Source organism: Halichoerus grypus, chromosome 11 (assembly GCF_964656455.1).
Source record: "Halichoerus grypus chromosome 11, mHalGry1.hap1.1, whole genome shotgun sequence".
Classification (NCBI taxonomy): domain Eukaryota; kingdom Metazoa; phylum Chordata; class Mammalia; order Carnivora; family Phocidae; genus Halichoerus; species Halichoerus grypus.
This window is the reverse complement of record NC_135722.1, coordinates 24,191,579-24,335,757: the sequence shown is the minus strand read 5'-3', so window position 1 is coordinate 24,335,757 and position 144,179 is coordinate 24,191,579. Positions and strand designations below refer to the sequence as shown.

General features: G+C 46.5%; 2 protein-coding genes across 4 annotated transcripts in view; both read right to left on the bottom strand.

The window, feature by feature from the left end:
* Positions 1–14,106, bottom strand: part of SLC1A2 (solute carrier family 1 member 2) — a 134,280-nt gene extending 120,174 nt beyond the window's left edge. Inside the window, exon 1 of the mRNA XM_036106771.2 lies at positions 13,949–14,106. Coding sequence (XP_035962664.1) covers positions 13,949–13,965 — 17 coding nt within the window. The 5' untranslated portion in view covers positions 13,966–14,106. The remainder of the gene's footprint in view (positions 1–13,948) is intronic.
* A 16,171-nt stretch (positions 14,107–30,277) lies between these two features.
* PAMR1 (peptidase domain containing associated with muscle regeneration 1) lies at positions 30,278–141,205 on the bottom strand. Of its 3 annotated transcripts, XM_078058201.1 has the most exons (13): positions 141,128–141,205; positions 140,129–140,171; positions 139,093–139,155; positions 83,542–83,718; positions 78,112–78,240; positions 65,226–65,340; positions 60,854–61,071; positions 58,321–58,428; positions 39,817–40,029; positions 37,993–38,059; positions 34,121–34,353; positions 32,633–32,925; positions 30,278–31,375 (listed from the first exon to the last, which is right to left on the bottom strand). In XM_078058201.1, exons 4-13 carry the CDS (start codon positions 83,669–83,671, stop codon positions 30,839–30,841), a joined length of 2,043 nt encoding a protein of 680 aa, XP_077914327.1. In that variant the 5' UTR covers positions 83,672–83,718; positions 139,093–139,155; positions 140,129–140,171; positions 141,128–141,205; the 3' UTR covers positions 30,278–30,838. The 3 variants fall into 3 exon arrangements, with proteins under 3 accessions (XP_077914327.1, XP_035962642.1, XP_035962623.1); XM_036106749.2 differs by lacking the exons at positions 139,093–139,155; positions 140,129–140,171; positions 141,128–141,205 and adding exons at positions 99,532–99,633; positions 102,244–102,527; XM_036106730.2 differs by lacking the exons at positions 139,093–139,155; positions 140,129–140,171; positions 141,128–141,205 and adding an exon at positions 102,244–102,526.
* Between the last annotated feature and the right edge of the window lie 2,974 nt (positions 141,206–144,179).

The window sequence follows — 144,179 nt, the reverse complement described above, 5'->3', positions numbered from 1 at the left end:
CCCTGTGGTTCCATGACAGAAGAAACAAAGGGTGATGTAAAATGCCCTCTGATTTGTCACTGAAGTCATAGCTGGATGGAACCGTGATTTCCCTGCTGCCCGAAAACATGGGAACTTCTTGGCCAGCCTCAGTGGCTAGCTCAAAGGTAGAGAGGGAAGCCCTCTGGAGACAAACAGATGGACCTACGCCCCTGACTCCTCTCCGGCCTCCTCCCAAGGGAGCGCGCCCTGTAACAAACACACCGCATTTTCACGCTTGTCTTAATTTTGTTCCTGCTTCCAATGGGCTTGGAATACAAGCTGGCCTCCCGGGGTGGCTGGTTAAACCTTTTGAAAAGAGGGATCACTCTTGTCATACTCCCATTCTCGTGCTGCTTATTTGGGGGCCGTTCCAGCCCTTTCAAAATGTACTTTTCAATCCCTTGAGTGTCTTTTGCTCCCTCGTTAAAGGCCTCTCCTCTTCCCGATAGTTGCCCCTTCACCTTAAAAGTCTGTCAACAACCCAGACAAAACCAGTTTGGACATACCGGAACTCTGGAACCAGCGACTCTTTTTCCATCGGCACCGATGACTCTCAAGGAGAAGCCAGGTGGCTGATGACGTGGACGAGGACCCAAGACCAGGATGGTAAATGAGACGGCTGTCAACTCTCTCTCTCAACCTCTCGTCCCAGGGGTAGCCCAGGGGGCCAGGGAGCTCCGGTCCCTTCAGTGACTTAGCAACTCCAGGTCACTTGAAATGTAAATAATCAAAGCAGTAGGGCTTCCTTTCTTAAAAACCCAAGACAACAGCTGGTGTTGGCCTGGGAAAGAGGCAATTTGCCCTCTGGCTCTGGCTTCAGGCTGCAGGAAAATTACCATTGCCCCGCAGCGAGCCTACGTGGGGCTCCACAGTGCCCCCTTCTGGACAAACTGGTTTGGTCCTGATTGCAGAAGAACAGTTTATGGGCAGATTGCGTGGGATCTGGGCTTTACTTTCCTGGAAACCCACTGAGAGTCTTCAGAGGGAAAGAGAAAGCAAATAAAGTAAAAACATGATCCGTGTCCACTTGGTCCTCCCCACTAATAATGACTTCCATGCCTGAGGAAACTAGAAAACACAGTGTCCTGTTTTGATTCTTACTTTTACCTCCAACACCGCAGTGTGAATGCCCTGGCCCTGAATCCAGGAGGAATCCAGCTTTTGCCATTAGGATGATGAGGGTGGTTTCAGCTGAAGACTTTCCCATAAGGCTCAGGAAGGGGCTTTCACAAACTGGCCCTTCCCCCAATCTCAGAATTCTCACTGAGAGTCAAGAAGATGCCAGGGGCACCTGGGTGGTTCAGTCGTTAAGCATCTGCCTTCCGCTCAGGTCATGATCCCAGGGTCCTGGGATTGAGCCCCGCATCGGGCTCCCTGCTCAGCTGGAAGCCTGCTTCTCCCTCTCCCACTCCCCCTGCTTGTGTTCCCTCTCTCGCTGTGTCTCTCTCTGTCAAATAAATAAATACATATTCTTAAAAAAAAAAAAAAAGAAAGAAAGAAGATGCCAGAGTTTTCATTCCCTTATCCCACCAGGGCACAACAAATACCCCTCAACGTGTCCCGCCACCAGAAAACTCCAGAGAAGAACTTAACTTCAGGAAATAGAGAAAACACCAAACATTTTTATTCAGGCTCCCAGAAAACACATATACCAACTACAAAATGTATTATTTCTAGACTCATGGCTTTTCTTTCCAACCACAATAGGAAGCCAGAGAGGAGAACGCTATTGGGAATGATTAAATACATACAGAATCTCTTTAAAAATTAAAAAGCATTAATTTAACAATAACGTCAGCTTTCAGTAACTTTTCTTTTTCTAAATCAGTTCTATAAGCAATTGAACTATTGAGCCTTGGATTTTATTCACTGATGCAATTTAAACATCATCTTTGACTTAAGAAATCTTTCTTTGTATCTGAATATCATATTCATGCTAGCTTCTCCTTGTTTTCCTTCACAAGGCACAAGGAAAAGGACCAGAAAGACACCATTCTGAGAGGAGGCAGGTGGTCCTTGGGAAAGATGGGGGTCTGGGGCTCAAAAGTCTCATCTGATTCAACTTCACTGCATTTTTAAGATAGCTGCAGTGACAGGAGTTTGTAATTTTTCCCAGACAAGAGCACAGGAACATGACTGGTTATGACAAATACATTTGTGGCTTCACAAGATGAGCTGTTGTCCAACTAGCTGTTCTTGTAAACTACCTGAACCCTAGCAACACCTAGCAGTCAGAAGTCTGAAGTCAAAAGTCTGGTTACTGATTGCTGGGCAGAACCTTAAAAAGAGGACCTGTCCCAAGAAGAAAAAGGACGTGTTCTCTCCACTTTGGCCCGGATGCCCCCTTAAAACCATCCCCTTCTGGGGACACCTGAGTGGCTCAATGGGTTAAGCGCCTGCCTTGGGCTCAGGTCATGGTCCCAGGGTCCTGGGATCGAGCCCCGCATCGGACTCCCTGCTCCACGGGAAGCCTGCTTCTCCCTCTCCCGCTCCCCCTGCTTGTGTTCCCTCTCTCACTGTGTCTCTCTCTGTCAAATAGATAAATGGAATCTTTAAAAAAATTAAAAATAAATAACTAAATAAATAAAATAAACCATCCCCTTCTGGCCTCTGTATGCCCTAGCAAGTCTCCTTCCCAAGCTAGACAACTCGATTACACCCACATGCATCGTGATAATGATAATAAACCGAGGCACAAAGAAAGGAATGCAGTCCTGATCCTCAGAGAGACACCAGGACAGTGAGCAGATAGACGAGGCAACACACACTATTAGCATGAAGCGCTGTAAGAGACGGCTGAACAAAGTGTAACGGGAACAAACTCCCTGGAAGAGACCCAGCTCAAATGTCTCCTCTTCTGAGAAGCCCTCCCTGCATCCCCCGGCTGGGTGAGGCCAACGCACATTCAATCAATCAATGTTTATTGAGGGCATGGTGTCAGGATCTAGGGGGAGGCGATGACGGACCAGCTGCCAGAGTGCTTCCATGCTGGTGAGGGAAGTAGAAGCAAACCAGAAGGTAAATAAATAAAATATTTAAACACTACACCTGATGCCGTGAAGGAAGCAAACAAAGGGGATGACGTGGGGCTAAGAAAGGGGGACGTGGTTTTTGGAGGGATGGGAGAAGACCTCTCTGGGAAATGGTGTCCGCACGGAGAACTGAAGGATGCTCTAGGATTAAAGGGTGCCAGCCAACTGAAGAATGGCGGCGGGCGGAGGGTAGGAAGTGGTCCAGACAAAGGGAATGGGCCCTGAGGAGGTGGGCAAGACCAGGGGGATAGTTGAGGAACTGACAGTTAGGAGGCTGTGGAGTTTCCAATAGAGCCATGCAGTTGTCCGAGCAGACGTGAGGGTGGTGGCTAAGGTACATTTAGGAGATGGGACAGAGAAAGCTTGTAGGTTGGGGCTGACGGAAGAGAAAAAAAAAACAGGGGTAACACCTACACCGCTCACTCTGAATGGCCAGAGGGATGCTAGTGCCATCTACTGAGAACGGAGAAACTTGGGAGGGCGTAGGGTTACGGCTGCAGGAAGAAATATCAAGAGTTCCATTGTACGCGCAGTAATTTGGAGATGTCTATGCATCGCACAAAGGGAGATGTCAATTAGATGACAGGAGATATGAATCTGGAGCTTGGAGAAGCGGTCTGAGCTAGAAATATACGTTTTAGAGTTTTCAATATGCATGTGGTGTGATAAGGCCCAAGAAGTGATCCAAAGAGAACGCAGAGCAGAGAAAATGGGGATCGAGAATGAGTCCAAAGAAATTTCACCAGCCACCCAAGATTACAAATGAACCTTGGGGAGAAAGAGAAGAATCCATCCCAGCTAGGGAGACTTAGAAAGGCTTCCAGAAGTTAAATCTTAAACTATAAAGACAATCACTACTAAAATCTATCCGACTCTAGCTGGCTGCCCCATCTATCACTCCATGGATCACGAGGGTGGAAGGCCCAGATCTGGCAGGCCAGGCAGGTGACCTTTTTCTCCCCCTCTGTCCTGAGTTGTCCTACCCCACGCCATGGGCTGTGGGATTGGTCAAACAAGAAGACTATAGGAACCGTGGCCAAGGACTCACAGAGCCACCCTGCCCTCCTCTGCAGGAACCTTCAGAGCAAGCAGTGAATTACCCTCTAGTTCCAATTCTTTCCTTCATCAGCTTCCACAAAGGGTACTCAAGAAGACATCACTAATCAAACCTTTCCCTTAGCACATGAACATGCTTACCTTGTACCCAGCCTAAAACTGAAACAAATAAGCCAAAATGTAATCTCTCCTGCATCTACTTTCCTATTCCCATCCTCCCCTTGATTGCCACTCCTGGAAAAAAAAAAAACAAATTGCATTCTGCTTCTCTACACCCATTCTCAACCCACATACCCCTGGAGGTATGAAGTGAAAAGCAAGCTGTAAAACAGTCTGTGTAGGATGATATGATCTGCATATCAACAACAGGATGTTTGTATGGCCATAGAAAAATGTCTCAAAGGATAGACCAAAAAATGAGTAATTCTCGAGAGCAGGGTTGAGGCATTCTTTTACTTCTTTACTTTATGCCATTCTGTAATATTTGAGGCTTGGGGGAGGTTTTTGGTTTTGGTTTTGTTTTTTAATAATGCTACTTTTGTTGTTGTTCTTGTCACTGTTATAAGGATAGAGCCACTGATCCAGAGGACAAAAAGTTAAAAATTTTTGTTAAAAATAATTTGACAGTGAAGACTGAATCCTTCATACCCCTTTATTTGGCTGATAGTTAAATTCTATGTACAAAATGGATTTTCTAAATGCTGATTCAGTATTGTCTTTATCCAAATACTGGAAACATGCACGGTATCTTTTTGCTACAGTAAATAATAGATTTGAAACTCTTTAAAAGAGGTAAAGAAAAGAAAGGCAATTTTCAATGTTGGCTTGTTTTACCTTCTACTGTTCTAGAAGTAAGCCATTTGAATTAAGTTGCTGTGCTAATAAAAACACAAACACATTGATAATCAATGCCCTGGTCTCAGAGAGCAGAGCCAGCTACGATGAGAGAGTAAGGGGAAATGTCCGTAAAAGTATAATCTACAAGGTCTTAGATTATGTATAAAAGTACCCTTTAATCTCTGAACATAATATTTGCCAAGGGAATAGAGGTGAGACACATCAACGTAAAAGCACCTTTAGCTGCAGGTGGACAGAATGCATGAGCTCTTGAATCAACAGAACAACGCAGTAGATATTCCAGAAAAGGGTTATCCAGTTCACTGCCCACCTTCTCCCAAGGTAAGGACTCCATGGGAAATACACTAGTAGGAATATAGAAACAGTTGCTGTCAACACTGGAAGTATCAGTAATAGCTCTACACTGGTTCCCAATATATTTATCTATTGCTCTTTCTGGCCCCTTCCAATAACAAGAGTTGAGAACACTTTCCTAGGCAGCAATTTCAGATAACCATCCTCCTGTTGCACCAGAAACTTCTGGCAGTTCTGGAGTGACGAGAAGAGCTTCTGTCATCCGTCTCTGGGGGCTGCGTGGGTCACAGCTAAACCTGGGTAAGGTGATGTCTACTCATTCTCCCCACCCTTTCCCCCCAACCACATACTCTTTTAAGGTATAGCATTTTGTTCCAGATAATAGCTTTGTGGAGGCCTGGATATTCAGATCAAAGGCAACTGTACCCATTATTTTATTATCGCTCAAATGTTTTAATTTGGAGTCGCCAATGGATGCTGTGGTGTGCCAGCAAGACTCCCATGCTCCCACCTTCAGGACTGTAAGATTTATTCCCCCAGCGGCTGACAGTGCTGGTAAGTGACGCTTATGGACTATAGCGCCCTCTAAAGCCTAGCCCTGGGCTCACCCCGGGCCATGCCCGCTGCCCAAGCACAGCCCAGATCCAGCAGCGGGTTAATGCAGGGGGAGAAAGGCCAGACCTCTTTTCTCAATGCAGGATCATTCTAAAGAAACATCCCTGCACCAGAGCTTCCTGTGGGATGGGCTGAGCCCTTTGATGGGATTGTTTCAACAGAAAAACGCAGTTTTTTTTTTCTTGTTAAAGGGTTAACAAGAAAAAGGGCAAGTCCCCCTGCCCACCCTTTCTTCCTTCCCTCTTCCGCAGGGATTTATGCCTGCCAGCTCCCCTCAATAAACTTCAGGTACACAAGTCTCCACCTCAGAGTGCTTCCCAGACCGACCAGCAATAATGCCTCAAACCCAGTGTGGCAGTGTCTTGAAAAGAATCCAAATTTGAATATTCTCAGACTAATAGGTAAACTTTGACAAATGATTAGCTCTTCATCTGAAATGTTAGCAATTAGTCATGATCAAAAAATCGATGATCCCTTCAGAGCTTCTAGCCTAGGATGATTTTACTAATGTCTGCTGATTGATGACTTTGAATCCCAGAGAAACACCAGGGAAATAGACTCAGTCTATAATCCCACACTCTCTATTCGATTCTTAGAAATTGGTCCCAAACTTATTTTTTACTTTTTCCAGACCATAGGTTCCATCTAAATGTAAAAAAATAAGAGCTGAGCCCATTCCCCAGGGACCATGAGTCCCCTCCGAGTGTCTGAGATGAGTGTCGTCAGCTGATACCCATCCATTTCACCTCTAGAGAAGTTTATCTAATTGTACTTTGTTCATGTTGACTTCCATCCACTTTCCTAACAAAGCTGGTTATCAGATCACAGCTGCCCTTTTAGGTACAGACTGAGAGAAAAACAAAAATACCTTTGGTTTGCAGCAGTTGGCTTTGCCTGATGCCTAACAGAAAAGAATGCTGTCCTTGTTTCACCTGTCTTCTTTGACCTTATCTCCCTCCATGCACTGCAACTGCTTCTTCTACTTGAAATTCTCTGGTTTGATGTCTACAAGCTGGGGTCTGACCGTTGTTCTCAGTTGCCTAAACTTATTCCCTCTTTTTTTTTAAATGGCGGCATCTTCTTTAATGTCACATCTCCATTCAAAGATAAGTTAACTTCTCTGTAATCATTGACATCTTTCTTGTGCATTGTCTCTTAAATTCTTTATCATCTCCTTCTGCAAGGACACTCGGCTATCTTATTTCCTTTGACCAAAATGATTGAATCTACCCACTGGCGCTAAAACAAACAAACATAGGGAACACTGAAATTTTAAGGAAATGTGAAATAACTGCAAAATGTGCATACTTTGAAACACAGTAGAATTAGATGAAAAAAAAAAAGCCCCCAATAACTGCCTAAAATAAAAATTCCTCAAAGCTTCAGATTCTCCATCTGTAAAATGAGCATAATATTCCATAGGAATTTTCCAAGGATTTAATGAAATCATATATGTATAGTCACACAGACTTGGAATAAATTCAAATGAATGGTCTTATTTATATTTTGTTTATGTTGTTATCTATAAACACTGCTGACATATGACAATTGTCTCACAAATACTAAATGATATATTTGGTGGAGACACTTTTTTTCCAATGAAAAAAGAATGGAATGCTGTGGGACTTGGGGTCCCCAAGAACCCAGGGGCTTCCAAAGGGAGTCAAACCACCAGTCTGGACAAAGTGCTGATATTTACTGCCACCTATTGAGTAATCAGCAAACTGTGCTTAAATACACAACAATAAGACCTCTGAAAAATTTTTTCCTCAATATGCATCACTGTTTGCATATGTTGCAAATATATATATATCAGCCCTACTCCTAAAAGGACAGGGTAATAGTTGTTTTAGGAAAGTGGGTAAGTGATGTCACAACCCTAAACCACTATGCTTAAAATCATACAGGAAAGGATAAATTCCAGAGCCATAAAATACTCAGCTACATTTGCCCAAGTGCATGCCCAAGGCTCAGTATTCCGAAGGAGGGGACCCATGTGGTCATGCCCTGCCTGGGCTGTTTCAGAGCACTGTATCTGGATAAGACTGTGTTACTGGCATCCTGACAACCAATAATTACAAAAGAACTGATCATCAGGAACAACCCAGACCAAAGTTAAAGGAAATAACAAGAAGGTAGTGGTTAAAGGGTTAACAAGAAAAAGTGGCTGGAATTACCTTTCATGTCCTAGAGATGGGTTTTGAAGAATTCCCCCAATTCACAACCACTGGGCAGTGGCAGTCCGGAAGAGGACAGAACCCAAGCTTTCATTCTCTCAAAGGCTGCCTTAGAGAGGTAAGAGGTCGAGCGGGCAACGTGCGCCAGGAGTCTCAGAAAAGACTGTGCCCAACCTGGAAGCCACATGCCCTATCTCAGGAAAAAGCCACTTGGCCCCAGCGGGACTAAGCAGTGTCCTCTAACGGCTAGGGCCCAGGCTGCCAGAGCCTGGCTGCCTGGATTTACAGCTTGTCTTTGCCACTAACTGTGAAACCTTGGGCAAGTTCCTTAATCTCTCTATGCCTCAATTTCCATACCTCTAAAATGGGGATGATACTAGGTCTTGTGCATCACATTGCAGTGGAGACTGAATAAATTAATACATATAAAGTGCTTAAAACAACACAGGGGTGTAATCACTCAATAAATTGTACCAACACAAAAGGACAGATCATTTGCCATCAGATTTCCCAATGTTTGCCAGAAGCCAGAATCAGGATTCCTTTTTTAGGCGAAAGAGGTTTTATAAGCAAATAATTCTAACATTTTCAAAATCCTGCATAAGCCAAGAACATACTTGTCTGGGGGCCACATACCATCTGCAGTGATCCAGTACCTCATGGCTAGTGCTGTGGGAAGAGCAATGCTTGGGATGCAGACGAGCCTCAGACCCACTTCCAACCTTCCCACCAGCCCTGTGATCCTGAGAGCACAGCGCCTGGGAACCCGCCATGGCAGGAGCACACGAGAGACGGTCCCGTGCCAGATGACGAAGGGCGAGTAACAGATGGCCCCTCTGACCAAATGTAACAGAAGAAAGTACTCTTGGTGATTTAAACGAAGCCTCTAACACTACAGGGGTGTGTGGGAGGGGAAACATCTCCCTCCTTGTCTCCAGGGACTTCACTCAAGGTCTTTAACATGAACCATCATGCATCCTAGGAGCCAGGATTGACACAGACCAAGTCCAGCCACTAAAACAGAGTTCATCCCATCTTTAAAGGACAATCCTTGCTCAATGAGTCTATCATCCAAAGTAGCTACCAAGATTGCCAAAAATACCAGACAGTTCAGCCGACAGCCGTTGTACCTGCTCATCTACATGGAAAATTAAATAGATACATCGGTGAAAGATAAGTAAATAAATAGCAACACTGTTGAAAAACAACCATTTTGGGAAAAAAAAAAAGCAAAGCACTAAGAAAATGAGTTATCCTTTTTAAAAGTTTGAGGATCTTCCCTTTTTCCATTTGCCTTTGATTCGGCTGGCCCATTGTCTCTTCTGCCATCACTTCAAGCCAACCAGACAGATTTATAACGAGATGCTAGTCCTTTTCTACTCTGCTGACAAATATGCGGCCCATCTGCCTCCAATCAATGATGGAGCACGTGGAAATGGGAGCAATGAGGTATTTTTAAGCACTCCTTTAATGAATTCATCCCAAGGACTTGGCACTTGGTGCGTTAAGGGGTGAGGGGCGGGCAGAGGGAGGAGACAGCAAGTACAGGATCTGGTAAATAAAGAGATTTGCCGTAATCTGGATTCTAAAACCCTTGCTATGAAACATTCTGCTTGCCCCCAACAAGCTGTTAAGAGCAAATAGACAAGTCTGCAAGCAAAGCGGTATATGTCATTTGTTCGATTTCTTTTTTTCAGACTTCAAGGACAAGTTCTTAAAACACAAGCAAAACTAGAATTTTATCTAGAGAGGGATACTCCTGTCTACTATTGCTAGAAGGTTTTAAATTATTGGTGTCTTATTTGATTAAAATAATCATCGCAGGTCATTGACATGAAGAGTAGATTCAGTTAGGTCCAGAGACTAGCCAGTCCCTTGGGGGAAAAATCAGCATGGAAAACAATTTCGTTTGCCTTTAAATGGGGGAAAACCAGACATCTGGGCATTGGTAATACAGTCTTAAAGGAGGGTGGGGACCGGGGAATTTACATTGAAATCAACCTGTGTTGAGCTTCAAACTGTGAAAAGCTTTGCAATCCTAGATCTCTAGGATTTATGGCACAATGACCCGGAAATTTCACTCGTAGCTGTTAAATATTGCTGGTTTCTGCAGCCAAAGCGCTACCTCTTAGGCACTTTTCCTTGTCTAACAATTTCCTTAAATTTGAAGCGAAAGGAGACATCACCTAATCGTGTTGTATAAAAGTGCAAAAGAAGCGGCCATTGATACTGATGGGCAGACCTGTCTTTTGGTTTTTTAACACCCTGGCTCTTCTACTTCGTTTGGTGGAAATGCAGTTTCATTTGGATTTAGAAATTGTTTCTTGTTAGAATTGAGCTTTCAGTCCCTCACAAGAGGCTGTCTTAGTAAACATGAAATGGCTTTTTCATAATTCCATTATTATCTCTTTTACCCAAGGAGGCTGATTTTTATATTCTTCTAAAGGAGAAATGAAAACAGCAGCAAAGCCTGAGGCATGCAATATGCAAACCCCTCTGGGCCCCAAACCCCATGCCCTCCACTTGCTTTCCAATAAGTCCACTCCATGAGCTCTTCCTCCCACTGACCTCAGCCTCATTCCCGAGGGGAGGAGGGAGATGGCAATCGTTATGTTTTGCTTTTGTTTGCTTGAAATAATAAATCCAGAGGTCTCCCTTGCCAGGGTTTTTCTGCTGTCAGCAGTTTTCTGTTTCATTTGCTTCCTTAGTCAAACTGAAACCCAAGCCCTTGTGGTTGGCTTTCGCCCTGACCCCTTGGCTCCTGGGAACTGATCAGAAGACAGATCGCTGCGGGTTCCTGACAAACAGGGAGACTTAGCAGTCTTTCACCCCCCAGAACGTATTTCTAAAATGTCCACCTCCACAACATCTAGGCACTCCAATATAACTCAGTTCATAATTGACCCTAGCCTGTCTGCCACCAACTACTTATAATCTCTTTCCAATTTGGGTCAGGGACCTAAAACCATAAGTCTAGCCATGTCTGGGGAGCCAGAAAAAAAAAGAGTGCTCAACTATCTAATTAGACATTGCTTTGCAAGAAAATACCTCTTGGGGCCTGGGAACTACCAAAGAGTCCACTGTTGGCTTTTATGGATACTAATAATCCCGGCTGCAAATAATCAGAAACCTCAAATAACCAAACCGCCTTTGAGTATACTTTGTGAAGGCAAAGACCGACGAGTGCAGAGGCTGATCACAAGAAGATTCCAAAAGGCAGTTTGCAGGGTGTATATGCCAAAGGTTTGAGAGAAAGCCAGTAATCTTCTGCACTAGACACGCCTAGTACACTCTTCGATAACTGACATTTCCAGGTGGTAACCCCAAAGTTCTGCCAAGTCCTGGAATCTTCCTGGAAAGATGACAGTACATTTTATACCATTTTATTCTTAAAGCCCATTTTCATTGGGCCACCTACTTCACAGACATTGAAAGAATCAAATGTGATGATATACACCAATAAGCTTTGCAAGTAGGATGCTAAACAAACATAAGATGTCACTGTTGCTTCTAACTGGTAATCGGCATATGTATTTGACAGTAACTATATCACCAAAGGAATGGTAACCAGAACGGCCAGTTTACCATACTCTCCCATGTCTCAAACATTCTCGATCAAACAGAGTTGAACTGAAAATACAGGTATTGAAAACATAACTGTATTGCTATTTTTGCTTCCTTCTCAGCAATGTGTTTGTGTTTCAAAGAAACAGCTTCAACATCGGTAGAAAGCAAAAGCCAACAAAGGCAACTGGCCTGAGGATTCTCCGTGAACTTCTGTTTATAAGGCACATCAATCAAAGATGTCAGAAGAGGCAAGAGAATCTCACCAAACCACAGGAACAATTTACTAATCAAAGTCTTCGATTGGAGCCAACCCTCTAAAAGCCAGCTCTCAGACTATGTATGTGTTTGTATCCCTGTAGAGCTCCTTCTATGTGAGGGCGACCCAAGTACTCGGGTAAATGGTCCTGGAAGAAAAGATGGAAGAACAGAACAGACGGAGCAAGACCAAGGCTTCTGAAAAAGTCACCTGCTTATCAGTTACTACTCTTACATGATAATGGGTCATAGATTTTGCTATATGTTTCCCAGCCTTTCAATTTTTTTCAGGTCTTTCATCTCCTAAATACAAGGGGGTTTTTTGACCCATCTTTTCTTAACTATGCACAGATACTGCATTAATTGACTGTGAATCTTAAAAATACTGAAAATCACTTCTCTGTATTTAATGTCAAATCATTTCACAGCTCTCATTTAGAGCAGAGGTGAGATACACACCTTTGGGGGTCTTTGTTATTGCCTTAACCTTTCCCTTCCCTCTCTGGCTCTCAAAATAAGGAGTGAGTTGGGTGCAGGATTTGAAAAACAACCATTATCCACCTCTTTCACAGATGTTTTTGAACCTAGCCTTTACACGCAGGGGTAAGCCTAGAAGGGCCATGAAGGCAGCCAGAAATGCCTTTATATCTTTTCCCGTACGAAAGACTGATTCAGCAGGGAAAGGCTCTGAGATTGAGCCATATGGGCTCTTAATATTTAACTCTAGATCTCTGTTTCAGCACAATGTGCCACCTTCTTTGTACACACGTGTCTTTCTGGAGTATCTTTTTTTGGAGAAATAATCATCAAAAAAAGTCCACACTGCTGAAATGTTAGAATGAAAAGAGAGAAGAAATCTCATGCTACCGCAAGGTGCCAGACTCCTTCAGAAGGAGTCCCGGGGACAGAAAAGGGATGAGTTCCTTCTCCTGAACACAGAGAGATGGTTTTGGAAATACCTTCCTTTTGCTGGAGGTTGGAATCTAAAGATCTGACTTTGGAACAAGTTCTTTACTCCTACTTAGAGAGTCTTTCCCAAAAAACAAGCCTGTGGCGTTGGTAAAATGTCTTAGAGAGAAATTATGTTAAGTGGCGGCACTAAGGATTCTTCACCAGTGCCCAGAGGAACTGCTTTCCACGCAACTTGGATGCAGTGATCTCTTGCAAGTGGCCAGTGCAATTTTGTGAATTAACCAAAGAGCTGACCTCCCCAACTAGTCCTTTTATCCCTATTTTGGGTTCTACCAAGCCAGAAGTTTCCTGGGAGATACTCATCCAGGGACCTTGTTCTAGACCCTTCCTTTGAGGTGTGAGTATTCAAAGGATCCTTTTGCTCCTTGCAGCCCCATCTCCCTCCTGCTAAATGCAGCAGTCATTTGCCTCTGGGAACATTCTCCCTCCAACTGCTCCTCATGAGGCAGGAGAGGACTCCACGCCCCCAGGCAGAATGGGGAAGCCAGCGCTTCACCCGCTGGCATCGGGGGACTCCTGTCCCTGCCCCAAATCACTTCTTTTCCCGCCTCTTCCCGGGAAGTACCCAAATCTCTTCCACCCGTCCTTAGAGCGGGCCAGGGAGATTCCGCCATCCAAGGGCAAGGTGCGATCTGTGCAGGCCGGGCTTCTCCCCCGCGACTCTGCAAAGCTGACATTCAAGTCCTCGCGCCGCCGGTCCCGGCTCATTCATTCCGGGCCGGTCCCCACCTTCCAGCCCGCGCCTGGCTCCAAGCGCTGCTTCCCCGGGCAATGTCTGCCGCTCACACCGTGCCCAATCTCAAAAAGTAACCTCTAGAGCGTTCTCTCGTCGGACTCTTCTTCACACCTCCACCGTACCCTTTTCATTCAAATAAAACCGTCGTCCGTCCCCCGCATCTTCAAAGGGTTAAGCAGCTAGCTTCGCCACGGAAAACCAATCCCCTCCCCACCATCCCACACCCCCAGCCAAGCCATCGCTCCGCCACCACCGTCTCCGAGGCCCGGCGCCGACGTCTCCGGGTCCCCATCCCGGATGAGGGGCCACCCCCCCTCCCCCGCGCGCGCCCGCTCCCCCGCGGGTCCGCAGAAAAGCCCCCTCACCCTTCGGTGGATGCCATGGTCTGGGGAACGCCCCCTCCTCTTCGGCGCGGTCCGGCGGCGGCGGGCGCGGGGCGAGCGGGCGCGGCGGGAGCGCCGGCGAGTGGCGGAGCGCGCTATTTAAGGGGGAGCGTCTCCCCGCCTCCCACCCCCCTCCCGGGTAAGCCCTTTAGTGCCTCAGCCCGCGCGGGAGGCTCGGGCCGGCGCTAAGCCGCGGCTCGGCTCTTCTCCGCGCGCGTCCCGCCTCGCCGGCGCTCGGCGGGGCGCTCGGGGGGCTGGGGGTGGCCTCCGCCAGCCAGCGCCGCCCCCGGGCCGCCGGGCCGCCGCCGCCACCTGCGTGTGCTGCGAGGCTCGATGCGCGGCGAGGGGCCGGGCGCGGGCTGCTGGCGGGCGGCGGGGGAGGCCGGGGAGGGGGGGTGCCGCGGGGGTGCAGGGGAGTGTGTGCGTGCGTGCGCGCGTGTGCGGGTGTGTGCGCGCCGGGGGACGCGGTGGCGGGCCGCTGCGCCCTGGCTCGGCGCCGCCGGGGAGGGATTGCGAGGTTTAGCCCCGCCGCAGCTGGGGATTTGCAGGCGATCCCTCTCTATTTTCGTCGAGAGCTGACATCACCCGCGCCGCCGCCTCGGGAGACTCCTTTAACTGCCGCCCCCTCGCCCCCCGTCCCCAGACGCGGTCCCTCCTCTGCCGTGCCTCCCCCCCCCACACACACACACCCTCCCCACCCCGGCCTCTCGCCATAAATTAGCCAAATAAGAAAGGAGGCCCCGCTGGTCGCTGGGAAGGCCTGGGCAGCCGGTGGCAGGAACCCAGAGGATCTAAGGAGTCGCTATTGTTCCCCCTCAAGCCCGCGTGGCCCCGGGTCACCCCGCGCCCGGCGAAGCGCAGGCCAGGGCCCGGAGACCTGGGATGCCCCTCCGTCCTCGCCTCGCTCAGCAGCCCCCGGCGCTCCCCCTCGCTCCTTGGCACACGCGCTCCGGCGCCGCGCTCACCCGCAGGCTCACCCGCAAGCTCCCCCTCGCGGGCGACACACCCACCCCATCCTCCCGCGTCCCGGGTGCCGGGCCCAGCCGAACCCAGCTGCGCGCCCTCCCCCGCCGCGGCCCGAATAAATCTCTGGCCTTCAATTATTCATCGGGATTAATATTAATGCAGCTCCCGGGGGGCGGCCGGCGGGCGGGGTGCTGGGGTGGCCGTGTTTTTTTTAAGCTTTGGGAGGTTGGCCTCGGGGGCGCTGGCTGGCAAGGCGCGGGGAGACTGCCCAGCTAGCGGCGGGGGACGCGTCTCCACCCACTCCCGCTCGCCTTCGGCTTCTGAGCCCCGGGGGCGGCGCACGGAAGACAGATGGGCTCGGGCAGGGGAGGGTCGGAGCCTCCCCGCCGGCTTTGCATAATAATGACGAAATCCGTGCAGATTTTATTATCTTTGGGACGCAGCAGACACCTACAGCTCCAGCACCTGCCGCACGCTGTGACTGTCGGGGAGGGGAAACTTCACTTTTCTTCGTCTGGAAAATGGGACCAAAAATAATCCCCTTTGCGGGGCCGCAGTGAGAATTAAACCCGCTCTCTTGACAGATTTGCAACGTGTAAGCGCTCCCGGGAGATGTCAGCGGTGCTTAGCTTGTCGCTAGGAACCTGCCAGGCTCCTCCGGGCGGGGTCACGGGACCCCAGAACCCCAGCAGTGTCCGCGCCTCCATGTCTCCCCAGTTTTCTGTCCTGGGGAGGTACTCTGCAGTCCCGGGGCTGTGCGGACCCTTGTCAGACGCCGAGTGCGGCTGGCTAATGGGTGAGGGAATCAGGAAGATGTTATTTAAGGGTACAAACTTGCAACCAGTAGGTAAATAACCTGGAGATGTAACGCACAGTGCGCCGAGAACCTGGAATCTCTAGGAGTGCATCCCAGGGACCGTGCCAGGGGAGCGCAGTCCCACAGGGACCGCTGTGTAGTTGCCTGCCAGGCACTGCTGCGCCAGAGCTTGGGTCCGTCACCGCCTGCCAGGGGAGTAATCGGCAACTTCCTCAACTCTTCCTCATCCCATAGGCTGCATGGGAGTAACATTCCCAACCTCCCAGTGCTAAGAGAAGGAAATGAAATGTAAAAGATATGCAAAGCGCTTTAAAGTCTGGCACCCTGTAAACCCTCCAAGATTGTTCCCTTAAATCTAAGGGTCTCCAGAAGATGGTTTCTTGAGCACAATATCCAAGGATGAATAGGCAGATAAGAGAAATACCACGAAGAGGAAAAAAGAACTAAATAGAAGTTAAATAAATAAGTGAATCTCTGCTCACCTCCTCCCTTCAACCCCCTTCCCAATATCTGAGTCCAAACATCTTCCTCAGTCCATAGCTTGCTCCATGTCTCCCTTTCCCTCTGCTCTCCTCTCTTCCTGTCTGCCCGATCAGATCAACCAGATCTACATCTTCATCAGCCTAGGACCCTTTACTTAACAACCCTTCTAATTTTGCATTTTCTTTTTAAAATTGCAGTTATTTAATTAATGTACTGATCTGTATTCAATTAAGGCAATCTGGTACATGTGTTTAAAAATAATTTGCAGGTGAAAAAAATAATAATAATTTGCAGGTGAAGAACTACTTTCTTGCACCTTCGTGTTATGATTGACCCTGCCTTCTCTTTAACCCTACCAAGGGTTTTGTATCTAAAATTATCAGGTTTGGGACATTTATAGTCAGTCTTGTTTTCTCTTTACAATTTAGGGATTTTACTTCCTTTTCTGCTGAGGTGGCAGCTAGAGAACAAAGCTATGGGAATCTATCCCAGGCCTAGATATTAATGATCCCAGCAGCCCTCCAGCACCCCTCTTAAGATGAGTGTGAATGAACTCCTCCATTATAATCCCTCAGTGTCTGCACACAGGCGTGGGGCCGAGCGGCACCATTCATTAGCACTCACTGCCAAGAGCAAGGCACCTGGCAGTGTATAAACACAGACTAAATAAAAGGACAGAGGAAAGGGGATGGAGTTGTTTTCACTTTTTAAAACCATCCAATTAAAAAAGTACTCTTAGATGTAGCAGGAGGGGAAGAATGAAGGGGGGGAAATCGGAGGGGGAGAAGAACCATGAGAGACGATGGACTCTGAAAAACAAACTGAGGGTTCTAGAGGGGAGGGGGGTGGGAGGATGGGTTAGCCTGGTGATGGGTATTGAGGAGGGCACGTTCTGCATGGAGCACTGGGTGTTATGCACAAACAATGAATCATGGAACACTATATCTAAAACTAATGATGTAATGTATGGGGATTAACATAACAATAAAAAAATTTAAAAAAAAGTACTCTTAGAGCATCGCGCAAAGTGAGACAAGTCAGACATAGAAAGACAAATACTGTATAGTATAATTTATATGTGGAATCTAAAAAAGCAGAACTCAGGGGGGCCTCGGTGGCTCAGCTGGTTAAGCGTCTGCCTTCGGCTTAGGTCATGATCCCAGGGTCCTGGGATCAAGCCCTGCATCGGGCTCCCTGCTCGGTGGGGAGCCTGCTTCTGCCTCTGCCTGCCGCTCCCCCTGCTTGTGTTCTCTCTCTCTCTCTGACAAATAAATAAAATCCTAAAAAAAAAAAAAAAGCAGAACTCTAAAAACAGAGTAGAATGGTGGTTACCAGGGGCTAATGGGTGAGGGAATCAGGAAGATCTTATTTAAGGGTACAAACGTGCAACCAGTAGGTAAATAACCTGGAGATCTAATGCACAGCAAAGTGATGATAGACAACAATACTGTATTATAAATTCAAAGTTGCTCAGAGACTAAGTATAAATTATTTCCACCACAAAAAAAGAAATGATAATTATGTGACATGAGAGAGGTGCTAGCTAACGCTACAGCGGTAATCATTTTGCAATATACAAGTGTATCAAATCAACACGGTGTGCACCTTAAACTTCAACAGTGTTATATGTCAATTATATCTCAAAAATAAACTTAAAAATCCACTCTCGTGTGTTTTCAGTGTTCAGAACCTAAGAGAATGCACGTGAATAATCAAGCATGGCCAGATTACATGGGAAAAGTGGTTCCACCTTCTCTATAAGTGACCATGTTTGGGAACCCTGACATCCCACCCTACACTTGAGACACATTTGCATTCAGCTGTTCTTGGAGACAAGGCCTATTAAATCATGTGGAATATACCACAGATAATTCTGGATAATAACCATTAGCTAGGAGGAACAAACCCTCTTTTCTCACACTGGAGAGCCCCTCCCAACATTCCCACCAGGTCTTCATCTTTAAAGCGAACTGGAGCTGGGCTTTTCAACACTGGCCACTCATTAGAATGCACTGAGAGAGCTCTTTAGAAAATAACCACACCCAGGCCACCTGCCAGAGATTTGGGTTCCATCAGCCTGTGGTGGGGCCTTAATTGGTATTTTTAAAAAACGTGCCCAGGTGATCGACTCTACTATAGCCACTGGACTAGAGATGGTTCAACAAAATGGCGCCCAGAAGTAGTTGGAATTAATTGGTGTTTTAGCCTTTGGAAAGACATGATACAAGGTTGAGCCTCCTCTCTTCACATACAGGGAACTAAAAAATCTATCAGGCAAACACAGAGCTCTCTTCTTAGGTTGCACATGCAGGGAATACTGAGGATGAGCCACTCTACCACACAGCCTCAGTGCTAGATGAGAACTCAGCTATGGGTCAGGCAGACCTGCATTAAATACTGCCCTGAACCCATATTAGACTCTTATGTTACCTTAGGCTGGGCACTTTAGGTTCCCAGCTTCCCCATCTAAAAGCTGGAGGACATAATAATACCCACCTCAGGATTGTCGTGAAATTAAATGGGATAATATGTGGGAAATGCTTCGCGCTAAGCTTGGCACATCTTGAGTGCTCAATAAAGGGTCAACCTCCACACATGGGAGCAGCGGTGTGCGTGGTGTACCACTGAGCCCACTTGAAAACCTAGCCTCTGCTAAGCCACCTAAAATATGACCCCCTAAATTCCTCTATCCTCACAACAAACTGCAAGTCTCCTAGCCAGCAGCATGAAGTTGACAGAGACCTGACAGAACAGGAAAAGGTCAACCCTACAAGCTAGCAGGAATGTTTTTGAATTTTCTAGCATCTCTGTCTCCTCTAGGGATTCCACGCTTATGGCCAAAGCAGAAGGCATGGGAGGCTCTGGGGTTTGCACATACATTTTTTCTTTCTCAGATCTAGCTTGAGGGTTCTCAAATATAACGTAAATAAGAACTACTCTGCAGGACTGAACAAACCAAAAAAATACACTGTACCGTACTCTGATAGGTGACTAAAAGACTTGAAAAGTTAATTTTTGCCACAAGAGATTTTGTTTCTTTTGCCTTATCGATTGTTTACTTAAGGTCTAACCCAACTATGAGAAGTGACTTACCACAGTTGAATCAAGGTAGTGTCTAGGAACTGCATAGTATTCATGGTATTACCCTAACGCTCACCGAGTCCTTGCTGTATCTTCAAAGTACCGTACTATGTATAACCTCATTTGATCCTTTAAATGACCTTCTACAGAAGATATTATTATTATTAACCCCATTTTACAGAGGAGAAAACTGAGGGCAACAGAGATTAAGGAATTTGCCCAATGTTACATAGATAGTGAGTGGTCATATCAGTCAAGGTGCTAGCCAGAAAAAGATGGCATATTCAAATTAAGCAAATTGTGCAGAGTTGAATCAAGGAACTATTTAGAAGGATATGAGAAGGGTGTAGGAAAACTCCAAGGGATAGTGCAGACCCCCTGGGCTGGTAGAAGTAGAGCACTATTACCTGCCCTAGTCCTGAAGGGAGGTGACTGGAACCTAGAGGTGAGGGCCATATGCAGAACAGGACCAGAGACCTTTGCTGCCACAGCCACCTGCTAGAAGGGGACCTGCGAATAACTAACCTGATCCCACTTCCCTCCTGTTCTTCTCTCCCCTCTGGGGCTCCCTATTGGCCAAAGCTGGAAGCCCGAAAACACACTGAAGCATCTCAGGCCCAGTGCTTGCAGCCTAACCTCCCTGGGGAGGATAGCAGGACGGAGAAAAGTGGAGGATGGAACTCCAGGGCCAATGGATGAAGCTGGGGTGGAGCTGGGATGCGAGTGTGGCAATCTTCCTGCAGAACCTCGCTTTTAACCTCTCACTGTAATAACAACGCCATCGTTATTGGAACAGGCTGCCCCCTTGATATGCAGGGACCTCCCCACCCAGAGGATCTTCCAACAAAGAAGACTCAGCTACACCTTTAGCTAGAAGAGTCCCCAGATGGCCTCAAAGGTTCCAGTCCTAGCTTTGATAATTTTCAACATTCTTCTGCAATCATTATATCATTATTGGAGCTTAGTTGCACCACAGGGAGGGATAAAGACTCTCCCTTCTCCTATTATGCTCTTCTAAGGGATGCATTTCCTGTCTTGGTTCTCTTTCAGATTGCTTGAGATTGGTTACTGCATCTCAGTGTAGGGTGAGGGGTGGGGGAGATTCCTAATATAGAAAAGAAAAAAAAAAGTCCTACACCATTTTCCCATAAAAGGCTGTAAATAAGCCCATTCCCTCTCATGATGACAACAGAGGAGAAATGTTTCAATGTTCAAAGTTTATCAGAAGAAAGTGACCTAGAGAGAGAAATGGCAGTCAAGTGACCCAGGGGTTGCCCCCTCGAAAAGGGACTGCCATTTAGTAATGTCTGAGAAATCTAAATTTGACTTTTGTCCCCTGTATGCAATAACCAGTTCATCAGACATGCTCTTAAAGATTATTGATGTCCCCTAGAATTTAGGAATGAGAAACCCCCCCACCATCAGCTCATTAGGTGAGAAATACACTGCTGTGGTTCTTTGCGAAGTCAGAACCACCCAGCGAACAAATCTGTGTTTTCAGGTTCCGTGCAGTTTGTTCTGGTGCAGCACGTGTGGGTGCTGAGTCGAGCAGGCCTGTGCGTCAAAGCCCAGCTCCTCCCCACGTGGCACTGAGTGGGCCACCTCATCCCTTGGAGATGAAACTCCCTCATCTATGAAATGGAAACCATTCTTGCAGCTGCAAAAATTATGTCTATAAAGCAGATGTCACACACTAAATGAACACACTGTCTGCCCCACACCTTCCTAAATAGCCAAGGAATCATAAGCCGCACATCTGGATCTGTCTTTTAAAACTTTGGCCTGATAATTGGGGTGCCTTGGTGGCTCAGTCAGTTAAGTGTCTGACTTGGGCTCAGATCATGATCTCGGGGTCCTGGGATGAAGCCCCGTGTTATGTAGGGCTCCGGGCTCCAGGCGCAGTGGGAAGTTTGCCTGTCCCTCTCCCTCTCCCTCTGCCCCACCCCCTGCTCATGCTCCCTCTCCCTCTCTCAAGTAAATACATAAATAAATCTTTGTAAAAAATTTTAAAAGAATAAAGCTTTGGCCTGATAATTAAGACTACAAGACTAGACCCCTTTAGGCTAGGTGTGTGTGTGTTTTTTTAAGGTTTTATTTATTTATTTTAAAGAGAGAGAGAGAACGCGAATGTAGCGAAGAGGGGGCAGAGGAGAAGGGAGAGGGAAAGTGTGCAAATCCTAAGCAGGCTCCACGCTCAGCGCAGAGCCCAACACCAGGCTCAGTCTCACAACCCTGAGATCATGACCTGAGCCAAACCAAGAGTCAGAGAAATCAAGAGTCAGACCGAGCCACCCAGGTGACCCAAACGTTAGGTTTCTTTTTTTTTTAAATATATATAAAATAGAGGGGATATTGGAGGCCCTTTCATCCAGACAATTAATGTGGGTATGCTAATTTTTCAAATAAGTGAGCTATTTTTAGGATGAATGAAAATTATTGTATAATGCTCCTATTTTAGAAGAATGAGAGTATCCTCAACAGCGTTGTCCCTGAAGCCAAGAGCATTAGAGAGAGAAACTGGAGAAGCCTGACACGACATGGAAAATGAAAAGGTTTTGGAAAGAGAGGGGGGCTTAGGGAGGTAACCGGTAGGAGGAGAATTTTCGCGTGGCAGAGAATGCCCCAGGTCAGTGTATTAAGAATGCTGAGGTGGGGGCGCCTGAGGGGCTCAGTCCGTTAAGTGTCTGACTCTTGATGTGTTGACGCAGGTCATGATCTCGGGGTCATGAGATTGAGCCCCGTGTCAGGCTTTGCACTGAACTCGGAGCCCACTTAAGATTCTCGCTCTCCTTCTCCTTCTGCCCCTCCCCCTGCTTGCTCTCTCTCTTTCTCTCTAAAACAAGAAGTGCGGAGGGGGTCACAGCAGGAGCGGGAGCATAGGCTTCAGAATCAGACTGACCTGGGAACCACTCATCTGTATTTGGAGCAGTGAGTTTCAAGTTGAGCTCATCAATCCTCTTGCCATCTTGAATGAGCTTGAGTAGGTCACTTAACCCTCTGGACACCAATGGGGTGGTAATGAACCCCCCCGCCCACTGGGCTTGGATGAGAACCCAGCGAGGTAACCTCACATAAAGCACTTCACACCGTTCCTGGCACACGGTGAAGCCACCATCATCTTTATAATGTCAGCCTCCTGGTTGCGGCCGCTCTCATCACTCAAAGGTGGTGAATAGTGGTGACCCTTCGGATCCAGCGACACAGTATAGTGACAGATGAGCCTTGCCTGCGATTCTGTTTGTCCCACTGTGGTCACTGAGGAGAGAATAAAGGAAATCATCCATCTCCCCGGTATCTGGAGCAGTAAGACGCACGTTGAGTTCATTCACTCTTGTTAACACACATTAGCAGAAGAGGAGGGAGTTCTATTTTTACTTACTCTCTACGCTGATGAGAAAGAGATGTTACTTCATAGAAATCTCAATTCAGACTGAGAATTTGGTCTAAATATAATCCATTCTTGAGGCAGAAACCATCTCATTAAGTAGAAAGCTCGGGAAGACGAAAATGTTTGTTAGCTACACTTATGTCCCGATGAATTCTAATGGGAAGAGTGTGACTTCATTCCATGTTCTTAGTACAGATGAAAGAAGAAAGGAGACAATGGGGAAAAATGAACTGTGAGTTCTTGGTATATCATTCCTGTATGTCAGCATCTTCCACTACGTACTACGTACGACATGGCTTGAGGCTAAATGTCAGGGTTGGCACAAATTCTTTACGCCCACCATAAAAACTATAAAAATCTGAATTAGAAGGACTGTCTCTTTTTTAGCAGCTTGATCCTATATAAAGTCGGAAGTATTTTTTGAGAGTGATTGCTGGTGTTTTAATTTCTACCCCCTCCCCCCCCGCCGTTTCTTCTAATCATGGCAAAGAATGCCAGTTATGCATCTTTCCCTTTGTTCCGCTGGGACATTTTACAATATTCTGTAGTGACATCTTTCTGCTGGGCTAAGGGTGGAGCAAAAACTGTTTATCTTCGGGGTGACTTCTCTACTTGACACCAGCTCACTGTGGTTAAATGCGAAATGATTTGGCTAAAGGACTCAATTAAGGACCCAAGTCAGGCTCTCGTGACCTCAGAAAATCCAATGATGGGATTTGTTCTCTATTCTCTATTTGCTTCTTTATGAAATTATATGATTATTCTAAGAGAGGCTTTGTACCAAATCCCAAAAGTATCTTTCTCATAAAGTTATTTTCCTTATTAAGAGAACGAGAGTTAGCAACCAGGTAATTTACTTCTAAATTGAGATTATAGATTCAGAAATCTTTTTTTTTAATCAAAGGCTGAATTATGCCTTTGCATAAGATGCGTACATTAGAAGCATCCCAATTCACTTGGAGGTTTCATTTATTAGCACGTGGATGTTGTTTTATTTCCAACACCCTGTTTCCCTTTGCAGATAGGGATTAATGAAGTCCTTTCTTTCTTTTTTGTTTGGAATTACCTTTTCCTAGAAACCATAAATGCAGGAACACAACCCTGGTTTTTTTTTCCCCCTCTGAGATGTCAATTTCTAATGTTATTCTTCACCCCAGAAAGCTATTCCCTAATTTTATCTACTGACTTTTTTTTTTCTTTGTTGACAACACTTTCCCTCCAACCTAGTCCACAAGCCTCAGCATAAACACTCAGTGAATTGGAATACAAACGTGAAGTGAGCCCTAAAAAACTCAGCCATTGAGACAGTCTTCTTCAAATGCTGGGCCTCCACCGCACATCCGGGCAGGGCCCTGCCAGGGAAAGCAAGCCCTACTGCCAAGAAAAGCAAAGAGAAACCACAAATTGCTACTAAACCACTCCAAAATGTTCTCGTCTTTCCAACAGCCCTGAAAAGATAAACTTCCCCAAGCCCTAGGGATCCAAACTATTTCACTCAAAATTTTCACAGGATACTAAAGAAGGAGAAAAATATATGGCAGGCAGGAGCAAAATCCCAAAGCTAAGTGTCTCCCTTCTTTGCATCTTGCACTGGCTGTCAGCCTTCTTTTATCTCCTCTCCATTTGCGATCATTCTCCATTAGAACAATATGTGATTGTGTCAGAGCAATGCCACTCAAGGTCTTCCTGTCCAGGTTAGAAGTGCAGTGGAAAAACCCCAAGTCCAAGCCAAAGGCTACACTGGATGGGTTGATGACCTCACAAATAATTCCTAGTGCACATGTAGGAATTCATGGGGTTTGACACGGACAGGGGGATCCCGGCCGTGCCCGCTCACCTCGTCCCCCGAGCCTCCCGGGTGGCAAGGGACCATGGGACTCCATCTCCAGCTTCATACCATACCGTGGTCCTCCTCATGCTTGCCGATCTGCAGCCTTCCTGGTTTCTAGAAGTTCCTCGAACCTGCCAGGAGGCCTGCTTCTCAACACCTTTGCACATGCTCTTCTCCCTATCTGGAATGCTCTTCTCTATGGCCCCACTCTCCAGCTGGTAGGTAACTCAGGGAGGCAAGTTTGACCTGACCCTCTAGATTAGATCAGCTTCCCTTGCTACACAGTCTTACAGCACGCCGTATTTTCCTTCCTAGTCCTTACCATGATTTCTCATTTCTGAAATCACATGCCTGAGGGCAAACACTGAGCCTGTTTTGTCCACCTTTAGTATCTCGGTCCTTCGCACATAGTAAGCACTCTACTAATTTTTGTGGATGAATGAATGACAGGCAGGTAGAAAATCAATGAACTCACAATTTTTTATTGAATTCAGGATGGAAGAAATTGTATCGACTAATATTCGATATAGGATGTAAATATGGAAGGCCCATTAAGTTTTGAGTAGGTGGCGAATTTGACAGCATGAAAATTTTGAAATCCCAAAGAACCATAAAGATTCATATTCAAACCCCATACCCATAACTTCAGAGGACAACATGTATGATGCTGGAAGGGGGTTGGTGGGATAGCTGCACATTTCCTACCTGTCCAGCGGAGCCCGGTCCCTTTTAATAAATCCAGCCCCCCATCCCACTCTGTCCCCCCCCCACACACACATACATACATGCAGATGGGAAAGGTAGAAAAAACCACTGTAAGACCTAGAACTTCGTCTCAGAAATGTGTCCAGACACCTCCCACTTACACAATCCCATTGCTCCTTGCTCTCAGCCTTTCGGTTCTTCTAACCTGTGGTCCCGTTTATTTCTGTCCACCCTTTCCTGCAATCAACCCCACTCCGCAGATTATCAAACTTATTTCCGCATGCTGGGATTCTAAGACTTCTCTTCTCCTCTTGGACCCTTGTAAGTTTTCTCCCAACTGGTTCCTAGATCTCTAATCTCCTGCTCTTGAAGAACAACAAAACGACAACCATAACATCGGCCGATATTGACAGAGTGCAATGGGTCAGACACCGTCTTACATGCTGAATTCATGTACGCGTTATCCTCATATCATGTCACTCCCATTTACAGAGGAGGCAACTGCAGGAGAGAGATGGAGCGTCACGCTCAAGGTCACAGTGTGCAACTTGAGAGAGCTGGAGTTTGAGCTCAGGCTGCGTCTTCTAACCACTGCCTCTGTCTGTACAACCAGCCTGATGGGACTTTCTAGGATTCCACTTCTATCCTTTCCCTCCTGGAGACATCCCGTGAGCTTGATATTTGCCAATGGGCAATAAGAAGCCAAATTATTAACACTAGCATTTGCGATCCACCACCAGCTGACTTCGCCTTGACTGCCCTTTTGCCCTGGCTGGCCAGCCTCACCCGTCTCTGTAATAAAGGGCTCGTGTTGGGAAATAATTGGCCCTTCTCCAGGCCATCCCTCTCCAAGCTTGAACTTAGGTACTTGCCAAGTTCTTTCTGTACTTATAATATCCTACTTCCTTCCCATCCACCACTCCAAAGACTCAGATGAAGTGCTAACTACCCTGTGAATGACGAGTTAAATGGAAATGTTGGCCTGTGTGGATTGCCCCTTCGTCCCAATCCCCACTGAAGTTTATGTGAGAGAACAGTGTGACTTGACTAGTCAGTTGACTAATCAGTTACTAGTCAGTCCGCTTGATGTGTAAGCCTGGCCACTCCTAGGGAAGGTGAGAGTCTTGCCTAAGTCATACAGACTTTACTTACATTTTACATATCAGGTAAATGTCATCATAGGGTATATAAAACTTAAGTAAGATCTATATGACTTAGGCAAGACTCTTACTTATATGCATAGAAGTATATATATGTGTATATACATTTTTTTTTCCAATGACCTCCAGCCAAAGACCGCCAGAAACACACCAACAGTTAAGCAAGTCAGACTTAATTACTCTCTGAAATACCAGAGAGTGTATTTCAAAGAGTAATGTTCATAGGGAACTGTGGGGTATATTACCAAAATAGAATTAGAAAGAATGTGTAGGATTTGAGCTTCTATTAGGTGATTTGGGGGAGGTTTCAAGGAAGCGGGGCTTTGTTCTGGATTGGGTCCTATCAGTAAGGGGAGGCAAATTCTATAACGGCTACCTTAATAAATCTTATCTAAAAGGAAAGAAGACTAGCTCAAGGCTAAACTGTAATTGGTAGAAGCAGTGGTCACACATATTAACTGGAGGGAATATTTGGTATTTTTGTGGTTTGTATGGTGACCTTGCTTTTGTCTGTTCATAGACAAGATGATGTGGTCTTGTTGGTGTCTTGATCCATCACAGTCACAGATGATCTTGACCGATATTGGCATTTTGTGAAATTAGTGACCTTCAACATGAGAACACCACAGCCTAGCTACGAGTGCCAGGCCAGCTCCTCAAGAACACTCGATGTTGGGGGCTGCACGTGCATAAAAGACTAAAGAACTACTGTAAAAGGAATTAGAACCAAACTCTTCTGGCTGAAGCAGGAGTCTTCTCAGGCTTCCCCCAGACACATTCTGAGTTGACAAACATGGGTCCGGCATTCATATTCCGTGACTTGCGATGTTTTTTTTCTAGGTCAACTTAGGGGAAGCTGGAACTGTGCAGAGTTCCCTTCCTTGCATGATTGCAGGGGAGAGCGGGCACAAGAGAAATTTACATGAGATTTGAAGAGGAGAGTGGAGCAGCTACCTCCATGCTCTGAAAGTCGGTGGCACACCAGTCGCCGTGACAGTTCATATACATTGTCACTGATCCCCCAGCTCACCTTGCTGGGGAGGGACAGCACCCGGGCCCACAGCTCCTCTGGTACCTGCTGGAAATCCTCTTCTGGCTTCTCTGAGTGTCCTGGATCAGGTGTGTGTACAGCTACATGCAAGGGCTGTCAGCTTCTCCTGAAGGTCATTGAGATTGGGGACAGCAAGGGAACACGTGGGCTTCCCTTCATCCTCGGAGGTCTCAGCTTGTCCTTGGCTCTGCCAACTTCCCATCCAGCTTTCTGGCCCTATTGACTTCAGGTTCAACACCAGATGCAAAGGCAACAGCCTCCCACAGGCTTCCCTACCATTGCCCACAATTGTATGTGGTCATTATAATCCCTTATTCTATAGGATTCGTAGAAGTTCCGATTCTCAGAATAAACCCTGACTGGTGGACCACTCCAGATTCCCAGCTGAGAAAGAGATCTCTCATCCTTAGAGCTCCATCCTAGGATATCAGGGCCATGTCATAAAGAGATGGATAACACTCCTATGGCACCAGATAGGGCCAAGGGACAGGCTGCTGTCTGACTCTCGTCCTGACCTGGAGGTTTAGGTCAGTGTGGCTGGGTGCTTGTAGCCCAGGAGAGCAGTGCTGGGATGGGAAGATCTGGGGGGTGGGGTGGAAATGATCAACCAAGTACCATGAGGCAGGATCACCAGGATTTGGGGCCGGATTCAGCTTCTGAAGGGATCAAAGTCATAGCTGAAATGACATAAATGTGAACCAAATCTGAACGGTGGGGCAAGGATGGAAAATGACACTGAGTAGGGATGCCAAGAAAGTAGGGCACTGATGGTCCGGGTGGGGGGTCAGGACAGAGTTAGAGAATAAGGTGTGCACGCGCACGCACCCACGTGGGATGTGCCCACAGAAGCACAGGTGCAGGCTCTATGGATCTGTGCCCAGCTGGACAGCCCTGTCCCTGCCAGGTACCCTAGGCACCAGCTGTGAGCCCTGTGCTAGGCTCGGCGCTCCACATGATATTTCACTAGGTCATCACAGCTACCACAAAAGACAGATTTTATTATGTCAACCTAACAGTTAGTGAAACTGAGGTAGAGATGTTAGGTGACTTGCCCAAGGTCACTTAGAAAAAGAAGTTGAAAAGCAGAAATTTAGGGGCACCTGGGTGGCTCAGTTGGGTAAGCATCCGCCCTTGGCTCAGGTCATGATCCCAGTGCCCTGGGATTGAGTCCCACATCGGGCTCCCTGCTCAGCAGGGAGTCTGCTTCTCCCTCTCCCTCTGCCTGCCACTCCCCCTGCTTGTGCTCTCTCTCTCTCTCTCTGTCAAAATAAATAAATAAAATCTTTCAAAAAAAAAAAAAGAAAGAAAAGCAAAAATTTGAATCTAGATCTCTTTGCTCAGATTTCCACTGTGCCTCTCAAGATCCAAGTTTTCTAGGCTTAAAAAATAGACGGAAAAAATCTTTGAGCAACCTGGTCGAACCCAGTATTTGTCGAACCCAATGCTCCAGCCCCAGTTAAGGCCTCAGATGACTACAACCCCATGCCAACCTCAGTTCCCTAATTCCTGACCCACTGGAGCTAGGAGAAAATAAATACTGCCTGTTCTAACCCACAAGCATTAGATGTTTGTTACTCAGAAGTCGATAACTAATACATTGCTCTTAGATTAAGCCAGGAGAAAGGAGGGGGGTACAGATAATGGAAAGCCCCAAGAAAGCCTGACAAAAAGATAAGGTACCAGAAACTGTCTTCTGGCTCTGGGGACGATGTAAAGACACAGAGTTGGTAAGGCAGTTTGGAAGACAAATGTATCCTAACCTCCTGTTGGGGTTAAAGACCCAGAGATCAAAATTCTCTCCAATAGGTTGAGAAGGAGTAATGTTCCTGTTTGGGTGTATAGGAGGTGAATGTCTTCCAGGGTTCCCTGTCCCAACCCTGGGCTCTCAGCCCTCATGAAGTACAGAAAAGCCCCCACGGTAGGAAGGGGAGGTCACGGAGAGTCTGGCTGGATGGCTGGCCGAGAAGGCTCTCAATGGGGCAGTGAGACCCAAAGCAGGGTCTCAAAGGGGGTCACCCCCACATCTCAGGAGTACCAGTGTCAGCCAGGGGTGAGGAGGAGCCCACACCAACAAGGAGGACTGCCGGGACCCAGGGAAGCAGAGAGAACACAGCCCAAGTTTCAGTGGTTACAGCCATAGCGCCTGAGGTCAATGTCAGCGGAACGGCCAGGAATGGGAAAGACCCACCACACACACCTAAAAAGCCAGCAGGCCCTCGGGAGTCCTAGTGTGTCCCCATGCTTGAGGTCCCCAGCCTCCCCAGCACCATCTGGGAGGGCAGGAGACTGGCCAGGAGAGTAGGGAAAAAAGGATAAAAGGGTGAGTAACCCCCACCCCCAAAAGTGAATGTTACTGAAAAGATCGCTTCAGGGACTGGATTGAATTCATTTTTTTCCCTCCACTATCCAGTGGGAGCCAGGTGGGGCTTGAAAGGAAAATCCCATCAGTTACAGAAAACAGGGAAGCATATCTCAATCTAGTGTGAGTAAAGAGGTGATGACAATTCAGAAGCTATGAAAACATGTCATCAAGATTGACGGAGGTTCAAAGCTGAGTTTTGTGCTTGATCGAGGACATGAGAACCAGAGGGGACACTGGAAATCATCTAATCCTTGGTATTTTCCTCTGTTTGTGCCTTACCTGATGGCCCCCCATGTCGCTCCTCCTCCAGCCCATAACTCAGCACATTCAGGGGCTGGTATTGAAAAGATGGCATCAACTTTGCCGTACTCATTGTTTGGAAATGATAACTTGAGGAGCTATTCTAAAGGGCTGTCACCAAGCCATTGTCCTGAGAACCAGCATGCAGAAATCAGAGCCACAGCCCATTTGTTCTGTAGGTCAGAAGCCAACCCTCGTTTTATTAAAAGACGTACAGGGGATTGAGAAAGAAAAGGACCACACTTTACTGTGGCAATGTACACAAACGCCGAGGCCACATCCAAGCCCTGCTGTCCTGGGCTGTTCCACACGCAGCTTTCTGGAACGTGGTCTGGCCAGAGTCTTGGAAGAGACCTCATGAATCTCAGACTTCTTGGCCAAGCCTCTCTCGGCCAGAGCTGGCCATGACATTGACTGCAGGGCAGATGGGCAAGGTCACCGGGCTGGTGGAATGGGGACCAAAGCTTTGCTCTTTGCATGGTCTCTTTGGCGGGGACTCGGTTCTCGCAAGCAGCCCTGGTATCTTCCACATAGCCTCCACAGCCAGGGACGCAGTGGCCGACCCGAAGGTGAGCTCTACTCACTCTCCACTGAGTTTCGATCCTGAAGTCAGAAGCCCTGGGCCGGCCGAATTCACAGGCAGAGTCAAGCTTCAGGCCCACACGGCCTCGTGCAACACACGTACGGATGGGATGGGCGCCCGAACAGCGTCTCAATGGGCCTGAGGCTCACTTCATGTTTCTCTCGATCCAGTCTTTAAAAGGCAGGACCTTGCTGAAGGCCGTGGAGAGGCTGTGGCTGCAGGTCTTGTCATAGCTCCAGCTGACCAGCCCCACCAGATGCCAGCGCGGCTCGGGGGACGCCCGTCCCGGGAACGACACGGCAGCGATGCCCCCCGTCTCTGCCGGGCAGATATCAGAGGGGGCGGCGGGGTCCCGGTTGGCACAGAACATGTTATCCGTGACACTCACGGGGATGCCGTGCTCTTCGTGCTGCTCCTCACACAGCAGCGAGTCCACCACCCTGACCGCCCCCGAGCGCAGCGTGTCGTTCTTGAAGCCAGGGCTTCTCGCATCTGCCAGCACGTTCCAGCCGGCCACAGTGATGCGGGACTCCTGGAAGGAGGCGCTCAGGTCCCGCGGGGCTGCGAGGCAGATGGGCTGGACGCGGGTGCTGACGCGAGCCTTGTCCAGGAGCTTCAGGATGGCGATGTCCGTGTCCAGCAGGATGGGGTCGTAGTTGGGATGCAGAATGACTGCAGAAATCTATAAATGCAAGAGACGGACAGCAGTGCTGAGCCATGACTGCACAGGGAATAAGAACAGGCAAGCCCCGGGGCTAAATAACCGGGGGAAAGTGTCTTGGAGACAGCTGCAGTGGTTTGGAGAGACTCTGCTTCAGGGGTCATAGAAAACAACTGCTTTCTTTGGGGCCTTGCGAAGTGAAATGCCCACTGCTGCCCGGCAGGTGGTGTTAACTAAGTGGGGTGGCAGACGGGGCTGCAGAGGACGGTGGTGCCTACCCCACTCTAAAGTGGGGAGTGGCCCCTCTGCTCCAGTGACCACTGCCAGGCCAAGAGGGGGCCAGCTTTCTAACTTTGTCAGAGAACAGACTCCAGATCTGCATCTGAACCTCCTGATTTTTAAATGTTAGCAAATAACTAGTTAAAAAAATGTATGTTAGCACTACGCAGACACAAACCCCTAAAAGGCTACCAGACTGCAACCTCTGGCTCGCTGTAAACGTCTCATTCATCGGGAAGCCAGTAAGACAGAGCCACACCCAGAATGTTCCACAAGACTTTTCCACAGTCTTTGCTCATTGTCCCAACCCTTGCTGATCACCCTCTTTGATGGGGGCCTCTAGGAGCTTACATGTGTGATACATTCTAACATTTTTATGTACACGTTCTATTACTTCAACTGTATTTGGGCACATTTCCTCAGGGCTTCTCTTGTGTCAAACTAATCATGATATGCTGGTCTGTCTCTTCCACTAGCCTGTGGATTCTTCAGGGCAAAGACCATGCCTTATTCAGTTCTGTATCTCTTCCCTGTGAATGGCATACTGTGGGAGCTCAACAATGAATGGATAGATGGACAGATGGATGGACAGATGGACAGATAGAGAGGTGGGTGGGTAGGTGGATGGAAGAGAGGGAGGGAGGGAGATAGACAGAAGAATATTATAGATTGATTAGGAGTATCTTGGATAAAACCTAAGTCCTCGAAGCCTACCTCATACAATGCCCTAAACATAATAGGTGATTAATTTTTGATGACCACAGTGATAGATGATATTTATTATAATCTTATTTTGAAAACAAAAGGAAAAAGACTCTGCAGTCTTTTTTCCTTTCTAGTCTCTATGTGAAATACTGGACGCCTGCCCCCTGCCAGGCTCTGCCAGGCTCCGGGCTGGGAGCTAACATGCCAAGGTGTCGGGACTGACAGCCACTGCCCTCCCAGTGCCTGGAGTTTGCTGAGCCAACACCTGGTTTCCAGGTTACAGCCCTCTCTCACCCGCAAGCTCTGGATGGTCTTCTCATCTCGGTCATCATCCCGGTAGAATTTCCCCAGGACAACTTTGAGGTCTGCTGTCTTGATCATGGTGACCCTCCCCAGGTCAGTTACGCAGTGGGCAGCCACCACCACGGTGCGCTCATTCACCAGGGCGCCGCTGCAGACCAGGAACCACGTGCCCTTGTGCAGGCTGCCACCATGCACCCCGCTGGCCCTTCTATAGATGGCCGCCTGCCACGGCCAGCGCAGCCCCTGGCTCTTCGGACCAGTGACGTTCTCAGTTTTCCCGCAGACTGTGGAGAAAGCACCAGCTCAGTCAGATAAACTCAGACTTTCCCATACAAAGGGGAATGTGTGGCTCAACCAAGAGAACACACATCTGGAAAGGTGGGCCCCATGGGTGTGATGACCACTAAGCATCTAAGATGTTTTCCTTTTCCCATTAAATAGTAATCAACCATCTTGACATGGTTGGCTATCAAGTCTGGGGTTAAGATGGAAGGCTTGGGATCCCAGGCACTTTCTATCAATAGGACTTTGGACAAATTGCCAAATCTCTTAAAGCCTCAGTCTTCTTGCCTGCAAAATGGGTCTTGTAATCACATTTGTCTCATAGGGTTCTTAACGAGACTGGATGATGATCTATGTAAACAGTCAGACTCATAATATCATGACTATCGTTACAAACTTGACCACAAAGAATTAAGCCATACTGTTCTCCTTTGACAAAGAGGGTGGGGAAGGTAGAATTTAGCATGTGCCAGGCTCTTTTCCAGATACTTTCACGTATTACCTCAGTAATCATCACCATAATCTTATGGCTACTTAATACCTCATCACCTAATCAATAACTACCTATTCAATACCATGGGATGATAAGCATGAAAACGGGCTCAGACAGGGTATCCAAGATGGCATAAGTAGAAGCCTTCTGGTATCGTTAATCCCTCCCCTACTTGGTGCTTAATGATGGTTCTCTCCCTTTCCTCCAAGTGAACATGACAAGAGTTATCCACAAGGAGGGGTGCCTGGCTGGCTCAGTCGGTTAAATGTTAAATGCCTTCAGCTCAGGTCATGATCTTGGGGTCCTGGGATCGAGCCCCACAACGGTCCCCCTGCTCAGCGAGGAGCCTGCTTCTCCCTCTGCCTCTCCCCTGCATGTGCGCACGCACTCTCTCTCTCTCAAATAAATACATAAAATCTTCTAAAAAATAAATAAAAAATAAAGAATTATCCACAAGGAAGAATGCCCCTCTCCAAAAAAACTCATCAAAGACCTAATGAGTTAGTTTCTCCCGAGTTAGAAGTTTAAGGCAAAGGAAGGAAGCTCCAACTGTGGAATATGAGACAGAACCAAGCTAGGGAATTAGCTGGAGGCCCACCGGACAAGGACCCTTTCCCAAAAAGTCTTCAACTGGGTCGATGGCTTTTCACAAGCAGCCACGGAAGCCGGACGCCGCGCCCGCCCCCGGGCAAGGCCCGACTCACTGGGGACGCAGGACGGGGCTCGCCCACTCCACTTCCCGGTCCGCAGGCACGTCCTGCGGCTGCTGCCCAGGCGGCGGTAGAAAGGCGAGATGCACTCGTACTGGAGCTGGGTGTGCAGATGCTGGAACCCGGGGGGCAGGTCTCCAAAGGGAAGGGCTGGCTTCTTGGTGGGGGCGCCCTGCAGCTTCTGCTTGCTCAAGGAGGCCGAGTAGAGCTGGTGTAATGGCGTCTCCCTGCATGGGGGCCCAGAGAGGGTCATTGTGGCCCCTGTGGTCTACGTGCCCACCCCCACGTAGACATTTGGTCACAGCAGAAAAAAACATGGCTGTCTCATTCTCTGTGTGTCTCTCTCCCATCTGCCCCTTCCCACCTCCCCAACCATGCGCATGCGCACGCACACACACACGCACGCGCGCACGCACACACACACTTCCCCTCTACCACCGAGCAAATTCTCTTGCATGCCTCAACCTTCGTTCCGTTCCTCCATTTCCATTTCTGGCATGCCTCCGGCTGCCTACGATTTTAACCAGAGGATAATATCTGGCATAATAGCTGCTATCCAAGGGTACCTGGTCCATGTGCACAGAGAGAAATTAACTGTGAAATTAAACAGGAAAGGAAGTTCCTTCTGAAGACCGGCATCTTTTTTTCCTCCAAACATTATCATAATGGGGCAATATCAGGAACTGACTTGAACTGAACTGTGTGGATACAGTAGCTGGATTTCGCAATCAGCGTCTGTAATTAGCACACCTCAGAGAATAGGACCTTCTCAGGGCACACTGATTGGCAGAAATACAGAGCAGTGTGTGTAAATGTGAAAAGGCCTTTTAAATGAGCCCTAGAAGCTGAAGCCCCCCAGAGACCACTTGGGGATTCTTGGGGGAAGATGTACACACGTTGGACAACCTGCGTTCATTTTAATCCGCACATAACAACCACTAACTGAGAAGTCAGAATTCCTCTAGGAAACAGTGTGTTCATCTCTGTTTAATGAATGGGGAAAGGAGGGCCGGAGGGGGAAGTGGGAGTAGAGAAGGGCACACAGGAAGCTAAGATGGTACCCAAGGCAGCACTGAGCAATTACGACTCCCAACCTGGTGTCTCTACTGTGCCATCCGATGTCATCCGAAGAAATCTATTTCATGTGTCTGTATAGCGCTTCCCTCAGAGCAAATGTTCCATCCACATTGATTTCATTCAGTGAATCTTTAGCTCATGTTTAGAACAAGGTCTGCCGTTCAAGGAGCTTCCGAACTGGCAAACCAGCTCATCTTTTGGTCCATCTGTTGAAAGACTACACTGCCTCCTGGGGTCCTTGGGTGACTGGGCTGCTGGAGATAGGTGTATCCATATTCCAGCAGCCTATCTTCCAGAAAGATCCTTAAAACCAAGTGTTAGGCTTGCTTTTTCATCCACATGAGCCACCTGGCACCTCGTCACCTAGCCTCCCATTATAATTGCCTTAAAAATGCAAAGCCCAGGGGTCTTTTTTAGTAGTTCAGGGGCTCCTCTACAAGACGTTTCGTTGGAAAGAACAGGTTCATCCCACTTAGTGGAGAGTCCAGTTCCAGGCAAATCATAAAGATCAGGAAAAGATGGAATTTGTATTTCACTGTCACTGTTCCCAAGGAAATGCCTTGCCTGAAACGGGAAAGACAGAGATAGAAGGAAATATCCAGAGGAAAGGTGAGAGATTGATGGCTATCCTGCTTTCGGAGTATTTGAGGTCACTTGGCTGGGGTCAGTTCCAATCACTGGGATTCGTTGTTACCGGTCCCGAAGGCGATAGCTGCCGCTAACTGCTGCTCATTTGCGTGAGTGGTCGGCTAAAGCCTTTACATGGGGCTAGGCTGCAGCTTCGCGCATACGGGAGCAGACCCTGAAGACACTGAAGACTGAAGATCCTGGATTTGCATCCTGGATCCACATTTTGCAATGTGACCTGGGGCGAGTTAATTAATTTCTCCGAGCCTCACTTTACCCATCCATAATAAAACTGGTAATAAAACCGACCAGAAAACGCTAATAATAGTAATACCTACCTCAGAGGTTGTAGGAAAGATTAAACGAGCTAACAACGTGGAAAGCACTCAGAAGAGTAACTGGCACATGGCGAACACTCAATAAATGCTAGCTAGCTCTGTGTGCTGCATCTAATCCGTACAACAATCCCCAGAGACTGGCGTTTTTAGGATTGCCCTTACTTTTCAAAGGAGGAGACTAAAGGCTTAGCAAGTTTAGCAACCTGCCCAAGAATACAGTGCTTAAGAAAGACTGAACTCGGTCTTGAGCCATTATTTGTCAATCTTGTTCATTCATTCATTCACTGTTTGGGACGGTTATTTTGGGTGGGGGGGTGCCTCCGCTGCAGCAAGCATTGCTCTTGGTCCCAGAACTTGAGCATGAACGAAACAGAAAATGTTCAGGTAACTTTGATTTTTGTAGGGTTAGGTAGAGACAGAAATTGAACAACAACAACAAAAAAAACGTAGGTAGGATGACAAGTAGGGCTGGAGCTAAGCTGAGACCTGAGGCACAGAAAATGCAGGAGAGCAGAGAAGTCAGCTTTGCAGTCAGGGCTGAGGTGGGGTTATTATTCTTCTTTTAATTGATCGACTCTTTGAGGTTGATGATGGCTTTGTTTTTATGTAAAGTGTAAAAGGAGAAAACATTAACCAGTACTATAACATTTGGGGGGGGGTTCTTTTTTTTTTTATGTTCAGCTAGCCAACATATAGTAAGTACATCGTTAGGTGTTTTTTTTTTTTTTAAGATTTTATTTATTTGACAGAGAGATAGAGCCTACGAGCACAAGCAGGGGGAGTGGCAGAGGGAGAGAGAGAAGCAGGCTCCCCACTGAGCAGGGAGCCTGACACAGGGCTCGATCCCAGGACCCTGGGATCAGGGCCCGAGCCGAAGGCAGACGCTTAACTGACTGAGCCACCCAGGCGCCCCTAGTACATTGTTAGTTTTGGATGTAGTGTTCAACGATTCATCAGTTGCATCCTTCAACAGATGAATGGATAAAGAAGATGGGGGGGTGGTTCTTATTTTCCAAAGGACAGTCAGGGAAGGTCTCTCTGCCAGGTAAAAACTGAGCAGGGAGCGGACGGCAGCACGGCTTTAAACCTCACGGAAACGCAGCAGAAGCAGGGTCCAGACAGAAGGGCCAAGGCTCTGATGCAGCACTTTGGGGGGAGGGAGCGGGGACAAGCTGGGCGGCCCGTGGGCCGGAGTGGAGGGGAAGAGGAGAACGGTATGAGATGAAGTGAGAACAGTTTCTCCTACAAAACGAGGAGAGAAGAAGCAGAACCGGGCTGATTCTCTGCCCACCGGTGGTCCCCACCTCTGTCTTCCCAGGAGGAAGGCCGGGCAGGCATATCTGAGGGCTCCCATCCCTCACTGGGGCTGGTCATTTATCTCTATTTCCTGGGTGCCAGTGGCCTGCCTCATCTGGTTGATTACCACCAAGAAAATCTTGGTTGCATGGTTGCCAAAGCTCCTTGCATGTGGCAGGAAGGCCACCTCCCTAGAAGCTGCCCTAGGCAACACACAGCAATTTCAGGAAGACTCAAGTATTAAAATCCAGTTCCTCAAAGGTCATCTTCAAGTCTCAAGATCCACCAACCACCTACTTTCCCACGATCCCATGAACTGTGTCCACGTTCCAGCAGTTGCTACCTCTTGGCCAAAGGCAGCTGGCTCATCAGCCTCCCTCTAACAGGCCCTATTCTTTCATGAGCAGTCAGCATTGAGTGTCCCTAAAAAACCCCAGACTGTCTTTGGCCAAACACAAGTGGGGAAAAGGGGCGGGAGGGGACACACGCATTCCCCTTGAAAGCAGAGCTCAGGTGTTTCGACCTCACCTTGACTGAAACTGCATAGGAAGAACTCTGCGTCTCACCAAGTCTGAGATCTTTGGTTCTCGGCAGGCTAGAATGAAGGAGAAAAGAGGGCATCAGCTTTTCCCATATTAACTGCTCACGTTCATTCAGTTCAGATTCATCCCTGACCACCCTTTCTGGACACCCCACAGAGGTCTGAGAGAGGAGGTGTGCCAGCCAAGTTTGGACAGCTCCTGTGCAAAAGAGCATGCTGCCTTTCATCGAAATTGACAACCCCCTCTGAAGAACCCCCATGGAGGACGCACCTCTGAAAAGCCACTCCACCCGGGTGATGTGAAACCCTGGCAGTCATTAGACTGGGACTCTCTGTTCCCACAAATATCATCAATGAACTTGATGGCACGTGGAGTCACAGTCAAAAATGAAGGTTCTAAAATATATTCCAACACAGGGAACTACAAGGCTCTCATTTAAGACCAGATGGCAGTGTCAGCCATGGGTAAGTCTTGGGTAGCTGCTTCCTCTAGTTCCTTCCTCTGAAACCGAGGCTCTTAATGATTATTTGAAGGCACCTCAAAGCCCAGGCTTAATTTTGCTGAAGTGTCTTTTTCTTCACTTTCCCAATCAAGCAGCCAACATTCATCTAATTAGCAAACTAGAGAACTTTGGTTGTTATTAATTTGTAAGAGAAGAGTTGACAAAAATCTCCAAGGACATATGAAACACTGTTTCCATACTTAATGAAATCAAGAATCAGAGTCTGTGCTGGTGGGGATGAAGGTCGCTTCTGGCTAAAGTCTAAAGTGATTTATTCCTTTCACAAACCATTCTCTTTTATTTCTTTTCCCATGAGTTGGGTTGTTGACAAACACCCAGAAGGGAAAGTGGAGGATTAAGGCAATTATCTGGGTAATCTAGGCCAAGGACATGCTTTTCTTCTTAGGAAACAGCCAGATAATTGTGACCTGCCCCTAAAATACAGGGGCTGTTGACCTGGTTCAGTAAAAAACTACGCATCCCCACTGCCAAGGGGTAAGTTTCAAGCTTCTCTATACAATGTTCCATGTTTCCTGGTCCCAAACCAACCTTTTCAATCTACTTTCCAGATTCCCAGTTGGCCCCACTTTGAGTTTACCATGATCCTTTCACTTCTGCCTATACTCCTTGTCTTGTTTTCCTTTGTCTTATGATGGGAATATCATCCCAACTGCTCTGCACCTCTTGCAAACCCCTCCCAGCTTCCCAGATTGGCTTGGCTCCTACCTGCTGCCTATAACTGTCCCTATTTCAAGCAATATTGATCGCTCCTTTCTCTCAACATACACTGCTCATCCATTTCCTCTAACTCTGCCTTGAATGCTGGAGGTCTTGCTATCTTATTAAGATGTCTTCCATTATGTTAACATCTTAAACCTCCCACCACACAGGCTGGCAGGGATAGTGTGTCTATTTTGTTCTTTTATTTCCTGCACCAACTTCCTATTTCATAGAGAGTAGATAAATGTAGCTACATTGGAGCCCATTGACTGCCTCAATTTTGTTCTTGGGTTTACATATATAAAACCCAGCCCTGTCATCTCCCCTAAACTGCTCTGATAACTTTGTAACTCTTCTTGATCACAGTGAGAAGCTGTGATTAGGATAAGCAGGTCCTCTGGAGGTCCGAAAAAGAAGCGTATGTTTTCAGGGATGGCCTTCCACCTAGGAGTGATAGATGGTTCCAGTGAGAACCTAAGAGGGAAAGGCATTTTTTTAGGGGCTCACACACATGTAGGGAGCTACCAAAAAGTCCAGCCACTCCATCTATTTCTGTGGAAATATACTTCACAAATACTCGTCAGTTACCTTTTAGGCAGATGGGCTGTTTCCCCGACCACTCTCCATTCTGCTGGCAAGTTCTCTTCTCATTGCCACTAAGAACGTATGAGTTATTACAAAAGAAGGACACGATGGTGCCAATTTTTGCATAGCGCCCGTTGATAAGCCCCGGGCCTCCTGTTACTTTCTTGTACCCATTGACTGGGCCCCCAGGGTCTGAGCAGTTACTTTCTTCAAGGACTAAAAGAAAATAAAAGAGGGGGGGGGGAAGAGCAATTAAAAGTGTGAAGCGTTCCATTTTAGAACCGGATCTTTTCATGTTTCACTGAATTAAAAATGCAGCGATGTGGAGCCTGCTAACGATGGTGCCCACAGGACCCAGCAAGAGAAAACTCATAACAGAAAATGCATGTGTGAGACATGCCCTCCCCTTGCTTTAACGATCTGTTCTTAAATCGGGAAGTATTTCATTCCCCATATAAATAAATTTGACACCACAACTGGCTCTCCTGTGACCTTGTTCATTTCTTTCTCAAGCTGTGGGAGCTGGGCAGGCCTGGACAACACGAACATTGCACCTAGATTTTATGATCAGTACACAGGGATGATTGTTTCCCAGTGTCGTTATATTATCTCCTTCATTCCCTAAAGCTTGGGCAATTAAACAAGAGTCTTCAGTTTCCTATTTGTGCTGTACCCAGAAAGCAGAACTTACTAGAAACAAGGCTGCGTATATGAAATGAATTTAAGATTTTATATTTCATCTGCAGGGACACAAGTGTGCTGAGATGTATAGTTCGAAAATACTAGAAGATGATAGAAATTCAGAGATACAAAGAAGTTCCCCTGATCTCCAAAAACATGCTTTCCATCTAAACATTTAACAATATCCATTGCAAAGGCATTTCTTTTTTAGAAAGAAAAAAAGATTTATTTGAGAGAGAGAGAGGGTGCACACGCATACAGGAGAAAGGGGCAGAGGGAGAGGGAGAATCTGAGGCAAACCCCTGTTGAGCATGGAGCCTGATTCAGGGCTTGATCCCACGACCCTGAGGTCATGACCTGAGATCATGACCTGAGCTGAAATCAAGACTCGGATGCTTAACCAACTGAGCCACCCAGGTGCCCCACCCCCAAGGCATTTCTATTCTCTAACTCGTGTGGAACAGCTATGCAAAGTAAAAGTGGCAACACCAGCTATTCTGAGCACTGAACAGATATTAGACAAATCCTGGAAAGATTCTATCAGATAACATATTTTTCTCAAATGGATTACAGCACAATGGTGAATATTACTCGCCTAAGGACACAGAGTAGGGCCCCTGAGGAATTCAACCTTTAATTATTGCGTTTGGGTACCAACTGCTCTGTAAGCCTTCCTGGTCTCTTTTTAATCATTTCTTCTAAGATACAGTCTCATCCCTATGAAACAGTCCCCAAGCAATGTGATCATGCATCTGACATGCTTTTCTTCCCGTAACTGTCCCAATTACCTTTTAAGCAACTTGCATGCTTGCCTCCAGGCAAGAAAAGAATCTCCATTCATATAACACTTCTAAAATATTTGAGAACCGACAATTGGTAAATTTCCCTATGTGCAATTTGGCAAGGTTGCTAATATTAGCCAAATTACTCGTTTGTCTACTCTAAGATTGCCCATAGACCATGTGGCAGATGATTTCAATTATATTCTGTGTGCTTTTGGGCTACTTACTATAAGCAGTTTCCATGGCGGGGGACTCCAAAACCCCATTTTAACTGTAAAAAAATGGACCTCACTGAGGGAGTCTTTCAAAATACCAACATGGCATAGGGAGGGCAATGCACCTTTTGAAACATCAAGTGTACTGAGAAAGCCCCCTGGAAAGTGCTTGCATTTCCAGGAATGCCTCTATGATGGGGGAGGGGGGCAGGCAGAGAAAGCATTCCATATTGCGTCAGTGATGGGATACCTTCTTTTTTTTTTTTTTTTTTTAAGATTTATTTATTTTAGAGAGAGAGAAAATGAGTGCATGAGCAGGAGGAGGGGCAGAAGGAGAAGGAGAGAGAGAGATCCTCAAACAGACTCCATGCTGATCACAGAGCCCGATACGGGGCTCGATCTCATGACCCTGAGATCATGACTTGTCGCAAAACCAAGAGTTGGTTGCTTAACTAACTGAGCCATCCAGGTCTCCCAGGACTACCTTCTTATAGTAGAGGCTCACTTAATGCTAAACATGTAGCCCAGAAACAACCAGCAGGAGCCCACAGCTGCAATTATCTCAAAAACACGGTGTGTCATACCTGCAAGTTTTAGAAAATGGAATTCACTGCCAACGTAAAAATCAGGAGATTGCTCACAAAAATCCGTTTTACCAGCTTCTGACAAAATTCAGATCTGGAAACCCTGGGCTGTATTACCACACAGCAACAATCAACTGGTATTGTGAAGTAGCTGTCTGCTTCGGGGGGGGGGGGGCTGCATGCTTCCCTTGGCCACAGCCCCTGCCTGCTGCCTGACCCTGGTAGGGCTAGACTCCGTGGTCAGTTAGCCTATCAAAGAGCTATGTTTTGTGCAATGCAAGCACAGTTCCTCCTTCATTTTGAGTTTTGCTTGCTAGAGCTCATGGCCAAGAAAAATTCTGGTGATACTTAAGACCAGTCCTAGAATATTAAAAGAAAATGAACAACACTCCAGCCACATCAGCTTCAGCAAAAGGTAAGCAATCCCTTCTACTGTGAGCCTGAGAGGTGGGTTTTCCTCCTTTTGGAAGTAAGGACTTCCGTGGTGCACCAGGCTCCTGCCCCATGATTTCCTAAGTGCAGGATTCTCATGGATCCTATTTCTAACTACATTTAACGTGGGTTTAATCAGCAGGAAGCCTTAGGACAATTCCGGTTATGTGTGTTTCTCCCTGAGGAGGCTTTAAAAGGAAACTTAAAGAGAAACTGAGTCAGGATGTATAAACAAATCTGCCCAAGGCTGGGGAATTCTGCCATATTTCTAGAATTCTTAGATGCCTACTCTTTTATAATGAGACATGTCTGAACTCAGGTCACACGTGATGTTTCAAGTAGCACGTCTTTACTTCCAACTCTCAGAGAAGCTATAATTAAATCAACAGTACACCTTAAACTTGATGAGATCTTAGAATGGAGAACTGTTATTTGATTTTAAGTTATTGCTCATGGATGGTCACCAGGATAGAGCTTCCTAGTGCCGAATGATGCTTACGAGTTAGGGTCTAATGGAACTTAAGACTGTATGGCTGGGGGTGCCTGGCTGGCTCAATGGGACTCTTAAGCTTGGGGTTGTAAATTCGAGCCCCACATTAAGTGTAGAGATTACTTAAAAACAAAATCTTAAAAAAAAAAACAACTATATGGCTAAAATTCAAGAGAAACACAGGCAATAGAAACAGATTTAAGAAGGATTCAGATGCTGTAGTTGAAAATAAATATGGTGAGCATGCTCAAGGAAATAAAACAGAAAACTGAGAGCTTCAGTGGAAGACTGGAAACCTTAGAAACTAACCAAAGGAGCAAGCTAGAACTAAAAAGTGACAATGGCAGAAACGTAAAGCTCAGTGGGTGAGTTTAATAGCAAATCAGATACAGCTCACGTGTATTAATAAACTGAAACATAACTTACAAGAAAGAATTCAGAATGAAGCCCAAGAGTCAAAAAAGTGGAAAATGTAAAGAAACAGTGAGAAGCTTAATAAAGGCATGTACCTGACGTCCCAGGAGAAAAGAAATGGAGTAAAATTAGCATATAGAGATAATGGCTGAAAAAGTCCCCAAAACTGATAAAAGACATCCCCCTACAGATTCACAAAGTCCCAAGACAGATAAATATGAAGAAAACCACACACAGACCTAGTACACAAAACTGCTAAAAGCCAAAATCAGAGAAAAAAATTTTAAGCAGCCAAAGCAGAGAAAAATGGAGACGGGAGAAACATACTCTAAGATAATTATAGTCATATCTCTGGCTTGTAACATCAAAAATGATTTTTGTCTCTATATACTTTTTCCCCCCATGTTTGGTAATCAGAAAATGTAAACATTAAAAATTTTTGTTGTTTATTCTTTTTGTGGTTGTTCGTTATTTTCATTTTTTAAAGTAGCAGGCAAAATGGTTCGGGTCCTCCCTGCTCAGCCTATGAACCCAGCATGCAGTCTGCCTGCCCTGTTTGATGCTCCCAGACCCCCCACTCCCTGTACATCTCACGACCGACTTGCATAATCATAGAGTAATCCAACTTCCCTCGAGCTCAGATTGAAATGATCTTTGTCACCAGACTCTGGGGGAGAAAGAACAGCTTTCAGAATCAGAAGATACAGGTTCAAATAATTATTTGGTTCCCCAGTGTCCAGAGTAAGTACACAGTAGGTCCTCAATAAATATTTGTTAGTAGATGGAAGGGATAAAGGGTAAAATTTATCCATTCTTCCACTTAATGAACCGGAGCATGGGAAAATTATATAATTCTCCAAACCTTGCTTTTCTGGTCTGTAAAACGGGACAATAGCACTTATCTGGCTGGGCTGGTTTTGAGGAATAATTTACATAACACATAGTCTCCTTTTCCCCTGTTTGCCTTTATTTACAAAGCACCCAACTTCTTTTAAAAACCAATTTCTCGGGGCGCCTGGGTGGCTCAGTGTGAGGTGTCCAACTCTTAATTTCGGCTCAGGTCACGATCTTGGGATCCTGGGATCGAGCCCCGCATTGGGCTCCCCACTCAGCACTGAGTCTGCTTGAGGATTCTCTTTCCCTCTCCCTCTGCCCGCCCTTCCTCCCCCCCACCCCCGCCCCAGGCTCGCTCTCTGTCTAAAATAAAAATAGATAAACCTTAAAAAAAAATCAATTCCCCAAATTCATACACCTTAAAAAAACCCCACAAGGAAATCTAAAGTCTTATTATTAGGTCTATTTGGATATAAAACAAATATTACACTCTATTTTCTTGGTAATGTCTATGCATGATGGGCCTGCAGACCGGGATTCAGTGTGTTGACTCAGACTTCTGAGTATCAGCCATGGTCTCTATACACTCATCTCTTTTAATCCTGCAAAATGAAGCCTTCAAATTGTATTCTTGTATCAAACATCCACTGGGCATCATTCCCTCTTCCCTCTCATTTATTTCCCGTACTTGCCAAAGCTGTACACTCTCCTAGCATGCTTTTGAATAGAATTCTAAGACTTCCCCCACCCGCCTCTTTCTCTCCCAGTTTAGACATCGACCTGTTGGGTCCATAGACCATCTGCATCTCATCAGAGCATGCTCCCCGGGGTTACATTTCAAAAACTACCTCTTTATTTCCCCTGTGGTTTCTCTTTTTAGAATCCTTTGTGTCTCCCCATTGAACAGATCCTTGATTCGTTTCTATTTGATTTTTCAAGGGCTTCGTGCTTCCTTTCTCCTCAGTGGGATGGATGTTTTCACACAAAGCCAAGTGAGAATGTAAAACATCTGCATCCCTGGCTGAAGGAGCATCAGGCTCCTGCTTTGCTAAGTAAAATATTCCAGGATTAATAATAAATAGCACATTGCCCTGGTCCTTTTGGGACTCAGCCTGGGGACATAAACACACTAAGTTTAGCATGCCCTTACATGCCATTTCACAAACAGAAACAGTACTTGGGGGTGCATTCCTGTTTCAGATAAACATTTAAAGAAAGGCTCGCTAGCCTTGTCTTCTTTTTTTTCTCACGGCAACAGGATGAGGTGGTTCCCTGTGATGCCACTTTACTGAAGGATAGATGGTGGCTTTGAGATGGCCCTTGTAGTGAATGCTATTGGTGCCCCACCCAGGTCCCCTCATATCCTTTTACCAGATCAGCTTCTACACATGAAGCTGGCACCTGCCACCTTCAGAGGACTGCCCTTGGGCATGGGCACCACCTTGCCTATATGAAGAGCTGAAAAATGCCAAGATTTTTGTCCCCTTGCGCCCACTCCAGGGTTGCCTATAGACAATGACCGCAAGGTGTATAAATAGCTCAACTCCTATTCCTCAGGGCATCATTTACACTCCCCAGCACCCCACAGGATTGGGCTGAGTCTGGGAGTTGAGCTGAAATCACTCTTGCTTGGTTTCCTCCTCTTTCCCATCTTGCTTCCCCAACTCCCTTACTGGTTGATCTTGGGAGTACCTTCTTTAATAAATCATTTGAGCCCAAATGCTTGGCTCAATGACTGGTTTGGGGGAAAAACTAAGGACAGCTCTATTTTCTTAGCCCTGGGCTTCAGGGCCCTTCATGCCTCCCCATGGTGGCACTCCTAGGAGGTGACAAGATGCCAGAGGGGCAGCCTTCTCAGCCCTGGGCGTGAAGCCCTGCATGCCTTTTAGCTCCTGGCAGATCTCGGGGAGGATGACTGGCAGGGCATCTAGAGAGGTCGGATCTCATCAGAAGGGCCTCCAGCCTCCACAGCTGCTCTGGCTGCCGGTCAGCCCCACACCAGCAGAGCCGTTTTACCTTAGGGATCAGGTGCTCTGAGACAATGGGCTTCTCCACACTGACCAGTGTGCATCCAGAATCTATCATGGGAGGAGTCAGTGCTGTCTGCGTAAAGCCAGCAACCGTTGTACAACCTGAAGGCACAGAGGGGCCCCCGACAAGGACACACTGAATTTCTCACAAGTCCGAAGTATGGGTGTTAGACTTGCATTGAAACTGACTTAAAGCAAATAAAGTTACATCTTTCTCTCCCTTGACTGGTACACTAAGATCCATGCTGGACAGAAGGTAGGTGAGGTGACCAGGTCCAGAAGGTCTACAGGAAATGGACATGATGATGGAGACATCAGAGAGTATGTCAAGATCATGTGGAGACATTTCTAGGAAACACGATTATTCAGTGCACACAAATAACACCATTTTTTTGTGCCCTCTGGTCAGTCAATTATATTGACTATGACAAAAGGAAGTCCACACTCTTCATTCCTAATTTAGGAAGTGGACCCACCTCCCCCTCCCCTTAATAATCACAAAACTCGGGAGGGGGGCAGATCCCAGCTGTGGCAAGTAAAAAGATCCCTTCTTCCATCACATTACTATCCACCAGTATATCTTTGCTCACAAAAATATCTTTTTACAGATAAATGTAGAATTTCAATATGATACACCAAACACCCATGAATATCTGTCTTTTCCTTTTGCTTTGGTCTCGAAGCTGCAAGTTCAAATTCGAAGACAAGATCTATAAAAAGCCCCTAGGAGGTGGAGAATCCCATCACTGCTTTGCCTGTTGGAAGTCCGGCATGCCTCTCTGTACAGAAAGACTGGGGGAGGGCCGTGCACTACTGATTTCATGGCCTGATTTTCTTGCACTGTATACTAAGTGAGTGCTTCCTCAGCAGAATAAGGCACCGGAAGATGTTTTCCTGACGCTTTAACATAGCAATGTTTTTATTTAAACCCAGAAACAGAAGTGATGTCAGTTAACGTTTATTGTACTAAAGTACTTGAGATACCTCAAGGCGCCCCCCAGCCTCGCTAAAGCACTTATTTAAAAAAAAAAATGGTTTGGAGACTTCCAAGTACCTATTCCCCAGGTCGGATTTTTACCAAAAAAAAAAAAAAAAAAAAAATTCAGAGGAGTGTATATACACACTATATATATTGTTGTTATATATTTTTTCTTTTTTTTTTCTTACTAGCACCAATTTATCCTAAGTGACTAGTGTCTTTCTTAACTTTGCTTCTAAAATTACATCAGAACATAGGATCCTAACCAAGGAATAAAAGCAAAGGTAGTCATGGGGGCCTTGAATGAATCTGAAAGGGGAGTGGGGTCTCCGCACACTAGCCAACCCAGCAACAAAGACCTCATCAGGCAGAGCTGACTGAATGGCTCGCTACCACCTAGCCTGCTGCGTTATCTGAAAGAAAACGTGCTCCTCTGGAGGGCGGAAGCTGCGTGAAATGGAACCAGGTACTAATTTAGATGCTTCTAAGAATAACCGCTGGGCATTTGCTGGGACGTCTTATCACACTTGTGTTCTCCTTGTGGTACTTTAACCAGGACCCATGTTGAAATTAATGCCGTATGACCAGTCCATCAAGGGCACGATTACAAAAGACCATTAGTGAAGGCCCAGGGATATTTCCTTAGGTTGGGACCACCCACTTTCTAACCCCTGTCAGAAAAATGCTAGGTGGCAGAGTTTGCTCAAATCCTTTAGAAGATTCCAAGTCTTTTAGGAAATACTACAGGCTCTCTTCACAAACACCACTGGGGTCTCCACTCACTTCACCACCCCACCCAATAAAGAGCTGGGCTGGTTCTCATGCACACACACTTTGTGTGTGTGTGTGTGTGTGTGAGAGAGAGAGAGAGAGAGAGAGAGAGAGAGCTCATGAGAGAGAGATATCAATTCTTGGGTCTAACACTGGATCTTTTAAAATCAACAGTACAATCATATTTTGAGCATCCTTCAGACAATGCAATCCTGAAAAATGTTATTCAGCATTGATCAAAGGCTTACCTAATATTGTAAAGAAACAAGCAAATGCTGATGGAGCTGACCTGAGCTCCAGTCCTCTATTAAGTTAGCCTCTCAAAGAAATATTTTCATGAGGTATCTTAAGCTGAGTTCTCCCAGAAGCAGGCTGTGAGACAGAGATTTGAATGCCAGTAGTTTATTTAGGTGGTGGTCCCAGGAAGGACAAACTGTAGTTAGACAGGGAAGTTCCCATTATCAAGACAGTCACCACTGGGGGCCACTGATGCTCAATGCCATTGGGAAACTCTGAGAGTGCAGAACCTGCCTCCGTCTTATCTTACCTAAGGGTCAAGGGGTATGATGAATGCAATGACCAAATGCAATCAATCATTTGTTGAAGGATGATGGGATTAACATTAATTTCTCAGCACCTCCTGTCTGCCCATATATATGAACCAGTGGGCTTTGGGAGCCCAAGAAAACCCTTAAGCAGAGTTGCAGGAGTGTGGGTTGGAAGCCAGTGGGTCAGCATACATATTAATGGTGTAAGCTTAAAAAAGCCCAGCTACCTTTTTTTTTCAGGGGAGGTGGAAGGATCTAGGTTTTAGAAATATTTGGTATAAAAAGAGATTAAATCTGTCATTTACAAGACAGAAGTAGAATACATTTCCCCAACACCCATCTTTAGATAAGGAGAAAAAAAGGAGTAGGGGATGTAATAAAATGGGTAATATTTGCACCTCCAGATGAACTTGTGTTCACTTTCACTTAATATACAATTAGGGCCACACCATCTAAGGCATTTCTCTGTTTGCCTTTGCTGCCAGAGAACTCAGAATCAGAGACAGTTGAGGCCGATCATTTCACCAGATGCAAACGTGGACGCTCCATTTCACTCTCTCGTCCCCTCTAATGTTCTCTTTCATTCATTCTTACCCTGCTTCTAAATCATTTTGATTCCTTGTAATTACTATTATTTATACCTTGCTTGCTTTCAGAAATGGTTTGATATAATTTACAAAACTGCACATCAAAAAACATACATTTCTTTTCTCGAAATGTATATGAATGAAATATATTTGTAGTAGCTAGACAGCCCCGGTTAAAAAAAACTAAGCCAGGGTACTACTTTGTCTCTTTAATAAGAGCTGAATTTCAGAGGTGTAAGATTATCTGAGAATGTCGGCAAAGAAAACAGATCCAAAGTCAACACAATTCGTGACCCCCTTACCTAGCTGGTCTTGGGGGCTGGGTGATGGAGGCATGTTGGTCTCAATTCTTAGTATACTCTTGGTATCCACCCATTCTCACTTGTCACCAAAATCAAGGAAACAGTTTGTGACAGAATTTCCATTCTGTTTGGAAAAGGCTTTAACTTTCCCACTGGGCCTTTGTTCATTCTGGAAACCTGAATGAACATGAGAGCAACACCCAGAGACAAGCACTGGCTGGGCCCTCCTCTCTTCTTCATTTCTCCTGTTCAGCTTATATTTGAGTGTAGTGTCTTTGGGTCAAACCCATTATCTTTAACCTCCACAAAGGTCTCCCCCAACCAGGCATAATGACACCAACTGGATTCCCCACCGCAAACCCTTTTTATCTCTTTCCAGCCAATGGAACTCTGTCCCCCTGAAGTTTTCCAGCCCTCTGTGGGTGCGAATGAGACAGTATCCATGCGAAATTATGCTTGGATGGCACACACTGCTATTTATTCATCCAGCAGCAATTTGGAGGCTGAGGCTTACAATTAGCTATTTGATCTTAATCAGTATTGTCCTTGGCTCCTGGTACACTGTGTCTTTCGGATACCACTTTTCCGGTGTTTGGATGGCCTACTTAGACAGCAGACACTGCCTGGGTCTAAGAGACAGGTCAACTTTGAAAAATGTTCAGAAAGTACTGGCCATTTTACTTTTGTTCAAAATCAACCTGACACATCCTTATTTGGTGGAGTAAATGAGTAACCTACGTAAGGGGTAGAAACTTAGCTACCCTCCACCTGGTGGACCTGCTCGGTGACAGTCTTCTCGAGGCTTCCCCAAATCTCAGGTTTCTGAGTCAGCTACTGGGAATGAGGTGGGAGCTGGATAACAGTGCTAACCTACTGGGGAAAATGTCCCTGAGCAGTGTTTATAGTCAATTTTTCAAAATATAAGAAATACTCAGCATGGAAATCACCCAAACTAGGCAGTTCTGTTCCATTTAGCCTTGGGGATGAAGAGAATGAGCTGTTGAGCACGTCTGAGTCCTAAAAGACTTTGCCCACTTAGTAATGCTCATTGCCACCGTCACCATCTCCAAAGGCTTTCCTACAGGAAGTTGTGGCCAGGAACCCTGTGGTATGTGACACTCTCCTCTGCCCTTGAGAAAGGCTAAGACTGGAGTTGTTTTATGGTTCTGCCAAATAGGAGGGAAAAAGTATACTGTATGGCCCTGCCTTATTGTCCCAGTTCCTCGTACCTAACAGACACTCAAAAGTGTTTGGCTATATGGGTCTGTAAAGTGACGAGGATCACAGCACCTACCCCGTGGGGACGCTGAGACAATGAAATGAGACAAGGTCAAGTAAAGCACACAGCCTGGCCCATACTGAGAACAGAGATGGTAGAGACTACTGTTGTGGTTTTTAATACCTGGATGCCAGTGGAAAGGTCTTATGTTTTGTAGAGAGGAAGATTTTATCATCTGAAGCAGGGTGAGGGACAGGTAGTGAATGCACCACAAGGCAGGAGCCTTTAGAGAAAAGTGAGGGGGGCCTCTAGCTTCTGTCAAGGGGCTGGTGACGGTCTCCGGGCCCATGGAGGCAGGGATGTTTGTTCCTACCAGAAGTTAATTCTGCTTTGCTCTCACGTTCTCCCACTCTTTGCATCCTCCAGTCTCTTCCCTCGGTGACAGGCAGCCCACCCCCCCTCTAATGGATTACCTCTTAACCCAGAACCAAAATAAAATCTGCCTCCTGCATTAAGTCCTGCCTCAGTGACCTCATCTGCCAAAGCAAAAGCCAAGAGGGCCCTGTCAGGGGCAGGCAAGTGGAAGGAATTCTTAGTAAAACGATGGTGGGTCTGGCCCTCTCCACCCTGATGGGTGCTCCATCCTGAGCTCTTGGAGACAGTCAGGCTGGAAAGTTGACCGTGTGGCCTCACCTGTCCTCTTATTATCTACTGGAATGATGTCCATAATGAAAAGGATTGCTGACTCGCAAAACACACCCCTAATATGCCAGCCACCAAGCATCTGACCCTGAATGGGGTATAGCAACGCTTTGGTTAGGAGGCCAGAGGCCAACGCTTTGGTTAAGAAGCCCATGGAGCCCATCAAGGTTAATGCTAAAATGTGACTTCATCTACACAGACTCAGGTTCATCCAACAAGGAATGATTCAAATGAAAAGGAAATGTTTCCCATGAATTATAAAACAAACAAATACCTTGATAACTATATAAAGGCAGCTTTTCCTGTGTTCAGTAATAGTTTTTGCTTTTCAGATATTAATCTAAAGGGGATGGCATTCCTCTAAATACACCAAAAAGGACGTCAGATATTCATTACCATGTCAGGAAGGGAAATAGAGGGGAGGCTCAGGTGTAAGGAGGTGTATGAGAAGGTAGCAATCCATTAGCTCATGGTCTTCTTGGGCCTCCTCCAATTTCTGAAGGCTCTGGGCTATCAAGTACGTGTGGGTACCAACTATGGATTCCTCAGGACTCTTCCATGGAATTATCCCTCTACCTCTCAAGCCATCTCAAGCCAGACTGCTCATTCTCTTTATTGCCATGTCCCTCTAATAAAACATCTAAGTGATGGTCTGGAGCACCAGTCTCCTACATGACCCCCCGGGGACTGACATACAGCCTACCCCATGTTAAACGAGTGACTTCTGAAAAACCCCATGAGAAAAAGGGAGGCTGACCCCTAACATGATGCTTGGGTAACCTACCCTGGAGCTTCCAAATCCAGTTCCTCCCGGGCATTACTCCATTCATCATTTCTCACAGCCTCATCTCTGGGCTGCCCTGGTTACAAAGGCTCCCCATCCATCATGCCCAGTGTGGGTGTCTTCTGGGATTTAGGATTCCTCTATGACAATGACATTGGCAGTGACTACTTGCCCTGTTAAAACCAGATCCTTCTGCCTGTACCTAAGTGCAGCGGTAAGCAATACTTAGTATCGGCAATGATTTGCAAAAAGCAGTTCACAGAGGAAACTTAGAAAGTTGAGGGGAGAATTCTCCTAAACCCTGGAACCCCAAGACAGGTGTGTCATAATCATCTAGTTTGTAGAAACTGGTGCTGTTCTCCTAGCCCCTTATCTGGAACATTCCCTACTTTCTGCCAAACTTTTAAATGGCCATAGCAGGGGAGGCAAAAGAGGGTATTATGCAAAATGAAATAAGACCGAGAAAGACAAATACCACACGGTATATACACTCATATGTGGAATCTAAAAAAAACAAATGACTAAACAAAAAAACCCAAAAAGCAGAAACAGACCTATAAACACAAAGAACAAATGGGTGGTGGCCAGAGGGAAGGAGGTGGGGGATGGGCTAAATGGGCAAAGGGGAGTGGGAGACACAGGCTTCCAGTTAGGGAATGGCTAAGTCACAGGGATGAAAGGCACAACATAGGGAATACAGCCAATGATACTGTAGTAGCCTCGTACGGAGACAGATGGCAGCTACAGTGGAGTGAGCCTCCCATAGCCTATACAGAAACTGAATCACTACGTCGCACGCCTGAAACTAATATAACGGGTGTCAACTATGCTCAAATAAGAAAATTAAAAAAAAAAAATGGCTCCTATGATTCAACTCAGCACCTTATGTGGATTATTTCATTCCATTCCCCACAAACGCTCTGAGAAATACGTGGTATTATTTTTCTGAACTTTATAAATGGGGAAACCGAGGCTCTTTGGAGTGAAACAGGCTGCTCAAGGTCATTCGGCTGGTAAATGGTAGGCTAAGAGTCAAACCAAGGTCTTTCTGCCCAGAGAGTCCAAGCTCTTCACCCCAGGATGTACCATCTCACTACGGACAAAGGGGGCCCTGTCTTCCATAAATTAAGGCTAAGCCCTGCCCTTGGAACTGGGTAAAAGCCAGTCCACAATTCCATGTTTACAATGCCTCCCTCCCCTGAGAGGTCTTGGGACAATCTGCACGCATCCCACCACAGCCTAGCATCTTCCGTCTGTGACGGGAGAGGTGAGCATGACCCACTGGCGGGCTTGGCACATTCCCACTGCATCAGTGTTACTGTTTCCATGAAAACCCCAAAGTGCCTAATCACTTATTCTGATGAGAAATGCGGTTGCCCCTTTGAAGCTAAAGTATAAAGTGTGCCTCTCATCTGGGGCTCTTTCTTCCCAGTCCTTGGGACAGGCTAGTGGGAAACCTTCTGGTGCTCCAAACCCCAAACGAATCCGGATTCCCCAGTGTTCTTTAATTGGTGGAAGCTGATTTGTTTTGTTCAAAGCGCGTCAGAGCCCGCAGTGTGAGCATTGTGCCCCAAGATTTAGCCCGTTTCATCATCCTTCATTAGGATGCAGGGGAAAGCCCGGGCATCGATAACTGGGCCAGGGAAACAAAGGCAACATGGAAACTGGAGCGAGGCGATGAATCCCTTGCTCTCCACTTGTACAAAACAAGATTCCCACCATTTACTCAAGAACTTATTTTGTCCTTGTGTCCCATACAAAGAAACAGGAAACTTCAGAGGAGGAAAAAAAAAGTGGGGGGGGGGACTCGTGGTTTCTTACACGGTGGCCCAGGGAGGTTGGGGCCACTGAGGGTGCTGGCAGGAGGCAAGCTTGACCCCAGAGCTGAGGAGGGGGCCACCCCCCATGTTTTGCTCTCAGAGGAGGTCACCTGGGAGCAGGGGAAAGTTGCTCCTCCTTAGGAAACAGCGGGAGGAGAGATCTGGGGTAGCGGCAATATGGACTGCACGGGGACCTTCAGCCTCTTGACGACTGAAAGAGCCCAACCTGTGTGGGTCGCTTCTTCCTCTTCCTTTGCTACCCCAGGAAGTCCGGGAGCCTGACCTTTCCTCGGAAAACGGAAAATAAATCCATTTTCAATTTGACAAGAAGAGACCCTCGTCTCTCAAATGTGAGTTCTGATACTTATTTTGAGGACTGGTGATTATAACGGCTCATCTTGTAAACTGGTGAAACATTTCGGGGACCATTTTGGCAACACCTCTCCAAAGTTTAAATCTAGGATGCTTTGACCTACCAGTTCAACATCTAGGAATTTCTCTTACGAAAGTACCTCTAACATATGAATCAAAAAATCGGTGTTAGGATATTCATCTCTGCCCTCTTTATAATAATAAATTAAGTATGGTATCAAGTCCATCTTAAGGGATTAGATGAACATATATGATGGTATATACATCCCTACAAGGGAATACTAAGAAAATCACTTGTTTTTAATGAGGTAAACCAACATGAGCTGGCCTGGGGAAAACGTCCATGATGCAGGCACTGAAAACCACAAGTTAAAAAACTGCATGTATACTTTAATCCACTTTTGTTTGAAACAGGGTTTCTCAATTGGGCATGGCTGACAGTTGGGCCAGATCACTCTCTGGTCTGAGTCTGCCTGGTGCCTTGCACAATGTTGAGCAGCATCTCGGGCCTCCACCCACTAGATGCCACTGACAGCCTCCCCCCTGCAATTAGGACAATTAACAATGTTTCCAGATGTTTCCAAAGGCCCCTGAGGGCGGGAGTGGGGGCCAAAATCACCCTCAACTGAGAATCACTGGTTTAAAATACTGATTTATCGGGGTGCCTGGGTGGCTCAGTCATTAAGCGTCTGCCTTCAGCTCAGGTCATGATCCCGGAGTCCTGGAATCAAACCCCACATAGGGCTCCCTGCTCAGCAGGAAGCCTGCTTCTCCCTCTCCCACTCCCCCTGCTTGTGTTCCCTCTCTCGCTGTCTCTCTGTCAAATAAATAAATATTTTAAAAAATACTGATTTATCAACAACTTAGGTTTGCACATCATAGGAAAAAAGTCCAGAAGGACCACAGTAATAGTGATTCCACTGGGAACCAGCATGGGTCAGGGAAAATAATATTCTCTTTTTATTTGATACACTGCTGGACAATTTGATTATTTTTACAAGTATATCTTTCTTCTGTAAGTAAGCAGAAAATCTATTTCTATTCCAGTCCCACTCACATTCTTAAATATATACCAAGAAAAGAATGAGAATAGCTTAAATCAAGAGACAGCGAATCGGGATTCTCTTTGGAAAAGAGTGACAGGCAGATTTTACCTGGGAAGGAAAGTCCTTTGAGAGGACTAGATAATGGGACAATAGGACACGATGACATGACCAGAGCTTATCAATTGTTCATCTGTCGAGAACTGTGTCTGGGAAACTGAATAATATGGGAACTGTGGAATTCTAGCCTCGAATTTTGAAGTTGATGGAGATCAGTGCCTTGTGCCCTCTGCTTCAAATCCTTTATCTGCTAAAAGAAACATCCATCCACATTCTCACAAAGACTTAGGGAGGACAGACCACTAAAGCAGCATCTATGAAGTGGTTTCCCCTCATCAGATTTGGTGCAACTTAAATAAAAGATGGAATTCTCATTCATATTTGATTTGGTGCTTTTAAAGCGATTTTGTAAAACAAATGCCTAGTTCAATTTGGGCATTTCAAGGTTTAGAGAATCCCAGAATACTTGAGCTTCTTGTTCATTTTGAAGCAATTTCCTCCGGGGATATTTTTCAGTTCAGTGGTATACTCATGAGGAAAACAATAAAGTAAATCTTTTTTCCCCCCTTTTTGTTTTTCTACCTAATAGGCTACTCTAGAAAACCACTAAGGTTTGTTCGGAAATGACAAGGTAAACTGTCACAGCCAATTTTTGTAATGCTTCCCTCATTGAGTTAGTTGGAACTCCTGCTGAATTTCCTAGAAGAAAAAACAAATCTAAATCTTACAAAAAATAATAAAACATTTGGTCCCCCACATGAATGCCAACAAATGATGTATCAGATATCCACCACCAATACTTTCACCTAGTTACAACAACAAGATACTAAGGAAATTTGGGGTTTTGAATGACGTTTTAAAAAGTGGCTAGAGAGAATTTTCTTGTCCGTCTATGCTGGTGTTCTGAGACCAGAAGTGATTTGAGACAGTTCGTGACTCAAGTTAATGACATATTGATTCATAATTGATTCATTATGAATTCATAATTCATAATTGATTCATATTGATTCATTCATAATGACACATCTTACATTCTTTTTCATTATATATATTTGTTTTGTTTTGCTTTGTTTTCTAGATAGAATGACAATGCTGAAAAGTCCATGTTTGGCTTGTAAGCAACTCATTAATATCCTAGTCACAACTTTTGATCAATTTCTCTCCCCCCCGAACCCCCATCCCTACCCCTGCCCTGATTTGACCCAGCTTCTTAAAGCATTTTGGCTTATTTGGTGATATTTTACTTCTCTCCAATTTCACCTTGTTTTTCAAAGCTCTAGTTATTGTGCAATTAGTTAGTTCATCAAGAAATTAAGCTTTCCCCCCCCTCTTTTTTCTCCCTCTGAATTTAAAAGGTAAAGCTCAGGATTTGCCATTGTTAAGATTCCAGATTCACTCTATACACACATTTTTAAAACAAAGAAAAAGCAGCATTTCTCTTCTCTGCCTCGCACACAATACAGCAGGTTCAAACGAGACGGGAACCATGAAGCAGAACATCTTTTTCTAAGCATCCAGCATAACCACGCTGAGGTCACCTGTGCTAAGCCAAAGCAAGGGAAGCTTTCGGCAGAATGCTGTGTCACACTCGAGAGCTCACTGTTGACACCGTGGCTTCCGTCTGCCTTGTTTACAAGGAAAACTCATGAAATTGATTGAAAAATGGATGAACCTTATAGAATGCTATCAGACCAGGGCTCGTTATAGGATGACCCCAAAGTACCTACGCCTGATAGTTACAAGTGGTTGTAGCAGATGCTGCTCGTGATCTGCCCTCAGATGCCTTTTCACCGCTTCTGTGGCCCCTTGCCTTCCCCATCCCCCAGTCTACATTGTTTTGCTCCTATTGGCCTGCACCTGAGATCTCTTGGACTATTCAAGGGCTACTGGAACCACTCGGCCCACATGCATAGAAAATCAGGCATGTTCTCCTACTTGCCCAGGGCAGCCCCTGGCCAATGGCTGATTGCAGGGGGGCCATGAAAGCCCAGCTGCCTTGCTATAAAGTCAGGACCCACCCAGAGATGTAATTCACATGCCAGATTCCATTGAGGCTGGATTTTGCCTGAAATCACACCTTTGCTTGGCTTCCCTGCCTTCCCAGCTCAGCTTCCCCACTCCCTTGCCAGCTTCTCTGGGACCATGTCCTAATACATCACCTGCACCCACATTTGCCACTCAGGATCTGCTGGGCAGAAACCCTACCTAGGCTCTTATCTGTCCTCCTTTGCCTTTCCCCCAAATTCTGAATCTTCTCGTTCTTCTGTACATCTCATTCCGTGCTGATAGCTGTAGTTCATGACACCTGTTTCCGGTCTCAAATCTCTGTTAGGACACATGTCACACACAAGCCTTGGTTACCAGAGACCCCTGAGAAATGACTTCTGGTCACGGTGTTGAGTTCCTCCTTGCCAAAGGCTTCAAACCATACAACAACATCCTGGAGTCTGTGAATGCTACCTGGAGCAGAACTCCAAAATTCAGATCTTACCAAGGACAGGGAGTTCAGACTGAGAGCCACGGGAGGCTCTATGATGGCAGCTTCCTACTGTTGGCCCTTCTTCCGTGGTTTTGAGCTCTGGATATTATCTGAGGCCATCGAAGGCTTATCTTTTTGAGGGGTACTTGCAGCAGGTGAGGAGGTCTGGAAATGTCAACGGGAAGACCTGGGTGGTTCCAGATATCCTGACTCAGAGGCTGCCCAGCCCCGAGAACCACTCGATGGGATTGTCCATATTGCGTGCCACCCTGGACAGACCATCCTAAACATCAAGAAACAACAGACTTCACAAGTTCCCAGAGCCCTCTCCACGCCAGCCCCACGGACACCCTAACTCCCACTCCAGAGGCATACTCACGATTTTCACAGCGCTGCCCGGTGTAGCCTGCCAGGCAGGCGCATTTGTAAGATCCAGTTTTGTCAAGGAGGCAAGTGCCATCATGGAAACAGGGAGAAGAGGAACACGCTGTAAGAGAAAAGGCAATTTCCCTCAGTGTCACTGCACGGTGAGGCAATCTCTTCAAGCCTGGAGCCTTGATCAGAGTCTTGCTTGCCTCTTAAAGTCTTCTTGCAATACTTTTACTTTTTTTATTGGATTCCTGCAACCATTGTTTGAGAATGCCTAAAACAGGTACGTATCTGTTGTTATGTGATATTTTCAAAGGCTCCATAAGTATGCTCCTATGGTCTGAAGAGCCTAAAGCCAACACAAAGAGGTATGCCACATGATTAGGGCAGAAGCATGCCTTTACCCCTCCTATAGGGACTCCAAGGGAGGGAGGCAGCCTCCGGGAACTTTTGATCATCTTTTTTCAAGAAAGCATCCTGGGTATGGAGGGAAACAAACTGGAAGATCGTCATGACACCGTTGAAAATGTACTTGAGAATTTCCCAACATGCATTCCGTAAACATTAGTCCCTCGAGATGTTGATGTGTTCAACTAAGAAAGGGTTGTGGGCTTAAATGTGGTGGGGAAGTGCTACTGGTATTAAATGATAATTAACCAGATTTCTTTACTACAGAACTTCTCAGAATGTTCCACGTCATAATTTGCACTGCATATTTCTCAGAACGCACATTAAGGCCTGGCCTTTCCCAAGCTCATCTGACCTCAGAGCCTGCGTCTTTACAGAAGACTATTTTTCTACAGAGAACAACTTTGGGAAACAGTGGTCTGCGTGCTAACCACTAACCCCACATTCATTTACCCTGATATGGAAATACACCGCCGGGCCCAGGTCCACAAGCCCGTACTGAGTGCTCGTCCTGCGTGAGGCACTGGAGTTGGACATTCTGCTTACCAAATCAGAGCTTTCGGACAAAAAATATACAAGGACTATCGCCTGAAGCATAATAGATTTGGTGTTAGGAAAGAGCAGAAAGTGTCCTAAGACGCTCCAACGGGGGCAAAGTCACAACCCACTGGAATAAGAGAAAAGGTTTAGCAGAGGACAATGAATGGGATACAAACCCTGAGGGCTGGGATTGGATGGGCAGGTGTGGAGGAGCTGACCTTAGCCTGAGGAAGAAACCTGAGTACAAGCACACAAACTGGGGAACTGGAAGGCTGCTATCTACTTGAAAACACAGACCAGCATTTCCCAGAGTTCTCCGGTGGGGGTCAAGGAACCCCTTCCGAGGAGGAAGAGGCCCTCCTGGTCCTTCCCTCAGTCCCAGGGTCACGGGCTGGTGAGCCACTGCTGCTTCTCCCGGGCTTCCCTGACAGCCAGCCCTGCTGACTGCCAGAAGACCCCCACACCTGTCTCAAGTGTGACCCTACCCAGCCTTGGCTGGCCCTATATTCCCAAGGGCAAGGACCAGCCACAGGCTGACCACACCACAGCACAGCAACCCAGCCTCCAGAACCCCCAGGCCCCCACATCCTCAGAAGGGAGCAGGCACACAGATGAGCAGTAACTGCGGAGAGCTCCCGTGAGACAGTCTAAGGGAAGGGCAGGTGGGCGGGGGGGGAGTGTGTGTGCCAATCTTGCAGAAAGGACAAGGCTGCAGAAGGATGACCTCCCACCCCCACCGCCACCACCACCTTTCCTGAGGCTTTTGTATCGTACCTTCCATAGGAAGCCATAGCGATCAAAATGCCACTACAACGCTTACTTGAGTATTTTTAAAAAAACAGAACTTGAAGCCTGAGCTTGGTTTGGAAAGCCGGATGCAGTCCAATCTCAGAACAGCAAGAGTTGAGGGTCCTTCCCTAGGATTGCGCATTTTGCTCATTTTGGTCCCATCCTACTTCCCGATATGAACAGGGCAAGAGTTCAAGTCAGGCTTAGAGTTACTCACAAAGTAAGTGGCATTTACCACTGAGTGAAACACTTTTAATGCCTATTTTGCAGATGCCAGAAGGAGGCCCAGGGCACACCTGTGGTTGGGCAGCTACTGAGTGCGTCCTATGTACCAGACACAGTGCTAAGTTCATCTGTTTCATCTCCCAGAACCTCCTTAGTGGAGCAGGATCTATGCTTTTTTCCTTATTCACTGATTAGGAAACTGAGGCCCAGAGAAGTAGGAGAATTTACCCCAGGTCACACGGCTTCGTCTGCCAGAGCTCCAAAGCTAATGCTCTTAACCATTAGAGGCCCCCTGGAGGTGAGCCGTAGAACCAACTGCTTTGTGACCTTGGGCAAAGGGCTCGGCCTCCCTCTGCTCCAGCCATCTATACAAGGGCATCCATCATAGCTACGCTTTTGGTGAACATTTCTGAAATATACCTTGCCATCTCCTTCTTCCTTCTCAATGTGCAGGTTGCTTCCAAGAACCCAGCTCAGCGGGTTTTAATCAGGCTGAGCAGGGAGAAGGGGAGGAGCACAGAAAGGAGAGGTCTGCCAGGAGTACAGCCATAAAATGCTACATTTGTCTCCGTGGCCGTTACCTGTGATCTCCTCAAAGATGGCATGGAAGCCATCGAAATTCTTAGAGCCATCTGAATGGAAGAGGATATGGAGTGAAGAGTCCGTGCTCCGGATGGGAGCTGGCCGCTCATTGCCGCAGAAGCGCTTGATGATCTGGTCGCTGCTGCTGTCCCCATCACGGATCTCCACATAGTCATACTGGCACATGTAGTCAAACTCCAGGCTCAGCATGACGAACCTGTGGGTAGAGAGGGGGACAGCAGGCAACAGGTGGGCCCCGGACCCTCGTGCGATCCCTGAGCAAGTTCAAGGCCAGATGATGAACAGGTCTCGGAAGAGCGGTGCCACTGGTCTGATCTGACAGAAAAAGGGTCCTGGACAATGTGAGGTCAGAAGAATTTCTTTTAGCCGAGGGGTACGTGTGTGCTTGCGTGCCCAGGTGGAGGGAGTCCTTATTCCTTCAGAGCATCTCTGCACATGCTGGCCTCTCTTCCAGGGGCACTTTCCTCCCAAGCGGCATGGCTGGCTCCTTCCTATCCTCGGGCCTCACCTGAAATATTCTCTCCTCAAAGAGGTTTCCTTGACAACTCTTTCTAAAGGAGACCCCCTGTTCTCTTCATAATGGGTATATAAATTTAATTTATCTTCTTTATCTTCTTGATTTTGTGAGAGAGAGAGAGAGAGAGAGTGCGTGTGTATGTGTGTGTGTGTCTGCAGGCACATGCGTACATGTCTATCTCCTTCACTAGGTAAATTTCTTGAGTGTATGAGAGAACATCTGTCTTCTTCCACCATTGTTTGCATAGGGCCTAGCACAGTGCCTGGCATACAGAGATGCCAAGCAAATACTGGTGAATAGATGGCTGAATGGATACAACAGTAAAATTTTACAATTGGAGGATGGAAAAAGGACATATTGTCTTGCAAAACTCAATAAAAGAACAAAATCTCTGCACATTCCTCTGTTTGATGGAAGGATGAGAAGGCAATGATCTTCTGGGTAGCACTAATTCTTGCCCTAAAGAGTAGAAAAGGTAGCACTGTATCAGAATTTCAGAACTAGGGGAGATCTGATAAATCTGTGATTGCCTAGAAGGGTCTTGGGTTTGGAAATACGTGAATACATCAGATCCAAAAAGCAGAAGATGACCCCCAGCATCCAATTCCAAGGGACAGGATAGGAGGCAGCCCATCCCAGACAAAGAGAGGAAAAGCCACTTTTCAGATAATTTCAAAGGGAATGCCTGGGTGTCAAGGTCACAGAATGTACATCTGTATCTTCTCCCTCATGTTTTGGAGAAGAATTAGGGAATAGACAGAAGAGCTCACAACTGCCACCTGAAATGCTGGGACGGAGGCCTATTTCTACCACTTTGGGTAAAAAGTTCAAGTGCCAGGATTAAACACTAGACCATAGTGACAATCAATATATTTTGAATACACTTAAAGGTCTTCCTAAAAAGAAACCTTTTAACTAGTATTTTACAAAACATTTATCACAAAACCTTTTTGTAAGGGAGTATAAGTCGCATTAATCATGCTTCGTGAAATGTGGTCTAACATCTAAGGACCTGACTTCTCATCCAGATGCCATTGCTCGCTCACTCTGGGCTCTGACAGGTCCGTCCTTTCTCTGGATGTTAGTATCTCTGTCTGAAAAGGGAAGGAGCGGGGACAAGGCCACCACCCAACAGAGACCACAGCTTTCTCCTGAAACCAAAATATGAGATATTGCAAGTTGTATTTATATCTGTACCTTCGTTTGTTCATGTATTTAACATAGATCCACGGCAGGCCTGCTCTGTGGTGGGCGCTGTTCTAGGTGCTGAAAGCACAGCAGTGACCCAACTCGATCCACCCAAGTAGTGCCAGCCCTAACAGGAAGGAGTTCTGATCTGGGGGATGAACAATAAGCAAGGAAACCAGAAGACAAGGTAATTTCATAGAGTATTAAGTGCTGTGAAGAAAATAAACCAGATAAGAGCATAAAAAATGACTGGGGAGGATAAGGTTTTTATACAACGTGGTCAAGGAAGACCTCTCTGTGAACTTGATATCTGGGCAGACACTTACATGATGAAATAGAGCCAGCCATGTGAAGGTCATGAGGAAGAGAGGTCCAGGCAGGGGGCTCTGTAAGTGCAAAGGCCCTGAAGCAGGAATGAGTTTGGCGTATTTGAAGACCTGAAAGAAGATCAGGGATGCTGCAAAATGGAGTGTAAAGGGGAGAGTGGTATGAACTGAGGTCAGCCAGGAAAGCAGGAGCCAGATCCTGCATGGTGAGGGGGTCTAGATTTTATTCCAAGCCTGACAGGAATGAACAGAAGGTTTCAACAACAGAATCATGACTGGATTTAGGATTTTAAAGGATCACTCTTGTCACAGAGGAGAGAAGACAGCAGAACTGGCAAGAGTGGAAACATGGAAGCCAGTTAGGAGGCCATGAGAGAATCAAGGTGAGAGATGATGGTGGTAAAAGGAGAGTGTGGCATCAGAGTCAGAAGTGGATGTGCTTGAGATTATTTTACACGTAAGAAGATAGATTTTGTGGGAGATAGAAAGATAGAAGGGGGGGCACCAGGAATGACCACTCACGTTTTGGTCTGAACATTGTACATGTGCATTAGTGTTTCTGTTATTATTATTATTATAACTGGCCAGCAGGTCCTGGTTTGACTGGAGGAAAAGAAATCTATATATTTCCAAGCCTCCCTAGGGGCCTCTCCTAGGCATGTGTTGTGCTTGTCCAATCACTCCACCATTTTGGATTTTTGTTTTGGGAGAGATTTCCTTTGCATCCTGGATCTTGGAAAAGCTCCTCAGAAGCCCCTAAGGGGACCACTGGCCTGGTCCCTAAGGTGCTGAAATAATATGTGGCATTTAACACCTGCCCTTATCATCCCTGGCAGACACCACCTGAAGCCCCTTAAGCAGAATGGTGTGGCCCATCAGGTGTTCCTTATGTTAACCTCCTTCTAGAAAAGTCCAATTAATGAGCCTCACTCCCAACCCCAGATCCTCAAGGAATGAGGAGATCAGCCACTGAGGGCCAGCTTTTGTGAGGAGAATTGAGAAGGGGACCTGTTTTACTGGATCCTTCCAAGGCAGAGTGCCATATGTTGCCCCTCCTGGAGGACAGAGAGCCATCTGAGGAGCCAACTGGAATGTGGAAACCTCCATTAATCCATCCAGAAAATACTTATTGAAAACCTGTGCCCTCGAAGATTAGAGATTTCCATCACTGCCAACCTGCTTACCGGGCAGAAAGGAAAGAACTAAGTGGACAATGTCCCTAGAAATCCCAGAGGTGAGTGGGCCACACCGCTTCCCTAGAGAGGAAAAAGAGAGGTATTTGCCAGGAGAGAGGAGATATACTGGAGACAGGGAGAAGTTCTTTCAACATTTATTCATGCAACAAATATCTATCAAGCTCCTATGGTGTGTACTGCACCATCAAACATCTCAGCATGATGACATTTCGGCTGTTCCTGGCACTAAGATGCAGCAGTGAACAGTTCTCACAGAACAGGACTCTCTTGTGTTGTTTATCGAGAGTTACAATAAAACTGGGTCTGTACTTTGTACTATGACATAAATTAAATATTTGTGAGGACCCCCAAGCTCCATAAGAAGAAATGGCTTATCTTCCACACCAGGGAGAAAATTGGTTTATTTGTTATGGGGTGGTAGTTGTTTTCTGAGAACATAAGTGAAAGGAGCTGATGAACATACACCCCAATCTGGAGTATAAATTCCTTGAAGATTGGATCTGTGCCTTTTATTTCTTCCCTTTCCTCCTGTAGAACCCAGTCACTGGGTGAATAGAAAGACTTGGTGAAGATTTGTGGGTGGATAGATTGCTATCAGTATTTTGCTTTGTTGGTATTAACCTTGGGTCAAAATTACCTAAGCCCACCCTCCCCCCCATTGTAGGGCAGTGAATGACAAATATATAATTGGCTATAGTTTTCCCATGGAATCGCCAAGAGGTCAAAAAAAAAAGGGGGGGGCTCAGTGTACATTTCCTGCTTTTTTTTTTTAAAGATATATCCATTTATTTGAGAGAGAGACAGAGAGAGCACGAATGCATGAGTGCAGGAGCACATGCAGGGGAGGGGCACAGAGAGAGGGAGAGAGAGAAACTCAAGCAGACTCTGTGCCAAGCAGGGAGCCCAACGGCAGGGCTCGATCTCACGACCCTGAGATTGGACCTGAGCCAAAACCAAAAGTTAGACACTTTCACCAACCGTACCACCCAGGCACCCACATTACCTGCTTTTAAGAATAAACTGCTGATGGTTAGCCTGTGGTCACTAGGATCCAGGGCCCTCAGTCCTCTTACTGTGTTTCCTTATAACCCCAAACTCCCTAATTCTGACCCAAGCCCCTTACCTTAGCTGGATGATGAACCCAGGCTTGGCATGAATGGTCCATTCGCAATGAGCATTTAGAGGGTAGCTCTCCAACAAAATCTGACCCTTGGAGGCTCGCAGAACCTGGCCACATCCTGGGAAGAGAAGATTGGGGCATGGAAATGGGAGTCAAAAGGAAAGAGACGGTAGAAGGTCTCAAAGAGCCTTTGAACTCACCCCACACCCCTGAGAACAGAGTGGAGAAGGAAATTACTTTCTCAAGCACCTGGCAATATGCTAGGCAATTTGCATAGGTTAATTCACTTAATCCTCCCAACAGCTTGAAAAAAAAGGGAAGTAATATCATTCCAGTTTTCCAGCTGGGAAAATGCATAACAAGAGAGTTAAAGAAATAGCTTGTCTAGCCACTAAGTGACAACGGAGCAGAGATTCAAACCTGTGTCTGAATTGAAAGTCCAAGCCACTCTATCATCCTGCCTCTCCAAGACTGCCATATGCCAACCTGCTGACTCCGCCCTAAAAGGCTTTGGAAGTAGACACTGCGGTCTTTGTCTGAAGCCTCAACCTGCATAAGAGCCCTGGTCTGTGTGCCCTAAAGGTCCTCTACCCCACAAATATGACCCCAAAGCAACTCTTTCCTGACCCCTTTCCATCCAGTTAGAAAATTTGTGTCAATTTGTTCTATATGTAATTATGTAATAAATGTGTCCCTGACGCATGACACCAAAAAGGGAAATGATCTCCAACCATTTGGACTGGATTACTGGTTTTCTGGGTTTTTTTCCCCTAGCTCCCAACCCCTTTTTTCCAAACAAATTCTTTTGAATGCCACCAATCAAAAAAACATGCACCCAAGAAGTTCTCCTGCTTGAGGTGTGGGGGTCCAAAGCCCTCTTCCCTTGCTATCACCTTGGTTTCCCCGAGTTACCTCCAAAGAATCGTCAAGAAAACCACTGGACTGAGTCATCATTAACTTACATCATATTTCCTAGTGTTAAGATAAGCACAGGTGTGTAAGATCCATCCTAGTTTTACAAAAGGGTTTGGGGGGAAATGTCTCAAATTGGTTTTATAGAAAAAAAATTATCTGGGTCATATAAATAAATGATATCTCCTACCAGAACTGCCAAACTATAATCCTTTGGCTGAATGTGGCTCACTGCCTGTTGTTGTGCATAAAGTTTTATTGGAACAGAGCCATGCCCATTCTTAATGCCTTTTCTATGGTTGCTTTCCAGCTACAGAGGCAGAGTTGAACGGTTCTGACAGGAGACAGCAGGGCCCACGAAAATATTTACTATCTGCTCCTCCACAGAAAAAGCTTACAGAAATCCAGTTTGACCTCATAAAGTTTAGATACGCAGTTATAGTCAGTAACCCCCCAAAAGTATAAATTCTCATTGTTTAAAAGAAAAGTATTAACATCAGTTGCTACTGCCCCATAGCCGGATGATGGTGGTGATCTTTCTACAACGTTAGGAAAAGAGCTCAAACTCCGCTTTTGACAAGCTGTGAGGTCTGAGGCTTGTTACTTTTGTGGAAACCACTGGTGGGTTGGTTGCGCAAGTCCTGTCTTCATTTGGATTTTTATTGCTGCTGTCCTGGTCTGCCAATGGGAAGCACCATCCACCACTTTCCACCGGGGTTTCTTGTCTTGCTTGGCCTCGCTCTGCCATCCCTCTCTGCAATCCATTTCCCCAGTATTTAATTCTCCACACAGCAGCCAAAGCCACCTCTTAAATAAATAAATCAGATCACATTACTCTCTCGATTCAACCCTCCAAAGGCTTCCCACTATGCAAACACCTTCCTATAACGTCCATGGCTCTGCCTCACTGAGGGCCCAGGCCCACGCCCGCTCATCTGCCTCCTCACACAGCCCCAGCCACACCGGCCTCCTTTCCGTTCCCAACTCAGGGCCTTACCCTTGCTGTTCCCTTAGGCTGGAAGGTTTGACTTCTTCCACATCTCCTTTCTTTGGGAATTAAGTTCAACTGCCCTTTCTTCAAAGAGGCCTCCCTTGACCACCCAGCTACAGTGGACCTCTGTGTCTCTATAGTAACTGTCCTTACTCTATTTTTTCTTTTCTCCATAACACGTATCACTAATTGAAATTATCTAACTTATTTTCTTACTCTCTTTAGAGGAGCTGGGACCTTTTCTAGCTTGTACACCAAAATGGAACCTGGCATGTAGCAGGTGCTCAGTAAATAGCTGTTGAATGAACGAATGATGATATTATCAGCCAGGCCAGGCACTGGCTGAAAGATTTACAAACGTCCTCTCATTTAATGCTCATGAGAAAACTAGGAGAACAACGTTCATCTCCCCATTTCCCAGAGATGGAACACTAAGGATGTAAGAATTTAGTGACTTCCTCAAGGCCAGATGGCCAGGAGGTCAAGACTGTAAATGACTGTTTTAGCTGTAAAGCACTGGTTAAGAATGGAGACTTCAGGGGTGCCTGGGTGGCTCAGTCGTTAAGCGTCCTGCCTTCGGCTCAGGTCATGATCCCAGGGTCCTGGGATCGAGCCCCACATCAGGCTCCCTGTTCAGCAGAAGCCTGCTTCTCCCTCTCCCACTCCCCCTGCTTGTGTTCTCTCTCACACTGTGTCTCTCTCTGTCAAATAAATAAATAAAATCTTAAAAAAAAAAAAAAAAAAAAAAAGGAATGGAGACTTCAGAGCCCCACTGCCCTTGGTTTGAGACTCAGCTTTATCTTCACCGGCTGTGTGCTTTGGGCAAGTTACTTCCTCTCTCGGAACCACAGGAAACCTGAGTCAAATGGGAATAAAGCTGACACCTACTTCATATGATTTTGTGAGGCCTGAATCAGATTATGGGTGGAAAGCCCTTAGCAGAGACATCAGTAAATGTTAACTCTTGCTGGTTGAAGGCAGAGCAGGGATTTGAACTTGGATCCGTCCAGTACCAATGCTGGGTCTTGGCTGGTACACTCAACTGTCTTGGGGGCTTACTGATCCAGCCCTGTCCCATACCATTTTGAAGCAGCAGGATTCTTCCACCCCACCGGAGAGATACATTGAATCTCCCCGCCTTCCCCCTCCCGGTCCCATTTTCTGAAGTGCACGTTCCTTCTTCCTGCACACCTCACACGCCATCGCCCTCATCCGCCCATCTGCTGGCTACGGAAGTGATCTTTGGGTGTGAGAGACAAAAAAAGAAATCTTCCTGCACAGCCTCCACCCTTTGGGGACTGGCAGCTTCCCAGCCTGCAAGGTGTTAAATCCCAGCTCCCACTGCAAACCTCCTGCAGGGACCCCAAGTTAGAACCAGCAGCAAATGCTGCCAGTCTGCTTCCCTGCAAATGGAAACTGGTCTCAGACAGTAGGGAAACTGGACCTCTCCTCATGTCCTGGGGGAGCTGGTGCCCATCCCTGTCAGGTCCCCTTGGCAGGACCATTCAGGCTTTAGCCAGACCCAGGATCTCATGCGGCCTCTGGAGAGGTTAGGGCCACCATTCCCATCCAGGTGCTGGTCCCTGGCCATGTGAGATGCTAGACCCCTTGTTCCGGGGCTGTCCTTCAGAAGTAGCCAGGATTCCAAATCACATGCCACAGCTCAGTTCTTCACGATGTTTTCCTTCTCACTCTAGGTGGGGAAGGGAAGAATTGGCCCCAAGATGGTGGACAAGTTCCAACCAACCAGACACAAAGAGGCCACTTCTCAGAAATGTGCTCGGGGGAAGGGTATAAGGCACCAGGAAGAGAAGGAAGGAGCCCTACTCCCTTCCCACGTCAAGGGGCTCCTTCAGCTCCCTGTCCACTCTTGTCTCTTCTCGGGGAGCTGGCGGGTCCGGGTGCAGGGCAGACTAAGTGCACCTCTCTGTCTAGGACAGAACAGTGAACACAGCTGAGTGTCCCCGCCAAGGAAGTACTGGTGGCCAACCAAGCAGGTGGTCCTGAGTCTGAAAGACCAGAGCAGGCAATGGGCCCAGAAACGTGCTCAGATTCCCTGACAATGTCTTGCTGCGGGGGAAGTGGGGCGTGTGTGTGTATATGTGTGTAGGGGGTTTTGCCAGGGAAGCCAGACTCTCCCCTGGGCTCTCAAATCCTGGACTCATCTCCAGCCCTACCACCCCCCGACCCTTCTCTGTTACTACAAGCCAACATAGGAGAGGCAGCTAGACAGACCCTGCTTCTGCAGAGCCGAAGGGAAATCTCCATTAATTTCTAAACTGGCAAGAGAGCTGGAAGGTTCCCAACAAAAATGAACACCCCAGCATTCAGACAAAAGTCTCGCTATCTCCAGCATGGGGGATGGGGAGGGAAGAGCAAGAGACAGACACAACACACTTTAGAGACGTGGTTGGGTTTTGTTTTTTTTTTAAACTTTCCTCTTAGGGGTGGTGAGGGGGAAGGACTAAAGAAAGCAAGCATTCAGACATAGAGACATTTGCATTTCCTTCCCTCCTTCAGAGATGACTTGGAAGCAGGACTCACAATGATTAAGGGGCAGTTCGTGAAGCCAGGCTGGGTCCACACTGCCATTCAGCCTTTTACTAGCTGTGTGACCCCAGACAAGTTCTCCAGATTCTCTAGACCCAGGCTTCCTCACTGGAAATGAGAATAATACTAGTACCTTCCACCATGTTGCTGTTTTCTTTTTTCTTGTAAGGATTAAATGAGATAGATATTTATGTAAAGCAATTAGCACAGTACCAGATACATAAAATGCTCAATAAATGGTAACTAATGGTGTTATTTCTCTTGAGTCTTGTCTGGATCTGAGACACTATTTTGGTACAAGACTCATGGCGGACATCCCATGTTCTGACCCACTGCTCCACGGCTCCTAGGAGCCTCCTTACAGCACTGGCTACAGCCCTAAACCCATCAGACACTGGAGCCCGCACACGGATGTCAGAACAAAGACCTCGATGAGGACATGGGGATGACCCACATCCCAGGCCAGGAGCTAGAAGGGAGTTCACACCTTCCACGTGACTTGGTTCATCCTACCATGCCCTGCTAGGCCCCTAAACAGGGACTCGGAATGTGGACCGCAAGTGCCTCCCACATGGAGAGATGATTTAGGACAGAGGATGAGAGATGGGGCTCTGGGGCCTGGCTTCTGAAATGGCATCTTCCCTTTGCTACTTACAAGCTGCAGGACAGAAGGTAAGTTACTTAACCCTTCTGTGCCTCAGTGTTCTCACCTATAAAACGGCTCTGATGAGGATCAATGACAGTATGTGAAGGCACTTAGAACAATGCCTGGTTCATAATAAGTGCTAAGAGATGGCTTTTATCAGGGGCTCAGGTCTTAACCTGGAACAGTCACATGTCCAGGAATAATTCCATGGCTCACCCTATGATATGGCCTATAATCCCAATTAATTTGATACTTGACAGTGATTGTTTTTTTAATTGTTTGCCTCCCCCATGATGTGAGAGCAGGGACCTTGTCTGTCTTATTCATCCCTTTACAGGCATGGAGCAGGTGTTCAGTTAATTGTTAACTGAATGACTATGCCAGATAAAATCAAACACCTCCCTGCTCAGTCAAACCATTTTTAAAGCCCCTCCTCTTTGTCTCAAGTGGTCTGTCCACTCAGGTGAAATAACTGGCCAGCAAGAAACAGCATCTACCACTTTGCTGCCGAAAATCTGTCCTCCCCAAAGTCATCAGAATCTTCGCAAAAACAGCAGAGAGATAATGGAGCCAATGCAACTCAAAAGGGGCTTGGGTAGCACCGAGAATTCTGATTTCTTCATAAAAAAGGATTTCAGTCCTTTTTCCCTGAGCTTCAGTTTGGTTGATTTCTATTAAATCTGTGTTTAAGTTCCCTGATCCTTTCTTCCATTGTGACCAATAGGCTGCGAATCCCCTCCAATGAATATCTTAAGATCTCAGATAGTATAGTTTTCAGTTCTGGAATTTCCATTTGGTTCTTTTTAATACTTTCCAAATCTATCCTGAAATTTCTCATCTCTTCTTCCATTATACCTTTTCCTATAGAACCTTTAGTATATTTATTTTAGTTATTTTATTTTTTATTTTATTTTTTTAAGTAAGCTCTACGCCCAACATGGGGCTCAAACTCATGATCCTAAGATCAAGGGTTACATGCTGTACCAACTGAGCCAGCCAGGTGCCCTATTTTAAAGTTTTTTTAAAAATTCCTTGTCTGAAAATTCCAATATTTGATCATGCATGGTCTATCTCTTCTGATTGATTTTTTCTCTTGACTGGAGGTTATATTCTCTTGCTTCTTCACAACAGAAAATATATATTTTTCTTTTGATTGGTAATATCCTTTCCTCTATTAGGCAGGGAGGATGAGGACTGATCATTTAGATCCAATCAGAAATTAACCTAGTATGAAGCAAGACCGAAGTTGATTCTTCTAGAGGGGTCTTGAAATTCAAGTATCAGAAACCTAACAAAATCCATCTTTGATTTTCAACAATCTCCGAAATCCCCACCCAACTTCCTATACCTCCATAATTGTAAGACTGGGAAACTGTGAGTTTTAGAGGCTTTGAAATCACCAAGTTTTTGAAGCTGCAAAATGACAACATCCCACGATCTTCTGCTTTCCAGTCTTGCCCTAGTCTCTGCTTGCTCAGCACAAATTTATTGAAGAGAATACTTGGTAGAAAGGAATGTCTTTACTCTGGGGTCTCCTTTAGATGCAAGTTCAGCCACCCACCCACAGATTATCACAAGCCTGGCTAGCCCTGCCTCCTTCTCTGGTTGATCCTGCCCTTCACTGCCCTGCCCTCAGCCTCATAGCTGGCCCCTGGTATGAAGCATCCTGGATCACTACACAGGAAGAACTTAATCCTCTGGAGTTTAGATTTTTTTAGATTTTGTGTTCACAGATACTTGATGGTTTAAAGAAAACTGAATTTTCCTTGGTTTATCAAGTGATTTCTTGCTGTTTGAGCAGCTAGGAAGGTCTTTTTCATGTTCTCCTACACCTTAGCCAGGAACTGAGCAATGATTAAGGAGTTCTTTGACAACGTTAAATCCTCTGCAAAGGCTCAGACATGAATTCCCTGCAGTCAGAGCTTCAGCTATATATATATATATATATATATATATATATATATATATATATATATATACGTATATATATAATGTATATAATTTTCATATAATTTTATATGAAATGTAAAATGTTATTTACCATACAATCCTTGTTCTAGGAAGATTACCTCCCCATGTCCAGTATATACTGTCTTGTCCCTAGGGAATTCTACTTTATTATTTTTCCTCTCTGGCCCTACATTGATTTTCTTCTCAAACAAGAAAAAGAAAAGGAAGAGCTCACTTCATGGCTCTGAGTTAGGAGTAATAAGAATAGTGGCCACCATTTATTGAGCATTTACTATGAACCAGGCTCCATATTAAGGGATTTACAGACCGTGCTTCTTTTAACCCTCACAAAGATCCACAGAGGACCACCATTATTATCCCATTCTGTAAATGAGGAAACTGAGATTTATAAAGATTGAGTAACTTTGCCCAAAGTCACAGAGGGAATAAGAGATTCAAATCCAGATCCTACTGGTTCCAAACCCAGCGGTTAACCATCATATAATACAGTCCCCAATTTGGATCCACATGGGCCTCGTTCCTTTCCTGGAAGTGTCAGGACACATAAGTCCAGGACAAGATGAGCCAGTTTTCAGTGACTCCTCCCAGATGATTCTATGGTTCCCTAGGAAGACAGCTCCATACATCAGTAACACACAGCTTTGTGGGCCTTTCGCTCTATCTCTCTCTCTTTAAAATTTGCTCTTGATCATTCCCCATTATGGCTCAAGGACCAGCCTACACAAATCACCATCCTCTCTGATATTCTAGCCCCACATTTTTAGGTATGGCTCATGGCCAGCCCCTCTGCTCTATCCAAAATATGGCTAAGAAGATAAAATGTATTAAGGGTCTATAATTTCTCCCCATAAATCCTCTCTCATCTGGGTTGACTTGCTAACCTTCCAACCCCTAAATTCTCCATAGTCTCTAAGTCTGGGTCACTGCAATGTGAGCTGGAAGTGTGGCATCCTGGGTATCTCTTAGGCCCTCTCATTGCTCATCTCATTTTGGTGGCTAAAACACAGCCTGAGGGCCACGTTGAATAAGCTCCACTCTGAAGCTCAGTGGACTGGTTCCACTTAAGACATCAACTTTCCATTTACGAAGCTTTGGGAGGAAGCCTGATTTTGACTTTAAATATCAGCGCCTCTCATAGCCAGCATCTAGATCCCAGTTCCTAAATACTATTCCGCACAAAAGGAACCAGGATTCATAGAGAAATGGCTGGTTCTAGGACCTGGACACAATCAAGGTGAACTTGAAACATTTTGGGGGAAGGGGAGCAATTGGGAAAGAGGGAAAGCAAGCAATTGCCTAAAGAATGATGCTGTAGAGCTGGCTTGAAGGGTAATTCTGGGACCATTTGAGCATCAAAAAGAAAAATGATGATAACATTACAAAATGTAGAAAAAAAATTTAAATTCATGAGTTCATAGTGCCATAAAAGAGAGAGAAAGTCAGATTTGAGAAAATAATTATTGGTGGATCCAGGTGAAGCGCCTATGAATGTACTATTCTTTCAAATCTTTGTAAATATAACATTTCTCAAAATAAAAAGTTGGGGGAAGGAAGAAAGAATCAGCTCCTTTCCGAAGCCTGGATATTCTGAACTTACTAAACCAATCTTCCTTGGGCAAGAGGACGTGAATAAAGTCCTCTCCTGGGCTCAGTGACCTCCGGCCCTTCTCCTCTTATCTTGGGTAATACAACCTGCCAATGGTTAAAAATGAATCAATCACACAAGGGGTTCTAAGACTGTCGTAAGTTAGGCTAATGCTAATTATCACAAAGATTTGTCAAGGACAGTGAGCAAATACAGGGGCTCTAACATTTGCTCAGTACTGAAAGCTCTATAATTAAATATAAAATAGTATGATCCTCTCTGGCATTTGCCTGTCGCTTCTGCTTCCCAGGTTCTATATGGCACCCAAGAAAAAATGCCAGGGCTCGACAGATGCTACTCAGCAGGAAGCCGTCCTTCAGGATTAAACAGCCAGAAAGGATCACTTGAGTGCCATCTACCGGCTAAATGCTTGCACTGCCTCAGCCGGGAACAGGCCGCCAAGTGTTCAGCGTCCTATTAACAGAGGCAGGCGGCACAGGGTGCAGCCTCAGGCAGGCATTCAACAAACGGGGAAATGAATTACTTCCTCCTTTGATTTCCCCTCACGTTTATTCAATTCCAATATGAGGTGCAGGTGATCAGAACCTAATCCCATCATACTGATGTCTTCGTATGGTCCAGCCCTGTTTCCATAGATGGACTGTAAACTCGGTGAGGGCTCATTGTTCTCCCTGATGACCAACCCATAACAAATGCTCCATAAATGCTTATGGCTGGGATCAAATAACACACAGTGTGTGCAAAGAGGCTTTCAGAACAAGCATAGTGAAACTGAACAAGCGTAACCGAACCAACGCTGAATGAGAGAGGAATCTGACCATTATTCTGTTTGTTTCATAGCACTGACCACATTCCAATTTTTTTTTTTTTTTTTTTTTTTTGGTCTCTCCTCTCTAAATTGCAAGCTCCAGAATTGCAGGGACCACGTCTGTCTTGCCCATCATTGTACGTCCAGCACCTAGGAGCATCATTCAAGAAATATGTTTTGAATGGATGGGTAGAAAAAGGAATAATGCTCTCTGTTCTCTTTCCTAGGGACGATGACCAGTTGCCTTGAGCCAGTTCTGCTATCCTCAAGAAAACCTTGATTCTAGACATGGACACCATCACTATCCAACCAGTCAGACTCCATATACAGCCAACTTTTACCCGGAGGCCAAACCCAAGACTCAACCAATGGGTGTTACTGGGAAAGGCACATGTACAAGATTTCCCTGGGCGACTGCTATCCTGTCTTGTTACTACTTGCTTTAGCACTCTCCTACAGGCGATTATTCTTCCCTTTCTCTGCCCTGTCCCCCTCCTCCTTGGGATGGGGTATACTTCCCTACTTGACTGATCTGGGGCTTGGCCAGTTCGTCGATATGATGTGAGCAGAGGCCTTAAATGTGCCTGTGTGTTTGGCTTGGCCCCTAGTGTTTTTTCAACCCACCCTGAGAAGAATATGTCCCAAGGAGCTGCTCTTCTTTGGGCTAAGCCCTGAAGCTGGAGTGCAACGCAGGCCAACCCAGCTGAAATCAGCTGAACCCCAACCAACCCACAGACCCATGATAAAGGAAAATAAACATTTGTCCTTTTGAGATGGGTTTGTTACACAGAAGAAAAACGACTGGTATAGATGAGCACATTATCACCCCTACTCCCAAAAGCTTTCACTTGGAAATTCTGTCCTATGACCATAACACTCCTCCTGCCTCCGTGTTCAACTACTTTATTACCACTCCGCCTACTTTTCCATCCCACTGACACCGCTAGTCCTCTCCCTTCTCCAGGCTCTTTCTGGTTTCATGTCCTCCCCAATCGGGACAACCCTGTCTCAGCCAACTCTGGGATCCACCAAATGACTGGTTTTATTCACCTCTGCTCCCATGCTGCTAGAGAGCACTGCCCCACTGGCCAGGCGGCATCACCTCTACAGGAAATCCAGCCTCCACTGGGTCCTCAGTCTTGCTTGGACAAGCTTTAATTTATCATGAGCTGGTGCTTCTCCTTGGTCCTCCCATGGCCGTCCCAAATCTCTGGTATTCTCAAGTGGCAGCCATACGTCCACTCTTGCTCTCAGCAGAGATTTCGCTTCCCACTGGGGGCCCCACCAGCGGAGGTAGGATGCTACCGTGGTTAAGAACAAGCCGTCTCGAATCACAGACACTTTGGCATCTTCCTGTTTTACCCACAGATGAGCAAAGGCACAGCTCCGCCATCAGCCCCTTCCGCAACCTCTCCTGTCCCTGCCTCCCCAGGATTAGCTGTTCTCTGGTCTCTAGTCTGGAGCACTCAGCCATACCCTAGTTCCCAGCCTTTCCATGGCTTCTCAGTGCACTTAGAATAACACCTGAACGCTTTACCGACTTTCCCTGCTTCTAAGGTCACGGGTGAGCCGACGCCAGCAGATGGCTCCACCCCCTACCACAACCCCGTTCACTCAGACCGAAAAAGAGCCACCTCCCACATCCAAAGGGGAGAAAACCCCAAAGTTATCTCCTATACCACAAAGGTCAATGTGAAATCTAAAACTGTGCATTATATCTCTAATTATGTCTTTCTTAAACTTTCACTGAAAGTAGTTTTATTTCTGGACCACCCACCAGCTTGGCAATTAAGGAGCATATAGAATAATAATGACATATTTATTGCATTAGTTGAGCTTTTACTATGTGCCAGACAAAGCATTAAGTGCTTCACAGGCATTACCTTACCAAATTCTTGAAACAACCCTATGAGGCAGCATTATTCCCACTGTAAAGAAAAGGAAACGAAGCTGAGCAAGGTTAAATGACTTGGCCAAGCGCACAATGCTAGTGACTGGCAAAAGTATAAAACCCAGGTGTGTCGGGGCGCCTGGGTGGCTCAGTCGTTAAGCGTCTGCCTTGGGCTCAGGTCATGATCCTGGAGTCCTGGGATCGAGTCCCATATCGGGCTCCCTGCTTTGCGGGGAGTCTGCTTCTCCCTCTTCCTGCTTCTCCCTCTGCCTGCCGCTCCCCCTGCTTGTGTTCCCTCTCTCGCTGTGTCTCTCTCTCTGTCAAATAAATAAATAAAATCTTTAAAAAAAAAACAAAAAACCCAGGTGTGCAGCATTCCAGAGCTTGGACTCTTGATCCTTATGCTATACCATCTCCCGGAGCAGCTGCCAAAGGAAGACCAGGGTTAAATCCCACAGCTAACCTACCTAGAAGATCATCTACCAACTACTAAATTAAGTTTTCTAGAACCCGCCGAAAATGACTTTGAAGTTTTAGAGCTGCAACCAAGACCAACACTTTAAAAAATTATCTGTATTCTGGATAATTTAACTCCCAGGTTCATCCGAAAATACCAATACACCCCTTCTCCTCCAGGTAGAGCTCAGGTCCTTGGCTGCAGACCACACAGCTCATCCTTTGCCTGAAACTCTCGAAACTCATGGCATTTTGCTACAGGTTGGATCAGGCAAAGAATACCAATAGTACTCCATCTTCCATCTCTGCAAACTGGAAATATCATTCATAAGAGGGAATTTGCTCAGACTGTCAGCTCATCCTGGTTGCTTCTGATTCAAACAGGGAGCATGTAACATAGGTTTAACAAAATAACAGTTTGTACATTGCTCCAAATCCAGACTCTCAGAGGGATACTCACCGTTGGGGCACTGCGGAGGGGAGTTTGAAACTGAGAGGTTAGATTTCCACTCTATATTCAGAGGATTACTGAAACTCAGAGGGGAACCCTAATAAAGATTAAGTAATTCTTAGAGAAGAAGTCGAACCCAGAAAGAATCCCTTTCCTGGGATAAGTGGCATGCTGACAATTTGATGTGGGTTCCAGGAATTGAACTCAGGAGTCCAGAAATTTACCAATAGAAATTCAGATTGAAAACACACTCCAGGACTTAGCATATTTAAAGCCTTATTCACTGCTTGCTGACCACTGTTAACACACAACTGCTTCTGGAATGGACACGAGGCATGCTGTGTGCAGAATGTCTTGGCTGCAATTAGGAGAAAGGAGAAGATTTAAGAGCAGACATAAACCTCCTGTCGCCAATTCCAAACAGATGTCCACAATCCACACCCAGCAGATGGAAACACGTCTTTGTTTTTTATAGTCTTACCTAGAAAGCCCTCTGGCCAAAGCTTTCCAGAACTCAGATTCCAACCAGCTAAACCTCAGTCTGTTGCAAGCTGAGCCTTGAAAGCAGCATGCACCAGAGGGGGGAGCTGCCTTGGGGTCTACTTACGCATGCAGTCTCCTCCGTACCAGCCCGCGTGGCACTCTGCGCAGTAGACCCCCTTCACGTAGAAGTCATCCAGCGTGCCCCCCCATGAGCCATTTCGGCAGGTCTTGCAGTTTTCAAAGATGGTACAACCTGAAACATGTCCCAGCACAAGGATGTTAGATTATGCACTTGCAGGTTCTGATGGGCGGCATGTGAGAGCAACTGGACCTTCTCAGGGCCTCACCTCCACCGAGGGCCTCTGCCCCTAGAAAGGTGCCAGAGCCCTTGGGAAAAAATGCTCATTCCTAGGAAAATGCCAGAGTCACCAGAATTCGCAGCGAGGAGTCTAGGAGGATGGTCTGAACCATCTTCCAAGTCAGTGGCTGATGTTCCACATGCTTATCATGGAATATTGAGAAAATTCAGACAAGCAAAGAGCATGAAATTAAAAATACCTAGAGGTCCATCACCTGGGAACAACCACTGGTAACACACTCTGTGTATACAGAAAAACAATTTTTAAAAAATTAGACTTATGCTATATATGTACATTCTGTTTTTGTCACTTACTTTTTCAGGTCCTAATAGAGAGTATCTTCCTGTTCCATCAAATATTCTTCCATGTCTTATACTTCTATAACCAAAGTATGCCATTGGAAACAACCTTAATGCCTAATAATGGGCTTACCCTGGAAAGTGCCGGGCTACCCCCACTAGCAGGCCACACCAGAGAGGGTTGAGTGGTTCCCAGGTAGTGGTCATTTTTATAACATGGTCTCTGGGGTGGGGGGAGGAGACAGTGATGAAAGAGATAATCCAATCCCACTTATCAAAATGGAAAGCTACGTTCTGGCTCTGCCATTGTCCAGCTGTGTTTCCTTAAGCAAACTGCTTAAGGTCTCTGTGCCCCAATGTCATCATCTGTAAAAAAAACGGTTAAAAATTGTACCTGCCTCTTAAGGTTGTCTTAAAAATTAAATTAACATATATAAAGGGCCTGGCACATAGTACATACACCCCAAATATGAACTATGATTCTTATTCTGTGTTCTCATACCTCCACTTGGCTTATCCCTACTATTGCATATGTCATGCTCAATCTTAACTGCCTATTATCTGTTTTCCTATAACAGACTGAAGTCAGGAACTGCATCTTGTTCAACAATATATCCCCAGCACTTAATATAATATCTACAAAATAGCGAGTGTTCAATAAATACTATTTGAGTGAATGAATAAATGGACATATGGATGGATGGATGAACTGCTAATCCGGGCTTCTCAACCTTTTGAAATAACTGGCATTTCCTTGAGCTAATAGCACACTTCTTTGATTTTGGCTGAAATTAGGTTTTCCTTGGCCCGTAGTGTATACATGCAGCATATGACTGTGTGGTTTCTGGAGGACAGAGGCTCATAGTCCTCTCCTTGCACACCACCCTGACGTGGCTTCCCTGTCCCAGTGCTTCTTCCCACCAGAGAAGAGATGCTAACATGATTCATCAGATTCCAGTAAGTCATGTGGCCCACAACTGGGTCCCAGTGGAGTCACTGTGCTTTCTAAAGGCCATCTTCACCCACGTGCCACTTTCCCCTCTTTGGTTCCCTATCCACTGTGTCACTGAAGAGGCAAAGGGACTCAGAGTGTGCACCCAGTGACCCTGCCAACCTTCTCTCTCAGCCCGGTAACTTCAAAGACTTTAGGTCCCAAGCCACAAAAACCAGCCAGGTGATGAAGGTGAACAAGGCTATCACGAAAATACACTCAGGAGCTCACAGCATTGCCACAAAAGCCAGAGGACCGAGTTCAGAGCTATGTAATACACAGGAAACTGGGTCCACAGAGGGCCCCAGGTCTGCTGGAGACCACTGACGTCACTCCTGACATCCCCACCACAGTGCCGCCGGATGTTGGTCTGCCTGCAACCACCGCCACCGGCAGAGATGCTTGGTTGTCTACCATGATGAGCGAAATAACAGAAATTCTAAAACCATGCCGAGATCCCATTTCTCACCCTTGAGGTTGACAAAAATCCACAATGATTGGTGTTGCAAGGCTTTGGAGAAACAGCGCCCTCATACCCAGCTGCTGCGAATGCTAAGTGCAAGGGGGACAAGGCAAAGTTGGCAAGGTGACATACGCACCTCTCTTGGACTCAGCAATCTCTCTCCCAAGGACCTACCCCAAAGAACACTGCAAAAATATGAAATGATGTATGCCTAAGGCAATTCGCTATAGTATTATTTGTAAGAGCAAAAGTCTGGAAACAACCCAAATACTCATATACTATAGCAATCCACACAATGCAGTTATATACAACTGTAAAAATAAATGGGAAAAAAAAAAAGGCTTTATACTGTCAGAGAGTGATCTCCAGCAGATATTGTTAAGAGAAAAAAAGCAAGATAGTTAGCAGTGTTTATTGTAGGCTATCTTTTGTGCAAGAAGGGGAAAGATATATAAATGTATATACAAACGTATATTTGCTTCTGTTGTCATATATAGAAAACAGATGGAAACAATAAATCTATCTACATATCAAGTAGGTGATATAACACCACAGACAAAAGGACAACATCGGTTGGCTTTAAAACATAGAATTTTGACTATACATATTGAGTGGGATATATATAGTCTAAGGTCAATAAAAACCATAATCATCAGTGGTCTTGTTAGTATTAATGGTGCTATTACAAACAAAATCAGCGCTATTGCTATTTTGTGCAATTATATTATGCTGTAAGACAAAGCAATAAGTGATTAGGTTAATATTATTAGGAAACAGGCTGTCCACCATGATGGAAAAGACATACAAATATAAAATCAACAAAGTTAATTAAACAACGCTGGAATATTATTACATTTGAACTTGAGTATCAGCATAGACTCATTTTTTTTAAAAATACCTATTTCCTAGCCCCATCCACTTTAAATAAATAAATAAATAATAGCCCTAGTAAAACGATGACAGTCCAGTAACAAGGAACACGTTAGATGCCCAGAGTGTGGCCTCAGATCAGAATTCCTTAGAGAAATGGCCGATTCCAGGCCTGGGGCAGAAAATACACAAGAAGAGCCTGAAACATCTCGTCACATAGGAAATCAAGGAAGTTTTCAAACACTAGTGTGGTCTTGTCTGAAGAAGACAGGACACAGAGGGGTCTCCAGGGTCCTGAGATGGGGGGGATGCATGCATGAAAATGAATCATGACTGCAATAGATTAAACCACATAAATAAAAGTACCTAAATTCATAATCTCACACACACACACACACACACACATACACACACACTCTTTGATCACCAAAAGGGACTGTTAGGGTATCAGCTCACTATTTTGAAAATTAGAAAAAGAAAAGAAGCCTTTAGACAGCCTTCCCTTTCAGGGTAACCAGCTCTTCACTACTTAGATCCAAAGATCATTCCCAGCACCGCTCAAGGGGGTGATAGCGGGTGCCTCCTGGATGACCTAACAGGAAGCTATTGGGTGCAGTTGAGGCAGGTGATGACTGCCTTCTGTACAATGCAGTAAGAAGCACAAACACCACCTCTGGAGTTCTCTTACTTATCATATCATAAAACCAAAGCCCTGCCCTCACCCCAACGGGGACCACTAAGCTTTTGAAAATATTGAAAATAGTTCAAAGACTTTAATACAACTGCCAAGGACCCCTAGTCGGGAGATCCTGGTTAAGCTCTCAAAATGACCCTATAAAATTTGGAGGTATTCCTCCAGTATGTCCCTACAAAGCACACTCACCATCAGGGAATTGGGGCAGTGGGATTTCTTTTAAATCAAATATACAAAGGCTATATACTGAGGTCACTCCAATTTTCAAATTCAGCATTGCTTGCTCTCTTCTAAGAAAGAAGATGGTTTAAAAGTATCATTTGTTTACTTGAGTCCCATTTGCTTTCCACTTCTATAGCTTCCCGCAAAAGAAAGTTCCTGGCAGTTACATGCGTCATTCTGTGTGTTTGTAAAAAAGGGGAAAGGCAGAAATGAGAGAAATTCCCCCAAATACTCTTTTGACATCCTTTCGGTCTTCAGCCTAAGGGAAGTGTGTTGGAAACTCTCTGTGTCCTCCTTTTGATCCGGCCTAACAGGGAAAGGTAAGACTCCCCTGGGAAAAGTCAGATATGCCAGGCAGCAGGTAGGAAAGCACCTAGAAATTGTTCAATGACTTGCTAATCACGCTGTAAACATCTTCAGTCTGAGGCTCAGTGTCCACACGGGCCTCTAGGCAGATAGGCACTTCAGTGAAAAAGGACAATCACTGTCCCCTAGATGGTGGGGACAGAGAGCAAAGGAATGCACACTGTGGCCTGGGAAGGTCCTGCTTCACCCTCAGATGCTCTCCTATTACTGGGACCACCTCCTCAAAGTCCAACTCTGAGCCAGAGCATCATGCTTGATTTCTGCTCTTCCTTTCCCCATGCAGCCAATCTCAAATTGTTGTCAATTCCACTCTCTTGCATATCTCTGAAATCCTTCCACCTCTCTCCATCCACAGGGCTTCCTCATTCATTAAGGTCCCCGTGATCCCCTCCTGCCTTCTGTCCTGCCCTTCCTCCAATCCTTTCTCCATACTGCAGCCACAGAGAAAATCAGCTCTCATGTCTTTACACAAAGATCTCTGATGTTGCTAAAATAGCTTCAGGAGATGGCCTGAAGTCATCGCACAGCTTGCAAAGCCTTTCAGGGTCTGGCCCTGTTCTCTCCCTGAGATTGTTCTCTTATAATATTTTCTCTTTGTCTCTCTATCACTCTCCACGTTTCTCATCACACACACACACACACACACACACACACACACACACACACACACACACACACACCCCTTCGGCCAGACCAAGGAACTTGCAATTCCCAAAACCCGATGCTTTCTCTCACCACAGGGCCTTAGCACATGCTCTCTTCTATGGCTTGATCTCTCTACCAGATCCCCTCCACCCTGTTCGGTTTGCTGCTTCCATCTTTGGCACACATATCGCCTCCTCCAGGAAGTCTCCACCGCCCCCATCGCCATCCACGCTCCCATGGTACCTCATGCTTCTCTCTCACAGCGCTCACCGCACTGTATTGCAGCAGCCTGCTTACTTCTCCATCTCCCCGGCCAGGCTGCAAGCTTGGGAAATGCAGGGAATGTGTCTTTTATTTAAATCATTGTATTCCCAGTATCTGATATGGTCCATAGGAGCTGCTGAGTCTTTTGTTAAATGAATGAGTGAGTGGATGAATTCACAGCCTTATTAGGGTAATGGTGACAAGGGTCCTAATTCTTCTACTCCCTTTGCCTGAAGTTAGAACAGTCAGGATTATGCCGCTTTTCATATCATGGCGTCGTAGCCTCTGATCCCTGCCTGCCCAAAGGTAAGTGTGCAGCCTCTTCCCGTTCATGACCTCAGAAAACACGAAGGCAGCCTGAGGCCCCCATTCCACACTCACCTGGGTGAATGAGGCAGGAGTCACACTCATTCTCCTCATTCCTGCAACAAGGGATGGTGTAACCCACTACTTCCTTCTTTCCGGGGCAGACGCACTCAATCTGATCGTATTCACAGCACTCCCGACACATGATATTCCACTCGGCTCCAGGGCAGGCTTCATTAATGACTGTGTACTCTGAAATGGGAACGAGCAGCTGAAGACAGAGGTTCTGGTAGGAAGGGGTCAGACCCATAAGTACTCTGTAGCCACAAAGCAACCTTGCCTTACAAATGCATTGCCCTGCCCGAATGGGAGAGAAGGCCATGGGACTTCTTCCTGGGCCGGTGTCTCCAAAGTAGGGTGGCCTAACCTGAAGGGTGTTCAAAACCATCCACTGGGGCACAGATGAAATTCTGTTAAAAATAGTTTCATTTTTATTTTTTAAATTAAAAAAAAAAAACAAGGAAAAGAACTCACGTTTTATCAATATATAATCTAAGTGGATATGCACATAAATAATTTATAAACGAGCATACATTTCTTGAGGGTCTATGTTCATTTCTATTTTTGCTGGAGTATATCAGGCTACTGCTTCCAGTACGTGGGTCATGCCCTGCACAACTCCAAGAGGAACCATCCAACTGAACGACTGTCCAGCACAGCCCAGGCACTGGGGCCACCAAACAAGTTTGGGGAACACTCTCTAGACTAGGCCATTCAAGTTCAAGGCTAATTGCCAAATAGAGACCATGTCATTTCCTCCAAACTTGGCTCCTCAATTTCTCAGCATGCCATTTTTATCGTATCTTCAAAGCTAAAACCAACAGAAAAGACAAAAAGTATCTTAATTAGTATGTTTGGGAGAATTTCAGTGCTTTACCAGGGTGAACTCATTGGCAGAACTTCATTCAGTCCCCAAATACAACTGAGTGTTCTTTCCCATGAGAAAAAAAAAGAAGTATTCCTTTCTGGGTAGGACTTCTGTCTTTCTTTCTTTTTTAAAACATACCTTAAGTAAATGAAAAAGAAAAACCATCTGGTAAAATCTATAAGAGGAATCAGTCGGCGGCTGCCCAGGGGAACCCAGTCCAAGAAACAGACTGAGCTTTGATTTGCTCTTCTTTCTTCCCCACTCTCCATGTCTAAAAGTTTTGCACAAAGACGATGATTGAAGAAGAAATAGGTCAGATATTTGAGGGAGAAAGTGCATCTGCTCTTGTGTGAAGCCTTCCCTTAAAACCCTGGGCAGGGATCCCCCGACATGCTTTGCAGGTCCACAAAAACCCACGGTAGCATCTGCAGTGGCTTCTAGCCTCTCGAATTTCACCGTTTAGCTTTCTATTTTCCTCCTGTAGATTTGGAAGTCTGACACTGAGTTGATCATCCTTAATCTGCCAGGTAGAACCATCTAGAAAAACCATCACCATCTCCTGTCAGCCTCAGGTCATAAGAACATTCTAGCATCAAAGAAAGGAAGCACTTGCAGAATAAGGGACAGTTCCTTAAATGGAATAAATTTAGCTGTATGAAAAATGCTCTTATTTCTTTTCCCACAAACTTTGGCAGACCAGCCAAGATCCTCACACTGGCATTTGGGAATGATTAGGACAGATTATTGTGACACTGTCACTAGTGAAGTTCTCTTTCCCCTACTACTCTGTGGGCCCCTGCAGGACAGACACCAGGACAGACTTAGCTGAGCTTCCTATGTTTCTGATATCAGCTGGATGACATGAACGACGTCTAAAATGTATAAAAGAACTTAATGGTTAAAAGTGAGAAAGGGCAGGAGAAAACACAAGGGTAAATCTCCATTGTATTTTGCAATCAATCCTTAGAAATGACACTTAAACATGAACAACAAAAGAAAAACAGGTAAGTTGGACTTTATCACACTTTAAAAATGTTGTGCAGTAAAGGACATTGTCAAGGAAGTAAAAAGACAGTCTACAAAATGGGAGATTTGTAGATTAATAAATATGGGTTTAATATCAAATTAAATATTTGATATGGGTTTAATATCAAATTAAATATTTGATATGGGTTTAATATCAAAAATACGTAGAGAACTCCTACAACTCAACCACAAAAAGACAAACAACCCAAGTTTTTAAGTAGGCAAGTAGCATGAATAGGTATTTCCCCAAAGAAGATAAATAAATGGCCAATAAGCTCGTAAGATGGCTGACGTCACAAGTCACTGGGGAAATGCAAATCAAAACCATGAAGAGATACCACCCCCCAAGACTCGGATGGCTATAAGAAAGGAAAATAACAAGAGTTGGCAAAGATGTAGAGCAACTGCAACCCTCATGTATTGCTGGTGGGAATGGAAACTGACTGAGGCAGGTGCTGTGGAAACCAGTGTGGTGGTTCCTTCAAAGGGAAACCTAGGGGCGCCTGGGTGGCTCAGTCGGCTGAGCATCCATCCGACTCTTGGTTTTGACTCTGATCATGATCTCAGGGTCATGAGATCAAGCCTTGCATTGGACAGTACTCTCAGAGGGGAGTCTGCTTGAGGATTCTCTCTCTCCCTCTCCCCTCGCCCCTCCCCAGCTCACAGGTGCACATGTTCTCTCTCTCTAGAATAAATAAATCTTTACCAAAAAAGGAAGGTAAACATAGCAATTCTACTCCCATGTATATACCCCAAAAATTAAAATATGCCCTGGACCTTACCTATAAAGTTAATATAATGGGCTTGGGAGGGCAGAGGGGAGCAATGTCCTAGCAATTCTATGTCCTAGCAATTCTACTCCCATGTATATACCCCAAAAATTAAAAACAGGGACTCGAACGGATACTTGTATGCCAATGGTCATTACAGCACTATTCCTAATAGCCAAAATGTGGAAAGAGCCCAAGTGTCCATCAAGAGATAAGTGAAAAAACAAGATGTGGTCTATGATACAATGTTACTCAAGAGTGGGGGATATTACTCAGCCGTGAAAAGGAATGAGATACCGCTACATGCCACAGTATGGATGAACCATGAAAACACGCCAAGTGCTATGCTACGTGAAAGAAGCCAGTCACGAAAGGACAAAGATTGTCTTGAAAAAGTTTTGGAAATAGTGGTGAGGCTTCACAACACTGGGAATGTAATTAATGCCACTGAGCTGTATACTTTAAATGGTTCATATGGCAAATTTCACATTACATATATTTTGCCACATTTGTTTTTTTTTTTTTAACATAAAGAAAAGCGAGAGACAACAAAATGCTTAGAGGCTCAGGCATTCAGGTCAGACAGACCTGGGTTTGGAATGTCGCCTCTGCTACTTACTGAGGGTAAGAACTTGGCCGAGTTACTTTACTCACTCAGCCTCCGTTTACCATCCAGTAAAATGAGTACATTTTCTCCAACTCAGGGGCCTGCTTAAAGGACTAAATCAGATCATGTCCATAAAGAGCTTAACACAGTGCTCGGTATGTAATAAGCATTCAATAACTAGTAGCTTATAAAGGAAAAGAGCACAGAACACCCACATTTCTCAAGGATCTTATTTTTTAAATGTATAGCACAACAGTTTCTTACTTAAAATGTTTGTGTTGGTTCCCACTGCATTCGGAACAAAGCCCAACTGCTCCCTCTGCTGAGAACCCCTCACTCCCTATCCCTCCAACCCCTTTCTTGACTACGGTCTCCCACCTTCTACAAGTTTCTCAGAACCACCAAGCTCTTGCCCACCTCAAGGCCTTCACATTCGCTTTTCCCACTGCCTCTGTTTCATCCTTTAGGGCTTATTGTAAATGACACCTGCTCAGAGAGGTCTTCACTGACTTTCTCACCCAAAGTACATACCCCCGCCTACCCCTCCACGCTAATCTCTACCACAGTAACCCAGTCGTTCCCTTGCATAGCCCCTACCACAATTTATACTCACTTTCCATGCTTCCACTTACTTGCTTATTGTCTATGTCCCTTATAGGACCATAAGCTAGTAGGAACCACATCTAACTTGTTCACGGCCATAGGGAAGGGTCTGGTACACAAGAGGCGCTCTATAAATACGTGTCGGATGAACCCGCCTTAATGCTAGACCTACGCTACCCTCTATTCAATAGTCAAATATTTCCATTCAGTAGGTCTGGCTTGGAACTACAAGCCAGGGGAGCTGGCTTCACCCCATAATTTCCTAGTATCAGAGCTGGGGCACTTTCCATCCATAGAGAATTACTTGGAATAGATGGTCCAGTTTGCCTGTCTTGGGTCCAAATCCCTTGTCTCCAGCCCCCAGCTTGTCCAGCAAACATGCCTGTGGGGTGTGGCTCATGTCTTACCCCCTCTCTCTGTTCACCTTAGGGCAAGCACTACATCCTTCTAGGTTTTCTAAGAATTTAGAAACACTAATAACTCCCGGGAGGGCAATGATAGGATAAAAGTAATTTGCAACTTTTATAAGACTTTATATTTAAATGTAGAAGGCCAAGTAAGGTCTGCTCTACTCCAACAGAGAGCGAAGCCTATCTCCCCCTAAGCAGCAGGCTTGTTCACCTCTGGCCCAGCCGTGGAATATTCTGGGTCTCCTTTTTACCCAGGAATTAATTCCCTAAAATGCCTTCATTGGCATTTCTTTTAACATCAATGAGCAAGCTCCCCTCTGCCCTCCCAAGCCCATTATATTAACTTTATAGGTAAGGTCCAGAGCATTGTATCATCTTAGCCAAAGGGAATGATCCCCGAAAGCCCATTCTGTCTGGCAGTTCAGCCACCTGGCTCCTTTTCAAGGATTCTGTGTGTGGCATACAGAACAATGGCCCTCCCAAAGATGCCCACATCCTAACCCCTCCAAACTATGAAAGTGTTGCCTGATATGGCAAAATGGATTTTACAGATGTAACCAATTTAAGGATCTTGAGATGGGAGAAGTACACTGGATCATCCAGGTGGGCCCAACGTCATCGAAAGGACCGCTATAAAAGGGAGGTAAGGCGGTCAGAGTGAGAAAAGGAGATGTAACAGCAGAAAGAGAGACCGGACTGATGTGCTCTGAAGATGGAGGGAGGGACCACAAGCCAAGGAACGCAGACAGCTTCTGGAAGCCAGAAAAGGCCAGAAGACAGATTCCCTCCTGGAACCTCCAGAAGGAATGCAGGCCAACTGATACTTTGATTTTAGCCTTAAAAGACTCATTTCAAACTTCCGACCTCCAACACTAGAAGAAAGAAATGTGTGCTGTTTTAAGTTACTAATAAGTCTGTGGTAATTTGTTACAACACCCATTGAGAATTTGTGTCTTCTCAAAAAAAAAATGGTTGATCCACAGCAAGTCATTTAACCACTGAGTTTCCCCACTGAGCACAGTGCCAAGAGTATGGGTGAAATGATGAATCCACTCTTCCGTTGCACAAGTATTTACCAAGTATCCTCGTGCCCCAGTAGGAGGCTGGGTGCTGGGATATGATGGAGAGAAAAACAGACACTGTCCCCAGCCTCATGGAAGTCACGGCTTTACAGAGGCGGCGGCTTTGGGCAAACAGACTCTGCAAATACACAAGCACCAACCATGATAAGGAAAATGTAGGATGCTGAGAACAAATGGATCGTCATAAAGGGGCATTAGCACCAAATCTACAGGACTCACGGGCTCAGGGGGATTTTAATCAAATCACAGGTAGACACCTGTGGAAGTGCTAAGAGAAAGGAATGGTTTTAATGGTTTTGTGACTCGAGCCTGTCCGCTCTGGTCTGGCAAGTCCATCACCCTTCTTTCTCCCTGGCTTTAACAGAGACAAGAAAATGCTCCCAAAATATATGTATAAGAAATTAATGGGTAAGTGAAATGTTCTATAAGAAATATTTAAAGTTGACCACCTGAAGAGATTTAAAAGCGCAGTAAGCAGACAAAAGCAATCTCCTAGGCTTTTTTTCCTCCATTTATTAGAATTATCTTTGCAGAAAGGGCATATTGGTCATTTGGCTTTAGCTGCACAGATTTCAGGGAATCTCAATATGGCGCCGAAGGCCAGTTCCAGAAACTAGCACTGGGAGAAGCCCCAAGAGCAGAAGTTACTGAATGTTGTCATGTGTGTATACTCCAGCACGTTAGCATTTGTGTAACTAAAGTGCTTTTATATTGTTCATGTAATTGAATCTTCAACAGGACCCAGTGAGATCGGTAACATATTTTCTTTTAAGTTAAAAGGATATAGCCCTACTTCCTCACTTTACCAGTGAGGAAAAGCACTAGGTAGGAGAAGTGAAGAGAAATGTCAAAGCTTTTCTAGGGAATTAATTCTGGGAGGAAGAGAGGCCAGTGGATTGTGGCCCTAGGGAGCAGGTGAACAAACCTGCAGCTCAGGGGAAACAGGCCAGGACAACAATTTAAGGATCTTGAGATGGGAGAAGTACGCTGGATCATCCAGGTGGGCCCAACGTCATCGAAAGACTTAGCTTGACCAGCTCCTGGAGGTGAGCACATCTTACTTTGCTTTCCACATTTAGGAACAAAGCCTAATAAAAGCAACCAAGGCGTCCCATCAGTGCTTCCCAGGAAAGAAGCACAAAGAAAACGCCCATGACAAAATCAAGCTCAGAGAGTTCTGGGCACCGTCACATTTATTCATCCCGAGCTCTTCGGCTGGATAAAATTTTTTTTTCTTTAATGAAACACGACACATTTTAACATAAAAGATTTCTTATGAGAGCTTCAAAAATACAATCATAAATAAAGGAATAAAAACTATTCAGGAATAACGTTAATATTTTGCTGTCCATCTTCCCAGTTGTCTTATTTCAATGGACATGTATATCCACATGTAGATACTGACACATGTGGACATATAGTCTTCTTCCCCAAACTGGTAACATATAATGTTCGGTGTTAGAAACTGCTTTTTTTTTTTCTTTTCTCAGATCAAGGATGTCTTCTCTTGACACTGCATAGTCTTCAAAAGTGCTTTTAAATTGCTGCATAATTATCCCATGTGTGCAGGTGCCCACCCCTCTCTTTTTTAAATCAGGGCCAATGAAAGCAAGAGAGTCACAAAGGACTTTGGTATCCTGAGCTTAGCCCAAGTGGCCCCCTCAGCTGCCCAGGCAGAAGCCATCCCGGTGTCTCCTAACCAGGGTGGAGAGTCCAGTTATATTGGTCCCGCTTTGCTTCTTCCAGAACTCGCTTTGGAAAACGGAACGCACTTCACCTCCTGGTCCTGCTTTAACAACAGGAATACAGAAGCAATGATGGACACGCTGATGAGCTGGCGCAGGCTCAGCTTTCATAGAGAGGCGATCGAATGAATGAATGGGTGAAAGAAAGCCGCTGACGTCATCGTCACCATCCTCATGTTGCAGGGTTCCTTAGCAGCCTGACAGTCCGCCTGGAGGCTCTCCAGCACTGATATCTCTCTCTCTCCTGCTGGCCAGGTGGGATACAAGGAATCCCTCAAACAGCAGGTGCTCGCCTCCACAGAATGGCGGGGGGGGGGCGGCAACTGTGTCCCCCGAAGCGTAGTCTCCAAGTGCCAGGTGCTCAACACCAGATTTTAAGGAAACATGTTGACACCGATGGCCGTTAAGGTCCATCTGAAAAACTTCAGAGGATTCTTCGGGAAAACAGGGGTCAGCCTATTCCTTACATGATTGAAACATCAGTTGTCAGATTAAAGGCCCAGGCCGAGACCACCCCAGAAGGTGGCAAAGAAAGGCACTTTCATCCTGTGCCCACTTCTCTTTGATGTTGGAACCCCTCTTTCTGTCCACCAAAACCTCCAAGTCCTCCCAGCTAACCACGTGTAATTAACATTTCTACCGAGTCTTTACCATCCGGCATTCTATAAACCTTCTGAGACCAGAGGGAGGAAAAAAGATGTTTGCCTCAACAGGGAAATCCGATTAGACAGCTTGGGCCCCTCAGTCCCAGCCCCCCTCCTCTGGTGAGATCTGCACTCCCCAGACTGAGGACAGCTCTGCAGCCCACAGCTTTCCTGACTGCCCAGGGTCTGGCCACCTGCTCACAGGATCACGATCGATGACAAGCAAACCCCAGGCAGGCAGGACTGTGAGTCAGGGAATAGGGAATGCTTGCTGACTCCGTGTCTCCTCCTAAGTCTTTGAGAACCATCCTGTCAGCCCGAGACCCTCAGTCCCAGCCTGGCTGGATTCCCCACCTCAGTGACCTCAGGCTGCCCCCTCTCACAGCTCCTCTTGTTAATGAGATAATGATAGCTGTGGAGTCAAGCTTTTCATCACCCCCTTTGGGTACCAGGAGTGATAAAACTTTTATGGAGTCCATAGAAATCTGGTTTTTAGGTATGCATACAATGGGGAGGGACAGGGAGGCAAAAATCAGTTTGTCACTTGATTTCCCTGCTCACCCTTTATTAAGCACGCTGCTCTACACTGTGGCTCTTCGTTCATACTTCTAGGCACCCTGGGTCCTGGCACCCCCAGGGAAAACTTCCAAGCCCTGGGCCCATATCCGCTCATTGAATCCTCACAGCCAGCCTTCAAAGTAAGTCTGATTTTCTTCCTTTAACACATGAGGAAACTGAGGAACAGACAGGGTAAATACACTGCCCCAGGTGGCACCGTTTTCAGGTGAAAGAAGAAAGATCAGAACCCACCTCTTTAGGGCCAGAGTCTCATTCCTTCCAACATGCTATCTTGATTCTAGAGAGTTCACGTCTCTGACTTTGCAGCGATAAGAATGCAGCATTGACGAGATGGACACATTTGGGAATCAGACCACCCAAATGTTAATCCTGAGTCTGTCCCTCTTGGATGCTGCTGGACAACTGTAGTAGACGAGACGCCTTAGCCCGAAGCCTCAAGGGATAGGTGTAGAGCTGATGGGGCTGTTGACGTCATTGCGAATGAAGAAGGCAATGAGCAGTAAGGGCTTTGAAAGAAAAATGGCAGATTTATCAAGACATTACCATTTTTCTCCGCAGGATACAAAGCCATCCCATCTTGGGCTGAGGCACCGATGGCTAAGGGAGTGAAGGGGCTGAGTAGTAATGTCTTCTCCTGAGGCCCACACATACATGGCATTTTTAGGCAATATGCTCATATTGAAATCGGGGCATTCTGAGCTCCTCCCCTTGCTTCTAGATCCCTAATATCCCCTCTTCAGACACCTATTTAAATAGGACATAGTTTACTTCCTGCTGCTTCTCTTCTAGAAATAGAAATTCTACATCCATAGTCAAAGGGAACAAAACCTAAACTCGCATTTGGCAGAGTCCACAGTTGCCATTATCCTCAACAACTGTGGCGCTGGAAATCCTTGAAGGACAGCTGCTTCTGGGTTATTTCAATTGTTGGAATATGAGCTGACTGGATCTTATTTTTTTAGTAGAATTGGCTACTACGAAAAAAAATTTAATAATGCGTCTAAAAGTACTTGGCAATAGAATTCAGCCAATATGACATCAACTGAAGCATTAGAATGGCTAAGTGAAAAACAATAAAACTTAAGCTATCCCCTAGAAATCCAATGTGGATTTCCCTGGACCCAAGAATTCTACAAACTATCCCCTCCCCCTCAGCCCCCAGTCTTCCACACTTCCAAACCCGTCTTTCTGAATCAGAGCATGTCGAGGCCACACAGGAGTCTTGGTCGGCCACATCTACCTCTTTGCCAATAGCTTCCAGAGTTAGTGTTATTGACTTCATGTCCATGGTCAATGATGCCAGGCAGAAGGCAGATTTTCCTTCTACCAGAGCCAGATGACCAACAGCATAGGTCGAGTGTGGACGGATGCTAAGTGCGGATGATGTGTTTATGATGGTACGTCCGGTTCACTAAACCCTAAGCTGGCAGCAGCTCTGGGCAGGCTAGCCCTCATCATAGTTACCTCCCCCAGCTCTGCAGGCTAGAATCACATGAAGGGCAACTTTACGCCTGAGGATTCCTGCCTGGCTCCACCCTTGAATCACGACAGGGGGTCAGGAGCAACATCTCCTGTTTGGGACGCGAGGCCACTGACCCAGAATCACCTACTCTGAAAAACCCCTGACCTCTTGACCTTTCAGTCCCTGCAAGAAACGACCGCTCACTCGCCCTGTTTCAAACATGGAGAAACTAAGGCACCACATGAAGAAGACACTTCCCCTAAGGTTGTAAAGTGGATGCATGATAAAACCAAGGGAAGGAAGCAAGTCTCAAAGAGGGAAACTTATGTTGACTCTTTAGGGAAGTTTTTTCTGACAGAGCCACCGATGAATAACATAGGAGGCAAAGAGGGCCTCAAGGGGACCTTGTAGGTCCCCTCCTACTACAGACAGAATACCCAGTATTTCCTTTCGATTCCCTGTGAAACGTGTGCTCGTGGGAAGAACAGCAGAAGGCAGAGAAGGAGACATCTCTAATTTCCTGAGCATTCCTTTTTTGCAAGATGCTTCACTAAGCATTTCAAGTCAATTCTCATTTAACCCCTGCAATAAACCCAAAAGACACTATTATCTTCAGTCTACAAGTTGAAAAGTGGGAAGGCCACATGAAAGAAGTTAAGGAACTTGCCCAAGAAAAGCAGCCATAAACGACAGATTCAAACCCTGGGCCATATTTCAAATCACAATACTGTACACCCCACATATATACATATTCATACAGACACACACATCCACATCTCTACTCTTCTGTGTACGTGTGTATTTAAACACGGACACATCCATACCAAAGATGAATCCCACAATTAGGGCAAGTGAGGCCTGAATCTTCGCTGAGGTCACGGGTGACTCGAGTCCACTTAGGTAGGATACCCCTTGAAGGAACAACTGGTCTTACGCCTCACCCATTGCCACTGTAGTTACCCAGTCTGAAACAAGTCAGGGCAGAGAAAGGAGGCAGGCAATGGTAGGGCCAAGGGAGAAGCCGTGTTGCATGACAACAAGAACGATATTTAGCTAAGGCTGGAACAAAGAAGTTCCCAGAAACAGCAAGCAACAGGTTGATGAGCAGCTCAAAGTCACGTGCTGTCTCTATGGGATACGGCCCCAGCCTAAAGAGCCCAGATCACTTCAGGGTGTGCAAGTCAGGGTCCCGGTGACTGGGCTATCCCAGAGCCAGCAAATACCAGGGTTGGAGACAAGCCTCTGGGTGTGTGGTGAGGCAGGTGGAGTGGAGAAGAGACGGTAGTTGGGGATGAATGGTCCTGGGCCCCCGGGGATTAGAAGGATGCTCAGATAGTCCCCTCGTTTGGGAAGGGGAGACTGTGTGACTGTCACCAAGGATATGATCTAGCCAGGAAGTCAGGCCACAGCCCTATGGCCCCCGGGTACTGCCGCGTCACCGTGGCCGCACATTCATCAGATTCCATTTGTCCAATGATCCCAGACCAACCACATTACTGTCAGCAACCTGAAGATGAGAAATGAGTTTTCTCAATGAATCATGCAGGTCAGTGCTGGCGAGGACGTTTCTCAACATGAACGGGGCATCTCCAAGCTCTTTCACCCTCTTGAGGAGCACTAAGCGGCTAGGGCATCAGACTTCCTGCCAGGCGCTCAGCAGAAGTCTGAAGAGAAGCTCATGTTTCATGGACTTTCAAATTCCCTCCTTCCCCTATCCTAACGGTGAGGTATTCTTCAATGTTGCATTCATTATGGACAAGAGAGCAGAGTTCTCCAAACTATATTCCAGGGAGTACTAATTCCCCTGGATTGTATAAGGTATGATGTGGAAAGAGGTTCTGTGCTTAACCTTATAAAACGCTAATCACAGCTTTCTTTATATGGGGCTTTGCAATATCTATAAATGCTTTGTGCATAGCCAATCTCCACATCCCCCAGACTCTGTTCAACCTAGGTTTTGGCTGTTTATTTTTGCTGAAGCTCTTCCAGCATTAGAATTCCATGAAACCCACTTTGGAAAACGCCAGACTGGACCATCAACTCTTTCAACGGATTGCCAGTGCCTTAAGGAAAAGGGCTCTGTCTTATTCACCATGGCATCTGCAAGCACCGAGGATCATGTCCGGCACCTGGTGGGTGCATGAGCAAGTTTGCTGAATAAATACCTGAACGTGGACACAGGAAGCACGTGTGATTTCCAGGGAAAGGTGAGCGCTGACAAAGAGTGATGTTAGAAACGTCTCTTGCTGGGACACTGTGGGAGTCTCGATCCTGTGGTATGAAGAATCCATTGGGTCCATTCCTGGTGAATATTTTGGTTTCTTGCAGTTAGTAGTTCATTTCCACGAAGACTTGGGATGCTCGCTTGTTCTGTTCCACCGGTGGGCTGGACCAGGGGAGCTGGGTTTGCCCAGAAGGGAGAATCAGGCAGTCAACCACCCACTGGGAGGCAGAAAGCCAGACCAAGAAGTCCTGCAACAAAGTTTCTTTACTGGCAGCCAAGCCCCGCCCCCCCTTCTCACATCCAAGGGCATGTGGGAAAATAGGGGAGTAGACATGACCAGCTAGAAGCTAAGCTCAGGCAACTTGTCCTGGGACATCTCGGGTGTGTTGCACTGTTGCTGTTGATCCTGAGGTAAGATCCTAGCATAAGGGGGATTCATTGATCACCTGCAAAGGGATCCTATGAAGTAAGTGAAGGGGGGACTCTGAAAAACACAAACACTTTAGTTCCCCAGAGTCTTCAAATGATTCATTTGATTTGAAACAAACTGGGCCAGCATTCCCTCCATTTAGTAGTTTTCCATTAAACTGGCTGGAAATTTTTTTTTAACCAAGCATGAATTCAGCTTATGAGGACAATTGCTATGTCTCCCCATGACCTAACGTTGCCTGAATGTGTTCCTCACTCCATTCCGGCGGCAGCCCCAGTTTTCCAATCACCAAACCAACAGACCAGACTTCTACTCACACGGATACTTGCTGCCAAACCACTAACTCCGCCCTCTGAAGCAGCCAGGACCTCAGAGAGGATGGTGATAAAGACGCCCACCCTGCAGGAATAAGGGCATGTGTCCAAATGCAGAGGCAGGAGAGTGACAGAAATAGGGTCCTCTTTTGCTGCCCAGCTGATGGGGGCACTTCTCTTACCTGCTTGACATTAGTGTCAGGTAGACATTAGGTCCTCATTCAAGGTTGAAATGAATTGGTTAAAACCCATCTTAATTTTACTGGAAGGGGATCGTGTCTCCATCCCCTGCTATATCCATCAACTGCGTTATGCCAAAATAAGAAGGGAAAAAACACTTTCCTTTATTCATTCCAGGCCTGCTTCTCCCATTCCACAACCTGTTTACACATTGATGATCTTGACAGAATAAATCCATAAAGGAGCTAAGCTACAAAGTGTCAGGGCTGGACTTGAAACATGGATCATCTTTAATTCTGTCGCTTTGCAGACACATGAGTCTAATTATAAAAGCTGACCATGAGACAGAGAAATTCTCACTTCCTATGCTGAATCAGAGTAAGACACGTGATCCTGGGGACAGCTATCCCAGAAACTGGTTAGAGTTTTGGTCTGCTCAGCACCTCCATTAGGACATTTAGAGTGTCCAAGAGATAACCAGATTTCCCAACTAACACCATGCTCCTTTATGATTCAGCCAGAATACAGCCAGCCGATCTACCATAGTTGGACCCAGCGCTTACTGTGACAGTGTTACGGAGTGTTTCAGGGCGTGCGTTATGGAGTCAGACTGTCTGGGTTCCAGACACGGATATCCAGCCATGTGACCTGGGCAAGCACTCTCTGCCTGAGTTCCTCCACGTGTGATTAAATAAATTAAATGTAAAGCACATAGGACAGTGCCTGGTGTTTACCACAAATTGCACAAATTATTTGGGTGGCCAAACTTGCAGTTAGATCCCTTATCTATGATAGGATGGGAGGCCGTTTGGTGTTTCTGTCACAAGGGTGAAGACTTCGAGGTATAACCCCTACCCACTCTTCCTCTTCAACCCACATAGAATTATACCCAAGAAAAAGTGGGCTCTGTGTCTGTCTCACATATAATTGCACCCAAGACAAAATGAGAGGAGTGGAGCTGAGTGGGGAGTAGTAGAAGTCCCTTTGATTAAGAGAGTAGAATATCTCCAGCCAGCTCTAATTCTCTGCCTTCCTTGGGTGGTTTTGTTTACAGGTAGCAGGTTTGCTTTTTCCTACATTTTCACTTCTTCCTCTCTACCATAAACCTAACGCTTTGGCACAGATCTTATGATGGCTGACAAACAGAATTCCTTAAACGCAGACCAGGCTTGGAATCTGCTAGACTTTCTGCCACTGATCTGGTAGTTTTCAATGCTCCAGCTGGCCTTGGGGTCCTCTACTCCATGGAGTTCAGGAACTGGAAAATGTAAACACTGCCTTTCCCTCACCTTTAAAACAAAAAAAGAGGAGAGGGAGCTGGGCTCTTGTGACTTTCCCATATCCCAGAGTGAGGGTAACAAGTCCTCCCCCATGTGGGGGGAAGGGGAGCACAAACTTTCCCCATTTATCACTGAAATGGCACCTCCCCCAACCTGCACATACCCCAAATTGATTTCAGCTTCTAGAGCTGGTCTCAGGAGAGGCAGGTAGAGAAGTTTCTCCTGCATGGGGATTGGCCGCCCCTAGCGGGGGAGGTGGAAATAATTTCTCACTTAAGACCAGTCATTAGATTCCCCCAGACACCATTCTCTTGGCCATTTCTGTCTAGCCATCTAGACATCTAGTAACCCAGATATAATTGACTTTAAATCAAACCTTCAGTCCACGCCAGTGGTATTCCAAAGCCCTCCCTAAGACTTCGGGATATTTCTGAGACACGCCCATGCCCAAAGGTGCTTTGTCCCCCAGCTTATTGACCCAGACACAATACCCAGCCTCATCCTCTGTTTCCACCAAAAGCTCATGCTCAAGGACACTTACGGGAATAAAACATTTTACCAAAGAGTGGGTGGTCACAGAGGTTCTACGTGTTCTGCAAAACCCACAAGTTAATATATATTTACGTTCCTTCTTTTAAAAGTCCTGTCAAGCTACTCAACCCCCGCTCTCGTTTCTCCCCATTCAGCACTCAGCCCCCCACCTTCTGGATTTCACTCGCCCTTTCTACCCCACCCTCTCAAGAATGGCAGTCAAAATCTCAAATGCCAGTAGGGAGTGGCTGGTAACATACGTGTGGGTTGAAAAGGTGGGGTGTCTGGCCATAGAGAGGGCCAGCCTACCTCAAAGCATTCAGGTTCAAAACATTTGCAGGCGTTTTGACCCAAAGACTGCCAGACCTTCAGCTCTAGTCTCCTTCTTTGCCACAGCCACCCAAGACAGCGCAACGGTGCCACCAAAACTGGAGCTGGCAAGGACCGTCCCCTACCACGCGTGTCGTGAAGCTGCGCCAAGCGGACATGTGCATCAGCATGATCGATCCATCTGTTAGATGTGTGGGTTTAAGTCAGCCAGGTACCAGGTGAGCTTGAGCTCAGGAATTAGACAGTCTGGGCTCACCCCACGCTCATCTGCCTTCGTATTCTTTTTTTTTTTAATCATTATTGCAGCAAAATATAAGTAATGCAAAATTTACCATTTTAATCACTTTTAAGTGTTCCATTCAGTCTCTCTTGCAATCAACACCAACATTCATCTCCAGAACTTTGTCATCTCATAGTGAAACTCTACACCCACTAAGCCCTCACTCCCCCCAGCCTGGCTCCCCCCGCCCCTGCTGGCCACTGTTCTACTTTCTCGATGAATCTCACTGCTCTATATACCTTACATAAGTAAAATCATACGGTATTCATTCGTCCTTTGTGTCTGGCTTCTTTTACTTAGCATAATGTCTTCAAATTCATCCCTGTTGTAGCCTGAACTTTATTCCTTTTTAAGGTTGATTAAGATTCCAGTATATGTATACACCACATTTTGTTTATCCATTGATGGACATTTTGGGTTGTTTCTCCTTTTTGGCTATTGGGAATAATCCTGCAAAGGACACTGGTGTACAAAATCTATGTTCAAGTTCCTGCTTTCAGTTCTTTTGTGAATATACCCAGAAGTGGAATTGCTAGGTCAAATGTTTAATTTTTGGGGGAAACCATGCCTGTGTATCCTTGAACAGGTCACAGAACCTCTCTAAACCCCATTTGTAAAAGGAGGATAATAAGAGCCCTACCTTATCAGCATGGTCTGAGAATTCATACATGTCCATGTGCAGCATTTGGCTCACAGACTGGGCACATCATCCATGTTCAGAGATGTTTCATCTCATAGTCCTCTGAAATTAAGGTACTCAAACTAAATGATCTCCAAAGTCACTCCCAGCTCCCAAAATCCATGATCCCACCATCAAATTATTTTCCTGGTAGAGAAGCCAAAGCTCTCAGAGTATAGGTCAGAGGAACACTGTCTTCATGGTCCCCACAAAAATCCACCCTAGCTAAGATGGCCCAGTTTTCATAGCTCTCTCCTTGGAATTTGCTAACACATCCCATTATCAACCAACATCGAATTTTTTCTTGCCACTCCACTCCTTCCCCCTTGCTTTCTTTCCACATTCCCTTTCTCGGCTGACTGCTCCTGCCCACTGAATAGCTGGGCTTCAAATTATCTTCCCCGGTTGCCTTTATGTTTGTTCCCCACAAGCTAATGCCTGTTGGAAGCAACACTTGCTTCCATATTAAGGTTTCATTCCCCGGAGCCACATATTTTAAATGAGTTTTTCCTCTTCGGCAGGATCCTGCTGGCAGGGCTCCTGCTATTTGGTGAAGTCAGTGGAGTCGGGTTTCTCCACCCCCCATGCTGTTTATGTCGGGTTATCACTTGGCCTAATGTTTGCATTCTCATCCTCCAACATGCGTCCCGTGCCGATGAGCAACAACCTCCCGTACCATCCCAGTGATGTTTATGTTTCATCAAAACCCCTCTTTGTACAAAAGCAATGAGATGAAATCTGCTTTCAGGCTTTTCTAGACCCGGCCAGATTCAGCATTCCAGACGGGAGTGGACTCACTCACTACTTGAAGAAATATTTTCCTTCTCGACTCTATTCCTCCATCTCCTCCTCTGAAAGTGAACTTTCAACAACCAAAATATCCTCACTAGACACATGAAGTTGCTGGAAGTTGCTCCCTGGTTCGGTCAGCAGCTTGACTGCCAAGAAACCAGACACCCTTCCTTCAAAGCTTTTCCATAGCAAAAGGTAAAAGATTCTCGGGTCAGGAGTAAATGTTTGTTTTTTTTTCCAGATCCTAGCAAGAAGGAAGGGGCAGCTGAGCTTTGTTCTTTAACTTGTATGAGCTTAAGCCATCTCACCTGTCACGTTACAAAAAAAAAGGAAGCAGGGGAGCATTGACGTAGTCAGGAGGAAGCTAAGTTGTTGGAGCCCTGGTGCTCTGGGAAGGAACCGGCCTCCCCTGGAGTTGGGCTAGGGCCACCACGCCCTGGAGGGGCAGAGATGGAGCAGGGAGGAATCCTAATATAAAGTCCTCGACCTACCCCTAGGTGAGGGTCTGTGTAATTATGGATTATCAAGGCCCCTCATGGGGGCTCCTTCTTCCTTCATTATTTATTGTCTTTGGGCTACTCCAGATGCCATTGAGGCAAAATTCAAATGAAACACTCCAGTTTGAGAGAGAGAAGATTTCACCTGGGGCCAGTGGGCTGTAGGTAGATGGAAAGTATTGACCAAAATGGGTTTGTTGGGGTTTTTTTCCCCCATGTATCTTGGCTTTTTGTTCATCATGAAGGGCTGTGCCTATGGTTAAGTCCCCCATCCATACAGTAGGCTGCTGATTTTATGCCCTCACCACCCCACTTACCCTGTTTCATTCTGGGACACTCACCAGCCACTTGCAGCCACAGAGTATGCACCTCTCTAGAATACAGGTGACAAGTAACCAGCAAGGTGACAGGTGACCAGCACGGAAGGCGAGTAGCAAATGCTCACACGCTCTCTGCTCCTATCAAAGCTGCCCTGTTTTGTCACATCTGCACATGTCAGCCTGTCCTTCCCTCTTGAGGTCCCACCTACCTCCTGACACCTTGCCCCGCTGGAGCTGCATAAATAAGGACAAAGGCTCTTCAGAAGTCCCTGCTTCCTTGTCTGCCAGCGAGCAATGACAAGACAAGCCTGCCATCCCCTCACTGGGCCAAGAGGCCCCCAAGAGCTCTGGGTCCCATTTCAGCCTCCCTCGCCCCGGGAGCTCATTTGACATGGGGTTTGCGGCTCAGAAAATGATAGTGAAAAACACACAAGCCAGGGCTCTTTCTAAACAAACACTGTGTGTCCCCAGAAACGGCTTGCACTTTTAACCTTGGCTTTCTCTTCTTCTTTCTCATTCTTATCAGGAAGGAAGTGCATATATGCTGAGTGGGTAAATCTCCCATGCTGGGGCTCTGTTCTGAAGGGTGTGACAAGCAACATTTCATCAAGCAACATTCACCAGTGGGGGGGTGGGGGGGACACCCTTGCTGCAAGCCTTGCTCTTGATTGGTTTCTCTCCTTCCCGCTTCACCTCTGAGGGGGCTCTTTCCAGGGGAAACTTCTCCCTTTTGCCAGTCAGAGTGGGTGAGTCAGACTGGATAGATTCCCGGAGGTACGTCTGTGCTTTACAAAGATAAAACGAAAACCAGCAAAGTAAACTAGAGCTGGTACCCCTTCCTGAGGCAGTTCAGTCCCACAAGTTGGGATGATAAAACGGTGTCACATTCTCAGGGAGGACAGACGCTCCAGCACCACCAGCCAAGCCCCTAAGATTAGACAAGACTAGAAGAAGCGCTGGCCATCCCCCGCCCAGCACCATCCCTTGGGGCTCCCCAGGCATGCTCCCCACCGTACCGAGGAGGGAAATACCTCTGGGGGGCTCCTAAACGCTACTCACGGTACCTCTAGGCAAAGATGAGATGAGAAGGAGCTGCAGGAAAGTGAGCCCCAACTGCGTCCAGCAGCCCAGGTCCATCGTTCCCAAGCCCGTGCCCGATGAGCGACTGCTACGGAGGGACCGCGGGAGGCTGGGGGCAGGCGGCTCTTACAGGGACCTCCCCAAGCCCCAGCTGAACGGGAGCTCGGGTTTCAGCTCGCCAGGCTCTCCCATCCTCATCCGAGGGGAACCACCTTCAGCCAGAGCGACGTCAGCCCAAACCTCTCCTCTCCGCTGCCTTAACCCTTGCGGGGCCCGGGAGGTGTGGCCAGGCGGGGAGGCCCCGGGCTGCGGCTGGAAGGGACTCGGCGGGGCAGGAGGCCAGCCGGGTGAGAGCAGGGGAGCGGGCAGCACCCTGGATGGGGTCAGAGGTAGGCGGGGCTGTGGCGCCGCTGAGGTGAGGCCTGAAACCCACCCCCACCCCCGCCCGGAGAGGAGTCCTGCCCAGATGGCACACTCTGAGTCTGATTAAGAGCCTGGTTTGGGGGGGGGCTGGGGGGGAAGGGAGCCAGCCCTCCTCCTCTTCCACCTCTATCCCCAAGCTCCCCTCCCCACTCAGCATCTGCTCCAGGTGATCACAATTTGGAAACCTTATCCTTTGCATCTGTAGGCATCTTCCCATGATACCCATCACAGTGTGTTCAGCAGCATAAATAGATCTTGTACACATGCCAGGCAGGGTATTGGGCTCAGGCATAAAAGAACATACAGGACACTGCCTCGGTTGTGACAGTGGCGGTCTAGGCACAGGTGATGAGGGAGCAGAAGGCTGGCTGAAGACAAAGCACAAGCTGACCCCCTGCAACATCCCCCCACCCCCCACTCCTGGGTGGGACACGTGTGACATTCCTCAGGCACTCCTGGCTGCCCTAAAGGAAAAACAAATGGTTATCTGATAGAGCTCACAGTCTTGCAGGACATGAGTCTCCCTCAGTTTACAAGTGTCTCAGCAATGTACAAGGACAAAACATTTTTATCAATGGCCTAGCTTCCAGAAGGGAATGTAGATACAATTAAATGTCCTTATAATCTGCAGCCCACTGACGGATACCTGAAGCGGGCAGTGTCATGCTTCTCCAGGAAGCTCCCAGCTATCTTACTGTTACTGCCTTGCTAGAAGGAAAAACCACCTTAACTTGACAATGGCAAGCCCTCTGGTATCCTGTGAGTCTTCTTTAACACACCTAAATCCTTTTGAAACCTCCCTTTTCCTTACCTCCCCCAACTCCCAAGTAGAGAATCAGCCACCCCTCCCAACCCCAGGGCAGCAGCTCTTTCTGCCCACAGGTCCTGATCCCCGTGTTTTAATAAACCACCATTTTGCACAAAAGATGTCTCAAGAATTCTTTCTTGGTCATCAGCTCCGGACTGCACCCTACTGAACCTCACTTATATTCTAAAACTTCATCACAGGGATAGCGAATAGAATCTCGAATAAGGAGAAAGAATGCTTTATAAGGTAACAGCCAATTTGTTTTAATCAATGTCTCTGAGCCAAGCATCTAAGTACCCTACATGTATCAACTCACTTATTCCTATAATAAACCTATCATCTCCATTTTACAGATAGGGAAACTGAGTCACTGAATATTCAATAGTTCATCCAAGGTCACAATGTGAGTAAGTGCTAGAGCCAGGGTTTGAACCCAGGTCCAAGGGCTATTGTCTTAGCCACCAGTCTCTATCTACCACCTCTTAGGATGCTGTGAATATGGCATTTAACCACATGTACACATACAATAGATGGTATTACCCACATAATATGAATGCAGAAACAGATTCAGAGATGAAGTAACTTGCTCAAGATCCCTCAGCTGGAAATGGCAGAGCAGAATTCACACCCAGGTCTAACTCAGGGAAGTGCCGGGGCTTCAGCCCATGCTTGGTCCCAGTTTGTACAGTCCGATGAAGAACAAAAGTTGGGAGAAGTGGGTGATATTCAGGCCCAGGGCAGTGGGAGGTTTACCTAAACTGGGGAAGCTTCACCTGGAGCCTGAGAGAGAGATAGGATCTCAATCCAGGGAGGGGTGTGAGGAGACCTTTTTAAGGGGAAGGACTGAATTTGGCCAGGGCCACTGGGAAATGATGAGTATTTAGCTGTGTATATTACAATTTAATATTTATTCTTGTCCCCAAAGGATCCATGGCAACGTATACCATTAAAATGCATTTTAAACAGTTTTGATAAAAATGTAAGTATCAGAACAAAAGCTAATGCAAGAGGATAGACAATATGTATAGTTTGGATGCAGCAGAGAGAGGAAAAGAGGAAGCAAGTGGTTATGGTGTTTGGATTTCATTCTGTAGTGAATGAGGAGCTCTAGTGGTTTAGGAGCAGGGGGTCCTGGGCCCAAAGCAAAGTTCTAAGAAGAAAAGTCACATTGGCATCCAGACTGAGGGATGGAGGAGGCCAAGACTGGCACCAAGAGCATCCCTGAGACCGTTGACAGATGCCCAGAGTCCAGTAAGCAATGGAGTGGAAGGGAAAAATGATGGGAGAAACTTAGGGAAGGTAGAACCGCCAGGGCTCAGGACAGACTGGATAGACAGGGGCCTGGCACAGGTGCTCTTCTCAGAGAAATTCCTAAATCCCAGCCATGCCTCTGGGGCCCATCACAGCAAAGTGATGGTGAGTAAGAACTCGGCAGTCGGTGACCCGTGTTCAAAACCTTGATTCACCACTTTCTGACTCAATGACTGTGAGATCATACAAAATATATGCTGGTCTCTGCCTCCAGTTGCTGGAACAGAACTCCTGACACCCTTGTATTTTCTGGGTGATACGAGTGTCTTTTGTCCTAATCAGGCAACTCTGGGTGGGCTCCTGGATGGTGGCTGGTCAGTAGAACGTTCAAGAAGTTGGAATTTTCAGCCTCAGCCCCACCCCCATTCTCTTGAGAAGGGAGAGGGCTGAAAATGGGGTTAATGGTGAGTAATGCCTCCATGAGGAACCCTCCATAAAAATCCCAGTAGTATAAGGTTTGGAGAGCTTCCAGGTTGGGGAACACATCCATGTACCAGTGGGATGATGCACCCCAACTCCACGGGGGCAGAAGCTTGGGACTCTCTCAGACCTCCCCTACCTATCTCTTCAACTGGCTGTTCATTTGTATCCTTCATCACCTCCTTTAATAAACTGGTAGGGGCACCTGGGTGGTTCAGCCGTTAAGCATCTGCCTTCGGCGGTCGTGATCCCAGGGTCCTGGGCTCCCTGCTCAGCGGGAGGCCTGCTTCTCCCTCTCCCACTCCTCCTGTTTGTGTTCCCTCTCTTGCTGCGTCTTTCTCTGTCAAATAAATAAATAAAATCTTTAAAATAATAATAATAATAATAAACTGGTAAATGTAAGAGATTCCCTGAGTTCTGTGAGCCCCTCAAGCAAGTCATTGAATCCAAGGGGGAGGAAGTCATGGGACCCTCCATATTGTAGCCAAATGGGACAGGACTTGTGGGTAACTTGGGGACCTAGTACTTAAGTTGGTGTCTGAAGTGGGGGGAAAGTCTCATGGGACTGAGCCCTTGACCTGTGGGATGTGATGCTCTCTCCAGGTACGGTCAGAATTGAATACAATTGTAGGACACCCAGCTGGTGTTAAAGACTTGCTTGGTGGGGGAAAAAAGTCACACATATCAGAAGTGTCCAAAGTGAGTGTGGTAGAAGTATGAGAGTATGGGATACACCCAGGAAAAGGAAAGGCAGGGTTTTGGGTTTTTTTTCCCAGTACAATGACCTAAACCAAGGTAACTAATGCTCTGAATCTCAGTTTTCTCATCTGTAAATGGAAATAATCATGAAATTTTGAGACAGGAGAATTTAAGGAGACTGTGTACATAATAAGGCCCATAGGACACTGCCTAGCTCATACTAAATGCTCAATAAATATTATTATCTGTATTATGGGCCTGAGTCTGACACCAAGGAAATCCTATGGTATAGGACTTCTTCCTCACCCTCCACTTCCATATCCAGGCCAAATCTGATTAAAATAAGCACCAAGAATAGCCTTTAAAAGGCGAGGAAATACCATAAGGCAGCATATCTAAGGGTGGAGGGCAGAGGTAAGAAGAGGGGAGGTTCACTTTGTAACTGGTCAACCAGCCCATGTGCTTTGATGATGGGACTGGAGAGGATGTGACTTAGTTTCCAAATACTGTTGGTCTTAGAGCCTCTCAGGAGTCTGTTCCTACCATCAGCCGACATTACCACTTCCTTCTTCTCGCATCTCCATTCCTCCCCCCCCCACACACACACTCAACCACTTATCAACACAGATCACCCAGCAGGCTCATCCCTATAGCAACTGTACCCCACCAGGGTGGGACTCTAGGTGATGAACCTAAAGAAGTTCCTAGTGCCAGGTCTTTGCTCCTCCAGGCCCTCACTCCTTTTTCTGGAAACAGGCCCTCATTCCTTTTTCTGGAATGCCCACAGCAGTATAACTATTCCCTGCTAATTTGTTGTCTAATTTGGGTTTGTGAATTTCCTCGGGCTACAGAGTCTGGAAAGGAATTCTCAAAAAGAAGCAGGACATATTTCTCTGGGGCACTCAAAGCCTTGATCCAATGTTACCTTGTTGAACTTCACAATAAACCCAGGTTCACAGAGGGAGGGGGAGCCATGACTAGGACACAGAAAAGTCAGTCATTTGCCCGAGGCCATACAGCACTCCACAAATTTCCATTTTCCTATACAAGTTTAGTTTCCTCTCTTCCCATTATAGTCAACTCAATTTTTCATATCAATAGAGTTCAGTGTTGTTCTAAATCAGGAGTTCTTAACCTAGATCCCATGGGGTCTCTTGGGAGGGAGTTTTGGAGGGTCTTCAAACCTCCCCAAATTATATGCAAAATTCTGTATGTGCATTTTTTGGAGTAAGAGGGAGCCATAGCCTTCTTCAAAGTCTCAAGAGGATCTGCAAACTCCCAACTTATTTTAGAATCCCTGGTGTTCGTAAGTCGACATTGAAAAGTTGACAAAATATTTGTTGGATTTGGGGAACGTGGTTTGGTATGCACAATTGTTGTGTCTAGGCTACAAACTGCACAGTGGATATTTGAAGGACCGGCCCTCCCCCTGACTTCCCCCCCCCCCCCATTTCTGCCTTAAAAGCACTTGCTTTGGACCACACTGCCTCCTGGTGAATCGAGCTGGAGCACTTACTACCTGCATATACCTGGGCAGGTTGTCTCACCCATGGTGGTCTCAGTCTCATCTGTTAAGTGGAAAGAATAATGCAGCCTGCCCCCAGAGGGTTGGAGTCAAGCGCTCAGAACAGTGCCTAAAATACACCAAGCACTCAGTAAATGTTAGCTATTTTTATTACCGTTAGCTCCCCGTCCTGCCCTTATCTTGGACACCCACTTCTGGCTGAAATAAATCACCAGAAAGGCGGGGGTGAAAAAGGCAAAGTGCCATGCTGGGAAGTAGGGGATGATACCTGGAATTAAGAATTATCTACTTATAATCAGCACTCGGAAATCAACAATTGGCTGTAGTAGATGGAGTCAAGCCACCCATTTAATTACAAGTCACAATACCCACTAATTTTCACTTGAAAGGATGAGGCACTCTAGCAAAACCTGTCCCTTTTTCTGTGCCACCGGGGAGGCTGGTTGCATGTGAATACACAGGAAGAAGCAGCAGGGAAGGCTGTCTTGTGCATGCCAACAGCTCCCAAGGCTCCAAGCTCTAACCTCAGATCAGCAGCGGAGCGTAGCCATACTGCCAGGAAAGGCAGAGAAAAGACAGCTAGGGTAGAATGGTCTGCAAACCTGAGAGAAACATCTCAGCCTAACGGGTCATTAAGTTTGGTTTTCATCAGCTGCGCAGAACACAAAGTTCAAGTCAACCAGGGCCAGAGACCGGAGAGGGGTAGGTCTGCGGGAAAGACAAAGGGCCCTTCCACCGGAGAGCCTGCTAGAACTTGCCCACCCTGGAAGTCTCCAGCCCTAATGAATCCCGGCTGTTAACCTACACGAGGAGCAATAATGTTCTGCCTCCGGGTCTGGCCCGGCTCCACTCTGTTTCCCCGGGGGAGCCAGGCTCGGGGGTAGGTGCATCTGTGGTTCTTTCTCTGGCCACATTCTTCCTGGCACAGATTCTGACCACAGGGGCGCCGGGGCGGCTCAGTCGGTTAAGCGGCGACTCTTGGTTTCAGCTCAGGTCATGATCTCTGGGGTCCTGGGATCAAGCCCTGCACATCCGGTATGGATCAAGGCTGTTCTACTCCCGGCTCGGTGAGCTTGGGCAAGTTCTCCAGCCCCTCGGAGCCGCAGTTTTCTCTCGTCTGTGAAAAAAGCTACCTCATCATCTTGGTGAGAAGATTAAAATGAGGCTGGCGTACATAATGGTAGCTCAATCGATGTGGCCTATTATAACTATGTATGGACATCTAACCTTAAGAGTTTTCAAAAAATCCTCCCTTCAGATGTTCACCTGAAATTAAACAGCTATCATTTTCCTCAGGTCTCGTGATGTAAGTCAGGTTATGTTCCTGAATTAATTTGAAACAAATTCACGTCTGAAAAAATAGATTGCCTTGTACATTTATGCTGCTAGTTGGAGGTCTAGGGACAGAGTGGGCCCCTTGTGTGAAGACAAGTTGAGAGGACTGTCCTGAATGGACCCTGTGCAGGTGTTAAAGGAAAATTATCCTGACACTTGTCAAAGACGGTGAGGAAGCCTTTACTCAAGAGACCGGGGCAGTGGAGCCTTGCAGTAGGGGAGAGACCGGGCTCAACTCTGAATATAACAAGGAAAAGTTTGGATTTATAGCCAAGGAACAGGGTAGGGATCAGTGGATGGAGAATTACCAAGAGGAAACTCAAGGGAAAGGGGAGGATTCTGGCAAAACGATTTCACAGGATTCTTGCCGAAAGCAGGCCAGGCTGATCAGATTTCTATGATGGGAGATTCTCACTAAATTGGGATTCTTGCTCTTGAGGATAAGGCCCAAGGATGGGGTCTAGTAAAAAAAAAAAAAAAAAAAAAGCTTAGAGAAGCCTGACTCAAGTTTGGTTAAGGAGAGAGTCTTTGTCAGGGGACCGAGAAAAACCTGAGGGAGGGGGGTCCCTTGCATTGAATGTCTGGTTCAATCTTGCTATATTTTTCACTGGGATAAGTAGGATTTGTATGTAAAGCAACTTGACTTCTTTCACGGAAGGAAGCCAAAGAGAAAGCACAAATACTTACCCAGATAAAAATCATTTGCTCACTTATTCAGTTCAATTTATTGCATGTCTGCTATGTGCCCATCCTCATTTCAGGTCCTTGGAATATGGCTCTGAATAAAACCTGTGTGGTCCCTCACCTTGTGGATTTATAAACCAGAAAGCAATGAGACATTGAGCAAATGTGAAGAGCAACATGTGTGAGGACAGAACATTCTAGAAGCATGTAACTGGCAGGGGCAGAGGGGAATCTTGTCTGAGGGTCAGAAACGTTTCCCTGAGGACATGACATTGAGCTTCAGACCTAAAGAAAAATAGAGGGCAGGAAGAGTAGAGGACAAGGGCTGAAGAGGACCACGTAATACAGAGGGTGGGGATGCAGGCCGGCCTTGAAAACCATGAACTTTATTCTCTGGGTAATGGGAACCAGTTTGAGGACCAGTGACTGGATCAGATTTGTACATCAGACTCAGCTCTCTACCTACATCCTGCACCAGTGGGAGACGTGAGAGGCACCGTGGAAGTCAACCAGATGGGACCCATGATTCTGACGTATATGAGAATAACTGCAAGAGAGCCGTCAAAGATGACTTCCTGCGGATGATCATGTGGATATGGGGGTGTGCATGGGGGTGCGCTGGAGGAGGCTCCTCATTCTCACTCTCCAGTCACTTGCTCTGGGAGAAGCCAGCTGCCATGCTGTGTGAGCAGCCCTCTGGAGAGTCTCACATGGAGAGGAACCCAACCTTCCTGGCAACGGTGGCGTGAATGAGCTTGGAAGCAGACTGTGCAGCCCTCCCGATGGCCGCAGCCCCAGCCAGCAAGCTGACTGCAACCTCAGGAGAGCCCTCCGTGCCAGAGCCACCCAGCGGAGCAGCTCCCAGCCTCGTGACCCCCAGACAGTGGAGGAGATACTAAATCGTGGAGTCTTACGCTGCTAAATTTGTTACACAACAGTCAGTTACGAATACGAGAGGTTTTGGAATCAAGCAATCCATCTGTATTGCCATACACCCGCAGCCGAAGGGAAACTGCTGGCCGGCCCGAGCTTCAGTGAGAGATGTCCACGGAATGAGATGGTCACAGAGGCTTTCAGCTGCACAGAATAACAAGCCCAGCGCCCGCGGCTTAAACAATAAGTCATAACCTTGTCCAGCAATAAGTCCCACAGGTGGGGTGGCTTCAGAGTTATTTAATTCTGTGACTCAACAACAATGTTTAATACCCAGGGCTGAATTACCAGACGATGCGTATGGCTTGCAAGCATTTATACAAAATCCCGGAACACATAAAAATAGCATGTACTGTTTAGGAATACAAATATATATATCATTAAACTGCTAGAACATACAGAGAAGTGACATACACTACCGTCAAAATAGCTGAAAATGAAAGGCGTCACAAAATATGGGGTATATGATTTTAGCAAAAAAATAAAGGGAGCGAAGGACAAATCTGAAGCAATTGAAGCAAAATGTTAACATCCGTTTATCTTTGGGGAGAATCCATAGGTATCTGTTATTTTCTGTTTTTCATACGTTTGAATTGTTGATAAGTGTATCTCTATTTTATAGTGCTAAGAAGAAGGAGCGATAGGGAGATGTATGAGGGGGACCCAGGAAAATATTTTCTGATGGACAGAGAAGACAAGCATTTATTCTTCAATCTAGGAAAACATGTTGAGTGTCTCCTGTGTGTCGGCCACATTCTAGGCAACAGGGATAGCTTGTGAGCAAGACAGAATGATTCCTGTTTTCATGGAACTTCCATACAACTGGGCAAAGACATAACCAACAAAGAAGGAAAAATCAGAGGGCCAGAGTGCCATGCTAGAAATGAAATGGAGAAGTACAGTAGAGTGACTGCAGAAGGAACTTTAGTTTGCAGAATCAGAGCAAGCCTCCCTGAGAAAGTGACATTTCAACTGAGCCCGAAGTAAAGTGCCATGGGAGCATCTGAGGAAAGGGCATGCCAGGCAGAGGAAACACCTCGTGCAAAGGCCCTGAGTGGGAATGAGCTAAGCGTGCTTGAGGAACACAAAGAAAGCCAGGGTAGCTGGTACACAAGGATACAACCCACACTTAAACAAAACGGGGTAGGAAAGGGGCCAGGAGAAAATGTTGGTATGATCAAGTGAAGCTTGATTAACAATGTCACATTACCTTCTGGGCATCAAAAATCCTTTGAGAATTTAGTGAAAAGCTAGAGGTCCCAGGAAAATATACACATATTGATTCTCGCTTAATTTGGGGATATGTGTGGAGCCTCCGAAGCCTATCCCAAAATGACCTAATTCTTGAATTTGAACTGAAGCAATGCTATTCCCAGACAGCCTTCAGTCCATGAGGATAGGGGATCTAGCCATTTCTACCCAATGCAGGGTATCTCTGTAGGTAATATAGCTCTCCCTACTGGGCTGGCCAAAAAGTCCCGAGAGCTGTGTCAGTCTGAGACTCTCATCCAGGTCCTACCCAAGGAAGCTGTATCTACTCAACCTTCGTTTCCCCTTGCCTTTCAGTTTCAGACCTGCAGAGCAGGCTAAGGCTCTCCCAGCCTACTCTATGTACCCGCCCCCCGTTGATTTTTCACAGGACTTACCACCAATAATTTGTCTTACACTTCTAACTCTGCTTGGCATCAGCTTCTTAGAGAACCAACCAACACAACTGGTACCAGGAATGATCAAAAAGAAGAGGTGGTAAGGTGGGCTGTGGGTTCCAGATCGCTCACCACACAGCTGGCAAGGAAGACTCCACTCCAAATGGTATCTGGGGCACGGATAATTCCTGGCATAAGGTGGCAATCCAAATGCTAAAAATTTCACAGGTGTTTACTTAAAGGAACATCCTGGTGGAGGAGAATGCTTTGGCTGGGATGATGATTCAGGCCTTTGAACATTATGGGGGAGTAACACATTTAAGGACAATGGGAATAGCTGGTTACTGAGCTGAACTGATGCCCTACAGAGGGATAAGGAGAAGCTAAGGGCAATTAAAAACTTAAAAACTACATATGAAAGACAGTGGTCCCCTTCAGTAGCTCCTGCAGGAGAGTGGACACAGCTGAGGGGCAGACTCAGGTTCTGATATTTATAGTCACCAAGCTTCAAAGAGAGTTGAATGCTTAGTCAAAGCTCATCTACTGTGCTAACATCCATGCCCTGGCCAGAAAAACATGAACTCCTAAACATAAGACTGAGTCATCTGGATGGATACTCCCAAAGACTCCCCTGAATCCTCCAAGCCTACAGAGATGGCTCACCTATCCCTAAGAAGAGCTAGAACTCCCTCCTGTGAGAAGATACAGCATAGGCCTCCCCACCACAAGAGAACAGGTGTCTTCCTCACGACTTTGCCCCCAGACCTGCCCTGACAGCCTGATCAATAACCAGGTGTAAATCCCAGTTTAGGAAGTGATGGGTCTGATAAAGAAAGAAAAAGGCAGATCCCAGTGGAGCGGCAGGAATTAATTAGCATGTAGCCACAGGAGTTAGGGGAGTACCCACGGGATTGGATTTTGGGGGTGCTCGATGGAGGAGAACAGAACATAGGAAAAGATGTGCCAAAGTTCATTTACTTGGGGGTACTCTTCAGGGCCGTGGGATTTAATGCCCTGGCAAGAAGCCCTGGCTAGGGGCAAACCTGCTGCTAGGTGACTCTTAGAAACCTGGAGAAAATATTAGCCCATGATGACCAAAGTGGTAATGCCTGAGATACCATAGGAAGATAGTAGAATTAAACAGCTCAGGGTATGAGGCATGTTGGATCGGATATATTAGATGAAGAGAAAAGACCCATTAGAGATGTTGTTCAATGGAAGGACTAAGGGAACACACTGTTCACAAGGCCACTAGGAGCGTACTGATGGGACAGGTGCCGGCCTCACCGTGGGGGTTTCCGCTACAGTCTAGGGCTGGCTCTAGGAAATAGGTCGCAGAACCTAGCTTACTGATAGCAATGAGAATGATGAGGCCCCAAAGCAATACAGTCCAGGTGATGGTGTTGAATCGCCAGAAAGGAGGCAGCCCCCAAATTACCATCACAACTAACAAAATTAAAGGGGCAGCCAAGGGGGTTTGACCCACAAGAATTTGTGGAGATGCAGAATGTGGTATCCCTAGGGACAAAGAAACAGGCAGATGAGGGTGCTACTTAATACACACAATCAAAAAAAGCAAGAATGGAGGGGCACCTGGGTGGCTCAGTTGGTTAAGCATCTGACTCTTGGTTTCAGCTCAGGTCATGACCTCAGCGTTGTGGGATCGAGCCCTGCGTCCAGCTCCATGCTCAGTGGGGAGTCTGCTTGAGATTCTCTCTTTCCCTCTACCTCTGCCCCTCCCTCTGTGCATTCTCTCTCCCTCTCTCTCTTTAATAAATAAATAAATCTTAAAAAAAAAAAAAAAGAATGGATGAGCAGGAAGCTGAGGGTAGTTGCCCCAACAGGAAGTCATGAACCTTGTTCAAATCCTGGACCTGAGCCAGTTTTCATGCCCAGAACCTACTGGCTACAGAGGTGGATGGTTCCCTAAAAGGAAGTACATCAGGGGCGCCTGGGTGGCTCAGTTGGTTAAGTGCCTGCCTTCAGCTCAGGTGGTGATCTCAGGGTCCTGGGATTGAGCCTCGAGTCAGGCTCCCTGCTCAGTGGGAAGCCGGCTTCTCCCTCTCCCTCTGCTCCTCTCTCTCTCTCTCTCTCTCTCTCTCTCAAATAAATAAATAAATAAATAAATAAATAAATAAATAAATGTTTTAAAAAAAAGTGAAGTACATCAGCAATACCATGGCAAGTAGCTACTATAATGATCCCCTTGATCTTTCCCTAAAAAGCCAGATAAGCATTTACTCAGATGACTGTAGACTGAGGAAAGGGAAATACCCATACATTTTGAGCATTATTGGACACAGTCTGAGATGACATCAATACCTGGAGATCTGAAATGTCATCATGGCCACCGGTCTGGGGCATACAGAAGCAAGTTAATAAAGTGAATCCTGGCCAAAAGCCAGCTTACAGTGCATCCAGTAGGTCCATGGACCCAGCCAGTGATCATTTTCCTGGTCTTCAAATATATAATTGAGATTGATATGCTCAGCTATTAAACACATACATGGGATCACTGGCCCATCATAATAGAAAAACCAAGTAAAAGCCTCTGAAACTGCCTTCCTCTCCCTAAGATAGTGAATCAAAAACAGTATCACATTCTGGGGGGGGGGGGGGATGGCAGAGATTAGTGCCAGCCTTAAAGATCTTAATGGTTGCAGTAGTGGCAATCTTTCTCATATCTCCCTATCTCAATTTAATTCACCAGTCAGGTCCCTCCAGAAGCCAGATGGATACTGTAGAATGACTACAGATGATCACATACTCAGCCAAGAACTAGTTCCAACAATGATTGTCTTGTTAGTCAAGGTATCTTTACTAGAGCCAATGAACGCAGAACTTGGGTAAATGGTATGCAGCCAATGAGTTCTTTTCTATCTCGATCAGAGAAGAGAATCAGAAACAATTTGCACTCACGTAAAAGGGACAATAATATGCATTTACCGTACTGTCCTGGGTTTAGGCTAATCTCCTGCTGTCACAACATAGTCAGAAGAAGTCTGGGCCATCTGGACATCTCGCAGAATTATCACACTGATCTATTACCTTAATGACAGAGCAGAGAGAGTACAAGATGGCTAGCACAATGGAGGCCTTGATAAAGTACCTCACTTCAGTCGGAGAGAAGTCCTATGAAGATGCAGGGGTATAGCACATGGGTAAAGTCTTCAGGGGTCCAGAGATCAGGGGCATGCTGAGAAATACTGTCCAAACTAAAAGGCAAATTGCTGCAATTTTCATCCCCTACCACCCAGAATGAGGTACAGGGTCTGTCACGCCTCTTTGGGTTGGGTTCTGAAGGCCGCACATTACACATCCAGCAATACTCCTCGAGTCCGTCTGCCAGGAAATCTGAAAGGTAGCCAGCTTTGCATGGGGCCTGGAGCAAGAAGGGGATCTGAAGACCATAATACAGGTAGCTCTGTCACTTGGAGCGTGTGATCCGCCAGACCATCTGGTGTTGGAGGTGTCGCCGGTGGGAAAAAACACAGTAGGGATCTCACATCAAGCCCCAGTGGGAGAATCACAACACAGGCCCCCGGGGTTCTGGACCAAGGCCATTTCATCTATAGCATTTGCGTTTTGAGGCACAGATCCAAGAGCGTTACTGAGCCCTGGTGGATAGGAGATATTTGACTCAGGGGATCAAGTGACCAGGAGTATGGAACTGCCCACTATAAGCTGAGTTCTGTCGGACCCTCCACGTCATAAAGTTACACAGGCCCATAGCTGGCCATCCTAAGATGGAAACGGGACATCCAGAATGGATCCCAAGCAGGGCCAAAGGTTTTCCAGACTGCTGTGCGACCCCATGGTTGCCCTATGGCCAGATGGTTAAGGGAGGGTTCCCAATGTCCAAGCTTGGTTTACAGATGGGACATCGTGGGATGTAAGTACAAGCTGAAAACAGACAGTGGGTATGTCACAGCCACCACGGAGTGGCCTCGAACAATAAGACTGAGGGAAAATCTTTCTTTCCAATGGGAGAAGCTTTGAGTGGCGCGCCTGCTTTGTGTGAAGAAGTGGCCAGAAGTGAGAACATATATAGACTCGCGGACAGTGGCAAATGGCTTCACCGGCTAATGAGGAGCCTGAAATCGAAGGACTGAATGACTGGATCCCAGCAGGTGTGGAACAGCGGCCTGTGGATGGGCATCGGGAGCAGGCACCAAGTATGACCACAAAATGTGACCATGATGGACAAGAAAGCAGCCACGTGGAAAAGGCATTGAATATTCAAGTAGACAAAAACGACTCCGCCAGTTCACATTAACCGGTTCTTGTCACCTGAGCATGATGGGCACGTGAACAGAACGGCCATGGTAGTGGACACAGAGGTCACGCAACAAAGCAGCCCGGGTGGCTGCTTACCAAAGCCAGTCTGACTACTGCCACCTCCTGGTGTCCAGCCTCTTAGCTCACAAGCCCCAGCGTTGAGCACCTGATATGGGGCTCTTCTGATCCAGCAGGGGTGGGACAGGGACCTGAGATTCTGCATTTCTAACAAGGACCCACACCGTGCCGGTGATCCCAATGATACTGAGTATCTGAGGTACTAAGTCTGAGGAGCAAGGACTTAAAGGAGAAGTTGCCTCCACTAAGGTCATAGACTAGGCGAGGCTACTGACAGAGCGACAAGTTCTGTCAAGAGGCTGTGAGGGAGAGTCATGAAGCGTTCAGCAGGGACCACCTTTCCCCTGTGGCAGTAGCAGCTGGGCAGCTGACCCTTGAGAGCTGTCACCACGAACTCAGCCTGACTTGACTGAGAGGGATTTCAAACCAGGCTTCCTACAAATGAAGGGGTTGTTCTTTGCTAAGCAGCTTGGAGGTGCACAGCACGGATCCTGCTGCATCTTGAGGAATTTAGTAACGAAGTCTTCTCTTCCCTCTGCGCTGCTGGCTGAACCACGAGCCCTAAACTTCCAATCCTGGGTGTCCATCAGCTGCACCAGAATTATAATCAGGGAAAGTGTGCTATTCTCCAAGGGAGTTAGAGGTTGGGAGGGACCTGGTGGGGGCTCACCATAAATCCAAGTCCACGCATGCCTCCTGGGGGCTCTGCAAAACTGCTTTACCCCTTCTCCTTCACAGTGGGCCTCCCAGAGCCTCAGGACAGGCGTAAGTCAGGCTGGACCAGGGCTACATGGACACCGAGCTCCTCAAGAATGTCCCCCCGGGTGGACTGGGCCCATTTACCTGTGATTTGGCTCCAGGTCCTTTTTTTTTTCTTATCATATTTCATTGGAAAATCTGATCTCATTTAAGGTTTGTGTTTCCAATTGTGTGTCTGGGCAGGTGACCAGTGGAATGCAGCCAGGGAAATGTAAACAGTTAATGAAATCAAACAAGGTCCACACTTGCCATGATATTTCATGCCTCCAACAGGTCTGTCTCTCCTATTTCCTCCACTCTGCTCTTCCTCTTGGGTACAGCCCAGGTCTGGTCTCCATCACCAGGGCAAGCACCTCAGGGAAACACAGGTGTCTGAAGTCATTAGAAATTCAAATCCACCTGCTGGGCCACGTGCAACAAAGAAGGGCAACTCGGGGTCAGTTAGGACGCGATGGGTGAGGGGCGGCTGTCTGGCCACGAGCCCAGAGGGACCCATAAATCATGCCAGTTTCCAGAGGCCAGGAGCTGTAATGGGGGTCAGGTGAGAGGCCCACCTGCAGCCGGGCGGCTGGATGCTGTTAAACAGTGGCCCCCAAAGGTCTCGAAAGTGGGTGTCTGTGGTTCCTTACACTCTGGAAGCAATTAATGGCTCAAGCCTTCCCTTTCTCTGTGTGTCTCCTCGTACATCTCCCCTTCCTCTGCTCTCCTCCTCCCCTTCCTCTCCATCTCTCTTCTCCCTTTCTTCCCTTTTGTTGCCCCCTCTCCTCTCCTCCCCTCTCCCTCTGTCTGCAGCAGAGCAAGGCTCGGGAACGCAAGCGTGAGGCCAGACTGGGAGGTCACTTATCTAGGCAAAGGGGATTTTTCAGCACGTGGCCAATGCACATCAGGCCCTCTGAGACTCCGGGAACCCTGCCCGGAGGGGTGTGGGAAACGGCCCACCCCATCGCTGTTTTAGCACCTGCTCACCTTTCTCCATGGACCTCCCCTCCCTGGCCTCCCCCAGGCCTGCCATTTCCGCTGCTGCTGCTGCGGACCTTCCGCTCCCTTCTCTGACCCCTCTGCCGTGCTGACTCCCAGGGCCCACTTCCTCTAAGTCAGCACAAGCCTTGAGACCACAGGAATGACCTTGAGGGCAGGCCTTCCCGAGTCCAGCGCATGCCATCAGGGGAGACGTCTCGGGTGTGCTGGCTTTCTTCTGTCCCTCCAGTCACACAACACGGAGGCCCCAGCCCAGAGGCCTGCTTGCCTCCTGGCATCAGCCCACCCCTCAAGTGTCAGTGGTCTTGAGGAAGTAACAGTGGTAAACAGAAGCTCCCCACGCTCCCTCAGGCAACAAGAGACAGTGAGGCTCGAACCCAGATCTCCATCCCAGCTGCCCAGCCTTGGACAACACGCCTGTCTCCTGGGCTCCCCTTCCTCATCGCTTCGTGAGGGGTGGGACTGGATGACCTCTAGGTCTATTTTAGCCTCTAGCTTCGGGGGTTTATTCTACACAAATGGGAGTTTCTCAAGCCTCTCTGCTCTGGGGCTAGAAGCAGGTCCCCTATTACAGCCGTTGCCCCACATCCCCGGCAGCTCGCTCCACAGGACCCTAGAGAAAGGACATCAGCCCACAAGATCACAGCCTCGTGTCCCCTAGTGCCCCCGGACGTGTCTCCCAGGGGCTCCCGCACCAAGCGATAAGCACAGACACACAATGCATCCAGTCACAGCGGTTGGGTTTTTCCTTCCTCCCCCCGCCACTCACCTTCGCTGCCCACATCAAAAGCCCCCTGAGAGCACACGAGGTGGCCTCTGAGCTGCTGTTGATGCTAGTTCAATGCCAACGTCCACACAAGGGGGCAACCTGCCACTGTTCCCACAGCTGCCGGCCCTCCAAGTGCCGACGGGTGCCAGGCCTCCCTGAAGCGAGCTGACTGGTCCCTCCCCGACTCAGAGTTACACGGGGTCACCCAGACCTCCAAAAGGCCCTGGGGGTCAGGGACCCTGAGGGTCAGAGTCTATCGTAAAAACAGTTCCTCATTCTTTTCCTTGGAAGCTTCCTTTCTACGGGACCTAGACATAGTCTGTGTCTGAATACATGGCGTCCTCCCATTCATCTCCTCTTCCTCCAGCGAGGGGTGGGAGAGACTTTCTGCAGATCACCTCCTGGTAGTCTCCCCACCACATCTACAGACAAGTCTGAAATCTGTGTTAGGCTCAGCCGACACATCCCCATTGCCCCCCACCCCAAAATGTACACGTCCACATATATCTCTGATTCTGTGATTTCCATTTATACCATCTTAGCAAATAAATCAAAGGAGTGTGAATGTGTGTGAGGGTAAGGGTGTGAGAATGGGTGTGTGAGAATGTGTGTATGTGTGAGTAAAAGGCAGTGTATGGGTGTGTATGTGAGTCTGTGTGCATGAGTGTGTATGAGTGAAAGTGTGTATGAGAGTGTGTGTGAGTAAAAGTGAGTGTGTGGGTAGGTGTGACTATGTATGTATGAGTGTGAGAGTAAATGAGTGTATGGGTAGGAGTGTGAGTGTCAGAGTGTGTGTGAGCGTGAGTGTGTGAGTATATGTGGGTGTGTATGTGGGTATGGGGGTGTATATGTGTGTATGGGTGAGAGTGTGTGAGTTTGTGAGTGAGTGGCCAGTGAGAGTGTTTGCAACCGGTTGTGTGAGTGTGTGTGAGTAAAAGTGTGTGTGTGGGTATATATGTATGGGTGTACATGTGGGTATGGGTGAGTCTGTGAGTGTGTATGAACATGTCTGGGTGAGAGCGAGTGGTCAGTGAGAATGTGTGTGAGCATGTGTGCGAGTATAACTGTGTGTGTTGAGTGTGTGTGTGAGCGTGCATGTTCTAAGTTAGGAAGGGACGAAAAGCTCTGCTCCAAGTGGCTCATCCAGTGGGCCAAACCGCAAGATTGGCTAAAAACAGAGAATTCTCTTCTCCAACTCTCCCCTGAATGTATTCTAGAGGCAGGACTTGATCTCAAGAAAACCTGTGACAAAGAGTAGCACGGGTGACTTCTAAAACTCTGTACTTGCTGACAAATAAGAATCAAATTGGTGAGGGAATGAAATAGCATCCTGTAAAGAAAAAGGGCTTTCTTGTGGTTCACATAGGGGGCCTGGAAGCAAAAATATAGGCTAGATGCTCAGTCTGGAAAATCAGCATGGTTCTATTTTTAGAACTAATGAAACAAGCCTTGTATGAGGACAAGGTACAAAACGGCTCTTTTTCTCCTGCTAGGGAGAGGGATTAAAAAGTGGTTCTGAAGACTATGGCCCCAGGATTCTGAGTGAGGAAACCTGGAATGTCGGCCTGACTTCGTGGTCTGTGGTCCCTGCTGGCCACCCAGAGAGGGCCCGGCAGACCATCCGCTCCAGCAAGTATCAATTAATGAATGACTCGATTTGTGACTCGATTACTACCAATACAGTGCACGTGACCAAAAGACCAGACCTAGTCTGGGGTATCTGGGAGGGCTTCCTGGAGGCATGCTGGCTGAGCTATAAAGGAGGGAGAGGAACCGCTGAGATGGGTTCTAGGTGGAAAGGGCAACACTGGCCAGGGCAGGCTGGGCAGGGACAGGGGACGTGTGAGGAGCGAGGCCAGTGGGAACTGGAGCCCAGAGAGCAAGAGCCAGTGAGGCCGGGGAGGTACATGGCTCCCTGTGAACCATGTGAAGGCCTTCTGTCCTTGTTGTAGATAGCAGCCAGTGGGAGGTTGTGGTGAGGTTCCAACATGGTGTCCACGGACCCCCACGCCTGGGCAGTCGCACCTGTGCACATGTAGTCCCCTCTTCCCGTGCACCTGCTTTGGTCAGTCTGACCTACCGCACACAGGACGAGTGATGCTATATCACTTCTGAGGTCAGGTTACAAAAGACTCTGCTGTCAGCATTCTCTCCTGGATCACTCGTTCTGGGGGAAGTCATGAGCCACCCTGTGGGGAACCTCACCAGGGCAAGGAACTCAGAGGCCTCTGGCCAAAAGCCACATAAGTGAGGGGCAGGCAGATTCCCCAGGCCAGCCAAGCCTCTGGTTGACGGCAGGCCTGGTCTGCACCGCAACTGTAACCTCATGGGAGGCCCCGAGCCAGAACCATACACCTCAGCTGCTCCCAGATCCCTAATCCTCAGAAAATGTGTCATGCACAAGCAACATGCTTGTTGCTTTAAGAGGCCATGTTTTGGGGTCATTTGTTACGCAGCAACAGGTAACTAATACATAAGCATAGCAATAGGGTTAGATTTACTAATTGCATGGCTTTGAACAAGTCACTCAACCTCTCTGGGCGTAAGTTTCTTTCTCCACCTATAAAATGGAGGGAACGACTGAGCAATAGGGTATTGGCACAGGAGGAGATGTGGAGGTGATCAAAGTAGGTCACAGCCCCTGAATAAAGGCAGAGCAGTGGCCGTAGTGGGAACGCAGAGTGATTCAGCTCAGAAGCAGGTGGGAGGGGGCAAGGGTAAGGGCCTACCATTCACTGGGCACTCACCCTACGGTGGGCACTATGCATGCATTGTTACCTCATGTAATCCTCCTAGCTGGCCCGAGTGGGGTGCTAGATTACCCCCATTTTACAGAAAAGAAAGTGAGGCACAGAGACATTAAGTCAATGGCAATCCCATCCTTTCATGCTTCTGAAAGTCGTGAAAATGTTGTCTGGGCCTCGAAATAGCTGCTATAAAAGCCGAGTCAGAAACCACTCGTCCTTCTGCCATCACCTTGATTGCTCCCCACACCGCCCCCATCCGCATCCCCTCGAAAATCATCCCAGCCAGACAATCCTCTCAAAATGACCCTATCTATCTCCTGGGTACAACTGTCAAGTTTCCAATCCCACTTGCCTCGGAGTCTGGGGCGGGGGGCGGGGGGGCGGCGAAAATGCCCGTGAGATTTGGCGTCGGTGGTAGAAGCCAACAAGCAACCACACAGCTGCTCTCCACATCATCCACTCCCCTGGAAATGCAGCCGCTGACGGCTTCCCCAGACTCAACGGAATTTGGGGTCTTTGTTCCCGTGTCTAGAAGCACAACAACCTGCCAATTCTGGTAACAGGCTCTATGAAGATGCTCTTGGCTTTCCCCATTGCTTCTGGCACAAGCACTACCGAAGGCTTCTTTATTTTTTAGTTTTTAAGTCTCATTTTTCAGAGGAGATAAATCAACTGTAAAAGTATGTTATGAAAACCACCTTGGCAAGCAAGGTCTCCTGGAGAGGAGCAGGGGTTGCTTTATTTTCCATGATCTCAGTGTAAAACAAATAGATTTGTCCTTTTAAGATGTTCTTGTGAGGTCATCAGGATCACAGTGATTGAAACCATGGCCCTTGGCTGACTTGAGTCCAGAGCATGATCTAATCAGGCCTGGAATTCTCAAAGAAGAAAGAAAACAAAAAGAAAAAAAGAAGAAGAAGGAAAGAAAAGAAAAGAAAAGAAAAAAAAAAAAAAAACTGGCCTAGGAATGAGGGTTTCAAAGTAATCTCAATGCAAGGAAGTTTTCCCTTTCTGCTGAAGCCTCCTGGGACTCCTGCAAAGGCAGCCTCATTCTCCACATCTTTTAAAGGTTCTTTTGTTCTGCTAAGAGGGAGTGAGGGTGAGGTTAGGTCTGGGCTTCATCCTTAGGTCTTCATCCTTCTCCCGATGGGCTCAGACCTTTCTCGCTCAGTGGCTTTGCTCGGAAACGTGAGTAGCTGCGTGACCCTGCACAAAACACGTAACCCACCCGAGCCCGTTTCCTCGCCTGTAGAACTGCACACAGAACTCACACGGAGACATCAGGATTATTTCTGGGAAAATGCAAGAGGTGATTGCTATCAATAAGGCGATTAGCACATTGCCGGGCACTTCCGTTCGAGTCCTTCCATAGCAAAGCAGTCTAGCGACCAAGGGTGTCAAGTGACCAAGGGTGTCAGAACCAGAGCTGGAGAGGCCACGTTTGCCAGCATCGTTGGGCTAGCCATGGGCAAATGGCCAGGATCTCTTCAAGCCAGTTTCCTTGTCTGCAAAAGGGGATGACAGTGGTGTGTATTGACTACCTCGCAGGCATGTCATGAGGGCATAATGAAATACTACTTAGAACAGTGCCCAGCACACAGTAAGTAAATGGTGGTTATTGCCACTATGACTGAAAACGATCACAGTGACAATCAGAGCTACTTTCACTAATATTACTTCCCACATAGTATGTAGAGTTCTTTGATCACTAAGCAAAGCAAATGACCTCTGGGGAAAAAGAACAGAAAACGTAATGGGTAGCTCCAAGATAGCAGATGGAATGAAAGGACAAGGAGAACGATCAAGCTTTGGAAGGAGTCAGGGGAGCCCCCGGGTAAGTGCGAGGAATGAATGATGGTATCCTCAAAGTGTTGTTGTCAGCCTGAGTCAGCCCCATCATCTCGGAGTGAGGAGGGTTTACATTTTCACATCCCATCCAAGACCAAATCCAGCAGGGAGGGGTAATAATCCAAAGGAAAACCTAGATATTATCAGAAGTGTGAGGCTGGGATCCTGGACAAGCAGAAATAAATGATGCCAACTACCATGGTGACCACTATTGCTATGAATATTAACATTTATAATAATAGTTGTAGTTGCTGCTAATACTATTGATCCTTTAAGACATGGCAAAGCCAATCAAAATGATGATATCAGTGCATATCTAGACCTGAACTCGTGGATACTGTGATTCCTAGACCAATAGACTAGCCGTTAGATTAGTACCATTTTTACTCCTTTTTTGTTTTTTTTTTAAATATTTTATTTTAGAGAGAGAGAGCGAGCACAAGCAGGAGCAGACAGAGAGAGAAAGAGAATCTCAAGTAGACTCCACGCTGAGCACAGAGCCCAATGTGGGGCTCGATCCCAGGACCCTTAGATCATGACCTGAGCCGAAACCAAGAGTCAGACGCTTAACCGACTGAGCCACCCAGGTGCCCCTATTCCTTTTTTGAAAAAATTTTTTCCAAAATGCTTTTTTTTATCTTTTGGAAAAATAATAATTTTCTCATAATAAAGTGAAAACCATCATTTCTTGTCTATGTATTTATTTATTCATTTATTTTTTTTGAAAGTTTATTACTATTATTATTATTTTAGTAATTTCTATACCCAACATGGGGCTGGAACCCATGACTCCAAGATCAAGAGCCGCACACCCTTCTGACTAAGCCAGCCAGGCGCCCCTCCTGTCTATATATTTAAATGTCTGATTCTGTGCACTTGACCTATTTTATTTCACTAACTGTATTGCCAGGTTGGCTCAGCAGAAATAATTAACCATTGTTAAATAAAGTTTAATGGAAACAATAAAAATTAATGTTGAAGGCATAATAATTCTTTTGTAATTGCTAATGATCAATACCAAGCTTTGATAGTTTTTAATTTTGCATTAGAGCTTCTTTATTTAGTGAATTGGTCATTCAGTTCTCCAGGACATTAAATCCATGCCTGCAATTTGGAAGGTCTGCCCCTGTGAGGCATTTGTGGTAAAGCAGAAGACACAAACACTCACTGGGACACCTCCTGTTTGCTGAATTCTAGTGATTCGATGCATAGGACATCCAGGTGCAGTCACAGCATTTAAAAATTCTTTGGGATAATGTGCTGCTTCTTGAAATAGCTTCACTTTCAGAAACTGAGCTGCTGTTAGACTCTAGCTTAATCCATTTAGGGCTTGTATTTGAAAGCATTGTTTGTTTTCTGTCTTCATGGAGAGCCCAGTCTCTATGGAAAGGCAACCCAATATGCTCTGGGTTAAAGTTCTATCACAACTGCTGGGACGAGTGGGCTTCTCCCATCAGCTGTCACTTGGTTCTCTGAGCCAATCTCTGGAGCTCAGTTTCAGCTGTTCCAGAACACCACTGCCTATCCCTGAGGCTCAAATATTTTGAGCGTGACATATCGCTCTTCTCATTATGAAAAGTGTGTTGTGAGCTCTTTTTCCTGTAGGGGTGATGAATTTTACTGACCTTTCTCTCCACCACTGACGTTTCTGCTGTGCCCAGCAAAACATATCTGTGATCCTGGAGTAAGGGGACAGAGTTCTTTGCAGAGCTACCTTGCCCAGGAGGGCTCACTCCTCACCCCACCATGCTAGACGGCATGAGCTGCCTTGATCATACCCAACACACCCGAAGGAAGATGGAAGTGGGAGGGGACTGTGTCCACCCATAGAAAAAGACCACACAGGCCACCAGAATGTACATAATCATCTAGAGACCAATGGACATACCTCTGGCAGGAAAGCTATGGAGAGCCTTATTTTATAATGGCATTGAAACCACGTATTAAAGGAAAAATTCCCAGAAGAATTCTCTCCCCATCTTCCTTGGGGATGCATGCTTGGTCCTTTGGTACTGAAGTACTTCATACTTGGTACTCGGACCTCCATTGGACTCAAATCCTGTCTAAAACCTGAGGGCACAGGGACAGGAAATGGGGCTACGGGTTCTAGAGATAAACTTTTCTATTTAGTCATTTTGCAAGAATTTTCACCCTGCACTTTTCTCCTTCCTTTTGTACATCTCCTCTCACAAGCAAGTGTTAGTTAGACAGCTAGCTGATCATCTAACTCACACTGAAGTGGCTGAGCACGAAGAAAGAACTGGAAGGCAAGGGCAATGCATAACTGGAAGGCTTAATGATAAGAAAAATAACCAGTCAGTGCTCATAGATGGGCACTAACTCTGTGCCAAGCATCATAAATGCTTGACTTGGGTAGATTCATAACCATCTTCAGGGTAGGTTCTATTAACTTCCCCATACAGAGGAGAAAACTGATAAGGCTCAAAGAGGCTATGATTTGTCCAAGGTAAGCCCAGCAAAAAAGCTGCCAGAGCTGACATTCTGCCTAGTGTCTCTGAGATGCGATGCTAAGAGAGCTGTCTTCTCTGATATCCACCTGGGCAGTTTTAAAACTACAGATGTCTGGATTCTTCCCGTGATAATACAATCAGAATCTCAGAGGTGGGGAACCAGGCTTTTTTTTTTTTTTAAAGGCCCCAGAAGCTGATTCTATCTTGCAGCCACAGTTGAGAACCACTGAGACAGGACACGCCACTGCTCATGGAGGAGACCCAAATCAGGTCCTCTTCCTTTCTTCAAAGTCTACAGCAAGACCTTCCAGCAACCGGAGCTCCTTCGCTACTCCTCCGCTGGGTCCCAGGCCAGAGAGAAGCGGCTGCCTTAGCCACGCTGAGTTAAGGGAAAGTGTCAGGCCAGCGCTGGAAACGTCCTGGGCTCCCCTGCCAAGAAGCCAACAGATTTATCTCAGTGTTGGCCCCGGGAGGTCAAGAGAAGATCAGAGGAGAGTCAGAAGGGAAACAAAAGGGTACAGGAAGAAATATGCATGACGGGTCTGGAGGCCATGGGGGTGCGGGGAGGAGAGATCAGCTGCAGGGGGGAGGCCCTGGTTCCTGGAAGGGAAGGGGATGGGGGGGAGCTTTGGAGCAGGGCATTCGTCTGGGAGCCAGGAGCACCAGAACCGTGGCCTCTCCCAGCCTCCCGGGCCTCAGAGAATCAGAGAATCCTGAGGTAACACCCCGAGACAGAAGGCTTCTCTCCTCATGGACAATGAGACTTGTGTGTCTAGGTTTCCTTAAGTAATCCCACATCTGGACAGTCTCCTATGGGCCCTCCCTGGATGAAGCCTCTGTTCCACCCCCATTCCCTTCTCAGGGGGCTAAAGTGGTCTTTCTCAACCGCAGAGCAGGTTAATCCGTGTTCACATTCCTTGCAAGCCCCCTACTGCCCCAAAAGAAATGCAAACGCATGCTGGCTTTGACTTGACCTGGGCCTTTGCACAGACTCTGTCTTCTCCCTGAAGCCCTCTCCCCATTCTGCTTTTTACTCATCCTTCAGGGCTCAGGTTAGATACTGCTTCCTCCAGGAAGCCCTCTCTGATTCTCCCAGTACTGTGCCTCTTTTAGCTCTTATACTGGATTATAAATGCTTGTTTATTAATCAGCCTCCCTTTAGATATAAACTCCATCGAAGCAGGAAATATTACTATGGTATTTCCAGCATCTGGTGTAGGGAAAAATGTCCCCAGCTTTGGGGGGAAAGAACACCTACAAAGAATAACTTGAGAATGCCACCCCCCCCAATATACATCTCCTTCACTGGCAGAAACATCTCTTTGTCCTTTAGAACAATCTTTGTCCTCCACCCCCAGCTTTACTGAGGTATAACTGACAAATAAAATTGTGATATATTTGAAGTGTACAACACGATGATTTGATATACATAGACACTGAGAAAGGACTCCCCCAGAGTTAATTAACACACCTATCACCTCACATTTTACCTTTGTGTGTGTGAGAAAGAGAACACCTAAGTTCTACTCTCTAAGCAAATTTCAATTATATAGCACAGCCTTATTAACTATGGTCACCATGTTATACACCAGACCCTCAGACCTTATTCATCTTGTAACTGAAAGTTTGTCCCCTTCTACCAACTCCTCCCTGTTTCTCCCACGCCCTGGCCCCTTTCTATGAGTTCAACAATTTTGTTTTTAAGATTCCACATATAAATGATACCATGCATTATTTGTCTTTCTGTCTGGCTTACTTCACTTAGGATAATGCCTTCCAGGTTCACCAATATTGTCGCAAATGACAGAATTTCCTTCCTTTTTAAAGTTGCATAATAAATAGTCCATTATATATCTCATATCTTCTTTATCCATTCATCTGTCAAGAGGACACTCAGATTGTCTCCGAACCTTGGCTACTTTGAATAACGCTCCTACGACTGTGGGAGTGCAGATATCTCCTTGAGGTAATGATTTTGTAGAACATTCTAAAATTAGAGGTCCTGGTTTGACTTGGGGACACTGAAGTATCTTCAGAGAGATCATAAACGCAGTCTTCAAATGACTAGAAAAATCACAGAAGGACAAGGAAGATGAGGAGGCCTCCAGTTTCTCCGGGGGCCAGCCTCCTGACCTTGCTCCCTAACAGCCTATCCCGCTCCACTCAGCCACTGGAAGGATCTTTCCAGCCTTGGCTGAGCATGCGCCCCTCTGCAAATGTAGGTACATTTACTAGTCCACTGTGAGTAAGAAGCAGTGTGCACTGAAGCCTGAGGCCTATTCCAGGAGCTTGTAACATCCTCCAGGCACTCACATTCCACAGCCCCCAGCTCGCTGGTGATCCTGCACCCTGGGGGTTTCAGCCCGCCGGGAACCTTGTCTCCTCCGGGCTTCCGATGGAGGACCGTATCCATCACTCGTCAGAGATGCAGCCACGGCAAAGCACGAGGGTCACCCGAGCACCAGTGGTCAAATCTGGCAGGTTCTGCCCAGGGATTCCTGCACTTCTTTTCCCTTCCTACAGTGTGACCCTCCTGGATCACTCTGCTTTATATGTAATCAATCTCTGGATTCGAAGTCAAAGGACTCCGACTTGAGACCATGTGGTCTTAGAAACATCACAATTCCGAAGCTTGCTCTCTCCATCTGTCCAGTGGAACTGCACTTGCCCCATACGACTGGCGTGGGGAGGCAGGTTAGTGCCCCAGGACACAGCAGGCACTTGGGCAGTGTGCACACTGCATGCAGGTGCCCAGGTGAGGGGACAGGCAGGGGCCAGAATCCAGCCCAGCTTCTACTGACCACGCCATGGGCCCACAGCTGTATCTGCCCAGAGGGAGCATCTTTCAGGAATTTACAGGAATGGACCCTAAAAACAGTCCTGGCAGGGCCTGGCACACATTAGGTCTTCGTAAACATTAGCTGAATCTTGAATTATTGGCTATGCACACAGGGAGAAAATAAAAGCTATTGTTACTAAAATAGTAATAATCTAAGCACACTTTCCCAGGAGTGGCAATATAGCAGAGTAGCTAAAAATAAAAGCTTTGGAGCTCGACTAGGGTTTGAGCCCCAATTCTGCAGCTAATGATGCTGAATGACCATAAGCAAGATGCATAACCTCTCGGAGTTTCAGTTTTATCATCTGCAAAAGGGGAATAACTTGGGAGGATTAATGGGGACTACCATAATTACTATCTCCTGAATAACTCATGTTTCAAGTGTTCTGAGACCTAGTTTTATGAGGAAGGAGACCCCAGATCACCAGAGGTAATTAAACAGTGATTATTATAATTGGTATTTATTAAAGTCCTAATGTATTCTAGGCTCTGGAGGGCTTGTACATCTATTGAGAATTTTCTGCTTGCCAGATAATGTGCTAAGCACTTCATACACATGACTTCATCCATAACCACAATCACCCTAAAAGGCAGATACTATGATTATCTGATCAAGGGGAACTTACATACTAGTTAAGAAAGCAATGAATTAATGCTCGAGACTATCTGAGTAAACATGAAAAAAGATTGCATTTCAAAAGAAGATAAGTACAAGGATATACTTTGAACGAGGTGGTGGCTAGGAATTGGAGATCATTGTTGGAGGCAACCGACATATCTGTCTTTAGAGAATTTGATATAAATATATAATGAAGTATTATATAGTCATCAAAAAGATCATAGTTTACAGGTAGGAATAGGGCTAGGTCTCAAAAACCATGTTAAATGAAAAAAGAAAGAAATAGGATGGGATTTAGAACACAACAGCATAAGACAGTATGTGCCAAACTCTGGGGCAGTCACTGTAGGGCTTTACTCATCAAAGAAGGCACCCCGGCCCTGGGAGCATCCACCATGGACACTGGGGGAAGCCCTGGGTTCCAGATGTGGCCACTCAACATGCACTGGAAGCAACAGTGACTAAAACATGGGCCCTGCCCTCAAGGAGCCCGCAGCCCAGGGTGGTTTCCATGAATGAGAAAGTTCTGCTAGAAAATTCTCTCTGCTGCATGGAAGCTTCTCTCCCACACTGTCTCTCTGGGTTGGTAGACTGATTTTTCTCTCCCGGATGTGCCCTCATAAAGCAGAGGCAATAAAGGCCTGGTCAGAGTGGAGAGTGGTATCAGCTGAACACTGTGCTAGCCATTCTGTAGAAGCTAATTAGCCAATAGAACACTTGCCTCAATAACTTGCATCCGTTCCTGATCGCTGAATTAGGAGGGGCTGCCTGGCATAAGGAAGAATAGGCTCCGGGTTCTGTTCCATCATCTTGACTACCCCCACCTGCCATATAAGGTCCTGCACAGTGCAACCTTAGTAGTAGTAGTAGTAGTAGTAGTAGTAGTAGTAGTAGTAGTAGTAGTAATGATAAGAATATCCTAGATCTGCAAACACTGGGAGAACTTTAAGGAAAAATAGCCCAAGACTGGACCAGAACATCAGCCAGGACCTCGGCCAGCCCCTGTCCAGCTCCAAGGCCCTGCTGGATGCTAACAATGTATATTTGGTTGCCAAACTCCTCACATCTTAGTAAAACATGTGGCAAATGAATTCTCCAAGATGGCCCAGGACCTCTACTAAACCCCAGCACTGGGGACGCCAATACTCACAGGACGTTCTCACGGAATCCTCAGTCCCTCGGAGCTAATGGTCATTTGACCCTCATCTGCCACCCTCCAAAGTTTGGTCAAACAGTGAAACAAAGTGCTATGCTGTGGCAATAACTGTCCAGTATCTCTTCCCAGGGGACACCCGGGACTCTGAGCCTGTGCCAGACCGGTTAGGATTTACCCATGAGCTTCGGTGTGCGGCTTCAGAAAGAATGGGGGACTCCGTGATATACAGCAAAGCCGAATTTTATTTTTATTATTTTTTAAGATTTTATTGATTTATTTGACAGAGAGAGACACGGCAAGAGAGAGAGCACAAGCAGGGGGCAGTGGGAGAGAGAGAAGCAGGCTTCCTGCAGAGCAGGGAGCCCGACGCGGGGCTCGATTCCAGGACCCTGGGATCATGACCTGAGCCGAAGGCAGATGCCTAACAACTGAGCCACCCAGGTGCCCCTACAAAGCTAAAGGGTCAGCATGGATTTATTTGAAAGGGTGAAGCAAACAGGGAGAGGCCACCAGCGAGAAATCAGAGTGCTAGGATTGGGGTATGGAGGGGTTCCAGGCAGTGAAGCACCCCCCCCGGACATCCTTATCTTCCCATGGGTGTGACGAGGAAGACGTTAAGGTCCTTGAGCACTGTACGGCACATAAAGACTACTCGGTTATCCCCAAACTCAGTGACACCCTGATTGCACTGCAACAGAACCCTGCTTCTCCTGCGAACTCGGGTTTTCACATATTGTCACAAAGTCAGAGCAGGAAGAGCAAATCACCCCCACAGACTCCACCCCATTTCTCAGATGGGAAAACAGTCCCAGGGAGAGAAAGTAACTTGCCCAAGGTCAGGGACATCCTGGAAGCCTGAGGAATTTGGAGAGAAGTTGCTGTCTTCCTTTGCTTGGTCTTGGGACTGATTACCCCTCCCAAAAGAACAGGTCATGACTCTCACTGGCCTCAACATCCCATCTAATGGAATATGAGCATTGGCTGATGTAAAAGGTCATTCAGATCAGTCCTTTGATTTCACGAATGGGGAAGGAGAGACTATTCACCTCCCCATCATTCTAGTTATGAACATCTATCCAACACTTCTCCAATTAGCCAAATCCTTTCAGGGCCCCAGCACCACACAGCAGCCCCAAGACACCTTCTGTAGGTGGGTGACCATCCAGATGGTGAAGCACGACTTCCTAATGACAGAGAGGCATGGGCTTCGAGAGCATCGCAATGGCCAAGATGTGAAAATGCTACCCTAGGGTCAAGGCTGCTGAAGATAACAAAACGTTCTATTTGTCTGGAAATTCACATGTCACTTTTGGGGAGCAATTCCATCACCAGGCTTGGCTTTTGTCCTCTCCCTCCCATTTTGGACATGGGTCAGAAATCCAAGCTCCCATTATTCTTTGTCTTTTTCCTCCCCCTGCTCTAATCTGTCTGTTATTAAGGTCACCCCTGACCAGAAGGTCACCCCCATAACCTCCCACAGTGATTCCCCAACTCTGACACTTATTTTTTGAACTCTGTTTCAACTCTACCTTGGCCCATGGGCTGTCAGCCAACCACCCCCCAACCTGCATTGCTCCTAGCTTCAACCCTTGCAGGGGCTCCCCGAGCCCAGCCCCTCCACTCAGTCACCACACTCAAAACCTCTGAGCCTCAGAAGGGAGGCTTCCTATTAAAATGTAAAATGTGTGGGCCTTCTGGATCAGCAATCACACTTCTGGGAATACTGACTTAAGGACACAAGGATATATGTCAAAGAATTACTCATTTCAACATCACTTATGATATCAAAAACCCACCTAAATAACAATCTATAGAAGAATGGTTACACAAATTATGGCAGGGTCCCACATAGCATACAAAATGTTATGCAGCTGTTCAAGAAATGTGTAAACTGTCATGCTAATGAAAAAGCCCAGTTTAGGACTATAAATGAGATATGTATGTGTAACAGATTACCAGATGGGACTTTCCGATTGCCTTTGAATTCCACTAAGGCCCAAAGCTGAGAACAACCAGGGGAAAAGTCCCCACACATTCGAAGGAGAAGTTCTAGACACATCCACACAGGTCTTACCATGAGGTAGCCAAAGAGGTCTTCCACTTTCAATCCCACTCACCCACCTCCAGGTCATATAAGAAGAGACTAAGATGCCAGAGAGAAAAATCTGGGAATTCACAAGAGTAGAGAACAGTTCTATTTCTCCTCCCTCACCCTTCAGACCGAGGGAGATGCTCCCCAAGAGAACCATCCATGCAATCTTGGTTGGTCTGCTGGGAGGAAAGGTTACACCTCACCCTTCACCCAATGTGTCCAGGGACCAACTCGCAAGCCCACCACCAGTGCTACCTAAGAAGAGCGACAAAGAGTTCTGGAAGAATCTGAAATGTAGCCCAAAGAATTTTGAGCGATGCAGACAGGGAGACAGAATGCCTACCTGTAGACTGGAGAAGTACAAAGGTGGGGGGCTGACCAGAGCTACCTGTGACAGGGCAGCAGCAGAAGCCCCTGTACCTCCAAGCATGTCCCCAAGGCATGAGTGTTCCTACGGGCTGCATCACAGCCTCCCCTAATATCACCAGGGCCCAGACCAAGAGTACAAATGGAGGCCCACATACCCTATGTCTAAATATTTCTAAAGTATGAATTGAGCTAAATAAAACATGTTCTAGGGGCGCCTGGGTGGCTCAGTTGTTCAGTGTCTGCCTTTGGCTCAGGTCATGATCCCGGGGTCCTGGGATCGAGCCCCAAATCGGGCTCCTTGCTCAGCGGGAAGCCTGCTTCTCCCTCTCCCACTCCCCCTGCTTGTGTTCTCTCTCTCGCTGTGTCTCTCTCTGTCAAATAAATAAATAAAATCTTAAAAAAAAAATGTTCTATCATCCTACCTTGACAATTGTAATTCCATAATCACCCGGCAAACCGGATTCAAAGAGAGGACTCTCATGATCCTTGGGGTTCGCTCCCTCCATTTCCTGCCACCACATTCCCACTCCAGCACACGCACACATGAGGACCATCCACATTCCCAGCAAGCAGCACCCCTGGGCCATTCCTCGGGCCTCGAGATGTACACACCTGCAATGAAGCCCAGGTGAACCTGGGAAAGAAACCCGCAAAGGTCTTGGAAGCAGGTCTGAGGCCTTGTAGGCAGGGAGTTTCAGGGTCCCATTACCCAAATGAGGACTAGAAGAACTGCCTGAGCTCCAGGTAGGAACATCCTCATGGATCTGCTGATTTCCCACCCAGTTGAAGAGCTACAGAGAGAGAAGGGCAAGCGGGGGGGGGGTCCCCAAAAGAGTGGGGTGCTGGGCTGGTACCCTTTTTACTCAAGTCTGGGGGCAGCACTGGGCCAAAAGAACCCTATGGAAGAGAATGGGGCTAGGAGGCAAGTAGACTCCAGGGTGTACCCCAGGGGTAGGGCCCAAGTCTGGGGAGCAATAAACTCATCAAATGGTATAAAGGAGATTAGATTCCCTATGGAGTGAGAGTCATGGGGTCTCCAAAGAGCCAGCATTTGGGCTCTGCCAAACAGATTACAACAGTGCCAATCAAATAAGATGGCACCTCTCTAATTCCCTCTTGCCCACACTGAGGGAGCCCAAAGCCACAGAGCACAGCAGGGTGTAAGAAGTTTGATAGAACAGATCATATCACTGCCATCCCTCCTTCCCCATCAGGTCAGCACTATGCTGGGGTTGGGTGTCGTGGTGGGGGTGGTAGGGACAGAAACCAAACAAGATGAGATTCAAGTTCTCATTTCTACTGGGCTGGACTTTTTAACACCTGCTGGCAGTCCGAAAGCTAGGAGGCCATCTGAAATGCCTTCAAGAGATTGAGAAGGGATCTCATTAGAGTACACTTGAAGTAAGAAGTCAGGGGGAGGGGAGGAATCTTACCGCCTACTGACTGCAGCCCACCAAGCCTCACCCACTCAGTAACCACTCCACCCCAAGCCCCCATCCGTTAGCAACACAGAGTAGGGGTTACCCCAGAAGAGGATGGATGACACAGGGGAGGGGAAACTTTGACTTTCCAATTCCAACGTTCTGAGTCACTTTTGTTTAAAACACCTTCTAGAAAGGCGTATGAGGTTTTGAATGACATATAATTGCCACCACTTGCCCGATAAGGCACTCAGCGAATCTCTCCAACTGGGGAGTTAAAAATCAGGCCAAACACGAGCTCTAGCTCGGGTATTACTTATTTCCCTTCCTGATATTGCCACAAGGCCCGGCTCCATGATTTTCCTCGGCGGAGAAAGAAGTTGTTTATTATTCCAGCTGTTGCCATAGCAGGCAGTGTTTCCATGTCACCGTCTTGTGCTGCCCAGAAGTGACACCACTAATACATGTTCCAGACCTGCAATCCCAGGCACTCAGGCCAGAAGGAAATGGACTTGCGCTGCAGCAAAATCCGCCAAAGAGGCCAGCCCTGCTCAGGAGTCTGCATCCCAGGGTTTCCAACCACGGCATCCGTGAGCGGGGGAGAATGGATGGAGCCTGTCTCTGGACCAACAGGATGGGATCCTGAGGAATTTCAGCCAATCTCACGACCTCCCATCCTCCCTCACCCACTCCTTTGGTCCCAGCCAGCAGAACAGACCCCATCTCATAAAAGCCACAGAAAGAAGAAATCAGAAACTGCAGACCAGTTCTTTGAGAGCCTGCCCCTAGGGAGACTGACATAGGCAGCGGGACACGAAGAATCAGGACAATCCTTCAATCCTCATCGAAGACCTCTGCTGTGTGGATATCACCAAGCCTCCCAAACTTGGTGGATGGTGGCTCTCTCATTTATCATTCAAAAAGAATAGTAAATAAACAGGCAGCCAGCATGCATACTACGCCAAGGATTCTTGGGGGCTGTGTCTACTGGCCAACTTACCCTGATTTTGTTTTTGTTGAATTATTTCTCTCCATCCTATGACTCATCTCTTTTGATTCTTGTCTCCTCTCTGTCCCACTTACCACACACTGAACACCCCATTCCTTCAGCCCCTCCAAGTAGTGCTAACTTGTGTAGAAGACTTTTACTGAAGGTTGTAAGCAACAGAATTACAGCAGAGCAAAATATAAGAATTGGGTTATTTTAATCTCATGTGCTTGTATGTACACAGAACACCCCTGGAAAGGTACATTACACAGAGGACCTGGAGTCAGGGGTGGTAGGGAGACTCCCACTTATCCAACAAATTCTGATTGAGCGCCTCATATGCACTAAGCATTGTTCTAGGTACTTGGGATACATCAGGGAACAAAAAGACAGAAATCACTGTCCTTGTGGATTTTTTATTTGGTCAAGGAAGGCAAAGAAAACACACACACACACACACACACACACACACACACATCTCAGTGATTTAGTATAATAAAAATGATGAGTTGGGGTCCCTGGGTGGCTCAGTCAGTAAATGTCCTACTCTTGATTTTGGCTCGGGTCATGATCTCAGGGTCATGGGATCAGATCCTGCACTGGGCGCCACACTAGGCACAGAGCCTGCTTTGGATTCTCTCTCTTCCTCTCTCTCTGCCCCCCTCCCACTAAAAAAATGATGTGCTATGAAAAACAGAGCAAATAGAGCAGGTAAGGGAGCTCAGAGTGCAGGGCAGGAGAGCTACAGTTTAAACTGGTGGACAAGAAGGCCTCAGTGAGAAGGTAGCATTCAAGCAAAGGCTTGCAGGAGGTGAAAGGGTCATGAGGATCCATGGAAGAGCATGGCGGGACAGGGAACAGCCAGTGTGAAGGCCACAAGGTAGGAGCACGCATGGTGTGTTAGAGAAAGAGCAAGGGGGCCAGTGTGGCTGGAGGAGAGTGAACAAGAGGGAGAAGGGGAGGACAGGGGTCAGAAAGAAGGACCTAAAAGGCCATGATCAGGACTTTGGGTTTTCTCTGAGTAGGATAGGGGGCCTGGGATGGGCACGAACTACAGGGAGACAAGCCATAGCATGGAGCCCAGTTAGAAGGCAGTTGTGGCCATTGAGGACAGAATGAGATGCTGGCTCCCACCAACCTGGTAGCAGATTCTGGACATCTTTTTTTTAGACACACTTTATTTTTTAGAGCAGTTTTAGGTTCATAGCAAAACTGAGTGAGAAGTACAGAGAGTGCCCATCAACCCTCTGCCCCCACACACATACAACCTACCTCTCTGTCAATATCCTATACCACATGGGTATGCTTGTTATCACCAATGAACCTGCACTTACCCATCATTATCACTCAAAGCCCAGAGTCTACATTAGGGTTCATTCTTGGTCTTGTACATCTCATGATACACATTTTTGACAAATATATAACAACACGTATCCACCACTGTAGCATCATACATCATAGTTTCACTGCCCTAAACACCTGTGGTCTGCCTACTCATCCCTCTCTCTCCCCCAACCCCTGGCAACCAGTGATCTTTTTACTGTCTCCATAGTTTTGAATTTCCAGAACGTTGTATCGTTGGAATCATACAGTATGTAGCCTTTCCAGATTGGCTTCTCTCACTTCATAATATTCATTATGCTTTCTCCATATCTTTTCATGGTTTGATAGCTCATTTATTTTTAGTGCTGAATAATGTTCCATTGTCTAGATGTACCACAGTTTATTTATCCATTTGCCTACTGAAGGACATCTTGGTTGCTTCCAAGTTTTGGCCACTATGAATAAAGCAGCTATAAGCATCCATGTGCTCATTTGTGGGCGAACACAAGATTTTTAAAATTCATTTGGGTAAATACTAAGGAACATTCTGGATTTATTTTGGTATCAGAATTTCCTAATGGATTAGGGTGTGTAAGAAAAATAGAGAAGGGGAAAGACCTTGGATAAAGCAGTTTGGGGGAAGAATCCAAAAGTTCAATCTTGAACATGTCAACGGAGGAGGTTCATTAAATACCAAAGTAGAGAAAACAAGTAAGCAGTTACTATACTAGCCTGGAGTCCACGAGAGACTTTTGGTTGGGACATTAAGTGGGGAGTCAACGGTACAGAGATTAACTTAAAGCCAGAATATCAGATGATATCACCAAGGGAGTGAGTACAGAGAAGAATATCAAGGACTGAGCCCTAGGGCCCTCCATCCATATCAAGAGGAAGACAAGAAGAGAGGAATCAGGAGAACAACCAGTGAACAGGAGAAAAACCAAGAGAATGGGATGCTCCAGAAGGCCACTGAAGAAACTGTATCAAGGAGAAGGGAGGGATCAGCTGTGCAGATGCCAGGGACAGGTCTGTTAAGATGAGAACTGAAAACTAACCATGGATTCTGCAACACGGAGGTCAGCGATCTGACCTTGAACAAGAACTGTTTTGTAGCAGAGACAAAAGAAGGACTGGGGTAGATTTAAGACATGCAATGATATCAGTGGGATGATATCATTCCCCGGGGAGGGAAAATTGATTCTGGGGAGATGGAAAAAGCCTTGTTCTTGTTATGTCCAGAGCACAGATAAACACATAGTACATAAACAACTACGTATCAGTATGTCTGTGGTATTAACAAGTCATGGGTGAGAAGAGGCGGTTTAAAAAATGTCCAAAAAGACTCATGGGGGAGGGGGGACAATAATGAAAAAAGCAAGCATGAGAAACACTAGTTCAGGAGAAAATGTGAGGAAAAGCCTCACAGGCAGAGAAGATAAACAATACTCCAGTGAGTTTTGCCGAAAAAGGGGTCACAGAAATGGGAGAGCAAGGGTGGCCAAAGTGGGGTTAAGTAAAGTGCCTCTGAAATATTTAATAATGATAACATACATGTGGTGCTTATAATGTGTTATTAGAGGCCAGACACTATTCTTGACCCTTGACACAGACAGTAGTTGGAGAAAAACCAGTTCTTCCCCTCAACAACCCTAGGAGTGGGTCATCATCATCCTAGGTCTGTAGTTGGGGAAATGGAAGCATGGGGGTGGCAGGGAACTCACCTGCCCAGGATCGTGCAGCCAGCAAGGGTCAGACCTGAGATTTATACAAAGGCAGTCTGGCTCCTGAATCAACGTTTTAGATTTATCATAGGTCCTCTTATGTTGTTTGACTTTGTTCTCTATATTTCCTACACAATCACACATTGTCAAAAACGAATATTTGGGGCGCCTGGGTGGCTCAGTCGTTAAGCGTCTGCCTTCGGCTCAGGTCATGATTCCAGGGTCCTGGGATCGAGCCCTGCATCGGGCTCCCCGCTCGGCGGGAAGCCTGCTTCTCCCTCTCGCACACCCCCGCTTGTGTTCCTGCTCTCGCTAACTCTCTCTCTCTCTGTCAAATAAAAAAAAAAAAACAAAAAACGAATATTTGGCATTTCTCCCCTAAAACCTATCAGTCGTTCTCTCTTGTGGCCTGTCTAGGGTGTGTGCCTGTCTCCTTCATCTTTGGGTCCTTCTCTCTCTGGATACCTTCGTCATTCTGCTTCAGCTTCCAAAACCCTAATTCTTATGTCTTTATCTCCAAAGCAATTCACACTTGCCCATCCAAATTCACCCAGGAAGAGGGGTGGAGGGGTGGGGGTGAGGGGGGGTCTTACCTTCTTCAATCCGAAAAGTCCATCAAGACTCGAGGTGATTTCTTTCGAAAAAGTTGCCCACTTCTAAAGGGGAATTTAAATACAGTGAAATTAAAAACAGGAATTAGTGCCTCCCCTGGAATACAGAAAGACAGCCAGCTATTTTATTTGTTAGATTATCATTTTTCCCACTACACAAGAATCTCCACTCACCCCCCCATCCCCTCCCTCACCCCCCCCCCGCCCCGTGGAATTTCCTCCCACAGACAATGGCTTTATTAACATAACCCAAAAGCAGTTTGGGGAAAATTCATGTTAAAAAAAATGTATCCTTTGCCTTAATTAGAAGACTTTTTCAGAGAAAACTATATTTGAAGATGTTAACCTTAAAAATAAAACTGCCAGTTATTTTACCAGCAAAACATGGGTTTATTCAGGACAACAGATAATTGTAGCCCAAGACAGACAAGTTAGGGGAAAAGCATAGGCATGTCTGCAGAACAAAGCACAGAAAGTTCTTTACTTATAGAGGAAAGGGGGAAGTCGGGAGGCGCTGTTGTAAACAAAAAACCCATTGGAGTAAACTGGGAGTTGGGAGTATAGTGGCTTTTCATTGGCTGAGTTGTGACTGTTTCTCATTGGCTGGGCTGTTGCCAGGGCAGGAGGAGAGACTTTCTTCCTGGAAAGAAGCGCTGTGGTAGTAAAGTAGTATCCAGGGCAAGGTCCCTATCTTCCTGTTGGGTCTACAGGCGATGAGAAGTGGTAGGGCATGGGCAACCCCCCTGCCGGCCTCCCAACTCCACTCAGTGAGGTCTCCCCTTATTATTTTTCACAAAGACTACATTATTTGCACAATTGTCTTAATTCTTCACTTAACAGGTTTATACCAAGTCAGAGGCAAAATGATTTAATTCTGTAGATGAGCCCAGTAAGAATATACCTGTCCATGACAAATTATTTTAATTGGGGCCTACAAAATATTCCAGAATAGAGACACACTTCATATTTCTCCTCATTGTCCAACTCTTAACCACTGAAAACAAACACACCCACTCACCTTTCCAAAGACAAACATCACCTTCAGGGGCAGTACAGTCATCCTATAAGGAGAAGGAGAAATATTTTATTTTTCCCTACAATTCCCTATTTATGAGTCCTTCCTGTTACTATGCAGAATGTCACTTCCTGTCCCCTTTACTCCCAACCCTCACCCTTTCAAATTCTGTCCCTCTGGTAGCAATATGCCCCTAAGTTACCTCCCCCTTGGCTCCAGCCTGAGCTTAGAGTAGCCACATGTAAAGAGAATGTTCAGTTCCTGGCCCAGGGCCGTTCTCATCCTGAAGGATAGTTAAAGGTGCTAGTTTCATCTGGATTATGGAATGTCTTGTGCTTTAACTGCACATTTTCCCCCTTGTCCCTGCTCAAGAATCATAAATGAATAGGAATATGCAGGAATGATATTACTTTACAGATAGTCCTGAACCCACTCTCATGTCTCAGCCTAAATCATTATTAGCTCATAACCACATTTGTGATGGATGGCAAATAACTCGGAACCTATCTGGCCACTTAATGCAGGTACATGGCAATTCTTTGGTTGAGATCTACTGAAACAGACTAGAAAGAAGGGAAGTACACAGACCAGAGCAAGAGGTTCAGTGAGTCCAAGTGATGAAAAATGGGCATGAGACAGGAAGTAATATGGCTAAGAGTCTAAGAAACACAGCCAAACAGAAGAGGTCTGAAACCTGCCCTTGAGGAACTTTATGACTTTAGAGAAGACATAAAACCTTTTTTGACCCTGGGAGCACCTGGGTGGCTCAGGCGGTTAAGTGTCTGCCTTTGGCTCAAGTCATGATCCTAGTGTCCTGGGATCGAGTCCTGCATCCAGCTCCCTGCTCAGCAGGGAGCCTGTTTCTCCCTCTCCAGCTCTGCCCCCTGCTTGTGTTCCCTCTCAACAAAAAACCTTTTTTGACCCTGGGTGCTCTTTTTGAGAAAGGCATAATAATCATACGTGCCTCACAGCATTGCTCTAAAAAATTACAAGTGACAATACCAGTAAAAGAGTAAACAAAAGGCAAGGCCACATGGTCCTGGCTCCATCCAATGATGCACAACCCATGGAGTCGCAATCCTATGGGAGGGAAAAGAGGAGGCTGCGTTGAAAGTTTTGCAAAATAGTTTCCGTATTATTGATAAAGAAAACATTTCAATCCATTTGCACATTGCACAGATGTTTTAATTTTTCAAATATGTAGCTGGTTTTGCAATAATGTGAAGCTCTTGCTTAGGCTTTATTTATATGATGGGAAACCAATGTTTTGAGACAATAAAATGGTCCATATATCGTTGCATGTTATCTAGATGAGCCATTTGAAAGTATTCAGCTTTGAAATCTATCCCGGATCCAAGCTATTTTGACTAAGTGTTTTGAAGTTAAATAGTGTGAAACTTACCCAGAAATCTTAGGACTCAGATAAATAGGTTTCTAAAGAGTTTTAAGTTGTTTGGATTAAAAACTCTTTAATTTTTAGATAGTATAAAAATGTTACAAAAATATTTTGCCTAAGTGGTCTGGTTTTAAAAAACAAGTTTGAAACCAAACAGCTTTGCCCTGTCTTAAAAAACCACTTATATGTTATGAAAACCACATGAAATGGATCCCAAATCAAATAATTTTAAGGAAACCATTCCAAAACCAGTATTTTGACAAACTTTCCAAATTTAACTGTTGATGGCAATGACTCTCAAAATTCCAGAGAAACCAGATGTAACTTGCATGCTTTCAAACTTCACAAAATGTCTTATTTTTTCCACTCCTAGTTTATTTTAGCTATTTGCCTAGAAGACTCAAAACAATGAATGTAAGTATAGTTTAGCCACTAAAAACATGCAGAGAAGAAAGGTACCACAGTGGGAAGAAGAAAGGACCTGTCTTTGAGTGAAGCCCAGATTTTGATTCCTTTTCTACCGTCTATTATCTATGGTATCTTGGCACCATCCTTACCCAGTTTTGAACTGCAATTTCTGTCTTAGATTGGTTTCTGCCACAAAGGAGAGCATGGGCAAGGGCTTTTATGCAAGCATGCAGGTATTTGGGGAAATGACCAAGGAAAAAGATTGGGAACTGGAAGAAGTACAGCAGGAAAAGAGGGAAAGCCATCACCAGGGGTATCTAGAGTTAACCACCACTGTGGTCAACTGGGTCCCAAAGTACAGGGACCTTCTGGGGGCCATGTTGAAAGCCCAAGGGACAAAAGAGGGGACGGTTCTCAACGGGCTCCACTGTCCATCCCTCCACCATCCTCTTGCGGATCATGCATGTGTGAGTGCCAGATGGGTCCCTGCAGACTTCCCAAGCAGTTGGGAAGTCCTGAGGCAGTGAAGGGGATCCGAACATGCCACCTTAAAATAGGCTCTTTTGGCATGAGGATTATTTTAAGCTGAAAGCAACTGAGAATCAAAAGAGGCAGAAAGAAACCTTGTCAGGATTTCCCTTATCTTGCTAAAAGCAGCAACTTCTGCGAAATGAGGCTGCCCTGAGTTCCCTCTCAGGGGAGTGTCACGGCCATAAAGAAAACAGAAAGACCACTTGCACCTGCATAAACAAACATCATCACAAACTTTCTTATCTCCTGCTCATTCTCCTAAAAACCTATTTGTCTTTCCTAAAGAAATCTATTTGTTCTTCCCATTGAAGAACTCTTCTCCCCCCTTCCCTTTCCCCTACTAAATTAGGTATGTAATCCTCTAACTTCAACCATTTCATGAGCTAGCTACTTCTTTTGTTAACTTCCACATGCAAATAACACCTTTTCTTCTGTTAATCTGTCTTTGTCAGTTTAACTGCAGGCCTCCAGAAGAAGAACCTAAGAGGGCAGAGTAAAAGTTCTTCCTCCCCAACAGCAGAAAACAAGAGAAGCGAGGTACAGTCTGGACAAGGTGTGGTCAGGTAGGTTACACCTATGTCGGATAGGTCCAGCAACGACCGGACTAAATGGTGGGCAGCCCAGAGGACATGAGCACAAGAGGGGTCCAATGCAGGTTCCTCATCTAGATAACGGGGTTTAAAAAAAAAAGCATTACAGGGGTTTCATTGGCGGAGCCTATGCTTCAACATCTGCTACTCCTTGAACTAAAACCCCCTCTCTCCTTATCTGCCTGGTGAGCAATTCCTCATCATCGAATTCCTTATCTCTGTACTTTTTCCAGACCTAAAGTAAAGGAGGCTCCCTTCTCCTCTCCTTGCCTTCCTCTAGGTCCCTGAAAGCCACTTCTGTCCTTCTCTCCTTCCCTTGCCTCATCACCACCACCAGCACCACCACCAATTCCTACACTCTTCTAACATGAAGGGGTAGCTCACCCGAATGTCAAGATTAGGAAAGACTCTCTTTTTCAGGCTAGCCTGATGCTTCCTCCTTCCCCGAGGTAAGCACATCAGGGTCAGGGCCCAGGGCCTCCCTTCTTAAGATCAGTCCTGAGACTGGGCAAGATGAGGCCGCCTTTGCCTCCCCTGAAGACAGTGGGAGGGAAGCAAGAGCAACTGACCCCAGCCACAAGTCCAAACCACAGTCTCTCATACCATGTCACCAGCTCATAGATCTAATGTGCTGGTCCCTAGATGAGGCCTCAGTCTATTTGGTCCCCCTGTTACAACATAAGCTCTACCAGAGCAGGAATTTTTATCTTGTTCACTGATATATCCCAAATGCCTGGATCAGAGCTTGGCACATAGGAGGGTCTCCATGTTTGTTTAATGAATTAATGAATCCACAGGGGAAAGGGGCATGATGAGTATTCCAAAAAACCCTCAATCATCCCCTCCAGACAGCAATGGGCTCTCCGTTGTGCTCCCTTAGCACCTCCCAGTATAGCACTTAACACATTATAATGATTTGATATGAAATCCAGCCCTCATGTTTGGCTTGGAGCTTCCCAAGGGCAGAGATTTTATCTTCTATTTATCTTTGTCTCTCAAAGGCCCAGCAGCACAGGGACTGACTCCTAGAAGGTGCTCAAAAATAACAGCTGGATGGATGACAAAGATAAGGAATGCAATAATGTTACATTTTAATTGTCTTTTACTTCTAATGCCAAATATTCTTTTG

Bases quoted from the DNA above. Each gene is read 5' to 3' on its own strand.
- PAMR1 (XM_036106730.2), bottom strand. From the start codon at position 102,316: ATGGACCTGGGCTGCTGGACGCAGTTGGGGCTCACTTTCCTGCAGCTC. The intron at 65,341-78,111 runs GTAAGTAGACCC...TTCTCTTCCCAG, and splicing joins GTACGGAGGAGACTGCATGC to GATGTGGCCAGGTTCTGCGA. The intron at 34,354-37,992 runs GTGAGGTCGAAA...GCCCCCATGCAG, and splicing joins CCTATGCAGTTTCAGTCAAG to GGAGACGCCATTACACCAGC.